The sequence below is a fragment of the Podarcis filfolensis genome (genome assembly GCF_964270895.1).
Source record: "Podarcis filfolensis genome assembly, chromosome: 6".
NCBI lineage: Eukaryota > Metazoa > Chordata > Lepidosauria > Squamata > Lacertidae > Podarcis > Podarcis filfolensis.
In genome coordinates, this window is record NC_139609.1 from 76,486,601 (window position 1) to 76,608,496 (window position 121,896).

The 121,896-nt window shown below is 43.7% G+C and overlaps 3 protein-coding genes and 1 pseudogene across 11 annotated transcripts; 2 read left to right on the forward strand and 2 right to left on the reverse strand.

Annotated features, from left to right (window-relative positions):
• The first annotated feature begins 56,902 nt into the window (after positions 1-56,902).
• RPN2 (ribophorin II) lies at positions 56,903-86,168 on the forward strand. Of its 2 annotated transcripts, XM_083618671.1 has the most exons (18): positions 56,922-57,195; positions 58,269-58,462; positions 61,597-61,692; positions 62,314-62,489; positions 63,644-63,719; positions 64,627-64,761; positions 67,821-67,997; positions 68,945-69,063; positions 70,312-70,417; positions 75,907-75,998; positions 76,701-76,815; positions 77,581-77,775; positions 79,005-79,091; positions 79,820-79,915; positions 80,588-80,663; positions 82,097-82,226; positions 83,254-83,340; positions 85,860-86,168. In XM_083618671.1, exons 1-17 carry the CDS (start codon positions 57,108-57,110, stop codon positions 83,303-83,305), a joined length of 2,010 nt encoding a protein of 669 aa, XP_083474797.1. In that variant the 5' UTR covers positions 56,922-57,107; the 3' UTR covers positions 83,306-83,340; positions 85,860-86,168. The 2 variants fall into 2 exon arrangements, with proteins under 2 accessions (XP_083474798.1, XP_083474797.1); XM_083618672.1 differs by lacking the exon at positions 83,254-83,340 and having other exon boundaries at positions 56,903-57,195.
• A 754-nt stretch (positions 86,169-86,922) lies between these two features.
• On the reverse strand, positions 86,923-117,836 carry GHRH (growth hormone releasing hormone). 5 transcript variants are annotated; one of them, XM_083619258.1, is made up of 7 exons: positions 98,294-98,678; positions 93,685-93,894; positions 91,117-91,217; positions 90,418-90,549; positions 89,353-89,457; positions 87,518-87,649; positions 86,923-87,233 (listed from the first exon to the last, which is right to left on the reverse strand). In XM_083619258.1, exons 3-7 carry the CDS (start codon positions 91,194-91,196, stop codon positions 87,164-87,166), a joined length of 519 nt encoding a protein of 172 aa, XP_083475384.1. In that variant the 5' UTR covers positions 91,197-91,217; positions 93,685-93,894; positions 98,294-98,678; the 3' UTR covers positions 86,923-87,163. The 5 variants fall into 5 exon arrangements, with proteins under 5 accessions (XP_083475384.1, XP_083475383.1, XP_083475386.1 ...); XM_083619257.1 differs by having other exon boundaries at positions 93,685-93,963; XM_083619260.1 differs by lacking the exons at positions 93,685-93,894; positions 98,294-98,678 and adding an exon at positions 117,645-117,836.
• Positions 99,232-106,745, forward strand: MANBAL (mannosidase beta like). 3 transcript variants are annotated; one of them, XM_083619297.1, is made up of 3 exons: positions 99,232-99,309; positions 100,421-100,606; positions 106,171-106,745. In XM_083619297.1, the coding sequence occupies exons 2-3, from the start codon at positions 100,457-100,459 to the stop codon at positions 106,276-106,278; spliced, it is 258 nt and encodes an 85-aa protein (XP_083475423.1). In that variant the 5' UTR covers positions 99,232-99,309; positions 100,421-100,456; the 3' UTR covers positions 106,279-106,745. The 3 variants fall into 3 exon arrangements, with proteins under 3 accessions (XP_083475423.1, XP_083475425.1, XP_083475424.1); XM_083619299.1 differs by having other exon boundaries at positions 99,254-99,309; positions 100,427-100,606; XM_083619298.1 differs by having other exon boundaries at positions 99,273-99,309; positions 100,424-100,606.
• LOC310764801 (PHD finger-like domain-containing protein 5A) lies at positions 114,493-115,282 on the reverse strand (annotated as a pseudogene). The gene has a single exon. The product of its transcript is annotated as a PHD finger-like domain-containing protein 5A (transcript).
• Positions 117,837-121,896: the final 4,060 nt, after the last annotated feature.

The following is a 121,896-nucleotide window of genomic DNA, read 5'->3' on the forward strand; positions in this document are numbered from 1 at the left end:
TGTCTTCCACTGCCTCCCACAGCTTGGTCAAACTCATGTTCATAGCTTCGAGAACACTCTCCAACCATCTCATCCTCTGTCGTCCCCTTCTCCTTGTGCCCTTCATCTTTCCCAACATCAGGGTCTTTTCCAGGGAGTCTTCTCTTCTCATGAGGTGGCCAAAGGATTAGAGCCTCAGCTTCACGATCTGTCCTTTCAGTGAGCACTCAGGGCTGATTTCCTTCAGAATGGATAGGTTTGATCTTCTTGCAGTCCATGGGACTCTCAAGAGTCTCCTCCAGCACCATAATTCAAAAGCATCAATTCTTTGGCGATCAGCCTTCTTTATGGTCCAGCTCTCACTTCCATATATCACTACTGGGGAAAATTCTGTTTGGTTCATTGACTGGGAAAATAAGATATGTTCGAAACCAAAAGTTCATCGAAGATTGGGGAAAATTTGTTGATTATCTGAAAAGTGTATGTGAGGTGCAAACAACGCTAGTGGGGTTCCAAGAAGCACTGTAAAACTTTTAAAAGGTATTGCTGAAAGTAAATAGAAAAAGGAGGGAAGACAAATGGCAATGCAATTAAAGAAATGCGTATTAAAGGGTAAAAATGGATGATTTTCAGGGAAGTTGAAGGAAGTCCAAAATTTGAATTTTGTTAAAATCTGGTAAAACTTGGATAAATTGTATGAATGTATGGAAAACTAATAAAAATTTATTTTTTAAAAAAAAAAATTCTGTTTGGTTCATGTTTAAAGGCGACTCTACATACTTCACACTTCCTCCAACAATACGCAAACAGAAAAAGAACTCAAGTCGGTAGAGCGTAAGACTCTTCATCTAAGGGTTGTGGGTTTGAGCCCCACATTGAGCAAAAGAGTCCTGCATTTCACTAGATGACCCTCAAGGTTCCTTCCAAATCTACAATTCTATGAAATGCAACCAATCCTTCAAAATTCACACTTCTTTCAGTGCAGTTTTCCAACCAAGGAATGCGCAGGAAAATGCAAATATCTGTGACAACGACATACAAGACATTATAAAGTGGTACCTCGGGTTACATACGCTTCAGGTTACATACGTTTCAGGTTACAGACTCTGCTAACGCAGAAATATTACCTCGGGTTAAGAACTTGGCTTCAGGATAAGAACAGAAATCGTGCTCCGGCGGCATGGCGGCAGCAGGAGGCCCCATTAGGTAAAGTGGTGCTTCAGGTTAAGAACAGTTTCAGGTTAAGAACGAACCTCCGGAACGAATTAAGTACGTAACCAGAGGTACCACTGTATTAGGTTTGCAAAAATGTGTTTATTAGGCAAGATTGCATACAAAATTGTGTATGCTGGGAGGAATTCACACAAGATGCTGGTGAATTTCTGTGTGGGTTTTATTTTATTTTATTAGGGGGGGAAAGAATTCACAAACTAATGTGAAAAACTGAACTTCAGAAAAATGAGACACTAATTAAAACCAAAAATTGACAGGTAGCCCATTCCTACTGTGGAGCCTGGCATGTAGAAACCAAACAGCTGATTTTTTTCCTTCCTATCTCCATCTCCTTAAGTTCAGAAACATGAAGGCACATTTTTATATCTGCATCCTTTATGTCCAGTGTGTTTGGGGCTTTTACTGAAACAGAAGACAAAGGAGAGAATATCCGGGTCTTCTCAAAAGAAAAACAAACAGCTATTCATTTTTATTTCACAGTTCTTGGCCCACAGCTCTGCACTTCTTCTCCAACATCTGGAGCATCTTGGATGCAAACTGGAGCACTAGGCCAGTGTGCTATGAATGCTATAAACAGAGAGGAAAATGCTTTAGATTTAAAAGGGGGTTGTGCAGAATGGAAAGCAGAGGCCATTTTTAGATGCACACATGTCAAAGATTTTCCATTTTATTTCTTGCCCACTCGGTGGGGATTCCTAGATATTTCCACATACTAAGAATTTCAAAGCTGAATATCACCTTGATGGAAACCGCGCTTTGAAGATTTTGTGCAGAAGCACCATGCTAACATTCCAAGGGGAGGGAATGTCTTCTAAGGCCCAGATAAGGAGCAGTGACACAATGATTCATGGGTTTTAGGCAAAAGAAATCCTGAGGACCAGACACTTGCAATACCTATATGTGTGACCAGTGGCGTAGCGTGGGTTGTCAGCACCTGGGGCAAGGCAAGTAATTTGCGCCCCCTAACCCGTGGATTTGCGCCCCCTAACCCATGGATTTGCCCTAACCCCAGATGTTGCGCCCGGTGCGGCCGGCCCCCCCTGCACCCCCCACGCTACGCCACTGTGTGTGACTTTGATCAAGTCAAAGGAAATTAGATTTTTGAAGGAACTCGTACTCATCTATGAAATTAGCATCTATTAAATCTATTAAACCCTTCCCCCACCTTAAATCATCATCATGACCAGGTATAAGATGGCTTCCTGTGTTCCAAACTGAACGTCTGAATTTGCATTACTGAAAGGCAAAAGTGGGGGCAGGGTTTTACCAGAGCAACCAAGAAATCTGTCTCTGGTTGATAGGGACAGCTGGAGGATATGTCTCAACCAGCCTTCAGCTGAACATCAGCATGTATCAGTGCTAGATTTACGTATAAGCTAAACAAGCTATAGCTTAAGGCCCCACTCTCTTGGGGGCCCCAAAAAAAATAAAGGGGAAAAAAATCTGGATGTACATTTCCAAAATATAAGATAAGTTCAACAATTACTTTGAGAAAATACATATTTTGTTATGTGCAAATGGCTTTGGATACCTATTAGGTCCATAAATTACCATATAGCATATATTCAACACAAAAAAACAGTGACAATTTGTTGTTGGCAAAGGACAGCACAACATATAAAGGGCCCTATTACCTTCAGTAGCTTAGGGCCTCATCAAACCTAAATCCGCCCCTGGCATGTACAGTGGAAACCACACAATTTGTTTGTGGGTTTGTTTGTGTGAGAGAGAGAGTATGGCATGCTATCATCTCCTTTTTTTGATGCCATTGGTAACCTTTTTGTGCTGACACCCACAGCATTGTTATCAAGATATGAGTACTAGCACCTCCAAAAAGGTACCCCCCAAAAAGGACTGAATGTGCATATAATTTTTATACAACCATGTGTTTGTGTGTGTGTGTGTGTGTGTGTGTGTGTGTGTGTGTGTTCCCTGCATGAAATCGAGCTATGAGTGAAACCAACCAGAAACGAAACTGACACAAACTATGTGAATTTAATGAGCAATGTCACTATGCTAGGAACTTTCTCAGTTGAGGGTATCACCATTATTTCTTTCTCTCCCACCGCCCAGCCTTTTTGAGGAGGAGAGGAAGAGGAGGGAAGCAAGGAGGGAGATTTGTGCTACTGGACCAGTGTCTGAAAGAGCATATGGATGTTAAGCCCTCTGAATATTGTTAGTATCAGATTTTTAGGTGTGTGTTTTTTTCAACCCCCTCTTTGCACTCCCCTATGCTATCACTATGGACTTACAGATGTCCTGTTCATGTCAGAAAAATGTACAGTGCCTCAGGGGGCTCTGAAATACCAAGGTCTGGGCACTGCTCCTGACCTCTCCTGGCTGGAGAGTAAGGCTGAGATGCGCCTTGGGTCACATGTCACTGAAGTCTGGTATTTGCTCGGCTTGGAGCGGCCTCTGTGCAGAAGCAGGAAACATAAAAACAGGCTGAGCTACTCCTGCCAGGAGTCGAGGCTGATGAGTACGAAGTGACTGCCACGTCTGTGAAGAGAAACAATGAGCCTCCTCCGCCACCGTTGCCAACTGTCTAGAACTGTCCCCAGAATATCTAGGAATTCACATATAATCTTCTGGATGCTGCTACGAGCAAAGCAGAGGGATGAAAGGAAACTCAGGAGCGGCTTTTGAAATGGCATTGGGAACAGGGCGCTAGGCTGATTTTGTTATCACCTCCTGGCCCGTTTTCTATGCCCTTGAGGGTTTATATTCTAGGAGTTCCTGTTTACGATCTGGTATAACACACACTGCTGTTACTTGGCATTAGGGACAAGTTGACGGCTCTGTAGTCAATTAGACCTTTCTAAGTTAGTCTTCCAAGTTGTTGTGCCAAGGGATGATGCTTCTAGGAACGCTTCCAACAAGACAGAATGGCCCTCCTTTGTGTCTCTCTCTTTTTCCCCCACCATCTTTTTTTGAAGATGGCATGGCAGAGCCACGGGTGCCTATTGAGTGCATACCATCCCACAGTCATTCTATGGAAGATTCTAGAAGGCCAGGAATTCCAAATCAACCTGTGAGGAGAAAATGGTGCGCATTGTGTGATAGCATAACAGAACTCAGCACTGTAAACATGGGTGCTTTATCTTTTTCACCCAGAAGTCACATTCCCTTCTAGGCAGTGGCGTAGTGTGGGGGGTGCAGGGGGGGCCGGCCGCACCGGGCGCAACATCTGGGGGTTAGGGTTAGGGGGCACAAATCCACAGGTTAGGGGGTGCAAATCCACGGGTTAGGGGGCGCAAATTACTTGCCTTGCCCCGGGTGCTGACAACCCACGCTACGCCACTGCTTCTAGGCAATCCTCTGAGGCCCAGATGGAACCGGTGTGCAAGGCCAGAAGCAAAATGATTGAGGGAATCAATGTTAATTCAGACCCACATCCTTCCCTGTCCTCCATCCAGGCAGGCAAGAGGCGTTATTAGAGTTCAAAGGCGTATTCTAGCCAGGGAAAAATACTCAAAGAGGGTATAAAGCAAAATTGGTGAGGGGTGTGTGGCCTGAGGAGAGTTATAAGGGCCAGGTATAAAGTCCTGGAGGGCCACAATTGACCCCCAGGCCTGAGGTTGCCTAGTCTTGCTTTAGTTAGATCAGGGCAACTATTGACAGGTTCTTATCTGCTGCTTTATCTGCATCAAGAAAAATACATGATCAATTTGTTTCATTGCGATTACGGGCCTTCTTGATTTTTAAAAGCTGTACAGTGCACATTTAGAAATATTAAGTTATGAGAACTAAGTAATCAAACCAGAATTTGAATGTATGTAATCTGTCTTCCCACATTCCATAGACATTCTTACAACTGCAAACTTCTTATGTGAAAGCTGAAGAGAAGCTTCTCAGTCTGCTATTGATGGGTTCATAACTGTGAGTGACATTTGGCATTCACGCATTTTGGCACAATCTAATGTCTTCCATTTTCACTTGTTGACTGTGCTGCAGGTGTCATCGCACTTAAAATATCATATCTGGATCGATGTCATTTCATAGTGTCCATGTTGGTGTTTTTTTAAAAGTCAAAGCTGTCAAAATGAATTACAGTATGTGGGAATTGTTGAAGTGAGTGTTTCAAAATCAGGATTGTTTAAATGAATTACAATACACCCTCATCACCAGTCCCAATAACCAAGAGGACATCCAAAATATTTAGATAGACTGAAGTGTTGTTTTTATAAGACCAGTGAATTTGGATAGCTAGATGTGTTTATAGTGAAGGTCCTATTGCATTCAAGATACTGATTTTCAAAGGGCTAAAACCTAATGCCAACATTGTCCCAGGCAAAGATATTACTGAATGGAATTTCTCAAAACACTGTATCAACTTTTTGCCTTGCCTGCAATTGCACTTACATGATGAGTGACATAGAACTGGGCAAGCACCAGAAGAAAAGTAAGATTAAAGATGAATTAAATGAAACTCATATTTTGCATCAGAGTATTGAATGAACCTTTGACATGAGATGCAAAGAAGGAGGTTGTCCCCCAAAATACGAAACTCAAATGCTGGAAACCATTGGAGATGATAAAAGCATTAAATACTGGGCAGAACAAACAAGATTGCCTAGACCTTGAACCTAAAAGGGACCACACTGCCAGTTACCCTGAAGAGCCATGAAGCTGGACATCCCTGCCCCTGCTGCCTGGGTTCCTGGCCATGTCTCATCTCCCTTGGGACTACAGGAACAAAGTAGATGGTGAGCCAGGCAGGAACTTCAGAGCTGCCACCATAGTGCTCAGCTACTAGACAATGAAGCTACTCTGCAAGAGGGAGAAGCACATGGAAGTACCTGCTAAGATCAGAGTCTGGCTGAGAGCCATGAAGGGATGAAGTGTCCAGAGCAAAATGAGGACAAACGGCCAGTAGTTAAATTCTTTATTGGCAAAGCACAGACCTACACAGCTTCAAAGGTGCACAGAACAAGCACACACACTTCTGGCAACTAAGTAGCTGGTTTCCCCTCCCCGGGTTTCTGCTCAGACCTGGACTGGTGGAGCAACAGCTTAACCACTTATGTACTCTTGTTTGATGAGGTGTGTGCAAGCAACCTATGACTGTTCCTACATGGAAGCTATTGCAGTACCTGACTCTTCAAGATGCTCCTGGTCCTGGCGCATTTATTGTTTCTTCTTCCACTACTGCCACAACTTGTAACAACTGCATTTTGCAAATATAAGACCCTAAGAAATTCTCAAGTTCTGCCAATTCTGAAAGGCACTGGGAAACATTTAAATTTTGGTTCATACCCAACATTGCTCATGGATTCTACAAAAACCCAAAATCAGTACTGTTTTGAAAAGTTCTTTCCACCATCTTGATTCAAAATGGCAACCAATTGTGTCTGAAAGTAGTCAAAAACCACCTCCTTGATCCCAGGCACTATTGTGCAAAATTTGATTACCATAAATAAAGAGGTATCCAAATGTATGGAAAATGAATAACTTTCCAAAATATATAGTAGAAACATAACTTCTTCTTTTTCAAAGTTTCTCTACAGAAAAACTTTGGGGAAAACGTTAAGTTAAATAGTGTATGAATGAATGACAACTGGCATTGTGGGCCCTGAGGGCCTCTATCCCCCTTTTTCTTTTCCCTTAGCCAGCTGTTCCTCCACATACATTATATAGTAGAACTCTGTAGTGTAAACATCATACTGAAGGAAAATGATAGCTCATAGACTGAGGCACGTTTCTGAGCCCTAGGGGGGTAGTCTATTACTTGAGGATGTCAGCTTAACCCAAATCACATTACTAATATTTCATGGTCATTTCAAACCTACACACATCCATCACTGAAGGACTGGATCAACTACGAATCTGTCAGGATGCATAATGACCTCACCAGCAGAAAGAGGGCTTGGTAACTCCACAACTTAAGAACATAAGGGGATAAGAAAAGCCTGGTGGATCAGGCCAATGGCCCATCTAGTCCAGCATCCTGTTCTCACAGTAGCCAGCCAGATGTCTGTAGGAAACCTACAAGCAAGATCCACACGCAAGAGCATTCCCCACTGCCGCAGTAGTCTCCTGCAATGAGTATTCAGAAACACGCTGCCTCTGACTATGGAGGCAGAACAGAATTATCTTGGCTAGTTGATAGCCTTATCAGCACAGCTGATTCCTCTCCATATATCAGCACAGCTGGGCCACCAGCTAAAGCTGATGAAAGGCACTCTGCGCCACTGAGGCCACCTGAGCCTCAAGTGACAGCAAAGGATTCAGGAGTACCCCCAAGCTACGAACCCACTCCTTCAAAGGAAGTGTAATCCCATCAAGAGCAGGCAACCTCCCATCCATCTGGTCTAGGGAACCGTCCACTAACAGTGCCTCAGTCTTATCTGGATTGAGCTCCAGTTTGTTGACTCTAATCCAGTCCGTTACTGAGGCAAAACATCAGTCCAGCACATTCACTGCCTCGCCTGCAGGTGTAAAGGAGTAGAGTTGTGTGTAATCAGAATAACAATGTGCTCCAAAATTCTGAATAGCTCCACTCAGTGGTTTCATGTAGAAGAATTTCTATACTGCAGACCCTCCAAGTGTCCCTATTTTCCAGGGACGTGCCTGATTTAAAGAAGCTGTCCCGGTTTCTGATTTGATCCCAGAATGTCCCACTTTTCCTTAAGATGTCCCTATTTTCATTGGAGAAATGTTGAAGGGTATGGAGTTATCTGACCCTCTGAAGGCAATCCTGTATAGGGAAATTTTTGCTGGGGCAACCCAGCAAGATGTGTCAGGTATAAATAGTATAATTATCATTATGAAATGGGACGTCCCTATTTTCATCAGAGAAATGTTGGAGGGTATGATATTGCCCTTCATCCAAGGATACGATATGTATGTGTGGGCTTCACAAGGGAGGCTTATTAATTGGCATTAAACTGCTATTAAAAGAATAAAAGAAGAAATAAATAACCTGGACAAGAGTCATAGTCCAGGACCTGGCACTCAGCTGTGCAAGACTTAGCACCTTTAGCTAAGTTGTTCATCTTTCATTATGGAACAAAGAGGCCAAGAAAAATCTTTCTGACATATTCTCTGGAAATGTCTCCCTTGCTCCCACCTCAACACCCTCTAGTGATATCTCCCCCCCACTCCTTGTCAACACACACACTTGTTCTAAAGTCTGCTGGTGAAAGAGAAAAGTCTCCAAAAGTAGCAGGTGTCCTTAAGACCTGTCAAAACACATCAGGAGTGTATTTGGAACTCTGCTGGCCCTCAGCACTCAGGCTGACCCCTGAATCCAGCCGTGCCAACCTAGTCCCTGCGGCCCTGAGGTAATTAGGGCTTGAAAATGAAGTGGAGGCCAGTTAGGAATTCTTAGTGTCCAAACTAGTTAACAGGATTGCGTTCCCCTCTCCAGTAACCAGCCACACTGAACATGGTCTTCTTCAAGCCCACTCTCTCATGCGTACAATGAGCAGGTCCACACTAGCCAGTTTTTCTGTGCGCAGGTGGGAGTGGGGAGAGCTGTGTACTACTAGCAGGTTGAGGAGCAATACCTTATGCTGTGGAGTCCCAGTCCGTGATGGGACTCAGAACCATTGCTGAGGTACAAAGGCCCATCACACTAGCAACATTTCAGCAGACGAGGAAGGGTTGTAGTATAGCACATGTGTTGTAGTTCAGCGCTAGAGCAACTGCAATGCACGTAGAAGGTCCCAGCTGCAGTTCTCAGCATCTCCAGGTAGGGATGGGGGAGACTCCTGCCCGAAATTTTGAAGACCCTCTCCTAGGCAGCGTCAGTAATCCTGAGCTAGATGGACCGATGGCCTGCCTGGTATAAGGCAGCTCCCTGTGTATAAATATTTCCCAACACCTGACCACTTATGCTCCAATTCTTGGGGACAGACAAATGGGGGTGGTCATCAAACTGAAGATGTTCTTGTTTACTCAGGAATTTGCTGGGAATTAATGCTGGAGACTGCTGAAATTGTGAATAATGATTATTACATATTTTATATGTTTTTTAAAATGTTTTTTAAACTGTTATGTACCCTGCTCTGGGATTGTTCATAACAATGAAGGGAGACTAACAAATATTTTAAATGCATTAATTTATACTTGTGGGCATCTAAAGATACCCATCTCTCTCTCTCTCTCTCTCCCCACACACATGAAAATATTGAAACATGCAGTCCCCACCCTCCATTGTGAAATGATGAGGTACCAAGAGGGTTCTCCTGTTCTTTTTCTGAATGCATACAATGGGCGTCTCCTAACCTGGCGATGGAAAACCTTGGACCCTGCAGATATTTTGCATAACTCCCATAAACACTGCCCATTGGCCATGCTGGCTGGGGCTGATGGAGACTGGAATCCAACAGAAACCAGTGATGGTGAACCTCAGGCCAAATGCAGTCTACCAGGTCTACCTGGCCCTTGAGACTCCCCCCAGGCCACAGCCTCTATTCCCAGTCAATACCTTTCCATGGCCCTGCTCTGCACTTTCCTCAGGTGCTTTTGCCCAGCTGGAATGTGTGTGGGGCAGTGTGTGGGGCTGTATGTGGAAACCTCTACCTTTTACTGTGCAAAGGTAAGAGGCACACCTGTTGCTCCACCCACTTTGGCCCCTACCTCATCCATCCACCATGGGCAGCTGCCCTTCCCCAAAGGTTGTCAAATGATGGAATGCAGCGCGTAGGCTGACAAAGGATCTCCTGAGCTGAACCTTTAATGTACATCCTGACATGGCAAACCTATAAAGTGTATCCCAACCCCAGAGTTCACTGTGGCTATGGAACTCTATTTAAATAAAAATAAAAATAAATGGTAGATCAGTGCATGAGTGGGACCTGTAATTCTCCATCAGATTCAAGACAATATTTCATCTGAGAGCAGTGAAGGGCAACAGCTCACAGGGAAATAACATGGGAGCTTCTATCTTGGATTTGACCCATCCTTCATCTGTTAGCAACCAGCACCAGATGTTTCAAAGCAAGTAATGATCTTTGCAGTAGGTAAGTGTTGTATAGGCTGTGCTTTTTCCTCCACAAAAGACTCTTCTGAATACAGTAACAGCCATAATTCTTTCACTGACATTGGGCCAAACTGTACACATAGACATCCCTCCCCTCTGACTTTTTTTTTTTAAGATAGTTCCTATTTTGTTGTTTTAAATTATCTACATCCCCTCTGCGCTTGGCTTTAGCCACAACTATTTGGCTGCACGAATGTCTGTCACGCTAACATCTGGCTTTACATTCCTCTCTCCTAGGCGATAGCGGGTGGCATGACCTATGATCCCCTAACCACTTTCATTTCCTTTGGGAGTTCAGCTCCGCCTCCTGCTACCATACTTCTACGATCTTGGCATAGATGAAGCATGAGAACAACAGCCATCCACACCTTTGACCTTATGATCAAGACTGCAACTTTTGACTGATAATGTCCCATATTCAGTCCTGAAACCATGATCCAATGTAACTATACAGCCATGTTTGTTCATTCATGTTTCTGCCCTGTAAACAGGGCAGAAACATGAATGGGTGAGGCGTGAGGAGGGGCCTCGTTTTTACAATGAAATGTACACAGATGTGTGGTGAGTTGTAGCCTCCTGCCTCTTGCTTGCTGCTTTCTATCACTTTTAGGCACTTTTCTCCCAAAGGTGACTCACTTTGTGTTATCAGAACCAGGCTGAGAGGAAAGTGACTGATAAACTTGACTGACTGACTGACTGACATTTCCTAAAACAATCAGCCAGCCGAAACACAGCCATCTTCCACAATTTGCACTTCTGCAGATCTTGCAAAGCACTTTCCCATCCAAGCAATGTGTTCAAAAATACTAGGTAAAGTGTGCATAAAAATGCATATAATTGTTATTTAAAAAAGGATACAAGGACATATAATATTATTGAAAACTGCTTTGCAAAAGATGTGTGCATTAGGCAACACTACATACAAAAACATGTTTGTTCGGAGAAATTCACACTAAAACACTGGCAGATTTTCATGAGGAAAAGGAGGACTCACAATCTGGGTAAGGTGGCCAAGAGAGTGCCTGTGTCGCTGCTGCTTTGCCAAAGCCACTAGAAATTCTTCTCTTTTTTTAATGTTTTTATAGTTTATCTTAACTTTCCATTTTAAAATTTGTTAAAGAAAAGTTGAAAGGAATTCAAATGCTGTTTTTATTCTCTTATATGTTTATAAGCAGCCTAGGAAGGACATTATCCTGTAAGGCAGTCCTTAAAAGTTTTATTAAATAAACAAAACAGATGAAATCTGGAAACAGATCGTTAAGGTACTTGCGCCACATGCCCGGGTCTACTGAGAAAGACACCTAATGGTCACTGCACTGTAAAAATGGCACTTGTGAACTAGGTCTTGACGTTGGAAGGTTTGGGATGTTGTGCACCATCTTTGACCAGAAATGTCAGTGGCATGCAAACCAAATTCACCCTTAACATCCTTCAGGTCTCCTTTAGGATCAAGTACGTACGAGTGGCACAGAGTAAACCAACAGTGCCCCCTAGTGAGCTGAGTTGGTGGGATTCATTCCATTCTATAAACCGAAAGGCATAATCTCTGGAAAAAGTAGACCCAACCCTACAAAAGGTACTTCAGTCTTTCTCCCCCCCCCTCCCCTTTACATCAATTTGCAAATGCAAAAACTGCATTAGACTTAGAATATAAAGACTGTTATAGTTTTCTCTGTAGTTTTATGACATCCACATATACTTGCAATGGTGTAAGAGGGGCTTTGCAGTGCGTGAGTCATGTGAAAGCAGGCTACAGTCTGAATGAGACAGAGGAAACATTCATTTCTTGGATCTAACAAGACGGAAGCCAAAGTATACAAACAAACTTTTTGCTATTCAAGTGCTGATCCCCATTACACCACTGTAAATCTTAAAACAGTTCCATTGACATCAAGGAATAATTCTGAAGTTTTGCCGATGTAGCTGAGTCCCTAGGGCCACGTGAAATATTTGCAGCCAAATCTAAGATGACATAAAACCCACAAAACTCAATTGGTTTTGGGTTTCATTTCAACTCCAGCTCTCAGATCAAGCCTCATCAAAAGATTCTTTCAGGTTCATGAACCTTTCAGTCAAATCTTGGCCTGGTTTCAAGCTAGCCCTGCTCTGATTTACAGTTTTGCATTGGAATAATGTGCCGCTCATGGCTTTGGCTCATTGCGATGCGAAACTTGTCATTCTCAGCTGTGTTTAACTTTGAGATTGAGAGGGCCCAGAGGGTTAACCCGAAACTCAAAACCAAATTCGTAGATAGGGTGGCATGAGAAACTGCGCAGATTAAAACTAAATAAAACAGATGCACAAAAAGTTGAATGCTGAGAAGATTGAATGCTGAGTTCAGCATTGTAGACTATGACCCTCACCAAGAACCAAAATCAAAGAGACCCAAACCACATCTTTATGTGAACATTGGTCCAAGGTCTCTATCTATCCAATCCATACTGGGAAAGTGGGCAAGAGTTCAACTACAGCTTACTTGGCCAAAGAAGCACTTAGGATCAGTTGTATCTGCTGGATGTTGAAATGTGTGAAGATACATTAGTAGTATAAAACCGTTTGAAAAATGGTGATGTATCCCCATAGGAAATTATGATGAAGTCCCAAAAGTACAGTAAAAAAAAACCCCAAACCAGCTTCCATTGTGTAAAACAACCTTCTTTTCAAACATTCAAAATTATTATTATTATTATTATTATTATTATTATTATTATTATTATTATTATTTTCATGAGGCTCTTCAATGCAATTTACAATATAAGGACAAGTAGAACAGTTACATATATAAAAACAGTTAGCAATCCTGACATGCAAGTGGAAATCCTTGCACTGATAGGACCACGATTTATCTGGTTCACTCAAACCTTGGTTCCCGAACAGCTTTATTTTCCAACATTTCGGCTCCTGAACACTGAAAAACTGGAAGTAAATGCTCTGGTTTTCAAACGTTTTTCGGAACCTGAACATCCAACGTGGCTTCTGCTTGAGTGCAAGAAGCTCTTGCAACCAGTCAGAAGCCATGCCTCATTTGTCGGATATTTTGGAAGCCAAATGGGCTTCCGGAATGGATTACATTTGACAACCGAGGTTTGACTGTACTTTGAAAGTAACCCTGGGAATCCAATGATTATTTTTCACCTGGGAGCAGGGACACTATGGGAGTGGGTGAACCAACAAAACCAACTGAGTCTGGAAATATTTCAAAACAAGCTAATAATTTCCCAAATGTGCTCTAAGTGCCAGGAAAATATATAAACTGTATATCTAGACTCCTGTGGTTCCCAGCTTTCCTGGATGCACCACCCTTGGCAAGAAGTTCATCGGATGGACTTACATAGCAAGGAAGCAGCCCTATACCAAGTGAAAAACTGATCCAACTAGCTTAGAATCGTCTACACTGCCCAGGAACAGCTCTCCAGGGGTTCAAACTGGGTTGTCTCCTAGTCCTACCTGGAGATGCTGAAGATTGAACGTGGAACCTTCTTTGTGCCAAACAGATACTTTACCACTGAGCTGTGGCCTTTCCCCTTCCACAATTGCACTTCAGAATTGTGGGTGCAGGTCACACAGCCGCACACCATCTTGGCTCAGTTACATAATGTGGAGGGTAACTGTGAGGGCCTGTGGCACGACACAATACAGTGGTACCTCTGGATATGAACGGGATCCGTTCTGGATCCCCGTTCGCATCCTGAAGTGAACACAACCCACGTCTGCACGTCTGCACATGCGCGGGTCACGATTTGCCGCTTCCACGCATGTGTGTGGCATCATTTTGACCATCTGCGCATGCGCGAGTGGTGAAATCCAGAAGTAACGTGTTCTGTTACTTCCGGGTCGCCGTGGAGCGCAACCCAAAAGCGCTCAACCTGAAGCATATTTAACCCGAGGTATGACTGTATAGGACCCAATATGGATTTATTTTGGGATAAGATCTGGACCCCAAATGACCTGGAGTCCTGTCCAAAATGGACCCACATGAGAATGAAGCATTCCATTTAGAAATTAGCACCACTATGCTGATATTTGCCGTTCAACCATGTCCTAGGTTTGTCTACAATGGCACCTAGGGACATCATTAGTAAACAACACCAAGAGGCAGTTGCCAGGGCCCCAGTGTGCCCCCTTTTAAAAAATGGCTTGGTCTGGAAGCCACCATTTAAATTTCCCACAATGCCATGAATTGAGGCTACATGAATGAGGCTCTGCAGGCCCACCTGCCACTGCCAGGCAAGCTCACTTACTTAGGAGAGCTCCTGTCTATAGACCCTTTGACAAGGAACCCCTCGAACCTGGAACCAAACACAAAGGAAGTTGCAACAGAGTTCAAGAGGAGGCAGAGCCATGGATGGTCCCATTTAGCTGCTAGAGTCACTTGAGTGAAATGCTTAGGTCACATTTTCTTTTCAGCATATGATGGAGGGAAGAAGCATTCATCCTACTACTCCTTTGCTACTGGAATGTCTCCACAGGAGAAGAAGGAGAAGAAGAAGAGTTTGGATTTGATATCCCGCCTTTCACTCCCTTTAAGGAGTCTCAAAGCGGCTAACATTCTCCTTTCCCTTCCTCCCCCACAACAGACACTCTGTGAGGTGAGTGGGGCTGAGAGACTTCAAAGAAGTGTGACTAGCCGAAGGTCACCCAGCAGCTGCATGTGGAGGAGCGAAGACGCGAACCCAGTTCACCAGATTACGAGACTACCGCTCTTAACCACTACAAGTAGGAAGTGGGTCAGTATTCTTTCCCAGAGGCACTTTGGAGGAGGACAGCAGCACATCTGCCACCATGACAAATTGCAACACACTCTTCATAATAATAGTTGGCTGGTGATTTAGCAAATGACTGATGATTGGATTTGCTGATCCATTAGGGATGACAGAATGATGCATTCATTTGTCTGTTGGCTGGCAGTGGTGGCTGTGGATATTATATGCAGGGGGAAATGTGAGGGGGGAGTATGCAATTAAAGAAATAATTAATGGCCTGCTTTCTCACCCCATGTGACTTAGAAGCTCATAAATCCCACAACATTCAGAAGCAATTACAAATTTGTAGATGATTCCAGGAGCGTGCCCTTTGGGATGTCAACAAGGAAGATTAGTAGTTCGGCAATGATTCACAAAAGAAAGACGGAAAGATACAATGGCCTGATCTTTAGGCAGTTATGGGGACTGAACAGAAGGCCTTCCTTTGGAGATATGATCTATTTATTCTGACTTGCCATGTTTTGACAACGTGGGCCAAACCCAGGAGTATGTAATGCAGGAGTGGTCCACCTTCCGAAATTGGCCTGCAAAGTTAATCCTGATAAAAGGTCGGAGCCAAATCCTGGAGCCAAAAAGGTTCCCCACACCTGGCTTGGCATGTCATCCAAACCCAGGTTCATGGTTAAGCTCTCTCCCACTTAATCACGATCTGTTGAACATTCATTCTGATCTGTTTACGGAGAGATTAAATGACATTGGCTATCTAATGCATATTCATTCTGATTTGTTTGTGGGGAGGTTAGATGACATTGCATCAAAGCATGTGTTATTCGGCCCTTCCCAGCACATTTCCCCCACACTTTCCTTATTGCAAAAAGCTGGTTCTTTTGAGGAAGCAGGTTTGTTAAGCGAGAACTTCCAGTCAACTGCAATTGCACAACCTGAATTTGCTAGGATGTGATTGAATCCCACCCCAAAACAGCAATAGTCTGAAAATACTCCTTTTTCACTTGTGAATGCCAACCATCTTTTTTCTTGTTTTGAAGCAGACCTCTCATTCACCATCTGCCTAATTGTGCTTTAAGCACTCAAGAGTCTTATAAATTGTGTTGGTTCTCCAGTTAAGATGTGATGTGGATTTCCTGCTTAGACTTATGAATGGAAAACAAACTCTGTCAGGGAGATTGGAAGCCTGTCCTCGTGCCTCCAAAGAGCCTGGCTTTTCACAAGCTCCTCCTCCGGCAGTAGTCTTGACTTGCAAAGCTTCAGCTGGAGTGCACATATCACAGGAGGTTTAGGGAAATCAACCTTCCCCCAATCCTGAAGCTTTTCTCCTTTTTTTGCATTAAAATGTTGAACATGGAGACAAACCAGATGAAAGGTTGGAGATCTTTAACTGGAGCAACTATCTCTGCTAAAAACAGCTGTTGATGAGGGCAATTGGATTGGGACCACAAAGCTGGAGAGAGAAGGTTAACTCTTCCCAAGCATGTAGTTCTGCAAGCTCTAATGTACCCCATTAGGGAAAGCATAGCACCCCAATAGTTCTCTTGATCCAATGTGGGGCCACAAGAGCTGCTTTAAAAAAATTTAAAGAGGCAAGAGATCTGGGCACAGGTCTCCAATATTTTGTCAACTTTGGCTCCAAGAGCTACCTGTTAGATGATTTTGAGGATGGCAAAGTCTATGAGCCACAGTTCCTTTGCATGTGCTGAGTATCCAATGGTAAACATTTAGCTTTGCGACTATGCTGTGGTTTGGAATCGCAGGTCAGAGACAAGCTGGGGGGTGGGGGTGGGTTTCTAACCACAGTCGGTTGTAACTTTGTACACTTGTCTCTTTGGAAAATGTGATTTCCTTGTAGCTTTGCAGTGTGCAATGGACAAAGAACAACCATGTTAAGCCAAAGCTGGTAGTCCTCAAAATGGCATGTGCTATTTGATTTTATGTTTAATTCTGGGCCTGTATTTGGGGGTGGGGTGAAAAGGTTACAGTCCAGCCAGGGGGTCTTAAAGTGTGGTGTAAGTTTTGCTCTCTCAGCAAAAAAGAGCTCAAGCAATGGGGCACCATTTACACTACCACCTCCTGTATGCCCACAGGAAGCTCTGTGGGTATATATGTGCCCCCAGCAATGTGTTGCCAGCACTAGACCTTGCTTCCTTGCAAGCCATTTCTGCTGGATCAAGTGCATAGGAGCACTCTCTAAGCATAAGGACATGTGGCCTTGATGTGATTCACAAACATTAAAGCTGCATGTGGGTCATATGCATGACAACTTTTGTTTTGCTCTCCTGCCCGCCCCCACCTGTACCTGTCCATGCTATGAGGACACTGAGTCAAATTGTGGCATATCATTGTGCATACACAGAATTAAACACCCACACAGGCTGTTACAAGTGTGCAATCCTATTTACCTGAGAGTGAGCCCCATTGACTTCAATGGGACTTCCTTCTAGGTAGAGTGTACAGAACTGTCATGTTAACGTGTCTTTCTCCCTTGCAGGAATTTGGTAACATTTGTGAAATTCACTTTGAAGCAAGTGTGTTTAGAAAGCAAAGAGCAATTATTCCCATTGCTTTTTAAAGAGCGGAAAACTCCTGAGACGTTAATTGAAAATTGATTCTAGGGAACTGTAACCTGTTGGTGGACTGTAAGCTTGGGCATATGGCTATGATTGCCTGATAATTGTTATTTTTAATAATAAATTTTGATGTACCCCTTCAACTTTAATGATATGGTTGGTCATCATTCTGCAAATCTTCAGTTAATTGTCCTATGAAGCATCTCCCTCTCCCCCTGCTATGGCTGATCATTCGCTGCACATTTTTATTATTAGCTCAGCTGTTTGATAGAACAAGTAATCTATTGTCGTTTTCATGATGACTAATTTGAAGTTTGGTTGGATATTGCCTGTTAAGCTAATTGAAAGCATCTGCCAGCAAGCTGTTTCATAGCTTTCCTGTCCATCAGTGTCCTTTTGTCTTGATCCCTTGGCTGTATGGTTTCAGGTTACCCAAGGCAAGCAAGATCATAAGCTAGGGCCAAGGTCATGCAAAAGTCAAGGCCAGAAAACCAGGATGAATCAAGAGCAAAATGAGCAGAGGAAGCCAAAACTGAAGCACAATTCATGCTCAGAATTAGGAAAGGGGGGAGATACATCAGAAAGGAATATTCCAGGAGGATGGAGGGGGAAAGAAATATATTTACATAGCACTTTGCAGTCTTCATTCCCTTTAATCCTTACAACAACCATGTAAAGTTGGCCAATAGTATAACCCGCATGCTACAGATGGGAAGGGTTGCTAAGAAAGAACAACTTGCCTAAGGTCACCTAGAGAATTCACAGCAGAGGCAAAAGTTGAACCAAGGACCTTTCCATTCATAGTTTGGAGCTGTTCCGCATTTGGTTGCTATTTTTTTTACTGGTAGTATCACTTCTTCCTTCTTTGTGATAAACAGGACAGACTGTTTTGTTGATACTGCTCATTTTGGCTCTTTATGCAAAGACGTTTTAGACTAGCATTATGCTGCCTTTTCCTGGAATTACTGCATTTTGCTGCTGATCTCATGTGGATGGGCATTGTAGTATCACTACCAGATACTGGTGGGAGTACATTTGTCCCTGAAAAGCTGGTTCCACACTTCAGGCACCAGGCCTGTTGGCAGACTACATTACAAAAATGTCTGCAAAACGGGCATGAAGGCTCGCAACATCAACCCTGCCATGTAGGAATCCCTTGTAGATGACTGCTATGTCTGGAGACAGACAGGCCATGCATCCACAGCAGTGACCAGGCAAGGAATGGCCGCTGGGAGGAGCACAGAGAGAAGAAACACCATGAAGGATCTGCAGCAGCAAAACCAGACACCTTCATCTGCCCCAGCTGCAACAAAACATGTCTCTCCTGCATTGGTCTCTACACCCACAGCAGGTGCTGTAACTCCGTAACAGTTTGAATTCACTCCTCTGTTGTCTCCCAAGAAAGATGGATGCCAGCATATCATTAGGTTGCTATGTGACTTATAATGATCAAGTTTTTACATATTTATTTATTCATTCATTCATTCATTTACCCCAGTGGTATAGCATGGGTTGCCAGCATCCGGGGCCGCACGAAGGGGGTGGGTGGGAAGGAGGGAAACCGAAGGAGTACACATGAACATTCAACTGTCTAACAGCATTCATGTCACCCAGGAGATCGCAGCCGCACAGAAAGGAAAAGAAGAGTCGTTCCATTGTCTGGAGAGGTTATTTCCTGGTTTGCATGGAGAAGCTGTTTTCAGCAGAGCCCAGTGACAGAAGTGCCCGGTGTATTGAGGCAGCACCGGGTGTTGAAATTTTGCACCCATTAAAATTTTTGCACCTGGGGCAACTGCCCCTGTGACCTTCCCCCATGCAACCCCACTGAATTATCCCCACTGATTGCAAATGTGACAACCCGATCCTTTTGTGTGGGGGTACTTAATTTTGTTGCATTGTTTCCTCTTTATTTCTTTATTTTAATGTTATTGAATTCTATGTTTTTAATTAAATAAATTATAAATAGATAGACAGACAGACAGACAGACAGATATACATCTCTCTCTCTCTCTCTCTCTCTCTCTGTGTGTGTGTGTGTGTGTGTGTGTGTTTACTACAGGAATGGAAAACCTGTTGCTCTCCAGATGATGTTGTTGGACTCCTATCAGTCTGAACCAGCACAGCTCAATGGTCATGACTGATGTCCTGGAACATCTGGACACCTGGAGTTCTGGAACATCTGGAGTGTCATAGGTTCCCTATTGCTGCATTGCTACAACAACCAGTTTGATGCTGTTCCAGAAAGTTAGCGCTGCTCTCTGCTTCTGTCCAGTAGCCAACCTACTAAGATTGATGGCACCCTTCCAACCAGGACAGTACTTACCCAATCCCCCTCCCTCTACTCCATTTATACACAATATGTGTTTGCTATTCTCCCTTTCATTGCAGGTCATTCATTTCTGTTTCTTGGTCTCCTTCCTTGCTTTGCTCTCAAATCGCCCATTTGGGAACATCAATCTCTCAGCAGCTGATAAGCTCAACCTATCGAGCAAAAGTAATTCTCTTACTTGCTGGCACGCTAAGTGCAGAACATCACCTCTGGGAGAGAAAAGCTTTCTTGCTGGAAAGGATGAACCTATTTCTGGAAACCTCTTCCAAGTTGTAGCTCAGTTTCTTAAGCCCTGGCACAGTTCTTTCCTGACCTTTATCCCACCCCCCTTTCCAATTATTCCACTGGGAGATAAAGCAAAAGCATTTCAGGTTTAGAAACAGGTGGTGATGGTAGCTCTGTGCTAGGCCTAAAAGCAGGCACTGGAAACGGGATTAGGGAATCCTGGCAGAAAAGTACTACTAGAAATCTAATAATAATCCCAATTTATTTTTTTGCATTGGCTCCTTTATGCTCCTTTGTTTGGGGCCAAGACTTAGATTCCCACCCCCAAAATGCCTTTTCCCCTATAATGCAACATTACGTAATCATCTAGGTCAGCCAAAAAATTATATTGCTGTAAATGAGAGCTGTGCTTATGACCTTTTTATTAAAGGATGCACCCATTAAAGTAAGGGGGGAAGGCAGGTTATTTTCCTTGTCTCCATTTGAGAAGCGCTTCCCAGCACAACCTTAATCCTGACCCAGAAATAAAAACCTAACTGAGCCTCAAATTTTGTATTACTCTCAGTGCCCAGCAACGCAACCGCTAAGCTGTTTTGCCTCCACCTTCTCCTCTTCTGGGCTCTGACCTTGAGGGTTTCACTGTGCCATCAAAAGGACCCTGGAACTGCAGGAGGTGCTTTCATTAAGAAAGCTGAGGGGAAATTCGCCTCCACCAGATTTAAAGCCAAACATCTCTGATGGGGCTTTTCCGTTCACTGAGCAGTTACGATGTTTGCCTTAAAATAGTGTTTTGCATCTACCAGTTAGCATCCCCATTGCAACACCAGCACCAACCCCCGCAGACTGCAACACCATAGCTAGTAAACATGCGCCAGGGAACAAAAACATGTTCCCTTTAATTGGTGAAATCCCATTCCATTTCAGCCTTTGCTTCCATTTTGGTGCTCAAATTCATCTTAGAGTAGTTTTGAAAAACTGCTGTGAGGCTTTTGTTTCGTTTGTTTTTCCTGCCTTTTAACTGTGGCAGGAGGCAGAACTTAAAGACACCCGTAACACATCCTAGTGGCTGCTACGGGTGGCTGCTATTTTTCCTAATAAACTCACAGTTTTGACTAATGTATCCATCAGGAGGACAGGTGTCCACTCCTGGTATCCAATGAAATGTGGACATGTTTAATGGAGGGCCAATATAGAAGAGGCCAAGGAAGAGCAAATAGACTCTCGTATATTGTAGATTTTTTTTGAGGGGGTATTTACTGAGACCTTTCACAGACACCATGGGAGGTACTGGTGGGGTACTGGTTGCTGACCCCTAAGACAAAAGGAAGGAATAGATGAGCAGGCTCCAGCTTGTTTTCCCCTGAGTGTGGTGCACTTAAAGGTTCTGAAGCGGATCAGGCAAAGATGCCACCAAAACTGCCTTTATAAAGAGCCTCTCTCTCTCTCTCTCTCTCTCTCTCTCTCTCTCTCTCTCTCTCTCTCTCTCTCTGGCAAAATAGTTTGGCAGCTCTCTGGATGATGTGAGAAGTGTTGACTGTAGCTAGCGCCCGCTGACAAGACCCCAGGGAGACTCCCAAATTAGCTTGTTTACTGCTCGCCCTTTCTTTTATTTTGTCTGGCCCTTGTTGTAAAACATTCCCAAAGACAACACATCAGAGAATGCATCCCTCTCCATTTCCTGTTTATCTGACTGGCCCAGCTGGAAGTCTTAAGAAGGAAGCATCGCTGATGGTGCCTTTGTTCAAACTGGACTTCTGTTGTTCACAAGGCCAGCAATGCTGGACTACCCTTGTTCGTGCGTCTCCTGCAGCAGTGGCCATTGTCACCCTCCTTTATTAAATCCATGTCTTCACAAAATACCAACTATGAGTATTGCTGTGGGCATTCACACACCAAAAGAGAAGATCCTGACATCAAAACAACTCACAATCTCAGGCATTTTCCAAGTGTGATTATAGTCTTGTGAGACCCTTTTTAATGCAAGGGAACACCAATGAAAAGGCTTCATCCTAAATAGGTGGGGTGAGTTGTTTTGATACGGAGGATAACTATGCTGAAGTTTCCCTTCTTTATAAATAAAAAACGAAAATAAACAAATACCCCTGGCTAAATGCGTGCAGCAGAAGGGAAACAGACATCCTACAAAAAATGGTAAATTTCTTAAAATCCAAACAAAGTTTTTTCAGTATGGCACATTGCTTAAAAATAAAATAAAATAAAACACCAGTTGAACTTCAAACAGGCGAGTGAGTGAATGAATGAATGAATGACTGCTCTGCCCACTGCAACATGCACAAAGCAAAACTAACCCTGAAAGGATTTGTAGCTCCTTTTATTCCTCCACCCTTTTTTGCCTCTGGGCCTGCCTACCACTTGCACATGGCCCTTGGAAGGCTTCCCAGAAAGGAAAGTGGCCCTCAGGCTGAAAAAGCCATGGTTTAACCTACATCACAAGGTTGTTGTGAAGATAAATGGGGGAGGGAACCAAGCATGTGGTCTTGAATTCCTTTGAAGAAGGTTGGGATAGATATAAATAAAATCATCATCATCATCATCATCATCATCATCTGTTCCTAGCGGGGAGATGCAATGCAGGGAGAAGCTTTCACCTATGTAATTGCTGTTTAAAGGTAAGGGAGCCGGCGTACAGCATCCGGGTCATGTGGCCAGCATGACTAAGCCACTTCTAGCGAACCAGAGCAGCGTACGGAAACGCCGTTTAACTTCCCGCCAGAGCGGTACCTATTTATCTATTTGCACTTTTGACATGCTTTCGAACTGCTAGGTTGGCAGGAGCAGGGACCGAGCAACGGGAGCTCACCCCGTCATGGGGATTTGAACTGCCGACCTTCTGACTGGCAAGTCCTAGGCTCTGTGGTTTAACCCACAGCGCCACCCGCGTCCCTAATTGCTGCTTACCACACATTAAAGACATGAGAGCATGCCTGAATAAAATCGTGGCAATCCTAATCTTCCATATCTTTGTCTAGGAAAGGGGGAGAGGAAGCCCCAAAATGCCCAAGTAAAATCATCCTTAGGCCTGCAGGGAAAGCAACAATAAACAGCGGGAAACGTCTTCTAGCTTTCAAAAAGAGCACTTAAAACAATGAAGAGTATAAACAGAAAGGATGCAAAGTACTTGGCAATGTCCTTTTAAATTACTAAGGTAATTTGAAAGCAGGTTACTTGTCTGCACCGCCATCTGGTGGTAGTCAGTCCCACAAGGCACCTAGCTATTTCTTCATAGCTTCAAAACAGGGATGAGGGTACCTTTGGCCTTCCAGGTGCTGCTGGACTCCATTAGAGATGGTGAGAGTGGTAGGTCAGCAACATCTGGAGAGCCAAGGGTTTTGAATCCCTGCTTTTCAACGACATGCAGAAAATGTTGAGGTGGTCACCCTGTTCTGGTGTTCTTTGCTCCCGCGTTCAAGATGGGCTGCGCTGAGCAGCTCTGCCCCCAGCCCTGCATTCCATCTAAGCCATCTCATGATGTTTGTGTGTACAGTCTGAATATCTGTAGGGATATTCACCTCCACACATGGTAACTTTCATGGAATCTGCTCCCCAATCTGGCTCTGTTCCTTAGTCCCATGTTGTAGGACAGAGGGGTGAAGGATGTTCTTGGAGGGGTTATGTATCTCACATCGCATATGGGTTGCCATTTTCCGCTTAATGTGCTTTTCAACACACTCTTTGGCCAAAAATGCCCCCTTATATAAGATCAGTAAGAAACAAGGCAATCCTAGGTCTCAGGCTTGCAATATAAAACACAAAAGGAAAAGAGGTTGTGGAGGGGAGAGGAAAGCAAACGAACTTGGACACAAGTTCTTAAAGTTACATACATTCAACTAAGTTTTTCTCAGAGCAGACCCACTGAAATTAATGATGCCCACCCTATCTCAGGAAGCAGCAGCAACAATGTTACCAGGAGACCAGTGCCACAGAACCCCACCCCACTGGCAGCTCCTGGTTCCCTCTCTGTCAAACCTACCTCACAGGCTGGTTGTAAATATAGAATGGGGCAAACCCATATATGTCAGTTTGAGTTCATTGAATGAAAGGTGGGATGCATATCCCATAAATGAGGTTGGCCTTGTCAAAAATTAACTTTTCAGAGTAGTAAGGTAAAGGTAAAGGGACCCCTGACCGTTAGGTCCAGTCATGACCGACTCTGGGGTTGTACGCTCATCTCGCTCTATAGACTGAGGGAGCTTCTGGCGTACAGCTTCCGGGTCATGTGGCCAGCATGACTAAGCCGCTTCTGGCGAACCACAGCAACACACGGAAACGCCGTTTACCTTCCCGCCGGAGCGGTACCTATTTATCTACTTGCACTTCGTGCTTTTGAACTGCTAGGTTGGCAGGAGCAGGGACTGAGCAACAGGAGCTCACCCCATTGCGGGGATTCGAACCACCGACCATTCGAACGGCAAGCCCTAGGCTCTGTGGTTTAACCCACAGCGCCACCCGTGTCCCTTTCAGAGTAGTAAGGTGCAGGATATTTGTGGTTCCAGATTTCAAAAATGTTAATTGGTAATTTAACAGAAGGGTTAACTGTGAATCCCAGCTTTGGCTAATCCATAACTATTCTGAGTTTTTTTTTAATTCAGTGAATCCATCTGTTTCAAATTCTGTTTTGGCACATATGTTTCTAGATTACTACTTGCCTGCCGCTCATCTCTCCTTGTCTTCCTGCTTTTCCACTCCTCATCTGTCTCCTCTTGCAGGCTGCAGACTCATTGGGTCACTGTTTGTTTGTACAATATCCAGCGCAATGAGGCAATGGTGCTGGATCAAGCTTCTGTGGATTAGCCATCAGCCTCATCAGAAGGACAAGAACAGGGACATGTTGCATTAAAGGGCTGCCAGATTGGGAAGAAATCCTAAAAGGCATTTTTGCTAGAAATAAATTGGATATAATCTAGTTTCTAAGATCTTCTAATAGCTAAGAGTTCTGACGGATCCCAAAAGTTATCTAGTCCAACCCCCTGCTGATGCAGGAAATCCAGTACTTGGGATTTTTTCCTAGATAGGAGGCTGATGGGTCTAAACATCTGGAGGTTGAGGAGTTAGAATGCCAGAATAAAGGTGAAACTAGAAGTGACATTTGTCACACAGGGTAGTCTTCAGCTAAGTGCTATTCCAAGTAGACTCACTGAAATTAATGAGCCTAAATTACTGGTGCCTATTAACTTGAATGGCTTTAGGATAGCATGGGATACATCCTATATTTCACCCTTCCGTGGCTGACTTTTCTGTATAGCAAATCAGATAGTCCCAAGATTGGGACACACTTCAAGCAGGTCATTAGACATGTTGGACCTCACAGCTACACATCAGCATTGCTGGTGTACAAAGCAGTTTACAGCCTTAAAAGATGCTCCTGTTGTCTTTGAACAACAGCCTGGCTGAGAAATATTCAACGGGTGTGACAGAATACTCCAGCCCTGTTAAAACATAACACATCCTTGCTAGAGCTGGATTTAACTCAGGGGTCAGCCCCAGAACATGGTTTGAATGCCTCCATGGGAATGTATTGTGTTTTGAGGAAAGGACAGGTGATAGGAAAACACTAATTGTGGGTTTTCCATCTGCAATGGCTGTTTCAGTCATCAAGTGATGAGCACGAACATATCCCAACCTTCTTCCAAAAAGGCAAGGCCATTCAATATGGAGTTCTCCCATTTTGTCCTCACCGCAAAGCGGTGGTGACCTCCATTGCTACCTCTGGAGTTCCTTGACTTATTAGTGATCTGAAGTTCACTGATCCCAATTCAAACAACAACATTATCTATTACAACAACATCTGTTTTTTCAACAGACACATCCTTAATAGTCCATCGGTGACAGAAACACCATAACCAGACACTGGAGAGACCCGTCAGGAGTAAGCATGGACCAATGGTACCAAATAGTATGGGAAACAGCCCTACTAGAAAAATTAACTAATAAACTGAAACTGACACGGGGACAAACAGAAGAAGACACCTTCACCCCGGTATGGCTCCCCTTTATCACATACACAGCCCAACAGGAAAACGACAATAATCCACCAACAGCATACAAATCAATATGGCTAACCTGATCCAAAACACCCACCCACCTCGCTCACACACGAAAACAAAGATCACCACAGCCAATCACAAACAAACAATCACACCCTAGGCCAACCCCAACCTCTCTCACCACCAAAGGAACACAAGTGAACAACACAAGCACGCTGACACCAAACTCTACATACATTAAGCATAATAGAAACACCGCTACCCGACCCCACCCCCATCCATCTCCCCTCCCTCCACCCCCCTTTCTTTTTTTTCTTTCTTTTTTCTTCTCTCCCTAATGCCTCAACAACAACAAAAAATAGTCCATCGGTGGTCATTGTGTTTCCAGAAGATAAGATGGAGCCATTTTCTGTGCCTTCCAGAATATTTATCTTCTGGACTTAGGCATCAGTGCAAGAATACATGTACCCTGAGGATCAAATGGAACATTCCTACACATTTTTGCAAGCTGGTAGTATCTTGAAGTTTAACTATGTCTCCCATTATTTCATTGGCTGAAGATCAGAGCATGTTTGATGAAAGCCAGAAACCAGTGCTGGCCTTTGCGAAGAAATTCTTGAACTTCCCTCTAAATCCAGCATGTCCAGGTGTGAGTGCGCATGCGTGTGCATCTGTGTAACACACGGTCCTGTTTTTATTTTGTAAGGACAGCGATTAGCAGGGAGGAATGTTGCTCTTTCATTGCTGCTGTTCCTCAGAAACTCACTGGAAAATTCTCCTTTATGTTTCTCTGAAGCACCTGTGGTAGTACTGAAGGTTTTTTATCCAGGGGTGGATTATAACTGCTCCAACCTGGTTTGCGTTAGAGTAGTCAGCTTCTTTATGAAGGTTAAGAGTTACCGAGAAAGTAAAATACAGAAATATGCATCAAGATAGGAGATAGGTCTGTCAGTGTCCATGAGGTAGAATCACTGAATGGAGCCTCTGTATTCAAGAACAGTATATCTCTGATTAGTGGATACTGGGAGCAAACAACACGGAGAAGGAATCAGACTCTTGCCTTGCTTGTGAATCTCTAGAGTGCCCAGCTGGCTGGGGCTGAAAACCAAATTCAGAATTAGATGGGCCTTTGGTTTTCTTGTGATGTACAGAGGGTGGACCACACCTACTTCCTGGATATGACAATGTGAATTAGGGATCCAATATGCACAGAAATTTTATCAGTATTATTTATTTCTTATTTTATCACTATTATTTATTTCTTATCTGACCTTCCCGCTACAGTTCCTGGACAGGTTAAAAAAATGTAAAAATAGAATATTAAAATAAGTGAAAACACGGTCCTAAGCAGTAATGCTTCTGAATGCCAGTTGTTGAGAATCACAGGTGGGGAGAACACTGTTGTTTTCAGGTCCTGCTGGCAGGGTTCCCACAGGCATCTGGTCAAGAACAGGATGCTGGCCCAGATGGACCATTGAAAGACAGAACATTTTTTATGTACGCAACAACAGCAGCAAGAATACTTCTCGCCAAATATTGGAAGACACAAGATTTGCCCACCGTGGAAGAATGGCAGATGCAAGTGATAGACTATATGGAGATGGCAGAAATGACCGGCAGAATTCGAGACCTGGGAGAAGAGTTGATGGAAGAGGATTGGAAAAAGTTTAAAGATTATCTACAGAAATATAGTAAATTGTTTGAATGTTAAAATGATGTGGGATCTAAAGGTAACATGGCATTTGGGATATAGTTAAAAGAGCTATGAAAAAAAAGGATTTAAAAAAGAGGGGAAATTAGAGATATAACAAGTGGGAGTATACAATTATAAATGAGATATGAAAGAGGGTTAGAATTTGCTGAATTTGACGGAATAAAGAGGAACACAAAAAAGGGAGATGTGAGGAGGTCAGGAAAGAAGGTTATAGAACCTTGAAATTTAAAAGTGGATTCTTTTTCTTTTTCTTTTTTATTAAGTGTGTATTTTTCGGTTTTTTGTGTGGATTTGTCTGTTTTTTATGTGTTGTAAAATTCTAATAAATATCTATTAAAAAAAAAACAGATGGACCATTGACCTGATCCAGCAGGCTATTCTTTTGTTCTTAACTGGTCCAGAGCATCATCTGGGGGAGGGGAGCTGAGGGCCCCCAAATTTTCAAGAAAGGGCCCAGGCTCCCTCAATATTCCATGGCAACATGCACACACTGCATGATTGCTGTGCTCCATGCTCGCGTCATTTGCACAAGCTGCACGACCTGTGTGCAACATGTTAGCACATGGCATGGCACGTGCGTGACACATCAGCACATTGTGCAGCATGTGCTCATGACATGAGTATGTTGCACGGCATGTGTGCATGTGCACATTGCATGGCATGTGCACGTGACACGAGCCCATTGTGTGTGCTGGCTCTCTTAATTGCAGGACTGGTCCTTAAGATATATGTATCAGGTGTCAAGGGTTAGGGCTTCAACGTATGACAAAATTATACAAGGAAAGTGCCAGATGCGCCTCTGTGAGGGGCTGCCGTAAAGATGTCCTCTCCCAAGCTGCCTTCCCCCAAATTTCTGAAGGTGGTGGAACTACCAAGAGGACCCCCAAAAAAGGCATTATAAGTGCAAACTACAGGCAATGTAGGGAAATGCATCTATTAGTATTATTAAAGCTGAAAAGCATTACTGCCAGCAGCAGCAACAAAAACTTTGGAGAAGAATAACAGAATCATATAACTGCAGAGCTGGAAGGAACTCAGAGGGTCAACTAGTCCAACTTTCTGCAATGCAGGAATCGCAACACACAGTCCCTCATCCAGTTGGAAAGCACAAACTGTAAAGATAAAGCCTGTTCACACCTGATGATGCTTACAAGGTTCATTCATCCCATGTGACCATGCCACCAACAGGCACCAGACCCTAACAAAATCTAAGCATGGGGACCAATGCAAGCAATTCAGAGGCACTTCCTTGTGTCCTAGCACTGTGCTGCATCCCTACCTTGAGAAGATAAAGAGAGTTGCCTCCTTGCCTTGGCACCAGGGTGACTCTATTCTTCCAAGCTGCAGAGAGAAAACAAGAAGGGCCAGAGTCAAGTGCTAGAGCAGGTACTTTGCTTGCCGAACATTCCAGGTTCAATTCTCGGTGTCTCCAGGTCTGGTCTGGTTGTGAAAGACTTCTGCCTGGCAGGCAGCTGCTTCTGGTTGGTCCTGGTGTAAACAGGATGCTGGACTAGATGGGCCCCTGGCCTGATCCAGCAGAGCTGTTCTCACGTACTTATGCCAGTCAGAATTGTGGTGCTGGAGGAGACTCTTGAGAGTCCCATGGACTGCAAGAAGATCAAACCTATCCATTCTTAAGGAAATCAGCCCTGAGTGCTCACTGGGAGGACAGATCCTGAAGCTGAGGCTCCAATACTTTGGCCACCTCATGAGAAGAGAAGACTCCCTGGAAAAGACCCTGATGTTGGGAAAGATGGAGGGCACAAGGAGAAGGGGACGACAGGACGAGATGGTTGGACAGTGTTACAGAAGCGACCAACATGAATTTGACCAAGCTGCGGGAGGCAGTGGAAGACAGGAGTGCCTGGTGTGCTCTGGTCCATGGGGTCATGAAGAGTCGGACACGACTAATCAACTAAACAACAGATGGTATAAGCTTGGTATAAGGCAGATTCCCATGAAATCTTGACTAAGTGACCAGATGCCTCTCCTGGCGCAGCACTGGGATGGAGTGGGGATTGGTCAATGAGGTTGCAAACATCTGTACAGGAATTGATTTTGCACCCCTCAAATCATGCCCTGAATTTTTTCTGATGGCTGATACATCACCTCCACCCTATCCTGTTTACCAAAAAGGACAATGCCAGACTAACAACAACTGCCACAGGCATTCCTTTCCCATGTTGTTTCTTTGGTTGTTCCCGTGGAGGTGGTTGCTTTTTTATTCTTATGGTTAGCCATTGCGAGTGTGAAAAATGCTTTCAGCTGAATGGGTCTGGGGGTCTGGTTTCTATCTCATTTGAGAAAGCAGTGGGCCTGGAGCACAACCAGAAACAATAAACATTTAAAGATGATTTGATGTGATTTAGCCCTTTACAGCAAGGAGCTGGATTTATTGGCATAGGCGCCTCACCAAGGGAGCGACTTTGATGAACTCTCCCATCTCTCTTTGGTGAACTTTTAAACAAACTTTCACACATTAACAAGTCTGCGTCCCCTGTGGTGCCGTGGTACTAAGGCTGATTCTTTTGCCAAGGAACAATAATCATTGTTCCTCTTTAGAGGTCCTCTGGGCCGCAGAATCCAGTGGAGAGAAGGGTCAGGACATGTTCAGCCAATGACCTGCAATCACAGAAGACCTTGTGTCTTGTGGGCCCAAAGCTGGAGGACTTGCAAGAAGAAATTGCAGCATTTTAGGTGTATACACATGACATTTTATTCTAGAATCAATGGAGACTGAGTACTTGTTTTGCCTGCATAGGCCACACATTATCTAGATCTATTGCATTTCCCGCCCCCCTTGAAAAGCACTTCTTGAGAAACTGATTTCATCCCATAAACTAAAGCTCATTGCAGATGGTTTCTGCACTACCCTGCAATGTGTCCATTTGGAAACAGATATAGGTGGTCCTGAAAAGATATATAGGTGGAAATATCCACACCTGCCCAATCATCACTTTGTCCTTCATTCATCTGGGGCATGTACACATATCCTGCAAGTGTCCTGTAAAAACTGGGACATCCCTGTTCTTTATCATGAGATAACGGTGGCCATTTTGGTTGCCATGATCTTGCACAATTTCACGGTGCCATCGCTTTTTTCATGGTCACAATCTTGTGCAGTGTCCTAGAACTCGTGTTTTAGGGCGCCATGCCCCCAAAAGTGCTTTTTTGGAAGGGGAACCATGATGCGAAATCGCACGAGATCTTGACAACCAGAATAGCATCCAGGAAGATGGTGTCCCAGATTTTGACTTCAAAGTGCTGGAGCATATGATGTGCAGGGAGGGAAAGGTGTGGGTAACCTTATCAAGGGGTGAGTTTTCAAACACATATCCTGTGACCACACCCACCCTTGTGGACAGCAGGCTCTAAAATTTATCTAGATTGAAAGAAGTGTGTTGAGGATCATAGAATCATAGAATTGTAGTGGGAAGTGAACCAAAAGGTCATCTTGCCAACCCCTTGCAATGCAGGAATCACAGATTGCACATGCTTTTCTGTTTGGTTTGCCTCCCATTTTGCAACTTTGGGAAACGGGGGGTTCATTCAGGTTTGCAAAAAGTGCAACACAGCTGTAGCAATGGGCTGTGTCTGATGCGGCTGAATTATGAGGAGTTTGGGGAGTTCTACAGCTGTGGGTTGCTGAATCTTAACTGAAATAACATGATTTCCCACCCTCTCTTGTTGTCCCTTCCTGATAACTCCCTGAGATTTGTCCTAACTTCTGCCTTCTGCTGGATACATGGAAGAGGCAGGGGAGCTCACAAATGCTTGGAGGTATCCATCAGTAATGAAAAATAGAATCCAACTTACGTATTTTTATTAATATTATAATAGCGGGAAATTGCACATTCCTTTGGCCCTCAGCAGCTTCTCTTGGAACGAGTGCCTGGGATTTGGGTGACCTCATGCTGCTGGAACCCAGTTCCTTGCACCTTAACCCAAAATTCTCTCCCTCCATGCCGGGACACTGGTTCACTGCTGCCTCCACAGAGAGGAATGTCAGCTCATTATATAGATTAAGAAGCTCGTAAGAGGAATGCCGTCATGATGTCACCCTTTCCATTTTAGATATGAGTCTCTCACATCTTCACCTTGATTTAGCCTAGTTATTCCCAGAAATGCCTTGCATTGATTGGTGATTACAATAAACACAAATGGCACCTGTTAGTGAAATAATGCAGAGTGGAACAGTCCTGTTCTAGCCAGTCAGCCCTGCCTTCATTCAGGACACTCCATGCTTTCCGTGCACTGGGTTTCTGTTGCCATCCGCCCAAAAGACATTCAGAATTCTGCAGCCACTGAGCATGCTCAGTCCTTATCGGGCTGTTTTGGTGGTGGTGGTTATGATTATGTATTTCCTTGTGGTACAGTGGTACCTCTGGATGCGAATGGGATCCGTTCCGGAGGCCCATTCACATCCAGAAGCGAACACAACCCGGGTCGCGATTCGCCGCTTCTGCACATGTGCATGACATCATTTTGACTGTCTGCACATGTGCGAGCGGCGAAACCCAGAAGTAACACGCTCTGTTACTTCCGGGTCGCCGCAGGGTGCAACCAAAATATACTTATCCCGAAGTTACTTCAACCCGAGGTATGACTGTATTGTCTTTTAAAATTACGGGCAGAATTCGTCTTGTTAATTCATTGTTAATAAAATCCTGTAACTTACTGGGGTTGCAAACCTGTATACACTTTGATGGGAATAAGCCTTACTGAAGTCATTTACTTCTGAGTGAGTAAATTATTATTATTATTATTATTATTATTATTATTAATACCCTGACCATCTGGCTGGGTTTCCCCAGCCTCTCTGGGTGGCTCCCAACAGAATATTAAGAACACGATAAAACATCAAACATTAAAAACTTCCCTAAACAGGACTGCCTTCAGATGTCTTCTAAAAGTCAGATAGTTGTTTATTTCCTTGACATCTGATGGGAGGGCATTCCACAGGGTGGGCACCACTACTGAGAAGGCTCTGTGTCTGATTCCCAGTAACTTCACTTCTCACAGTGAGGGAACCATCAGAAGGCCCTCAGTGCTGGATCTCAGTGTCCGGGCTGAACGATGGGGGTGGAGACATTCCTTCAGGAATACAGGATTGTAGGTTTGTACTGAACATCTCACTGTGCCTAAAATGAAAGGGCTGTAACTCATGGTGACAACTAGACATCCATGTTTGTTTGTTTTTTAAATGGAAATAGCTACAGCCAGTGCCAGATTTAGGGCGGTGCAGGCGGTTCCCCTGCACAGGGCACCAAGCTGATGGGGTGCAAAATTGAGAAGATCCATAATTAAGAAGGTCCATTTGGGTGCACCAAATTTTGGCCTCACACAGAGTGCCATGTTACAAAAGATTACCAAAGTCCACTCCTGCTGTAGCCAACACTGGTGTTAGGAGGGTGGCTCCAAAGCTTGGCCCCTGCCATGCTACAACACTACTGCCACTGATGCTCTTTGCATTTTTGGAAAGCTGCCTGCCAAGTGTAAAGTTGCATTTGATGTTGCATGTAATTTGCCCCCTAGCAGTTTTTGATCACATGATCAGCTTGCTGGCTATCCTAGGCTTAATTCTTTGCATTTTCTGGGAGAGCAAGAAAACAGACTCCAGGCTGAAAAGCTGGAAAACCTCTGCCATTCTGTATAGATGGCGCTGAGCTCAATAGCAACACCCTGTGTTCTCAAGCTGGCCTTGGCCACAGCTTTGCTTTGCACATGCGAGATCTGCTTCATGTGTGACCCTTCTCATTCTTCTGGCCCACGCTCAGTTTTGAGTAGACTAAGGAGGAGATCCTGCAAAGTGGTTGGAACCGTGACTTTTGGCAATGGAAACGTGCTCCTACTGTGTGTCGTTTTCCATCTGGTAAAGATGTGCCACTGCTGTTTTGCTAATTTGTTAATGTTGTGGGAAGTGAAGCACCTTCAGCACGCTGGTTAACATCAACAGAATAATTCCGAGCATCCCTGAGGCTGTCAAGAACCACCTTTAACAAAATGCTAAGCAGACCTGCCAAAAACCCTGGGGATCCCAAGTAGGAAAACCAGCCACAAGGCATATTTTGACCTTGAGCTAGATCAGAATCCGGTGGCTTTCAAGCTCCTATCCCCTAATGGCTCAAGAAGCTCAAATGCAATAAACAGCTTTTTGAGAGAGAAACAGAACTAGAATAATTTATAACAGATTCCCCTTTGGCTACAGCTCGCAGGGTTGTTTTGCTACTACAGGAATGCTGAAAGCTCTGTCCGTGGACAGCTACACTTCATTAATGGCTACTGCAATGTCTAGCCTTCGGGATCTTCTTGTCTGGATCTTACAAACCTGATTCATATACTGCAAGGAGGTGTTAGGTATTTACATCAATGTATCAACTGTATACACTTGAAAATGTCAAGTGGTCAGAGCCAATCCGAACTGCTGAATCAGGCCCCAGATCAGATCGGGGCTGTGTGTGTGTGTGTGTGTGTGTGTGCACAATCCAAGTTGTATCACATGCATGACTTCCTGGAATGGCAAATGAATACATTCTATAAAAGGTAACAGCTTCCTACCTCTTTTGTACTCTTACTCTCAGCCATCAATCCATCAGTAATACTGTATCACCAAATCTACCTTCTACCAGAGCTTGAAATGTTCATTTTCAAAATGAACTAGTTCAACATGTCGAAAAAGGAACTAGTTCCAGTTCACATCTGTCCCTTTAGAAAACAAACATATTTCTTTACATTCAGTCCACCGTTCAATTCAAGTTCATCCAAATAATCACTCGTCTTCCTCCCTACCCTCCACCCAGCATTCAGAACATTACATGCTGCTGTGCTGAAGTATAAAATATACTTAAGACGACGAAGAAAGGGTTGTACAGGGTATTAGGGGAGGGTAGGACCTCTGGTGGGGGACACGTTGTGCTCCTTCAGGGGTAGTTTGTCCACCTTTGGTCCCCACCATGCACTCAGCAATCACCTGTGGCCCCTAGAGGCCGTCCGCATGCAACAGCAGCACCAGAGACCAGGAAATGGTTTTGACTGACTGGCTAAGCCAGGTGAGGGTAGCTGATGGATCTCAAACCCCTGAGTTAGGGACTTCCCCTGCATACAAAGACAGGCTCTGGTGGATTGAGCAGATGAGACCAACAGTGGGTCCGACAGTCAAGAAGGTAGCCCATCTAAGAGAAGGAAAAGTGATTCTAAACCTCTGCTGCCTTGTGGTTATACTCATTCGTAAGAAGGACTTTAGGAGACAAAGCCTAAAGTGTGTTTTTTTTAAAGCCATGCATTATTTGTTACTTGGTTTGTTTTTAGAAAACATGTAAGAGAATGAACTTGAAGATTCAATAGAAAATTAGAGTTCTACCACAAAATGAACTTAATTCATGTTCATTTTACCCAGCAATTATGGGAACTACTTGAAGATGTAGTTCAGAGATTTTTGAACTAATTCAGTAAACTTCATTAAACTGAACTAGTTAATTTTGAGGGCTGCATTCTACAGACAGAGGAGATGAAGACAAATACTACAAAACCTGGTTACAATTTTGTCTCTCCTGCTAGGCCATGACAGCAGCCAGCTGGCTCCTGGTGGATGGGGCAGGTGTACAAATTCCTTAAGGAATAGCAATCTTCCCCTCAGCTGGGTGTCCTTTTCTTCCTAGGTTTTTGAGAAATTCTGAAGAATGCAGGCGCTGTCAATCTTTTTCCACTGAGTGTGCATCTTACCTGACTGATTCTTCCAGAGGTGAGGGTATGAGGAATAGGGAAGAAAGCATGCTGAACTCAGCATTGACTCATGAAGCGGTCAATGCCAACCTAGCCGTTTGGAAGCATACCAGTGTGGGTAGATAAATTCTGCAGCCAGAAGGTAAACAGAGTTTCTGTGCACTCTGGCTTCTGTCACAGTGTTCCACTGCACCAGAAGCAGTTTAGTCATGCTGGCCACATGACCCAGAAAAGACTGTCTGTGGAAAACCCCGGCTCCCTGGGCCTGAAAGCAGAAATGAGCGCTGTACCCCATAGTCGAATTTGACTGAACTTAACCGTCCAGGGTGCCTTTACCTTTACCATGAAGCAGAGTCAGAATCATACACTCCTGAAGCTCTTTCCATCTCTATCATATAACTTAGCACTTAAGCATAAGCACAGTCACGAACTCCCTGGGGAACAGTCACAAAATAGTTCCCTAAGAGAAACAATGACACTCGTTCTTTTTGTGTTTTTATAAAACTTTACAAGCATGTGCTTCAAAGATGTATATGATCTACAAACAATAAATAATAAAAACATGACACCATGACAAGGGTGGTCTGCTATTTTCCCGCATGCATAGAAAGGAATAATTACAGATGATAGCTGTGTTGCATCTACAATTTTCAGGTAAGAACGTCACTCCAGAAAGAGGCATGTGCTGCTAGAGGTGCAGTTTGGGACCTTCTTTCTGAACATTGATGAAGAATGGAAATCACATTTTGAGGAAAACTATCCTTCTTGCCAATCTGTTTTGATGTGTTCTTCCAGAGCTAGCTGCCACCTGGGCTTCATAACAATACTTTAGCTTTTCAGTGACAAACCATTTCCAGTTTTGCAACCGCTAGTGAAAAAAGAAGAAGAGTTTGGATTTGATATCCCATTTTATCACTACCCTAAGGAGTCTCAAAGTGGCTAACAATCTCCTTTTCCCTTCCTCCCCAACAACAAACACTCTGTGAGGTGAGTGAGGCTGAGAGACTTCAAAGAGGTGTGACTAGCCCAAGGTCACCCAGCAGCTGCATGTGGAGGAGCGGGGACGCGAACCCAGTTCACCAGATTACGAGTCCACTGCTCTTAACCACTACACCACACTGGCTCTAGATAACTAGCAGAGCAATCCCAACCACCACGACCCTTATGATAGGCTGACATTCAGTGGGTGGAAGGTGCACTCATGCTCAGGTGGGTGAGAGATCCACTGGCAGTCTCCCTGGCAGCAGGAAGTTCTGAAACAGGGTGAGGGCAGGGAGAAGGCAGCACTGAGTTGGCTCAGGTCTGGATCCAGCATCAGCATCTAACTTTGGGCTGGATCCAGACCTGACAGCTGTGCCGGCCTGGAGCTGGTGCAGCAAATGGACCCAATTGTGAACGTGCAAGTTCCTCTTAAGGTGGTAAATAAACATAGCAATAAATCCTGTATCATCACAAGTACCTGACGTTGCAAATATGTGTTCTTGTATTTGTACATTTGCATCTCCATAGAAATATGAGACAGATCTGAGTAACGGGTGGGCTTTTGGGGCCAGATTCAACTAACTGGTCCCACCAGGGGAAGCCAGTGCAAGGACCCTCTTAATCTCAGGATCATGGGTTCAAGCCTCAAGTTAGGCAAAAGATTCTTGCATTGCAGGAGGTTGGACTAGATGACCTTTCGTACGTTGGAAGTTTTCTCGTTGCTACCTTTACTTCTTTATCAACCACCCTTTCTACTTCACAGGCTTTCAATATCTCCTTCTGGCTTACCCCACACCTGAAAAAATTGCCCAACTAAAATATGGTTTGTGAGAATAAATGTTGGAGATCACAGATGAATGCAGATAAATCATATCTAACAGAGGAGCTTTCTTCCCCAGCAGGGGCTATGAGATGCATGCCATGCAGCGCTTGGCAGAAGAGCAGAGAAATGTGGGTTGGCAAAGCAGAATTCCCAAAAGGCTTTGAATTAGGCTGGGATGGGGGAGATGTTTGCCCAGGCTCATAACTTTGATAGCTTTCATCCAGCAATGTCAGTTAAACGCAAACTTGGAGAAGGGAAGACTGTGAGGTAATATAATAGCCATCTTCAAATATCTGAAGGGCTTCCACATGGAAGATAGAGCGAGCTTGTTTTCTCCTGCTCTGGAGGGACCTGAACAAATGGATTTGAGTTACAAGAAGGGAGATTCCCTCTAAATATTAGGAAGAGCATCCTGACAGTAAGAGCTGTTCACCAGTGGAACAGACTAACCAGAAGGTGGTAGACTCCTTCATTGGGGTTTTTTAAACAGGTGTTGGATAGCTATTTGTCTTCAGCTGTGTTTCCTGCATTGTGGGGGCTGGATGAGATAACCCTTGGTGCCCCCTCCCAACCTTACAGTTCTATGAATCTATTTTTGGTCACTGCCAATGCACATGTCCCATATACCTTGCTCCAACTGTGACATATGCTTGGATGATCAAAATCAGCTGCTGTGATGGCCTGGGATTCAGAGTCAGATGCTGAACCTGAGGAATCCCAGCCTGCACAGGATTCCCCGCCTCCAGAACCAGCTGAGCCGGGGCTGGGGCCTGAGCCTGAAGGGTCCTCACCTGTGCTGGATCCTCAGGTGCAGGCACCAGCTGAGTCTGCTCTGGCTCCTAAGGGGGTGGAGGACCCATTGCCTGCAGGTGCTCCACTCTCAGCCCCGTCAGAGGAAGCTGAGGTTGCCTCTGTGTCCGATAACCCTCCAGCCTCTCCTGGGCTGCAGAGGCTCAGGGCAGAGAGGCGGAGGGAACTAAGTTCCCACAGGAGGAGTGCTTGCCTCCAGGCCAGGAGAGGTGAGTCACCTGAGGATCAGGGCCACCCTATGCCTCTGGGGAGATAAAAGCCAGCCAGCCCCAGTCCCAAGTTGTGGAAGCAACGTTGGTGGTTGTCAGTTCCTGCCTGACCCCTGCCCTACACCCAGCTTCGACTTTTACGGACTGCCTTCATATTTCTTCATCGACCACGGACTGGACTTGGACCTTGCCTCTTGATTAACCCCCAGGACCAGCACAGCTGCATGGGCAAGGGCTGTAGCTTAGTGGTACAGCATCTGCTCAACATGCAAAAGGTCTCAGGTTTAATCCTTGGTATCTCCAGTTGATCCAAGAAGATCAAACCTATCCATTCTTAAGGAAATCAGCCCTGAGTGCTCACTGGAAGGACAGATCCTGAAGCTGAGGCTCCAATACTTTGGCCACCTCATGAGAAGAGAAGACTCCCTGGAAAAGACCCTGATGTTGGGAAAGATGGAGGGCACAAGGAGAAGGGGACGACAGAGGACGAGATGGTTGGATAGTGTCTTCGAAGCTACAAACATGAGTCTGACTAAACTGCGGGAGGCAGTGGAAGACAGAAGTGCCTGGCGTGCTCTGGTCCATGGGGTCACGAAGAGTCGGACACGACTAAACGACTAAACAACAACAACAACAACAACAACAACAACAACAACAACAAATCTCCAGTTGGGCTGGGAAATATCTCTATCTGAAACCACAGAGAGTCATTGCCATTCAACGTAGACAGTACTGAGCTACATAGACCAGTGGTTTGACTCAGTACAGTGGTACCTTGGCTTAAGAATTTAATTCATTCTGGAGGTCTGTTCTTAACCTGAAACTGTTCTTAACCTGAGGTACCACTTTAGCTAATGGGGCCTCCCGCTGCCGCCACTGCATGATTTCTGTTCTCATCCTGAAGCAAAGTTCTTAACCCGAGGTACTATTTCTGGGTTAGCGGAGTCTGCAACCTGAAGCATCTGTAACCTGAAGCGTCTGTAACCCGAGGTACCACTGTACAATAGGGCAGCTTCCTATGTTGTTGTTGTCTGTTGGCATCCATACTGGAAAAACCATGGGACTTGGAGACAGAGATCTGGAAGGCCTTCTGAAAAAAGAAATTGATGACAAGTCTATTGTGAAAGCCTGACTTGTATGAAATGCATATTTCTCCTCTCTTAAGCTGCATGTGCTCAGTTACTCTGAGGAGGTTTTCTTTTATGACATTGCAGTGGGAACAATAATGTGGAAATCAGCCAGTGACACTGGACTTTTTCCATTATTAACTGTTTATTCAGTTTTTCAATCAGTTGTTTTGCTGCCAGTTAGCTGGTGGGCAGAGAATTACATCCTGCTCAGATCCCTACAGAGAGATCTACACCTAGCAGCTAATGAGTAGAGAATTTGCCAGTATGTTCCTGGCGGGAATGCCTTCCTATCAGTCACCTGGCATCATTATGATGTCAGGTGACTGACAAAGTTGCCCACGGGTGATGGAGGGAGAGAGATCTGACCTTATGGACCATACAGGTCCCCCACCTTCTGTTATACACGTTGATGTCACTGTCCCACACTGCTGTAAATTCGCCTTCATTCTCACTTTTCATCCATATCACTTGTTCACAAACTGACACCACAAGCAAGTCTGTGTGAGAAAGGGCTGTAACTCAGTGGTACAGCATCTGCTTTGCTTGCAGAAGGTCCCAGGTTCCAGCTAGAGCTGGAAGAAACTCCTGCCTGAAACACTGGGGAGCTGCTGCCAGTCAGTGTAGAGAAAAATTGAGCTAGATGGGCTACTGGTTTGACAAAGTATAAGCAAAAACTTTCCAAGGCATTTGGTGGCTGAAGAATACTGTTCTTGGAAGCCTTCAAATCATTGAATGAAAGAGTGGTTATAATTGTAATTGCTTTTAGAATGTATTTTTTCCTGTAACTGGTTTTAGATGTTTTTAATTGTGATTTTTTTTATAAAAAAATGTATAAATCTGTTTTATAATGTTTTTGCTTAGATGATAGATAGATAGATAGATAGATAGATAGATAGATAGATAGTAAGTAGATGTTTGCCACCCTGGGCTCTTTGGAGAGGAATGGTGGGCTATAAATCCAATAAATAATAACTAAATTCAATAAATAATTATATTTCTAGCCAGCCATTTCCCCCCTCCACTCCCCTCTTGCAAATTCTTTCACAAAGCATGCAGGGGAGAGGATGCCAAAGGGCCTCTGTCTTGGCAAAGAGGATAAAAACAGGAGCCCTTCAGAAAGGAAGCCCAGCCGAGGATGCTCTACCTGTCTGCGGGGTCCCTTTCATCTCTTGAGGCAGACATAGCATGCCAGGCACATTTGGCCACATGAAGCACCTACTGCTGCGGGAAAGAGGCTTAAAAGAAACTTGTGTGCAATTATCATGTAATAGGGCAATGAACCCCAACCTTCCCCACTTTCATCTCTGCCACATTTCATTTGTCAAGGATACAGATGTGCAGCAGATGTTCCCAGGTTATCAGAGAGTCGGTGGGGATGTGCAATAAACGGGGCGGTGGTTCTTAGCAGGGAAATCCTTTGAAGAAATGGGGAGAGAAATTTAATGTGAACAGAGAAGCTGAATTCTTGCTGTTGCGCACCATTTCCCCTTTCAAAACTGCACGTTCAAAGCAGAGGTTTTGGCCCAAAATATATAAAGCTCTCAAAGAAAGAGCCAGTTCAGACATCGCTGGCTTCCCCTTGTGAGGAAGCGCTCACACAAGTAGATTACATGCATAAGCAGTGTAACATCAGAAAAGAGAATTCATGCAAGATCACCCGCTCCATTGCCACGAATATGAAAAAATTTAACTGTTCTCTACTTGCATTTTAAATAAATTCAGGCATCAAGAACACCTCTGACTGTTGCGTGCTAAAACAGCTGTGATGCAGCTCTGTGACTCCCTGTCCTCACTTTTAAGCAATTGCATGGGACTCTGGGATATATGGAGTCAGAGGACCAGCACAGGGTAAAATCAAAATGTCCTGTGGGTTTCAGGAATCAGATGTGCTATACTCCTTACATTAACTGTGTATATTTCTTCCAACTCCTTTTTGTGGACATCTCTGGCAAAAGCAGTCAAGCAGTTTGCTCCTGTGATTAGTTTCAGCTGTTCTTCCTAATATTCAACCCAAATCTGCCTACCTGACTTTCAGAATTTTAAAAGTACAGTGGTACCTCGGGTTACATATGCTTCAGGTTACATACGCTTCAGGTTACAGACTCCGCTAACCCAGAAATAGTGCTTCAGGTTAAGAACTTTGCTTCAGGATGAGAACAGAAATTGTGCTCCAGTGGCGCGGCAGCAGCAGGAGGCCCCATTAGCTAAAGTGGTGCTTCAGGTTAAGAACAGTTTCAGGTTAATCTGGAACGAATTAAGTACGTAACCAGAGGTACCACTGTACTAGGGGTGTGTTTGGACCCAAAGATTTACCTTGTATCTGCGTGGTTTTGTAAATTCTGATCTGTTTCTGAGTTGTTAAGTACAGTCTTCACTTCAATCTATGTTTCAGCTTTCTGATCCACTCCATATAAAACAAAGCTCTCTGGTCCTCATTCATTATGACATGAAAGGAAATTTACAGTCAAAGAAGCCCCTCCAGAGTGGCAAATTGCAGACAAATAGGTCCAGGGGCTTTCTATGGGGGAAGTAAAAGGGTTTCACTTACTTCCACAGTCCCTTATGGGGTGGGAACAAGGATTTGTCTGTTTCACACTTAAAATAGTTAAGAGGTAGGCAGGTAATGCAAATTCTTGTTTGTACTTTTTTTTTAAAAAAAAAAAAGGTTTGCAGCTTCACAGGAGCCTTTTTTCCTGGTGGTTGTTTGCATTCTCCTATAGGCCTTACAGCCATATAGACCTTGGCATGTCCCCAATGGGTCCTTACCATGGGAGACAGTCTAGAATGCTGCCTGTGAAGTTCTGGAGAATGTCAAGTTTGTTTGTGCATTTGTTTGTTTTGTTAAAGCAGAACAATGCAGCATTAAGGGAAAAAGTTAACTGATGCTTTTAAGTTGTGTCTTTTTTAAAAACTCCTCCACTGCTATGATTTTACAAAAAATAAATACTGGTAAATCCAGACTTCTTCAGTGTTGCACAACCTACATTTTGAACAGACTCACTTTTTGGAGAGCCCAGAGACCTAGAAAAATATATAGCTATAGAGCACATACAGTACAGAAAATTCAGAAACAACTCAATGGAGGCTTGTGGGGGAAGGAGGCAATCCAATTCAGTATACTGACATCACATGACTTGGGAGTGCTGGGAGATCCCCAAATCATCCTGATTCGCCTACTTGTTTTGTCCCCACACACAGCCGATGCACACCCCTAATACATACCAGCTTTCTTGTTTTGCTACATTATCTGTCAATTCTGTGAAACCTTTAGTCGACTAGGCATTCAGATTCCCAGACATTCAGATTATAAGAGTTTGGGAGCTTGGGAGCTTGATTTGATAATGACTCTCAAAGTTCCCATGATAGGCAAAGTGATTTAATGCAAACTTCCTTTCATCACACCCATCTGAATGTTTTGCATTTCCCCACTGTGGTAAGTGACAGCGAAAGGAGCTGTGATCTTTTCCAGTGTCAACCCTCCCCATCCCTGTTTGGGACCATAAACAAGAGCCATAGAGGGTGGGAAGCTCAAACAAATGGGACTGATTTACTCTGCCCCCAAGTATTGTTCTTCTCTTTTTCTGCAGATCCGAGAGACATGAGACCAGATCATACCTCTTTGCCCACCCCAAAATCCTCAAGGATGTGGCAACTCCAGAGCTTGTACTAGAGAAATTCATATTCTGTAATAATGTTCCAGATTTCTGTGCTGAGAGTGCCTTGGCTATACAGCTAAAGGTAAAGGTAAAGGGAACCCTGACCATTAGGTCCAGTCATGACCGACTCTGGGGTTGTGGCGCTCATCTCGCTTTATTGGCCAAGGGAGCCAGCGTACAGCTTCTGGGTCATGTGGCCAGCATGACAGAGCCACTTCTGGCGAACCAGAGCAGCGCACAGAAACGCCGTTTACCTTCCCGCTGGAGCGATACCTATTTATCTACTTGCACCTTGACAAGCTTTCAAACTGCTAGGTTGGCAGGAGCAGGGACCGAGCAACGGGAGCTCACCCTGTCGCGGGGATTCGAACCACTGACCTTCTGATCGGCCAGTCCTAGGATCTGTGGTTTAACCCACAGCACCACCCGCGTCCCCATGGCTATACAGCTACACAGCTGCAAATAGAACGTTTTACGTGTATTTTAAGTGCACTATACAAATGCAACACTAGATGATGATGGTGAGCTTATGGCAAATTCAATATCTTTTTCAAAACGCTTTAAAGAAGCATTTTTACGGTGTTTTTAATACGTATCAAGATTCCACCAAGGGCCGGCAAAAAACAACACCCACTTTGCAGCACCAATTGGAGGCTGAGAAAGCAGAGAGGCATCTCGACTATTTTTCAGAGGATGAATTTCAAAACTCTTTTTTGGAAGAAAAAGATAGAATGGACACTACAGCTAGGTGACTTTAGAACACCATTTATTTACAAATATAAGCTGTTTTGACATCACCAGGACCTGCCTTCCATGACATCACCACCTGATGACATCCTCAGCAGCCCATCTGTAGGTCTCAAGTTTGGAACTTGAACTCTGAGAGTCTGAGATGCTCCTGACCTAGCAGCCCTAGTCCACCATCTTGGTTCAAAATGGCATCCAATTGCATCCAAACATAGAGAAAATCCTGCAGCTTCATCTCGGGAACCATCATGGAAAGTTGGCTACGATATCTTAAGAGGTGTCCAAACTGGCACTGCGCACCAACAAATAACTTTCTAAAATATACAGCAAATGATTCTATTGTTCTGCATTGCAGAACCTGAAAGAGTGGGTGCTTTATACATCATTAATGGTCAGTGGAGCAACAGCAGTGCCAGGTTGGTGGGTTGATTCATTGCTAAGGCCTTCCTGGCCTGTCATGTGGAACATATAAATGGACTTCTCTTCCTGGCTCATAGTCTATTGATTAGGTGCTAAGCTATTTTCCTGGCCATGTCCACTTGCAAAATGCTAGTGTGAGCTTTGTTCACAACATGGCAGTTGTGCTGTCCTTAATAGTTACTCGCATATAAAAGAGGTGCTTGGCTTCAGAAAAAGCAGAGTTATGGGTCTTGTGTCACTTCCTTTCAGCTTTGGGAAAACGCAACTGAAATCTCATTTGCAAAGAATTGCTAGCTTTTACATCCTAGGACTTGTTCCTTAGAGGACAATACACTGGAAATCTCCAATGTGCTTTTAAATTGTTATGACATGTTTCAAATATTCAAAGTGTGTGCGTGTGTGTGTATCTTGCAAATTCATTTCAGTGGGACTTCACTTAGGGTGGAATTCAACATAACACTAAGGAGATTTTTATGTCAGCTCAAGCAATGTTGTTTGCCCAATGCAACTATCTCCTCTCCCCTCCCTCTACATCCTGTCTGGGGGTTCTCCCAACCTTCCAAAGTGGTGCAAGGACATGTGGACAAAGGAAAGAGGGGAAAGCCCCATTGAAGAAGCAGGGGTTCTTGCATGGGCTTCTCTCAGGGTAGATGTATATCAGCCCAAGAACAGGAAATGACTTTGGGGAGTTCTGAAAAGATTGTTAAAGCAAAAGCATCACTCCTTCAGTGGGCCAATGCCAAGCTGAACCATGCAGGAGATGTGTCTGGCCTGCATCATCTGCACTAACTATCTGTTGAAATGGATGCATCTGTGCTGCAGCTTTGTTCTCCTGTACCAACAACTGAACCTGGCTGAAGAGCAACCTCAGCACCGAAACATGCTGCACTGTATGCAGATTCAATTCTTCTGCATCCAATCTAGCAGTGAATAACTGAAGCTGCCTTATACTGAGTCAGACCATTGATCCATCTAAGTCCAACTGGCAGCGGTTCTCCAAGGTCTCAGGCCAAGGTTTCCCCTTGCCCTGCTAACTGGGATCCTTTCAAGTAGAGATGCTAAGAACCTGAGTCCTCCTGCATGCAACTGAGGACAGGGACAGCTGCCACTAAGGACAGGGATGGAGAAATGCAAGTCTAGGAGCCAAACATGACTCTCCAGGTTTTCTTGACCCCTGCTACAACCCTCCTGCAGTGTAGGTTTTGTGTTGCATAGGGTGCATTTTCATCATCCTGTGATGAGGGGTGGCTAAAACACCTTTCTCCTCTTTCCCCTATTAAGCGTAGGATAACCAGCCTCATATAACCAACATGCTTAAGTCTGATTAGTGCATGAAGGGGTTAATACGATAGAGTAAGCCGTCCTGCCAGGCTTAGCTATATCTACTTCCCCTCACCTTGGGAGGAAATAGGTAATCAAGCCTAGTGTCCATCACCCCAGTCTACCTCAGAAGCTCAGTGTGTGAAAAGGTTTGAGCTGGTTGCCCAGCTCAGGCAGCATGGCTCCCATCAGCCACTCTTGAGTTCCTATACCAATAATTTTGAAACTTTCACCACTTTGTAACTAAGGTTTACAGCCTGTGTTCAGTAGCATGTGAACCTGACTTTTGAAGAGAACACCCTTCTAAGTGTTCTTAAAACATACAGGTTAATAGCATCTGGTCTGCAAATACTCAAACACACAGTTTGTTATACATAGATATATATGACACACTGTATTTTACAGATGGTTTAAAATGTGTATGTCAATGGCATAGGAGCCAACTCCTAGGGGCCAAGGGGTCTTTGTCCCCCCATAAAATATTTGAGCCCCCCCCCATTGCCATCTAAATAGTGTGTGTGCACCGTGTCATGTGATCAGTTATGTGGGCTGCCCCCCTATTTTATTCATTCATTTGTTCGTTCATTCATTTGTTCAATATCTCACCTTTCTCCCAGTGCAGGCCCAAGGCGGCTCACAGCACAAATTAAAACAGATCCTCTTTGAAAAACAAATAAATGGCTATTTCAACATGAAAGAATCCTGTGTGGAGGGCAGAGAACATGGTTTGCATGCAGAAAGAAGGCTCCAGATTCATTCCTTGGCATCTCCAGGCAGAGCTGGAAAGGACTCCTGTCTGAAACCCTAGACAGCTACTATCAGTAGACAACAATGAATACATAGACCTATGATCTGACTTCCTGTAAGGCAGCTTCCTAGGAAGAGCAATTCATGGATGTAAGACGGGCACCATAGTTTAACTAACATAGTCAGATGAATGAACACTCGTTATCAGTGCTCTTTCTTCAGATGTCCATGCCTGTACAAAGAGGGGGCTCTTCTTTTGCAACAATACTCTTGTTTGTTTGTTTGTTTGTTTGGCTACTTGTGAGTCTTTTGTGGTATGAACAACAACCCATGTACTCAAGATGCTGCTCAATATGTATTTTCCAGCAGCGGTTATTGTAGCAGATGCGGCAGGCTCGTTTCCTCCTTCGATGTATCAAGTTGATAAAGGCCTCTTCTCACGCAGATAAGGATAGCCAAGTACAAAGCCTATGCATGACTTGCTTGCACGTTTAAGGCAGTGTGTGTGTGTGTGTGTGTGTGTGTGTGTGTGTGTGTGCCAGGACAAAATACACAGAGACAATGGTCCCTGTTCCTTTCCCATTCCCCACTTCTGCATATTTTACAGGGGAAAGCAGCACTTTCAATGGGCCGGTGTATGTGTGGCTCCTGTGAGCAGATACCCATGCCAAACATCATCCAATAAATGACTGTAAGTAAGGTAATCCCTTCTTAGTACAAGCAAAAGGACATTTTCCAAGCAAAGCCTTCTGCAGTCACCAGCCCAATCTCCCCTTTCAACTGGAAGGGAAGGAACAATGTGTGTGTACACACATACACACATAATTTAACACAAAAAAGTATTCCAGCTGCAATTCATCACTGCAAGATCCCCCCCCCCCCATATAATAAGGAAAGCAGATTTGGGCCAGTGCTTAATAATAATAATAATAATAATAATAATAATAACCCTAACATTTCTGTTGGCAGGGCAGCCAAAAAGGTCCATTGCCTTACTCAGGCAGGCAGGCAGGCAGGCAGGGATAACAACAAGCTGCTTCAGACCTCTTGGAACAAAAGGTGTCTTTCATAACCCCTTGCATTACAGGGGAAACCATTTTGTGTGTGTTTTCCTTCACTTCCCCCACCCCACTCCCTGCTTTCCAGACAGCTGCTTAGGAGACCGAAAATACGCCGAGGAAGGCCGGCGAATAGTTGCTGCTGCAAATTCCACAAGAGATAGCACCCTGGAAAAGGAGGTTGGGTTGGAGAAGGAAGGGGGAGAAGGCGATCTTGAAAACTCATTTGCAAAACAGCCTGAGAATGTACTTTTAAAAGAGAGCAGCTTGTGGAAACCCATTAGCTGCTGCTGTTGCAGGAACCATGTCAAGGAGCGTTTGCCTGCTGTGTGTTCTGTATCTTTCATAGCCCCATTAGTGCTTGGAAGGGCATCAAGTGAGGAGGGGGAAGAAAGCTGACATTCCTGGTAGAACTAGAGATATTGATCCTAAAAAGGGCATTGTTAAGAGAATTTTTACCAAACAAGGAAAGCCGTGGGACCCACCACACACACAAACAAGGAGGGGAGAAACTGAGAGGAGGGGGAGTCCTAAAAGCCAACCAGATGCAAAATGTCCCTCTGATGAATCCCGCTGTTCTTTCTCAGAGGCCAGACTGTGGTCTAGGGTTAGGTATTCCACTGGTGCTATAACAATATATAAAGGATAGATATATCTGGAGAAGCAACACCTGGGAGGGTGAGGATGGGGGAAGAGGAATTGGGGTGGGGGAGGGGGGGAGAGGGAAAGGAAGACACTCAAAGGGACCACCCAGTGGGTTAAATGGCAAACTAGCTTACCCATTGATATTACCACAGATTGAAAACCACTGCACAATAGCAAGCTAAGAGCATCTTGCTGAACCAGCCCATGGTTCTGTTTGGTCCAGAGATATGACCCTCCAGATGTTCTTTGACTTCAGCTGCCATCCATTGTGGTCTGACAAATTAGTGGAAGTCTGTCACATTCCAAAGGCAGGGGAGAGAGATTCCCAGCTGTCAGCAACCATAGCAGTGTTATTTTCTTAAAGCCCCTGACTTCCTTTTAGCTTCCAGATGATAGGCCCATTAATGGTAAGCAAATCAGCCAAATCACGGTTACACAGCCTATTAAGAGCTGATTTGGCCATCTTGGCTGATTTCACAGGCATCCCCTGCAAGCTCTGATTTACATATGGAAAGCAGGCTTCAAGAGGTACCCCTTCTGATCCCATGAAACTGTGGACTGGATATTAATCAGTTCAGTTCCAGGCTGCTAGACCACCCCTCATCTTGGCTAGAAGAATGAGAGCATGAGTTTAAAGGTGAGAAGTAAAATGGCTTTTTATCGCTCTCTCTACTCCAAATCTTTCCCTTCATGCCTGCTGCGTGGAGAAAGGTTGGTGCTATTAGGAGTTGGAATTTAAGCATTTTTTAATAAAAAAACAACAACAACAACAACACACACACACACACTAAAGCTCCCAGGCCCTTGTGTTTACTGAATGTTACTGACAGGAATATGATATCATTAGAAACCAATGGGAAAACTCCATTTCTCTGCTGGTGAGGTCTCCTGCTATTTCACATGGTGTTTTAGCAGCTCAGTAATAGGATACAGATCAAGCACACTCAGTTATCAAAGTGTAGTAAATAAGATTTTAGTAGTCATCTGGCACTTATTTTATATGTTATAGCCATCCTTTAAAAAGAAATTAAAATTCAAGAGTTGGGGTATTTAATGGCACCAGCAGCTTTCTGGCTTTGGCTCTCTCTCATCTGATAATAATAATAAAGGAAATAAATAAACATGCTTCAGTCACAAGGGGAAGGAAAAAAACAGAGTTTGGTGGTGTAGGGAGTAGGGGTGAGGGAAATTGGATCACTTTTTAGAATTGTGGCCAAAAGCAGAAGCCTTAGAAGCTGTAAGGGCAGAAAAGAAGTTCTCTGGTACTTTGAAAAAGACCAGCGCCATCTTAAGACTGTCCTCCTCTCATCTGACATCCATGCGTTCAGGCAAAGCTATGAATAAAAACCAGTGCACATACCAGACACATATACTGTACATAATCTCTTTCCTTGCCACAGGGAACCCTACAACCCGCAAGATTCTTGGTCATACACAGAAAGCTGAGGCAAGGGTTTGTCTTCGTCCCATGGTGCAGAAGTCAAGGGCAGAACTTATCAGTGCTATTTTTCTAGAAAAAGAGGCGCTGGAACTCACCATAAACGCCTCCCTTGTTTGTTTGTTTGTATTAGTTTTTATTAAAGTTTTTGTGTTACAAAACAAGAACGCCTCCCTTGTTGTCTTATAATGGCACTGGCACCCACCTGAGAGGCGCTGGAACTGAGTTCCGGCAAGTTCCAGCTAAAAACAACAACAACAACAACAACCCTTGGGTTAACCTTCCTCTGCTGATCCCCGCCCCCTGCATGTGTCGTCAAAAAGAGCTAAGCTCAACTTGAGGAAAAATGATGAATTCTGATTATCAGCTGAGGGAGGGCTAATGTTTGTGGATTTATTTATTTTTTTCGTTTCTAAGCAGATGTCCTTATCTGTGATGGTTTGTGTATGCTCTTCACAATAAGCACCCTCTGCTCACTCAGAGAGGTATTTACAGTTCTTTATTTTACATACGTAAGGACGCAGGTGGCGCTGTGGGTTAAACAGGGTTAAACTTGCTGATCAGAAGGTTGGCGGTTTGAATCCCCGCGACGGGGTGAGCTCCTGTTGCTCGGTCCCTGCTCCTGCCAACCTAGCAGTTCAAAAGCACGTCAAAGTGCAAGTAGATAAATAGGTACCGCTCCAGCGGGAAGGTAAACGGCGTTTCCGTGCGCTGCTCTGGTTCGCCAAAAGCGGCTTAGTCATCCTGGCCACATGACCCAGAAGCTGCACGCTGGCTCCCTCGGCCAACAAAGCAAGATGAGCGCCGTAACCCCGGAGTCGACCACGACTGGACCTAATGGTCAGGGGTCCCTTTACCTTTATTTTACATATGTACAAACAACACAGTACAACTTATGCATCCAAATTGTCCAGTTCAGATTCGGGGAGTGGTCTTCTCCTGCTTCTCCTCCAGCAGAAGAGGCGGGGAAGCCTCATGGGGCTCTCTGTCTGTCTCTGAGCTCCCTGTGCGATGCTAGGGCTCTGCTTCAGCATCAGAGAGCCTTGACACCTCCTGGCTCCCTCCTGCTCTCTCCCCCTCTCCCCCTTCCGTCATTTCCTGACCGTCTCCTTCTGACTGTTCCCGCTCTGACTCTTCTCCTCCCCCAGACTCAAAGGCATTCCTTGGCAGTCCCGTGACAATATGTCAGATGCTACATCTGGTATAAGGGTGTTTCGTTACCTAAAATGCACACTAGCTCTTCAAAAGAGGGGCCATGAGATGCTACCTTCTCTACCTATAGTTTTGGCTCCAAAACTATTGGTCTCTCCCTGTTCCCCAGTAGGCAACTTATGGACCACATCCAGCTATTAATGCTCTCTTATCAGCCTATACTGCTGTTTATCTTTCCTCTGCTCTCTACCATGTTGTTGTTATCCAACCGACTAACCATCAAGGATACTTCTGCATCTCCTTAGGGCCAAAGTGATGCTGAAGGCTTGTTGCTGTTTGTTGTTGTTTAGTCGTTTAGTTGTGTCCGACTCTTCGTGACCCCATGGACCAGAGCACGCCAGGCACTCCTGTCTTCCACAGCCTCCCACAGTTTGGTCAAACTCATGCTGGTAGCTTTGAGAACACTGTCAAACCATCTGGTCCTCTGTCATCCCCTTCTCCTTGTGCCCTCAATCTTTCCCAGCATCAGGGTCTTTTCCAAGGAATCTTCTCTTCTCATGAGGTGGCCAAAGTATTGGAGCCTCAGCTTCAGGATCTGTCCTTCCAGTGAGCACTCAGGGCTGATTTCCTTCAGAATGGATAGGTTTGATCTTCTTGCAGTCCATGGGACTCTCAAGAGTCTCCCTTGTCATGGCGAAGGGGCTTGAACAACTCAGAGAAGCTATGAGCTATGCCGTGCAGGGCCACCCAAGATGGACAGATCATAGTGGAGAGTTTTGACTAAACATAATCCACCTGGAGCAAGAACCGGCAAGCCGCTCCACTATCCCTGCCAAGAAAACTCCATGGACAAAGACAACAGGCTGAAGCCTAGGGATGGGGAAATCTATCCATTTCAGGTCTCTCTCACTTTCTCATTTTTCCAATCTTAAATTCAGTTCGCCACATTTCCATGAGTTTGTGAGTTATTGTTTTCAAAGTGCTCGTGAAACTTTGTCAGCATTTTACGGTGCATTTTCCTTAAATACACATCTTTGCATGCATTTTCCCTCGATACAATGCCTTGTGTGTGCTATTTTCAACGATGCTTGCAATACATATGCACTATCCTCTAATATACAGCTTTTTTTGTACACACAAGTTTTGAAGGATAACTTCCTTTTGGTTTGTGTATTCTTCCAGAAAGTGTGAATTAGGTAGGCTTGCATTAAACTGTGAACCGAACTGAATTTCTCCCCCATCTCCTGAGGATGGCATTCCGTATTTACTCACAAAACATCTGTCAACCACATGTTACCATGGAAACTGAGCACAGCATGCAGCAAGATGCCTGCGCTGGAGGTTTGCCAATACATTTCCCCCTCAGCATCCATCTTTGGCATTCTTTAGGGCTGTGAAGCAGCATGGTTAGTTGACTCCAAGCCATGCCTTACTGGAAAAACAATCATAGCTCCTCATTTCCAGAGGGAGAAGAAAAACCAAGCTCACAACTCTGTTATGCTCTTTGTTTGTTTGTTTGTTTGTTTGTTTGTTTGTTTGTTTTTATTTAACAAAATTTATATACCACTTGATTTTTTTAATAAAAAAACCACACACACACTTCTAAGTGGATGACAAAAACAAAACATTAACACTATTGATTTTAAAAAGTTACAAACAACTGTTTGAAAACACTCAAAAGATTATTAAAATCAATAGTAACCACAGAGAGATAAAACCCATGCAACGTCTACATGACTCGATAGGCTCACCTAAACAAAAGTAACTAACAAATTAAATAAATAAACCAAGAAAAATGTTTTAAGCAGGCACCAAAATGAATACAGCCCAGGAGCCTGTGCTGTATGGCATCTTGTGAGTGGATATAGAAGTCACCCAGCAGTATCACCTTGAGATCCCCCAACACAACACCAGAGACTCCCTCAGCCAGCTTGGGCAGGGATGCCACTGGGGAACAGGGTGATTGATTGACCAGCAGCCTCCTCAGCACATCTGGGATGAATGGACATTGTCTTCCAGGTGAGCAGATGAGTGGTGGCAGCTGTCATTCCATCTTCTCACTGTAACGTTTCCCCCCTTGCATCAGAATGGGTACCATGGAGCTAGGGCAGGGGTCAGCAACCTTTTTCAGCCATGGGCCAGCCCACCGTCCCTCAGACCATGTGGTGGGCCGGACTATATTTGGGGGGGGGGGTGAATGAACGAATTCCTATGCTCCACAAATAACCCAGAGATGCATTTTAAATAAAAGCACACATTCTATTCATGTGAAAACACGCTGATTCCTGGACCGTCCGCGGGCCGGATTGAGAAGGTGATTGGACTGCATCCGGCACCCGGGCCTTAGTTTGCCTACCCCTGGGCTAGGGCCTTGCAGTTCTTGATTCTGTAAATCCATGACAGACTGCTAGAACATCCTACAACTTTCTTTTCAACCTGCGGGAAGAGAAAAGCAGCAGCACCATACACGCATGTGCTGCATCTCCTGGCTTTTTAAGGCCAGGAAAGGAAACATGTTTGCATGGTACTCACTCATTTCGCATTTGGGTTTCAGTAACTGATAAGTGTACGTGTGTTAGAGGGTGACATTTTTTCTTCTTCTCAGACTGTACCATGTTTGTATATTATCAGTAAACTTCAGTATTGAGGATCAACTTTGTTTTTCACTAGAACCCCGAGGGTGCTGATAATGCCAAGGTTGCAGGTTCGATCCCTATTTCTGCATTTCAGGGGGTTGGACTAGATGATCCTCAGGGTCCCTTCCACTGCTAAGATCTTCCTAAAAAAAAGATGGCACAAAATCCTTTCCCGGTGTTCCTCTTTGCCATTTTTTTTTTAAGGGATTGCATTTTTTGCATACTCTAAAACCAATTGCAAGGTTTTTATTTATTTTGCAGATAAGAAAATATGCCGAGTGTGACCTATATTCGTTGTAGATGGCTGCTGTGGTAGCAGCCCTTCTAAACATATTTATGGAGCTGGAACTTTCCTCTTCTTTTAAATTGTTGCAGGTGAAACAAGGAGCATGTAATTGCAGCACCCTCTCCAGGACAGATCAAGAATTTCATTCCCCTGCTGATTTGTGGGGCGTGAGTGTTTAAAGTTTGGCAGGGCAGATGAGAATTTCAAAACTTTGTTTATTGCTGGAATGTCTTAAATAGTTATTATATATAATAATATTATCCATTTCTAAAGCTGCAATCCTAAACACAATTACTATGGAGTAAGCCGCATTGAACATAGTGGAGTAAACATCTGAGTGAATGCATAGGATTGTAGCTGTAAGTATTGCTGCATATCCTAAGTTGTCAAAATGTGCTGAACTAAAAATTTAAGACTACAGTAACTACAGTAACTCAGAAAAAGCTGAACAGAAAAAACATAATACAGTGGTACCTCGGGTTACATACGCTTCAGGTTACAGACTCCGCTAACCCAGTAATAGTACCTCGGGTTAAGAACTTTGCCAGTGGCACGGCGGCAGCAAGAGGCCCCATTAGCTAAAGTGGTGCTTCAGATTAAGAACAGTTTCAGGTTAAGAACGGACCTCCAGAACGAATTAAGTATTTAACCCGAGGTTCCACTGTACATATTTATTTTTTACATCTATATTGTTGTGGGTTGGTGGGCTGTCAATCTGGATGGTGCCCTGGGCCCCTTCCAATTCTTGGGATCCTGTGCCCAGTTGGGAGTTAGATTCTTAGAATCTACCAGAGGAGGTTGCTGAATTTATCAGATTGAGGGAAGCCAATGGGTTTAAAACCCTAAGTGAGTGAGACAGTTCCCCTGCAGGCAAAGACAGGCTCTGGAAGATTGAGCAGACAAGACCAAGAGTGGGTCCAACGGTCAAGAAGGCAATTTCTGCATGTGTTTTAGAACAGGGGGAGGCAACCTAAGGCCCGGGGGCTGGATGCAGCCCAATCGCCATCTCAATCCGGCCCACAGATGGTCTGGGAATCAGCGTGTTTTTCCATAAGTAGAATGTGTCCTTTTATTTAAAATGCATCTCGGGGATTATTTGTGGAGCATAGGAATTCATTCATTTTTTTTTTCAAAATATAGTCTGGCCCACCACATGGTCTGAGGGACAGTGGACCGGCCCACGGCAGAAAAAGGTTGCTGACCCCTGCTTTAGAGGGAAGTGAGGGACAGGTGGGGCTCATCTACCTGGGAAGATATCCCATCTAGGAGAAGGGAAACTCTGATCCCAAACCCCTGCTGCCTTGTGGGATACTTTTTGGAGAAGGAAAGGCTAAGGAGTAAACCCTACACAAATCTGAAGTGGAGTCCCTAAGACGGTTGGATGGCACCTTGTATGCCTCCTTCTGGCAGCTCCTGTGGCCAGTCTGGTGCCAAACATATTGCTCTGCTTTCCTTTGGACCACATCAGCAAGGCTGAGAACGGGGTCTTGTCATCTAGGCAGCCCAGGACCTCCATGCTCACTTACCAGCTTTGCGGCCCATATCTGTCACTTCAGTAGCTAACGCAGCTGAAATATACTCGGAGTCGAGAGTGGATTTCATGCTCTTTATTCAGCTCATAGTGGTGAGGAGAAGTGAAAGTTCCCCCAAAGTATCTGCTTTATATACATTATTTACACAGTGGGCTGTGCGTGATTGGCTAATTATGGGATTCTCCTGTAGGCCAATCAGGTTGTGGATTCACTTCCACCTGGAGCTGGATTGGGTGGCTCCTGGGGACCAATCAGACTGCTGCATTCTGAATCCTATTGTTCTAGGACCAATCAGACTGCTGCATTTTGGATCCTATTCAACTCAGTACATAACAGCAGCGGTTTGACTTCACCCCCAGAGCTGCACTCTGGGGTCTCAAGATACAGTTTTTAGGCAGAGTTGGCTAAAAATGGAGGCGTTCTTGCTACCTTTCAGAATCTTCTGGAAACCAAGCGGATTTTGTCTGCCTCAGAAATCTGCGCCCAAAGTTTCCTTCCTTCTGTATATCACATTCAGTTGCTTCTTCCATATTTTAGGGGGGAATTGGCCTTTCCATCTACAGAGCATTAAACATTGGAAAGCAGATTCTACGGCTGTCTTGAGGAATGTTATCTCATGAATGAACCAGAAAGTTTTGCCATTAGTCACCGAATATTTACATAAAGTTAGGATGTTAATAACAGGTGTCCTGAAAATGTTCCCCAGTTTGTTGGCGTTACAGGAAACGCCCCCCACCCCACCCCAAGGCACACAGCCTGTGTGGTATTTTTTTCTAGCCCAGGCACATATAAATCTGTTACACAGGCCACAAACAATATTATTGCTTTGCTTTTAAAAATAAAGAAAAGAACTCTTTAAAAAATTGTAACTGGATACAAGTGCAAGCAGTGAACGTTTGGCAAACAGTAACTGACTGACAAATGCAGTAACTCCAAGGAATTCTGGAATTCCGGCTGATGATCTAACATGATGTTCCAGGCTGAACAACCCCCTGTGGTGGGGAGTGAAACTAAGGCCAAGAAATTGCATCGGATGGAATTAAAGCAATCAGCGGCTCGGTCCAGAATTTCAGTTTGAATTCCCAGTTCCAAGTAAGCTGAAAGCCTTTAAAAAGAAAATCAAGCCAAAAGCTCTTTTTTTGGCCTTGTTTTGTTTATGCATTTGTGTTCATTCAGACATTTCAAGTCCATTGCAAACATGGCTGCCCCCACCCCCACCCCAAAATCCTGGGAACTGTAGTTGACCCCCCTCGCAGTGCTACAATTCCCAACACCTTTAGCAAACTACGGTTCTCATTGTTCTTTTTGGGGAGGGAGTCATGTGCTTTAAATATGTTGTGTGTACACAGCCAAACAGGAGGAGCCTTGGAGCTTACAGATACCTACACCTGCAGAAATAATCTTGCACTAATGGCGTGCTCTGGTCCATGGAGTCACGAAGAGTCGGACACGACTAAACAACAACAATGTTGATTATTCCTTGTAGGAGAAGCCCATGTGGAGGGTAGCAACATGCCTTTTCTGCAATGGCTCCTTGCTTGTGGAATGCTCTCTCCAGCGAGGCTCGCCTGTTGCCTCCATTACATACATTTACATACCGTCTAACTTTTGGGAACGGGAAATCAGGACACCCCCGCGCTCTCCTGTCCCCTCCCCACCCCCGCAACCGCGCTCTCTTTCTCCGCTCCGGCCTCCTACACCCGAGCCACGCCCCTCCAGCTCATGCCGTTCCAAAGCCTCCCTCCTGCTCTCTTTGAATCTGCCTCCTCCGATGTGAACGACGGAATCCTCAGCCAATCAGCGGAGTACACATCCTCCCAGCCGCTCCTCCCTTTCGTTAGAAGCAATGTAGCCGGGGGCGTACCATGAACGGAATGGGAAGGGGGGGGAGAGAAAGAAGGAGAGGAAAGCAGCTGAGCTTTCGCTCCACTTATTTCTCCCGAAGTTCGAGTCTTCGTGATTTGCCGTACCGTTTCCTAGGCGCGGAGGGAGCGAGGTAATCGGACTCCGGGGTACTCCGTGAACGGCTGTCGTGATAAATGGTACGTTCCGCAGCTCCGGGCGGAAGTGGGGCTCTCCTTGGACCTTGGCGTGCGGAAGGCGGCGGCGGAATAATGGCGGCCCCGGGTAAGGAGCGGCGCTGAGGTGGCGGCGTCGGCGTGGGGAAGGGGCTGCGGCCCTGTCGAAAGGGCGGCTTCTCTTCGCGCTTGCGGAGGTGCTGGACACCGAGGGGCGCAGGGTTCTCCTCAGGGAGGCCTCCGGAGGGGCCTTGGCACGGTCGGAAGGGCCGCTATGGCGCTTTGCCGTTAGGCTTGCGACCCTCTCATTGTCCCCAATACACACACGGGGGTGGGCAAGGCCGGTGAGGAGACTGCAGCGCTCCCTTGCCTTCCTATAAGCAGGTAGAAATGCAGCCGGTGAAGTTGGGTGGTAGGAAATAAGATATTCCCCTGCCGGATTTCTGCCTGTCGAAGACGAAAGGAGCCTTGCAGGGAAGCAGCCGGCTCGCGTTGAAATGCAAGCAAAGGGCTCTCTCCCCTCTCCCTCAATCCTGGATAATTTCTATGCTGCAGCATAGAATGAATGCTGTCGGAGGTCTACACTGGTGGCCCATCTGCCGCCTGGCCGAGCCCAAGGTGTTAACTATGGGTATATGAAGCCCTTTACAACTTGGGGGCAGTTTGCCTTACCGGATCGCCCTCACCCATTTCGCAACAGCTTCGAGCACATGAACTGGCGATTTTATTACAGGTGCCACATTATGCCCGCACCGCATCTGGGTGGCTTTAGTGTGGATGCAGTGACATTTCAGACAGCTGACCAAGGGACCTTGCTTCTCTTAACCTCCCTCGCCACAGACTGGTAGAAAACAATGGCAGGATGAAAGTGGCATTACATGAACACATACACAAATATACAGTTATAGAGAACACATAAACCCTTATACATTAAAAAGGTCAAGATTGATAAAAAGGAATGTAAGGCACTATCATGATATGTGCATCAAATTGTTTTGTTGATTGCACAGTTTGCTGGCCATGTGGTGGGACCTTCTATCTAAGGTGTCTGATTATAGCTAGGTAGATAGCATAATCACCTGCTTCTGTAAAGAAAGCTATTCAGAAGGCTAAATATATTCTCAAGGGAGACATTAATGAAACACCTATTAAGGTTCCTACCTCTTTTTTCTTTATTTCCAGGGTATCTCACCATTTTCATCTTGGCATTAATATTTGTGGCCAGCTTACAGGCTCTGACTCCTAGCCATTATCTCACAAAACATGATCTTCAGAGGCTACGAGCTTCCTTGGAGCGTCCCTTTACTGATCTGGAAGGAAGTTATTACTCCATTGTAGGACTGAACAAATTAGGAGGGCAAGTGGCTGATGAAAAGGTAAGAATGTGTCATTGTGGAGTTCAGAAAGTTATCAGGCTATGAAGAATGAGCTGTAAGTATCTGTACATCGATAAACCAGCATAGAATCTGTTTAACTCTGGCAGGTAATAGTTGCTTGGCTTGTTAAAAGACATTCTCTGCTGCCTGTGCATTTGCAGAGCTCCTGAATCACAGTGCTATGTGGTAATATCAGGAGCATATCCTGTTTTATGTAAAGCAAGGATGGGAAATGTAACACAAGTCTGTGGTTGTGATTTTCTCTCTCTTTGTGTGACATGAATAGAGCAGAGATTGGCAGATAACCACAAAAGAGACAGATTGAGAGAGAGAGAACTAAAACAGACAGTTGCCATAATGCTGCTTTAGAAATACAGTGCAGTATTATGATTGCTGCTCACCTTGGTTTGTTCCCTCTTCCAGAAGGAGAGGGTGTGTACATAATGGCTTGGGTCCAAAGATACCCTTTTGCAAGCAGAAAGCCTCTTCCTTGGAAAAGAGTTCTCTGACAAAAGCAGCACAAACTTGTTCCATTTGAATAAGCTTTTGAACAAACATTCTCAAGACCTCTCTATAGCCTTTGAAAGTATGTATGCTACAGCCTTCACCATGTTTCCCAAATTCTGGCATTGCCCTCAATCGTTGTGCTGCACTGTGAGAAATCTTTCGCTAGCTAGCTTGTGCAATAGTTCATAAAAAGCACATAAGCATTTTCTCCTTCTGCTTACAGATCTTTGGATCCAAGCCATTGGAGCTAGGTACAGGTAGCATGGGAAGCAGTGACATCCAAAATTCAGAAGTATGTTGCAATCAGTTATTGAAATCATTGGCACAGTGCACGCCTAAAGCATAGGATGAAAAAGCAAATAATTCAAGAAATGCAGAGGTGGTGTTGTATGCTGAGAGAATTGCATCTACAATATTTTACAGTAGTAAACATGACCAACATGTTGTAGAGGCAGCCAGATTTCATCAGGAATACTATAACTTTTTTGTGACCAGTTTAAATTTTACTAATGTAGCCATAACAATATTGTCTGTGTAGCCATAACAATATTGTCTGTGGGAGTGTGGGAGTAATTCAGTGTCCAACACCAATAGATAAAATGCATTTACTGTAAATCCCTTCTTAAACGATACAAAAAATGTTAATGATATTTGGACAGGGCTTGGAAATTTTAATACTACCACATGACACAGAAAGATCAGGAGTTAGCATTGTTCATATGCACTGATAGGATCTTGCATATGAGTCTTTGAAGGGCAAGAGTATGCAGGAACTGGAAGCAGCTTTGAACAGAGTATTGGGTTAGAAATGGGAAAATGCAAAGTTAGATACCTACTTGGTCACAAAGCTAACCAGATGGCCTTGAGCCACTCACTTTCGTCTCATCTGTTTGGGAATAATGTAGTGGTGAGTAATCTTGTGTACTGTCTTGGGGTCTTGTCTGCTGCCTTGAGCTCCTTGGACATAAGTGAAAGAAAATGTGCTGTTTTTGACAGCATCCTGAGCCCAAGACAGAGTCCACCAAGGTTGTTAGAATGCAGCTCCCATTGTTCACCCCACTGCTGGCCATTCATTCAAAATGAAATTGCCTTTTATTGAATCGGACTGTTGAGCCACTTCGCTCAGTAATGTTTACATTGACAGTGGCTCTTTAAAGTTTCAAGCTGTGGGTTGGAGATAGTTTGCACCTGGACTTTTCTGCATGCCAAGCAAGTGCCCTAAATCAAGGTCCTTTCCTGCTGCTTTTTTATTGCTTTTGCTTATCACTTCTTCAGGCTACTTTAAAAATCCAATTGTTGCCTCCTTTTTGCTATTTCAAATAGGTAGCTGTTTTCTGTTGCATTGTAAAAAAATTATCTTGTGCTGAAGTTCTTGGGTGTTGTAACAGAGTTCCACCAGTAGATGGTGCCAAGGCTTACCCTGCTTTCTTTTTGTTCTATCTTTATGTATGTAGTTTAGTTCCCCAAATGGGGGTAGGGTAGCCAGATTTGCACATTATAGGAATTACTTTAATTACCCCACTTAAATACACCCATTTGATACCTCCTCCCAGTTACTTTCTGCCTGCTGTCACCAAAATCACACAAACCTGAAGAGGGAACAGCCTCATCCTAGGAAAAAGAGAACCTGCCCACCCCTTACATTCATGCCTGCTTTCACTTGAGACCCATCAGCCACATGAGGAATTGCTATGATGCTGCCTTCCTAATAGAGGTAGCTCAGTAAGTACATCACTGAGCAAGATGGATTCTCGTTTCATGTAGAGAGGCCCTTGATTGTCATCCTTGGCAGTACTGGTGCAAAAGAGCAATAGCTGATAATAAGCAACAGGGTATCACCTGCCATCTAAGCCCCCACCCCACAGACACCAAAAAGCCCTGAAACTGGAACTTGCACATACGAAGCATGTGCTCCTTTAATGAGCTGTATGATCCCTAAGCCAGCTAATGTATCAGATGGGCCCTAGATTTGCACTTAGATTTGTGAGCATTGTCATAGGAACATAGGAAGCTGCCTTACATTGAATCAGATCATTGGCTCATCTAGTTCAGTACATCTACAATGAGTGGCGGTAGCTATCTAAGGTTTCAGACATGGGTGTTCTCAGCCCTACCAGGTGCTTGAACCTGGGACCTTCTGCATTCAAAGTAGATGCTCTGCCACTTAGCCCCTGGCCTTCCACTGTGTGCACTCTGGGCTTTTACTAGAGAAGCCGCAGTTGTTTAAAAAAGGAACCAGTTTAGGTCTCGCTCTCGCTCTCTCTCTTGCAGGTGATAGGGGACACTGGCATGGTAGAAAGTTCCATTGTGTTTTGAATGTGGCTTTGGGAAATCAGATGGTGTGGTTGCATCTGATAGTTTGCACAAGTGTTTGTAGTCTTGGGAAACGTATTTGTGAATTCTTCTATGCTAAAGCCTTTCATTTGTTATTTGGTCACCTTGAATATATTCCTCAGAAATTCTTCTAGTAACCATTACTATTTTGTTATTGTTTTTTCTCTTTATATTCTTAAGTGACACTTGTGTTCCTTTTTGAATCAGTAAATATCTGTAGATTGAATGTAATACCTGCATGTGTACAGTCAGGATGGTTAATTTTATATTTCTTTATGTGTGTGTATGTGCAGGCTGCCTGTAACTTCATAAAATCAAAGGTGGACCCCAATAGTGTTGATTCCCTCTTCTATGCTGCACAGGCCAGCCAGGCATTGTCTGGATGTGAGGTGAGTTTCATTCTTTGTAGAGGAAATGGTATTAATTCTCCTGTTGTGCACATCTGTCTTCCTGAAACAGGCAAGTCTGAAAGACTCCTTACCCTTACCATCAAATTGCAATAAATAGGTAAAGGTAAAGGACCCCTGGATGATTTAAGTCCATTCCAAGGCGACTATAGGTTTGCAGTGCTCACCTCGCTTTCAGGCCAAGGGAGCTGACGTTTGTCCACAGACAGCTTTCTGGGTCATGTGGCCAGCATGACTAAACCGCTTCTGGCACAACAAAACACCATGACGGAAATCAGAGCACACGGAAACTCCGTTTACCTTCCCGCCGCAGCAGTAACTATTTATCTACTTGCACTGGTGTACTTTTGAACTGCTAGGTTGGCAGGAGCTGGAACAGAGCCACGGGAGCTCACCATGTCATGGGCATTCGAACTGCCAACCTTTTGATTGGCAAACAAGCCCAAGAGGCTCAGTGGTTTAGACCACAGCGCCACCTGCATCCCTTGCCCTGCAATTCATAGATGAAATTCTGAGCATTTCTGACCATGGCTTATGAATACTGCAAAACTAACGGTGGGAAAGAGGGCTGTTTAACAATGAGACAATGTTTATCTTTCTTAGATTGCCATTTCAAATGAAACCAGGGAGCTGCTGCTTGCAGCTGTCAGCGAAGATTCCTCCGTCACCCAGATCTACCATGCTGTTGGAGCCCTGAGTGGCTTTGGGCTTCCTCTTGCCTCCCAAGAAGCCCTGACTGCCCTGACTTCTCGTCTCAGCAAGGAAGAGAACGTCTTGGCGTAAGTCTTTTAGGAAATGAATTAGTTAACTTGCTTGCCTGTGGGTTCCTTCTGTCATTCCACTTGCATGCAGCCACTCTGTTTGCATTTGCAATTCATTTGTAAATATATCTGTACTTTTGGAGGTACAATAATAACAAGTTGGTACACTGGTTAAAAGACTAGGGTTGAAGGGACAACCCAGCTATCGTGATTTCATTATTGTTTTAACATAAGCTCTTAACAGCACTGTGGATTAATGCAAGAAATAGTTCCTGGACTTTTGTGGGGAGGGGAGGCTTTGCTATACACATTTCAGGGGTGTGTGTGTAGAGAGAGAGTGGGGGGGGCACAAGTAGGATACATTAATTGTAGAGACTATGGTCCAGTTCAGAATAGTGGGCTGGCTTTCTTAGTGGCTACTGAAGCAGGGCCTAATTTCAAAAGCACCCTGTTCATATCTCTGGCAAGCCTACTGGGTGGGGGAGAGAAAGGGAAATGGGCCCACATTATACAGATAGGTTTCCACCATCAAATTGCACAAATTGTACAGGGAGAGACGATAAGAGGAAGTTTAGGCTTTGTATCTAATTAAAATCAATCTTCCTTCAGTGACCACATGTGAAGTATTGAAATCTGAACATTATTTGACTTGGTTTTATTTTTATTAATAAAAATACTAATTTTAGATAAGCTCCTTTCATTGTGCTGTTTTTGATGCCTGCTTAGAACTCATATTTTTAGGTGATCCCAACCAAACATGTAGTTTTATTATGTCTACTTGTTTTTAAAGTCCACAGATTTTATTGGTATTTTTATGACTATTTTGTATCACTTATTGTAAACAGCTTGGAATTTTTTTTTAAATTAAGTGTTGTGCAAATCTTCTTAGTTAGATAAATAAATCTTTAGCTTAGGGTATAATACTGAATTTCTTCCAATTCAATAAGATGTCAGCTAAAGGTCTGTGCCATTCCATGCATCCCCTCTGCCAAAGGCACTTTCATTCCCTGACTCAACAGACAGTGATAGTTCGTGGTTTTTATTTGATGTTTCTGTTCTTGGCTAATATCTTTGACACCTCTGATGAGGCCAGTAGTCTGCTCTTAACTGGTGAAAATTATATCTGTATCTAGTCTTTTCTCCTCCTCATACTCTGGTTTCTGTTGTTTCAGAACAATTCAGGCTTTGCAGACTGCTTCATACTTGTCCCAGCAAGCTGACTTAAGAGGCATTGTAGAAGAGATAGAGGTATTTATTACAGGTGTCTGTTTATTTTTATGACCCACCCTTCAGCTCAGAAAGCCCCAACATGACCCAAAATATAAAATCAGTTAAAAACCATGCTGTAAAACAGTTAAATTTATTACAAAACCATGCAAAGATACAGGAAAGATCAAACAGCACTCAGCTTCCATCCATTCCAAATGCTTGATGGAAAGAAGAGTCTGCTTTCCAAAAACACAACCAGGCAAGTCGTCTCTCAGTCAGGGAACGGCATTCCATAATTTGGGGCCAATACGGAGAATCCCCTGTTCCTGTTAAAAGATAGCCAAGGTTCCACAAATGATGGAATTTGTGAATGACACATCCACACCATACATTTAAAGTGCATGTATACCACTGTAACAGTCATGCTCCCCACCCCAAAAGATATATTCTGGGAGCTGTAGTTTGTCCCTCAAAGCTGCAGTTCCAAGCACCATTAAGAAACTACAGGATTCTTTAAAATCCATGTGCTTTAAATATATTGTGTGCATTTGACCTAACTGTCTAACTTGACAGTCACATACTTCAGCTTTCCTTCAAAAAGCAACTTTATCCTCGAGACAGTAATTAAATGGCTTTGATGATTAAATGGCATATAAATCTTGCTCAATAAATAACAACCCTGTGTAGTGGCAGAGAGACTTCATAGTGCTCATTTTTATATTTGATTCCAGAAAAAATCAGTTTGCAAATAACACAGAAATAAGCACTAAACTTGTGCTACATTCTGCCATATTTCTGGAAGTGGCTTTTGCGTCGTGTGAAAGTTCAAATACAATGTATAAGAATCAGGGAAATGTCAGGAAAACTGAATAAACGTTTGTATGAATGTAGCCCTGGTGGCTGTCATTCAACTGCCTCAAAGTTCTTTGTTATAATCCTGTTCTAGGATCTTGTTGCCCGACTGGATGACCTTGGAGGGGTGTATCTGCAGTTTGAAGAAGGACTTGAAGCAACTGCATTGTTTTTGGCTGCTACATACAAACTCTCTGACCATGTAGGAACAGAGCCAGCAATGAAAGAGGTACTCATTGAATGCTGCTTCTTTCCCTGATCTACAGTACTATATACTTTTTGGATAAGATGTGTGTGAGTAATTATTTATTCAGGCATAAACTACAAACCTGAAGAAGAAGAATTTAAACTGATGCATGAAGGAGTGAAGTAATATCTGCCATCATTTAACCACTCTCTTAGCTAGACCTCAGAACAGCTTTTCTTTCATTTATCAAAATAAATGTTAATATTGCCTTGTAGCAGAAGAGTAGCTGTATTGATCTGTAGTAATGGGAGGGTGTAAAGCACAGAGGTAGCGTAACAACGTAGGGCTGATCTGACTGAAAAGGGTTGGCTGTGCATTTGCAGCACATATGACCCTTTGGTCCACATGTACCAGTGACTTCTTAACAGTCCACAGGCCAAAAATAATTGGAATAGGAAAACAAGGCATTGGTATTTTAATGGATGTGCCTGGAAAGGTTATGACATATCCACCCACGAATTATCCTGATGATGAGCACAGCAGAGTGGTTAGAGTGTCCCCACTAATGACTGCATCCAGTGGACACAATCCACTCCCACCAGGGTGCAGCTCCCACATTCAGAAGATTCTGATGTAACTCAGTAGAGCTTTGTGGTGTGCATCACCCCACCCTCTCCCACCTGTGAATGTGCATGGGTACATGGGCAGGCATGATGTATAGGGAGTCGGGGAGTTTTGCCCTCTAAAATCGTTCCCACCTCTTCTCTCTCTCTCTGCCTGGTGCAATATTCTCATGCCTGTGCATGGACATAGGGGAGAGGAGAGGAGATGGGGCTCTACTGAGCAGTGCAGCAGTGTACCTAGATTGCGTGCCTGTTGTGTCTGTTCATTCATGCAGAGCTTTAAAAAATGACAGATGTGTGTGTCCTTGTTTTCAGTCCTTCCTCACCGCTAGAAAAATCTAGATCAAAAATATGCTATGCGAACCTGTACATTTCAGTGCATGCAAAGCTAACTTTAATGTGTGTTTGTGTGTGAGTTAGGGTAGGAAACGTTTTGTGGTGATTTGAAGTCAGGGATAAAGAAAGCCAGAACTTCTAATCTAAAGTGAATCCATTTTCTAAACTTTAGTAGCAAACTATTTTTTACGGCATAAAATAACAAATAGATTTAGATTCTTAAAATGCCGCATGTGCTTGGGCATGCCATAGTGACATGATGGAAATAGTGCATTTTAATAAATTTAACAGGAAAGACTGTAAATGAGTTTCTGCTTTAAAAAAATATGATTGATCAGGGCCTTAACTGGTGACCTCATAAAGTAGAGACAGACTTGTAGAGCTTTTATGTGCTGTCCCTGGGACATGTTTTCCCCATGGTAGGTTAAGATCCTAATCATCAAGCTCTTTCTCTGAACTGAAAATACAATTAATGTCTAGCATCTCTAATTCTAGTATAAATGCTAATAGGCTGAAAATGCCCCAGGTTATGAATGGGGAGCTTTCAGTCACCCTTCTTCTGCAAAAAAAACCTTGATGTGGAAACACTCTTTTGCCATTGTGGCTTGACACCATCATTCAGGTAAATCTAAGATGGCAAATTATAGACTGCCAGGCATCAAACAATGGTTTAAAAAATAATAATTCCAAAATTGGCCCTATTAAATATAATTACTCAGTATGGATTAAAAATTATGTTGTCAGAAACTGTTGTTGTTGTTGTTTTGCATATAAATTTTCTTTTGTTTCAAATAATAACCAATATTAAAAGAAAACAACTTCATTTTAACTGAATGAGGCAATGCTAGTTTTCAAGCCAGTTTCAGGAATTATTTGAACCCATGGTAAGGTAAAGGTAAAGGGACCCCTGACCATTAGGTCCAGTCGTGGCCGACCCTGGGGTTGCGGCGCTCATCTCACTTTATTGGCCGAGGGAGCCAGCGTACAGCTTCCGGGTCATGTGGCCAGCATGACTAAGCCGCTTCTGGCGAACCAGAGCAGTGCACGGAAACGCCGTTTACCTTCCTGCCAAAGCAGTCCCTATTTATCTACTTGCACTTTGAGGTGCTTTCGAACTGCTAGGTTGGCAGGAGCAGAGACCGAGCAATGGGAGCTCACCCCATCGCGGGGATTTGAACCGCCAACCTTCTGATCAGCAAGTCCTAGGCTCTGTGGTTTAACCCACAGCGCCACCCGCATGCCTGAACCCATGGTAGGGTATGGCAATTTGCCATTTCGTTAGAAACAGTGATGGCGGTGGTGAATTATCTGGGCCAACAAAGATCTATCTCACGGGTTTGAAGACTGTTTACTGAGCTGCAGGAACATGAGGAAATGGGGTGCACAAACCAATAATAGGAACATAGGAAGCTGCCTTATACTGATTCACACCATTGATCCATCTAGCTCAGTATTGTTTACTGGCAGTGGCCCTCCAGAGTTTCAGGCAGGAGTCTCTCTCAGCTCTACCCGGAGAAGCTGGGGATTGAACCTGGGACCTTGTACATAGAAGGCAGGTGCTCAACCACTGAGCCACAGCCCTTCCCCCGCTCATTCTGCCCATCATCCCCCAAACACTTTTTTCCTTGTTGTCTGTCAGGATAAATGTGACTATAATTAAGGGAACAACCCATATCTAGTTTAGGAAGTTAGGCCCAAACAGGAGGCAAGGCTAGAGTGAGAAATAAGCTAAAGGAGAGACAACCTGTTGTACAGTAGAACCTCTACTTATGACCGCCTCTACTTGGGCCCAATCCAAGTTGCGACCGCAGCAGACCCAGAAGTAAATACCGGGCTTGCCGTGATTCATGCATGTGCAGAAGTGTGCTGCTGCCAAATGCGCCTGCGCACAATGGCACTTCTACCAGCGACCTGGATCAACTTATGGACGGACCTCCAGAACTGATTACATCCGTAAGTAGAGGTTCCACTGTACTTCCTTATATAATAAAACCATTTCTTGTCTTAATTCCTGTTGCCTACTCTCTATTAAAAGAGAACATTACATTGCTTCTCCCTCTTTCTTCCTCTCCTCTAACCCATTGGCTTCCAGGGCCTTTAGTCTGCACATGCATCATAGTTTTATGATTTTTCCTTTTTCAGGATCAAATCATCCAGCTGGTGAATGCAATTTTCAGCAAGAAGAACTTCGAGGTTTTTTCTGAAGCTTTTAGTGTGGCTTGTGCTGCAGCTTCCCTTTCCCAGAATCGTTACCATTTGCCAGTCATTGCAGTCCCTGATGGGCCTGCTGCCGTCTCCCACCACCAGCCCATTTTTAAGGTGAGTTGCTAGACTGTGATCAGTTGTGTTACTTTAACCTATAATTCCCCTGAGTCTGAGAACTAAAACAGCCTAGGGAAGAGAGCACTGAAACTGTGTCATAAATCAGGGACAGTCTACATGCCCATGGTCATGAAGCACTATCCAAAGTGTATTCAAGAGCCTCAGGGGTCAGATAGAGAGGGCTAGTCTATGTGACAGAGCAGAGTATAAATTTGGAACTTGCCGAAATAGGAATGGAGGTTTCTAGGATCCAGGTGAAACTGTAATGCTTCCTTGTTGTTTTTCCAGTTGCCAAGAGGTGTAATGTTGTTGATGTAATCTTGTAATATTTGTAGTACTGAAATGTTTCAATATGTTTTTGTATTGTTATTATGTTGCTACAGAATTGTTCTTACGATAGTTGACTTTGAGAAGTATTCCTGTTTTCGTTGTTGCAAGCTGCCTTGAGCATGATTCTTTTTGTGGAAAAGGGGCGTACAAATAGAATTACAAATGCATAAATGAAAATATTGCCCCTCATTATGTTGTTGTTGTTTTTTAATCACATAAAGGGTAACAATGGAGGGAAGTCTGTATGCATGCTCCACCGTTGACCATTCTGCACTGAGCAGGAGGACTGAGGAGGCTTGAATCACCTGAGGGCTCTTAACACGCCTGCCCCCAATCAGGATATCTACGTTAGTGGGCTTCCCACTTCCCAGCCCTTTCAGCCCTTCCTGCTCCATGCAGTGGATATTGGGCATGGAACTGGTGTGACTGTGCTTCCTTATCCTCACACCTTCTTGTTAGATGCATGAATGGGCTTTCAGTAAAAAGCTATGTAAAAGTTGATATTAGTCTTTGGCAGACACGCACACAAAACGGGTCTGCTATCTAGCGGGTAAACTTCAGTTGCTGTGGTTGTGGGAAATAATCTAATCTTGCAAGTCTTTCTCATTCTCTAGCTCCAAGTGACCAATGTTATGTCACAGCCCCTGACTCAGGCAAGTGTGAACTTGGATCATGCAAAATCTGCTGCTACTAAAGCCACAGTCCTTCAACAGTCTGCCTTTGCTCTGTCTGGGTAAGGAAATACATTTTTGTTTTATTTTGGCTTCGGTTTTATTTTTTTCAGGGTGTGTACAGAAGACAGTCTGTTTTGAATTGTCTATTTTCTGGCACCCTAGGAAGAACTGAGAGAAGCTGGGGCAGGTAGAAAATACACATGTTCCTCAAGCATACTGTTACTTAACTAGTTTTTTTTTTTGTTTTGGGGCTTTTTCCCAAATTCAGAGTAGAACAACTCTGTAGGCTGTGATCAGGTGCTTTGTTTATTTGTTCATATTCCAAAAGCATCAACCAGGTTTGTGATTTTTTTTTTTTTTTGGTTTGTGATTTCTTTCTCCCCCCTCATAACACCAGAACATCCAATTAAGCTGAATGTTGGAAGATTCAGGACCAATAAAAAAAAGTATTTCTTCATGAAGCACATAGTTTAAATTACGGATCTCACTTCCACAGGAGGCAGTGATGGCCACCTACTTGGATGGCTTTAAAAGATAATTGGACAAATGCGTTGAGGAGAAGCCTGTCAGTGACTGCCAGCCATGTTGGCTATGTTCTACCTTCACCTTCAGAGGCATTGTATCTCTGAATACTTGTTGCTGGGAAGCACAAGGGCTGGAGTGCTGTTGAGGTCATATCCAGCTTGCAGGCTTCTCACAGGCATCTAGTCAACCACTATGAGAACAGGATGCTGGAATAGATGGCCCATTGGCCTGATCCAGTGGCTGTTATGTTCTTAGTTGGTGACTCTACCTTTGTTTGTTTTGGTCACTTTGGCGCTGCTTCACCCCCAGAGACTCCATTGTCTTGCAAGACAGGTAGATGCCTGCAACAATAATACAGTCATACCTCATGTTACGTTTGCTTCATGATACGTTTTTTCAGGTTGAGTCCTGCGGCGACCCGGAAGTACCGGAAAGGGTTACTTGCGGGTTTCGCCGCTCGCACATGCGCAGATGCGCAAAATGACATCATGCGCAGAAGCGGTGAATGGCAACCCGCACGTGCGCAGATGCACCGCTGTGGGTTGCGTTCCTTTCATGTTGCGAACGGGCCTCCGGAACGGATGCCATTCACAACCAGAGGTACCACTGTATTTGAATCGGTGTAGCTTTCCTCTGTCAATTTTATCTAGCTGCTTCTCTTTTCATTGGCTTGCTATTTGAAGTGATATGTTCCAGAAGCATCATCTCACCTTCTGATGACTTTTTGTTGGACACATGGCTACCAATATCCTGCAATTTTACCACTGTTCTTCTTTTAACAGAAATGCCTTTGAGCTGAATTTCATGAGTGTCAAGCCTGCCAGTGGGTATTACGATTTCGCGATCAGTGTCGATGGGGACAGTCGCTTTATTGCAAACAAAGTTGAGGTGGGTATATGTTTTGAATGCATTTGGAGTCTTCGTAATCATGGATTGGAGCCAAGTTGATTTACATTAGCTGGAAATGTTTCTCTTACCAATTTGTATCCCACCCTGCAATGTTAAAAACATTGTCAGGGGAACTTAGCAAAATAATAAAATATGGAAAAATGGAAAAGATAAAAAATAAACAGAGACAATTTTTTTAAAAAACAAACACTTCCATCATGGATTTTAAAGCCTGAAATGATTCGTTTTGGGGCAGGACCCACCTAGCATCCTTTTTCAATACCCCTGACCTTGACTCCGCATCTTCCTATGCAAAATTATAGTGCAGAGGGGAGGGAACTTATGACCTTCCAGATATTGCTGGGCGACAACTCTCTTCATCTGGAACCATTAGCCGTGCTGGCTGGGGCTGGTATCAGTTTGAAGTCCAGCTACTCAGGAGTCTATTTTGGAGGCACAATGAATAGAGAAACTGCCCAGCAACACTGCAGGCAAGGGTTCAAACTTTTTTAAAAAATGGCACCTCTCAAGCAAGCTATCTCTCTCATGTAGGAAGCAACCTCCCTCTTCTGAAAAGACTTGCTGTATTTTGTACTGCTTGCTGACCATTAACCTCTCATTCCCTGACTTTTGTGGCCTTTGCTGAAAGACCAGGTTTTAAAATCATGATCCTATTTGATCCTTGCTCATTTAGGTTTTAATGATATAGGTGTGGAGAGGAGCTGTGTTTTCCTTGTTAACATTTGGCTTTTAATATAAAGTTAAAACAAGAAGTATCTGCTTATCTTTGTGTAAGAACCAGAGGTGTGTTACGTATATCTCTTTTATGCATCTTATTTTTCTCCAGTTTCCCTTTAAAAAGATGTTATTTCTAAAGTCATAGCAGTTACAGTAACTGCAAGCAACTGGTGTTTGTGTAGGTTCCTTCAAATGCTGCTTACGCTACATGTTTTGTTTTCGGGCTCTTTTGCCCTCAATTGCCTGTTTAATTGAAAAATTAGCATTTAAGTCTTGCTGCTCACTCAGCGTGGAGCAGCTTGAAGAAGGCACTTGTTTACAAGTGCTGACCTCTGCCATACATATCAAAATCAATGTGGTAATTGGAGTAATAATCTCCCTTCAAGCATCAGAAGGGGATTGATGGTGCTGCTTAAACACTCTGGAAGCATGGACGAGTGCTAGTGGCCGTGCATTAATGGTGATGGCTTTGTACGAACACGGCCTCATAATAAGCCACATTGTTCCTGGAGAAAGCTGTTGGGAGAGCTGCTTTTTAGAGGCTGTCATTAGCATTAATTCTACTTAGTGCACCAGAATTTTTGACAATTATGATCTAAACTTGGAGGCTAGCGTGCTAAGCAGAAAGAGACTGCATTTCCTGACATTAGTGTGTGTGTTGTATGAGTAACACACACACTTCAAAGCAGCCGTGCTTTTCCAACGGTGCTATGCAATCCTAACCCTTACTTGTTCGTACAACAGTGTGCTTGGTGCTATACAGAACAACAAGAGAGGAAGCTACATGCATGTGCACATACACACCGTTGCACTTGGAGCTTGAAGAAGTTTACCTTCCTATGTTTGTTATGCGTCAACCCCACTTAGTATCAACAGCCATTCTCCTAGTGCTGGAGTTTCCCAAATAGTGTCCACATGTATCAAGGTGCCCTTGAACCCTGTCTCCCCCTTGGTGCTTGCCAAGGCTCCCAGTATATCCTAATATTTATTTATTTAAATAAGTTTAGGGGGTGCTTTTTTTTGTTTGTTTGGGGAGGGATTGCATATTTTTAGTTGTTTGGAGTCTTTTTGCACTCTTTTTGGTCCATACTCATTGTTGTGGGTGGTAGCTGTTTTTGAAGTTTTCATTATCACCTTTTTTCTTCTTCTCTGAAATGGATTGCCCACACACACACACACACACACACACACACACACACGGATGCCAGTGGGCTCCAATGGGTGTCTTGCACTTGTGAAAGATGTTGATAAGAAATCCTGAACATGAGCCTGGGTAATTTGAGGGGGAAATACGCAGAGAGGTTTTGTCTTTCTTATAAGGTTCAGGCCTTGTACGTAGCAGGGAGACATAACAAACATACAGATGAAAACTCTCTCAACACTACCTGAGCCATCCTACCTCTGTAAAGATAATGCTAAGCAGTACCTCCACCATCACTTTGGTTAACTGTCTTATTAGCAGGACAATTAACCCTTAGGTTAGAAACTGAGTGATCTTGGCCGTCAAGCTTCCATCACTCCTTCTGAACAGCAGATGCGTCATTCCATGAGTTCCTGTCCTTTCAGGAGATTGCAGTAGTTATCCCTGAGCTGCAACTTGGTTAATGCACCTGCATCCATTAGCTCTATAATCCCTTGCTCCTGTCTCTTAGGTGAGGACTTTACATGCTATTACTGCATAGGAGAGTGTGCGGGAAGATATTCCCTTTGTTGTTCTGCTTGTCCTTCTGAACTCTGGTTCCGGTTCCTGAACAGGGTCAGCACACACACTTGTATCAGACCCGCTCATTGAGATTTCTGCTTCTTGATTGTTTGGTTGGTCTGGGTCCTTGTGTTGGCTCATGCTTGCAGGTAGGATTTATTCAGTGTTTGCTGGTTTCACATTGCCTGGTCTGGATCTTTCATCAAAGTAAACACAGTGGCTTACTAGCACCTTGCACATCTTGGGCTGGTGGGTTCTGTACCCTTTGCACTTTTTACCGTACCCCACCAAGACATCTTTAGACACTCAGTCTCCCTGTTTCGAGCACCTTTCACTTGGGACATACACATGAGCTCTAATGTCACTTTGGCCTAAATTTGGTTTTGCCCAGTGCCACATCTCTTGTAGGGTCGTCTCAATTGCCTTTGGTGGCAGTTGGTCCTGTAGGTAAGTAGCCGTCATGATTGCATCTCACCAAAATGAGTTGGGAAGGTTGTCATCTAGCATCATGGCTCCCGCCATGTCTACCAGAGTCTTCCTGTTTCTTTCTGCCACTTGGTTCTCTTTGGGGGGCACCTGGTACTGTGGTCTGGTGCTCAGTTCCCTGTTTGTTGCTTGAAGAACGCTTCCATTTCTTTCCCCATTGCCAGTGTGAATTATGTCTGGTTTCTGCTGGAACTTGTTGCTGGTCAACACTACAAGTTTCTCCAGCACCTCATTCTTGTGCTTTGGGAGGTATGTGGTGTTGTATCTGGGGTAGTCATCAATTAATGTTATAAAGTACCTGTTCCTGGAGGGATTTGGTGTCTCCATTGGTCCACTAAAGTCACTGTGGATTAACTCCAGTGGGCACTTTGCTCTGTTTCGGCTGATCTAGGGCAGTGGCATTCATGTCCTCTTGGCCTTCATGCAGCGTGCATACTTCATTTATGCAGGGCATGCTGGTATCACCAGGTCCTTTGCTGAGTGCTTCTTCACACTAATAATAATACCTTTATGTACAACCTTTGTACAATGAAATTAACCGAGCCTCCACACACACACACACACACACACACACAATATCTCATTGCACTCTGTGTGCTTGTTGCACAACACACCAACCCCAAAAGTCAGTTCCACTATATTATTTTCTGTTCAGCAGCCTAACAGCCCACGGATAGAAACTGTTTTTTAGCCTGTTGGTATGACTGATTATACTTCTATATCTCCTGCCCGAGGGTAGAAGATTAAAGGTGCTGGCCAGGTTGTCAATCGTCCCTGAGTATTTTTCTCACTCTTATAAGGCAATGATCCTTTGCGATGTCATCTAGCGGGCTCAGGGGACAGCCCATGATATCATGTGCTGTGTTCACCACCCTCTGTAAAGACTTTCTGTCCATGGCTGTCAAGCCAACATACCACACTATGATACGATATGAGAGGACATTTTCTATTGTGGACCAGTAGAAGGAGGTCATCAATTGTTGTTTAAGATTGTACTTTTGCAAGACCCTGAGAAAATGGAGTCTCTGTTGGGCCTTCCTAACCACCTGAGTTATATTGTTTTTCCAAGTGAAGTCTTCACTAAGGTAAACTCCCAGGAATTTAAAGGAAGAGACTCTCTCCACACAACCCCCCCCCCCCCCGATATACAACAGGGTTAGTTCCCCTCTCTTCCTCCGAAAGTCCAACACCATCTCCTTTGCCTTGCTAATATTTAGGTGCAAGTTATTGTCTAAGCACCATGTAGATACTTTTTGAACCTCCCCTCTGTACGCTGATTCATTTCCACCTGTAATTAGACCCATTATGGTAGTATCATCTGCAAACTTAATAATTACAGTGGATGGATCAGATGAAATACAGTCATATGTATACAATGAGTACAGGTAGGGACTCAGCACACATCCCTGTGGGGTGCCAGTGCTGAGCTTCAGGGAGGTAGATGTAACAGGCCCAATCCTCACTGATTGCATCGTTGTTTCTGTGCCCTGGGCCTCTGTGCTAGAAGTGGATGCACTTGTTGTGGGGGTATTTGGCAGGCTGTTCTGACTTTATTGTCACTGCTAATAAGCTTGCACAAGTGGTCATCTACCATTCCCATGGCTAGAATATCTTCCCCCTTCTGTTAATAATGACCTTTGTAGTCATTCAGAAGAAAGTTGCACCAGCTTGTTTTCTGTAAGACTTTATTAGTAGTATCACAAATGGATTGTTTTTAAAATGCACATGTTGATGCTTTGCAGTGTGCAGGGAGCCTGTTACCCGATCAGTCTACACATCTCTCTTTTGTACATTGATTCCTGTAGATTAGTACTGTTCTGATTAGCTTTTACAATCCTGTCTATGTGCCTGTTTGTGTTTAGTTGGCTTCCCTATGATTATTTTTAAGAAAAGGGACCCATTTCTATTATTTGCATTTTAAAAAAAGAGAAATATATAGGCAGTTTTTTTAAAAAAAATTACAGCAGCAATTTCTGCAGGCAGCTTTATCAGAATGGAATGGAATTTTGTCATCAGAAAGCTAGTTTGGTATAGTGGCTCAAGCGCAGGATAGATTTAGATAGTGGGAAACCCCAGTTCAAATCCCCACAAATCTTGCTTGATGACCTTAAAGAAGAAGAAGAGTTTGGATTTGATATTCCGCTTTATCACTACTTGAAGGAGTCTCAAAGTGGCTAACATTCTCCTTTCCCTTCCTCCCCCACAACAAACACTCTGTGAGGTGAGTGGGTCTGAGAGACTTCAGAGAAGTGTGACTAGCCCAAGGTCACCCAGCAGCTGCATGTGGAGGAGCGGAGACGCAAACCCGGTTCCCCAGATTACTAGTCTACCGCTCTTAACCACTACACCACACTGGCTCTCACACTTGACATTCTGGGGGACTGGTTGCTATCCTTAACCTACATCACATGGTGACTGTAAAGATAAAAAGAAGTGGGAATGGGGGAAGCATGGATGGCACCCTGAGTTCCTTGGTGGAAGGGTGGGATAAAAGTAGGTAATAATGTCAGTGTTCGGCACCTTGCTTTATCTGCACCTTACAGTTATATTTACTTATTTGCAGCTGAAAGTCAAGGTCTCCACAGAAGTTGGCATTTCAAATGTGGATCTCTTCACTGTGGATAAAGACCAGAGTATTGCACCAAAAACTACCAGGTAAAATACCAGTAATTCAGAAGGGCAGGACTTTGAATCCAGGCTCTTTGCTAACCTTTTTTCATGGCAAGGGTTTTTGTTTGGTTGGTTGTTTTGTGTTTTTTTAGGTAGCGAGTGTTTGTGATAGGCACAAATGCCTATATACTAAAAATGGTTAGAATTTTATCACATTCCAAGACAGTAGTCATGTAAAATCTGGGGGTGCCAGATTGCCATCGCTGACTTTGGCTACATTCACATGATACATTTAAAGCAGTATTGGCATTCCATCATTCCAGTCCTGATCCAGCCCAAACCATTCAGTCTCCACCCATCTATCTTCACCCCAACCTTTCTGAATGTGCTGGGGAAAATGGTCATCTTTCAGCGGTGTGCTTGAGTCTCTTTCCTTCCCTCCTTGGAAAATCTGGTCAGTTCCCAAGATTTGCAAAAGCAAATACCCCTGAAATTGACACTATGATTAGTCTAGAGGTGGGCAATTAGCAACCTGTACATAGGCACTCCATCTTCCTTTCTAGCAGATTTGGGGGGCAGCATAACCAGCTCCAAACAAACAGCTTTCTTGTCATGTCTCACTCGTTTACTGGAAGGGCAACTTTCTGGTCTGAGACTTGTCAGGCGCTCTCACCTGTCAGTATGCTGCAACTGGTATAAGTTCCTCAGCGACACTACGTTATTTTATCTTATTTTTTTCCTTTTCAGGATTACGTACCCAGCCAAAGCCAAAGGATCCTTCACTGCTGACAGCCATCAGAATTTTGCCTTGTCCTTCCAGCTGGTCGATGTGAACACTGGAGCAGAACTCATCCCCCACCAGGTTAGCTGGTCCATACAGTTACCTTGTTGTGTGTGCTTGCTACCCATAGAGATCACTTTGGCAAGGGAGCCCTATGGAAGGGGTTTTTCCGAGGCTAGTTCATTCTGAATTAGATGGTGACAGAAAAGTTGGAGGGGAAATTCTGCAAACTTGCCATAAACAGTTTTGAAGTAGGGGATGCAATTTATTAGGGTCAGGGGGAGATTGCAGTATTCTAGAGCAGCAGAGGGGGGCTGGATTCAGTCAGCAAGCCAGATCCTTTGAGATACAGTTCTCAGCTTAAAAATGTACCAACGTGTGTACAAAGAATGCATATTCTGCGTGCAAAAAGTGCATATTCTAGAGTAAAATGCATTGGAGTTTTACAAAAGTCACTTGTGCTTTCTTGCGGTAGAAAATGTGGCACAACTGGAGATCCACTAAAAACATTCTGGGAAATATCCTGTGGTGAGGATCTTTGCTTCCAGCCAGAATCAGGTCCTAAATTCCTCTCCGGAAAAGTGGGTGTCATGTGACAATATACAGCCTTCTAATTACATTATGATAGTAAAGGTGCAGAATGTAAAACAGAATGAGGTGGCCAACTTTCCTCCCCTGAGCCCTGCATAATCTGCAACGGCTTCTTTAGCAGTGTTTCCGGTGGTGGGCAGTCATTTGGAAAGTTCATTCCAAGCTCTAAAAGAGATGAGGTGGTGCCCAAAGCCTTATGATGGATGTTGGGAGATGAATGCTAGCACGAGTTTAAAATCGCCTCTTCCTCTTCAGACCTTTGTGCGACTTCACAATCAAAAGACTGGGCAGGAGGTGGTGTTTGTTGCAGAACCAGACAGCAAAAACATCTACAAGTTTGAACTGGACACTTCAGAGAGAAAGACAGAGTTTGATTCCGCCTCTGGAACCTACACCCTGTACTTGATCATTGGGGATGCTACTTTGGAAAACCCAATCCTCTGGAATGTGGTATGTTGCTCCATTTGCACTATGCCCTGCCTTTGGTTTTAGTGTTATGCAGAGAGAAGCAGCTGCAATGAATGGCAGATAGATCGCCATATCAGGTGTAATTTCAAGGAACCAGCTTGTCTCAGACACAAATAAAACAGATTGCTGCATGCTTTTTCTGCATATAAAGGGCGGGCAAACAGAAATTGATACCATTCCCCTGTTGGGATGCAGTGTGCTTAACAAGCTACCTCAAATAGTGTAGTGATGTAACTTGAGGTGTCTCTGCCATATGCATCACTTTATTTCATCCCCCAAAGCTAATCACAGTTCTCTGCTCACAGTTGCTAATGGAAGTTACTACTGGTCTATTCTAAGCCTTGAGCTTGTCCTTTATTTCTTTTGCACGCAAAAAACCAAAGGTATTTTCCCTTGCTTTAACTTGCTTGGATGCAAAAGAGATTAAAAAAAAAATACAATGAGGTAACTTTATTTATGTTACTGTATTTTGACTGTGTACACCAGGCTTCCTCAACCTCGGCCCTCCAGATGTTTTGAGACTACAATTCCCATCATCCCTGACCACTGATCCTGCCAGCTAGGGATCATGGTAGGCCAAAAACATCTGGAGGGCCAAGGTTGAGGAAGCCTGGTGTACCCAGTAACCACTTGGTTAACTCATCTGTCCTGACCCTTTTAAAAAATCACAATGTTATGATATTCCCTGTTGTGAAGTTGTTGAAGAGTTATTCCTTCCAGCCTTGAAAGTTGGTCTGGTGCAAATCCTCATCATGAAATTGCATCTGGCCAGATCCAACACTCTCAGGTTAAATTCTATTGAGAAAGGTTGCCACCTTCAATGTGACCTGGAAAGCTGTAATGTTTTAACTTCATGCAGAACTTCCTGTTTCCTTTGGTTTTATCTGCATACACAAAATAGAATAACTTCCAAGACTGTATGAGAAGTCTCTCTCTTTAAATTTGCCCTTACCTATTAACAGAATGAATACACATTGAATGTTTTTACTTGTGTGGTTTTAACAAGTATGTGAATGTAACCAGGTGGGTTGGGTTTGGCGAACTCATAATTCAATCTCATTGTTTATGGAGGAACTATTTTAATCTACTTAGAATGTGAAGGAAGGTTCTCTTTTGGAAATCAAACTATGTTAGTGTCATATGTTCTCCACGAGGTGTAAATCTTCATCTAGTAATTCCACTTATATATGTTCATATAATATTTACTTCAGGCTGATGTTGTCATCAAGTTCCCAGAAGAAGATGCTCCAGCCACAGTCCAGTCAAAGAGTCTTTTCACTCCTAAACCGGAGATACAGGTACAGCTGTTAGAAGCCAGGTGATAAGTTGGCTGTATTTCTCTACATAGGATGGGGAACCTGTGGCCCTTTAGGTATTGTTGGACTCCCAAGTCCCATCACCCCAGCAGGTATGGCCAGTGAGCAGGGATGATGGAAATTATAGTCCAGCAACATCTGGAGGGTCTCAGGTGACTGCTCTACTTGTATGTTTTGTTTTTAGCTATTCCAGCAGTTGTTTTAAAAGTCCTCTGGCCTTAGAGGAATCTGCCCTTTTAAATGTTGTGTTTATAGAACTTGGTTTACATGCTGAGTCGGCATAATTGTGCTGTCTGTCTGTCTGTCTGTCTGTCTTCTTGTCCTCCCTCCTGCCTCAGGTGTTAACACATGTCCATATAATCCATGTCTGAACCACTGAGGCACTTCCCACTTGCTTTAAACTTGCATTCTTCTCTGCCATTTCATCAAAAAATGTCTTGCACACTCATCTCCTGGACAGCCTCCCTAACTAGCATTGGGAAGTGTGTTAGGATGATGTCTAGTAGGTCCCTGTCAGAAGATGGCACGCAAAGGAGAGAGCCACCTCAAGAGGAAGAGAGGCTTTTAATGTCACTCAGCAGACTAGAAGCCCCAGCTTTAATGTGCAACAAACAATGTAGATTCCAGAATGTATCATTTTGATGTGAGTGGATATCCTGGTTCCAGAGTTACCCTTCTTACACATTTTTTCCATGAACTCCTCTTTATAGCACCTGTTCAGAGAACCTGAGAAGAGGCCTCCCACTGTGGTGTCCAACACATTCACAGCCATGATACTCTCCCCACTGCTTTTGCTCTTTATTCTGGTAAGTTTCTCATATCCAGACCAATGTATAGCCTTCAGACAACTGATACCACCTTCTCAGCTTCTAACACAGGTAGTGCAACTCTATGGCAAGATATTCAAGGGACAGTACCAGCATTTGTTGCAGTGTGGCCTAGTGCTCGCTGCCCACTAAAGCTGCAAACCCAGGCTTGCCCAATCTGGTGCCCTCCAGATTATTTGGGCTACAGCTCCCTTCACACTCAGCAAGCATGGCCAGTAGTCAGGAGTGACAGGCTGTGTAGTGATCTGCAGAGCATCAGGTTGTAGATCTAAATCCCCACCTTACATATCTACAGTAAATCTATCCCCCTTAAATAGCTCTGTTGGAATCATAAAATTGTTGTGTTGGAAAGGGACCCTGAGGATAATCTAGCTAAATCTCTACATTCCCAAATTTCTGCCTCCATATGGGAGTCCCCAGACTTACGTGGCGATCAATTAGATGTTTGAATGCTGGGCCACATATCTTAAACAAATGCTATTTTCTGAGTGAAATTGAAAAATCTAATGTGTTGGAGGGTGAGCATTTGCACACACGCTATATAATTTGAAGCATTTCTGAAGGTCAATTTTGTTTCGGAAAAGGTCGGTATGATCTGGATTTGGTTGTCCTCAGGGCTTTTTGTCTAAAGTATGTTCTGTACCTTTTCAGTGGATAAAGATCGGAGCCAACATTTCCAACTTCAGCTTTGCTCCAAGCACCATTATCTTTCACCTGGGTCATGCAAGTAAGTGCCAGAGAAATTCCTCCCTATTTATCCTTTTCCACGTAGGCTTTGCAGGCGGGAGCCTGATGACAAAGTGCCTCACAACCTATTAGCGATAATGGGCATAATAGCGCTTCATTTCTCCCCCCTTCCTCCAATCTTTCAGAAACACGTGTCACCCATCATTTTTAACAGCTGTCATTAGACTGGGCTTCTCTTGCTTCCATTTAGATGCATTTGATAGCACAGTGTGTTCAGAGTTTTCATTTCAGTTGTTTATCCTTTGGTCCGCCCACAATTATGGCAAGAGAGGCTTGAGGGATGCCTCCTTATATCCCTTTATTTAATGGAAACATTAAGTTGTCTTTATGCTCCTTGTTCAGTGCCAAAGCTTAGGTTCTCTGCAGCCAATTTCTAGCATCACTCATTTGCCTAAAGAGGACAGTTGCCTCTTTACAACTTACTTTGGAGAACATTGCTTTGCCTTTACAGGACATGGCTTTGGCACCTGATACACAAACACACACACACACAAATATGAACCTACCCTTTTCTCTTTACTATAGTTTGTTTTAAACTGGTTTTAATACTATATTTTAAAATTGTTGTAACCCACGCTTGAGACCTTATGGTGAAAGGTGGGTAATTAATAAATAAAGGAACGTGTATTTGTAATTCCTGGTGTTCCTGGGAGACATACTGTCCTTTAAAATCCTGGGGAAACTCCTTTTAACATTCTACATCACTTCATATTTTTCTGGTGAAATGAAAAAGCAGTGCCACTATTTTAGAAATTCTGAGTTGGATTCATTCTGTTAGCGGCAGCTCATGCAAGGGCTTCTGCTATTGCAACAGGGCTCCCCCCCCCCCACCCGATTGGCTCAGGGGTGGGGTCAGAAGAACCCTCCAGAACAAGACACAGAGGGAGGAGACGCGGGGTTGTTCTGTCTGGCAATCTGAACTACATGCGCTCGTGGAATAATTGCCATAGTGCTGTGTTGAATTCCTCCTGGTCAATCAGTGGGTGCTAGTCAACTAACTATTACTCAAGAGTAAAACCGATTGAAATTAATGAACATGACTTAAGTTAGGTCCATTAATTTCAATATGTCTACGCATCAGCTGTAGCAAGTTTCATTATAGCATCTGATTCATTTTTTCTAGTCTAGAGTTCTCGGTTCTTCCATATCCGTGCAGGGATGTTGGTTACCTGTCTACCCTGAGAAGCATAGAGGGTTGTTTAGACAGCTTGCAATGTTGGTTTGGGGTCTTAGCACTTTTCTCAGTATTTAGGCTTATTATTGTCTTCCTTTCCAAGGGTCCAGACACTGACAGGAATACCCAGTCACTGGGAATTAATATGCAGTTATCGTATGCTGCCCATTGCTGTGGATTTTTATTATGTACCTCCTTTTCAAATTCAATCTCACCCACCATGCCTTGCCTTTTCCTAGCAATGTTGGGGCTCATGTACGTGTACTGGACTCAACTCAACATGTTTCAGACCCTGAAGTATCTGGCTATCCTGGGAAGCCTCACTTTCCTAGCAGGCAACAGAATGTTGGCTCATAAAGCAGTTAAAAGGTAAGGCAACCAAAATGGGGGTTACAACAGAACCTGTCCCCTTGAAGAGAGCTTGGCTGAGTAGCAGACCAATCATTTAAATGTGGGGTGTTAGGAAGAAGTCCAGAGCTGAACATCTAGCTGACATTCTTAAGTGGTAGAATATGGGTAGAGATGCCTATCTGCCATACTGGCTTGTGATGTCAGTAATTAATGGAGGGTTTCTGGAGGGCCACAGAGTAGCCACCTCTGACTTAGGATATCCTAATGTTGTATAAATGAACCAGGAACTGCTACCTTGTCTTATAAGCATTTATTATGGAGACTGAGAGAAATGCACTGCAGTCATGGAGTCGGCTAGAAACTGCTTCTCAGCCTGGTAAGCCATTTTGGGTGTTTCCACTTCAACATGTCGGCTTGGCTTCCATGTGGCCATCAAATGTTGTCAGGGATGGTGCAGAGGGAAACCATTCAGTCGAGACCAATCAGCACAGCAAAGCTGACACAGACAAAACAGCTTGCAAATGTAGTTTCAGCTGGCTTCCTGTGGTGGTGAAGGTAGTAAAAAAGTAAAAGCAGGCCTAAATTTCTGTTTTGTTTCTTCCAGGGCTTCTAGTAGCTTGAAAGGATAATCAAAATGCTTTGGGCATGTTTTGATGGTGCATCAAGTTTGCAATTCCTTTCTTTATGAAAAACTTAAAATAGTTATTTAGCTGTCAACACAGATAAAAGAATTCAGTTTATCCTCAAATTTCTAATAAAAGTCCATGTAGTAAAACTGCTATCTACATGGCTTTGCCCAGGCCAGTGTCACCTGAACCCATTGGCTCCCCATCCATCATGTCTGGGGGCAAGAATCCTCTTTGGACATGTCACAAAAGGGTGGCAGTCCTAGATGCTCGCCCATATCTCAGTAGAGTTTCTGGAAGGCCTGGTTTTGCTGCCTGCATGCTTCTCTTTTCTCTGTGTTGTCTGTTCCTTGAGCAACGTTGCTGTCCTTGCCTTTACTGTCCTCTCTGAACCTTTTCCCCATCTCTCCTTTTGGCAGGATCGCTGCAGAACAGAGCAGTAGGTTGGCAAAGTATAGAACGCTGCGGTAAAAGGGGGTTGTGCTAGTGACCAGCTCTTCCTAGAAGTAAGGGTCCTTGGATGTTGCCTGTTGCCCAGCCATACTAGCTGCTTCCATTTCATGCTTGTCAGCCGCCTCTCCCTGAGCCAACATAACCTCACCTGAAACCTCTTTCCACCCACCTTGTATGCCTTTGAACCTGGCAAGGAGCACATTTTTAAAATTAAGTTTCATTTACAAGTTATCATCTCACCATTCAGATTCCTCCTTGATACCTTGGTTGTGTTCCAAGCCTGCGTAAATGTCTTAATGGCCATCTTACACAAGCATCCTTGCTTAGTAAGGCTCTTTACCATTTTTAAAAAAGTTTTAATTTAAACCTCTGCTTGTTAATTAATCAGTTAAAAATTAAATACTTGCTCAAAATCCAATGTTTTGTTTATATCCTGCTTTCCTTGCATTAATGGACTGAGGAGGCTCAAGTGATCTACTGAATTGCAGATCTGACTTAAACTGCCTTTTTAGTATCATACCTGTGTGTTTCATCAGTAACTAGGTCCAGCAACACAGGATTTCACCTAAAAGTCTGCAGAACAGTCATCCTTGATTCCACCACACACACACAACTGCCCAGTATCCCACATATTGTTTCCCCTTCTACTTTTCCAGTCAGGCAGATACCAGATTTATTTTATTATTTCATTTAAATTTCATGTATTTATATTCCACCTTTCTTCCATCCTGGAGCCCAGGGGGATGTACATGTGGTTCCCAGGCAATCTCCCATCAGGATGGCTGTGGCTCCATCTGCCAGAAGTAAAGTACTTCGCAGAAGTAAAGAATATTCATATTTATTTAGATTGCACACCTGTGGCTTTGAACAGTTGAGACCCTTGGAAGCTTGAGTCTGGATTGACCACAAAGTCTCACAAATCCAATATTGTTTTCATGTGGCGGATATGTCCCATCTCTGCCCTGAGATACTATGTGAAATTGGGCTGGCTGGCACACTATTTGATTTTTTTTTTCCCCTCTGCATGTGTGTAACACCTTCATTCCTCATATTTTATCCATTCATTCTGCCTGGTCTGGGAAAAGGAACTTGGAGAGCCTTCTAAGCATATAATAGCTTAGAAGCTGAAAGCTAGGTGCCAAAATACTCATGCTCTTTGCTTAAAAAACCCCCTCCTCATTCTGTAATCAGAATAAGTTGTACCAGTTAAGTAAATGTAATAATTTTGCTGCTCAGATTTGTTTTTGAAAGAATATGGTATGTTGGCTGGAGGCAGATCAGATAGAAATGATAATGGGTTATAGAACAGAGTGTGAGAACTGTACAGGGCAGTGAAACTTGGAGCACTGAAAGCTGTCTTATAAGTTTCCATGTTTTGACCAGCCCACTGCCCACATATTTCAAAGTTATTTTTTTTAAAATAGCAATGAGGGTTAGAAAGGTTTTTCTTTGAGAATGAAAGATGATTTTTTCAAGATGCCAAATTCAGCACCGCTTCTCAGATTCTGTGGTGATACGGTGCCAGCATGGATGAAACATTTTGAAGCCAATCTAGATTGTGGATATAAAACTTAGGAATGTACAGGCCATTTATTCTCCTTTGCTTTATAATGTAAGCAAACATTCTTGTAAATTCTGGGTTTTGCTCCTAAGTCCGCATACTGAAAGCACAGATGCTTAAGAAGTTGTTTCACAGAAGTTGTCCCTTCTTAAATTTTCAAGAACGTATGGGCCCAAATATGCTATGTGGCATTAGCTACAATCCTCCATGTATATATTTTGGGGAGGGGTGATGATAATCTCTTGTATTGCAAAATTAGGGTTACTATTATCATTCTGTTGAATATACTGAAAGCAGCACCCTTCACATGCCAAAGGAAAGACATGAAGCTACCAGGAGAGAAGTATTCCAATCATACTGAATATCTAAGAAACCGTGTTGCTTTCAGTATTATGCTCTGGGCTAAATGCAGATATTTGCATGGGTGTTTTTTCTTGCCAGCAACTTTTTAATGCATCAGAAATGCATCTGTATGTGTGTTATTCCTATTTCCGTTGTCCAGGGGCATTGCATGTCGGATTTCAGAATTTAGAGCCTTGCTGTCTTAGTAACCCATCACCCTCATCCTTTTGATGCAGGTGTTCTTTATGTACTTTATACTATACTGCTTGGGGCTCAGAAAGATAATGGTCAGTTCATATTGATCAGTAAAAACCAGTTTTTGCCTTTTTTTTGTCCTAATAGTTAAGTTTTAATAACTCAATATCGGCTGCCATTCTGTGCACACTTAGTTGGAATACCCATTAAATACAGTAGGAGCTGACATCTGAATAAGCATCCATAGACTGGGCTATAACAATTTACATGTTTTACTGTAAACACCGTTTTAGTGCATGTTTTGTGCATTCTTCAAGCTTTTGGCCATCCCTGAATCAGGCTTCATAATTTTCATTACGATGCTAAATTTATATATTCACTGTGCCAAAAAAAGGAGGGCATCTACTTAATACATGGAATTGTTATTCTGCATCTGCATTTTTAATTTTGCAAGTTTTCTGTGTGTCCTTCCAGAACTCACTGATGCAAGAAGAAAAGAAAAACTTGAAAGAAATCCAGTTTCAGCTCCAGAGGGAAGGAGCCAAAGAAGAGTTTAAAATACGGAAAAGAATTGCCTCTAATACGGAAAAGAATTTTGTTGGATTTGTTTTTGTTTTTTTTTAAGAAAAAAAAATTCCCCACATTTTGTATTTAACTGACTGTTTAAGTGCTTTGAGTTATGGCATAGACACCTGCCTGCCATCAAGGATTTTAGAAACTGTCAGGCTCCAAGAATTTGTTTTCCTATTGTCTCCTTTATTGAATAAAGAGGATGAGACAAAATGAACTGTAAATTTGTGAGGGGTTTGCAGATGTGCAGCCTGGCTTATGACTTGTGTCTGTACAGGCCACTTGGTTGTTTGGACCCTCCCCAAGCCACTGGCTGAAATGTGTCCTTTTGAACTCTGATAATGCCTTTTGCTTGCCTGTATGGAGAATAGAGAGTTGTGTGCAAAGGTAAAATACACAGTTGTTGCTCCACCTACCACTGATGCACAGCCCTCAAGTTCAAAAAGTTTCCCAGTCCCTGCCCTATTATATCTGGGCACACTTTTTGTGCGCATTTGAAAGAATTCTCCAGATACCAGCCCTGGCCTTTGCAGTAGTCATGGCAATCTAGATGAAAGTGCTTTTTCTACTGCTTCGCTTCTTACTGCTTTCCTTGCATGTTTGTTCCTTTTTGGTCTCCTAAGCCTTTCCTCCCTGATCATTTCTGATGATGCAGTGAATTTCCCTTACATTCCAAGGTTTGGCTTTCTGCATTTTCAGAATTATTTTGTTGCACTTCCAACATTGTTTTGGCTGTAGTCATTTGGTTGGTTGATGTTCCCTTTATTTCTAGCAGCAGCACATAGTGCAGGGTAAAAGCTGTCCATGGTCCTGAAATCAGAAGTCAGTCATATGCTTTCCAGTGAACCCCAAGGTCAGTTCCCAATTAATTCATTGGCAGAGGCCCCCATGGCTAATATTTGATACCACACAACTCTGTGCCTTTATGCAGTAATTCTGTATAGGAAAAAGAGAGTTTGGATATATATATGATTGCTGTACATCAGGGGCATTTATTTTCAAACTGAAGTGAGGCTACATATTCAACAGTCAAACTGTAGTAAGCACAGGGAACAGAAGGCCCTCACACTTTGTTTTCCTGATGGCATTCTGGACAGTATTGGTGCACATAGTAATATGTCTGTTTCTTTGTACTGCTTCAGAAGCAGAAAGAAGAGCAGGGTGCTCCGGGAGTGGCACTGACCAGAATGAAGCAGGATAAAGCTTATTTACAGTTCCATTAGCTTGGTTAGGACACTGACAAAATCTTCCAAGTGGTCATCATTGATATCTTGAGACCTGAGGTGGGGAAATAGAAATAAAACAACTTAATGTAATGTAAACCATTTTGTTTGCAGCGGGACAGGATTACGCCATAGGAGCATACAAAGCTCTCAGACTCCCTGCCCATCTTGACCATTATTGACTGGTAACATGTCCTTCTAGGCTTTTGACAGAGTTCTTTTCCATCACTTGCTATCTGATCTTTTGGGCCTAGGAGCTCCTGTTCTTTGGGCATGCAAAGCTCTTGTTCTCCCACTCTCCCTACAACCTCGTGAACTCAAGGGAATCTGTATACTAACCTTTGATTCTGCAACATGGCTCCCAAGAAATTCCTCAGTACCATCTGCTGATGATAGCGACTGCCCATCAGGATGCTGTCAGACTGCCTCCGGGTCATGAATTCGTGTTCCTCATCCCCCAGGTTGCCTTCCCTGTAATCAGCACGATGTAGATTAGTGGAAGGTCTTGAAGCAGGGAGATGTGATGTTCAAGCCCCTCCTTAGTTATGAACTTAAGATGGACCATGAACAAGTTGTTTGACCTGTCTTCAATAACATGTGATTGCCTCATATACACCCACCCAACATAGAGAAAGGGTGAGAACACAACTGAAAAGTCAGCTGAAAGATTGGCTGTGATTTAGACTGATTTAAAAGTGCTTTAAGCAAGAAAGGAGGAACCCATGACCATCTGCATATGGTTGGATTCCAACCCCCATCACCCCAGCCAGCATGACCAGTGGTCATGGTTGATGGAAGGTGTAGTGCAGCAACATCTAGAAGGCCACAGGTTTTCTGCCCCTGCTTTAAAGTGTAATAAGTGTAGCAATATCTTCCTCTAATGCAGGAATGGGGATCTTGTAGCCCTTCAGATGTAGCTGAACTGCAACTTCCATCATCCCTGATCACTCTTCATGCTGATTTGCAGTGCCAGCCCAACCATAAGGCAAGAAAAGGCGACTGCCTCCTGTGGAAGATCCACAGGAGCTTCCAAGGCATATATTGCCCACCGGTGCTTCTAATAGCAACAACAGTGGCATGCTCCCTTGTTGACTGGATCTCAATGCTGCCTCTACAGTGGCCTCTTGGTAAATCAGAGGCGCTGGTTTCCTCCTACCCTTGTTCCCAATATAGATCTTCACTCACCCCTTCTTCCCTGGTGGGGGTGCCATTTTTCGGTTCACCTCAGGTGCCAAAATGTCTTGGGCTGGCTCTGCTTATTTGGATAGATGAGGCTTGGACTCCAGCAACAGCTGAAAGGCTACTTGCACTACTGGCTTGTAAAGGAATAATACACTCAGGTCCCGCTGTGCAAATGCTCATTATAAGAAAAGGAATTAGTACCCAAACCTCACTATACACACTGAATATTAAGATATCCAAACAGCTGGACCTGTGTGTAGTACTGTAAACAAATAAGCAGCCTCAAACAAGCCTTGCTTTTGTGTTTTGCTAGTCAGCAGCTGTTTCACTAAAAACCATGGTGGGTGGGAGGGAGAGAGATGGGACAAATTAGAGCATTTTCCCCCTTGTTTCTTTGCCTTTTGGAATGTTTCAGAGTTTTCCTGGGTTTTTTCATCATTTTGGGGCCAAATTTCCATTGTCAAGGACACATTAGAAATTTCCCCATAGGAATCAATGGAAATTGCAACTCATTATACAAGCACTCACATAATGAACAATTTCCTGAGAAGGCATAGTGTTCAGTTAGTGGGACCCATGTGTACTTTCCAATTAATATCTTTGGGGCATATTGGGAATTTACTATCTGCAGGAGGCAAATCAAGAATACAAGCCATTAGCAATTGGCACTGAATGTTCATGTGTGTTAAAAATCACTCAGAGGACTTTCGTCTTAAGTTCTATACTTATGCTATTGGCTACGCTGCCAGATTTTTGTAAATGTACAGGAGATTCCCTCCAGCGCAGGGCTGAATATGGCTCAAAATATAATGGGCGTATTACTATAAGAATGAATCTGCCTTGTTGTTGCCAATTGTGTTGCCAGGACATGTCTAGGCAGGAGCTTTTCAATCACAGGTTCTGTGCCTAATCGAAACACACAGCTTGCACCCTATGCCTTATACGTAGCAGACTGCTACAACTAAAGTAATATGTAATAAAGTTCCACTTACCCAAGTCTTTTCCCAACGATGCCTTGCAATAACTTCTGGGCTGACATCTTACCCCGAACTTTGCGGTAACTATCAGTAAATATTGCATCTGCATGGCGTTGCATCCTAACAAAACACAGACATTGTGTTTATCCGCGCCTACCTGGGACAACATGCAAATGATGGCTTCCTCCCTTTACTTGGATGGAGAGAGCAGTCTCACATACATCGTCCCTGAGAACAGAAAGCTTCCCATGCTATTAAAGTGGATTAAGAACTACTCCTGTTGGAGCTATGTGCTTCTTGGCACTGGCAGGTTGCTTGAAGGAACTGGGGGTGCAGCACAAAATGTACTGTGTGTGAGAGTAAGAAACAGCACATAGGTTCTGAATGAGGGCACAGATTTACTGGTTGCAGCTCCCACTCTTTGACATGGCACAGGCACATAATACTCTTTCTGCATTTGTAAGAAATCAATCTTTTAGTGTGGCAACACAACACAAAATTTGGAAGTACTTTCCTATAGACATCAGGCTATAGGCCTTGACTGTACTGTTTCATGCCTGCAAAAAAACGGTTTTGCTTAGCCAAGTCTATCCAAACATGCACAATATTGACACGTGTTTTAATTGGGTTTTTTAGCTTATTGATTTCAAAGTGTTTTTTAGATTTTAAATTGTTTTTAACTTCATTGGTTTATTCTTTTTGCAAACAGCTTTGAGGGGTGTGTTTGTTTACAATCAAGATGTATATAAATTTTATGAACTAAATAAACAGGACAGGTTCTTGTCACTGAGCAGTCCATCCGCTGACCTATATCACCCTCCTGAGTGCTGAAGTTAGGCAAATTTATTTTGTAGAGCATTCATGTTCGGAGACAGTATACTAGTATATACCATTTTCTAGGAAGCAACAGCTTGGGAAAGTTGTCATATCCATGTCCTGCTTGTGAGCTTGCCAGACGCTGAGTGGCCACTGCCTGAAATGGGATGCTGGACTAAATGGGTCTTTTCATTCCAGGAGGGGGGGTCTTATATTCTAATTTGCCACTTTTGACTACTGGACGTGGGGTGCTGATATACCCACCTTTTCTCAGCAGGGTCGGTGAGGAAGTTCTCCTCCTCCTGCTCCTCTACTGAGAGGTTGTGGCTTTGCACAGGGCCACTTTCTTGCAGTTGAAAGCTCACTGCCTTGCCAGAAATGGGGAGTGGACTATATCTGAAACACATCAAGAGAAAGCAAAAGTAATACTGAAAAAAAAACCAAACTGCAATATGCATGTTTCTGATGGCATGGTATATGGAGACGAGAATTGGCAGACAATGGTGGAAGAAGCAAAAAAAAACAACCCAGCTATGCATCTTGTTGCACCAGGCAGAGACATTTCTCCTGATATACAAGCTAGTAAGGCTTGTGATACAAATGAAGGCAGCAGTTAAATTGTGGATTGCTGGGCTAGATGAACAAAGACAGCTAGCTCCCTGTGTTCTTAAATGTTTGTAGGGTAGCATATGTATAGCCCTAATCACAGGGAAAAACCTCTGTTTCAGGAATTATATTGGTGGTGTAAGAGAAAACCCAGGCCTTTTTGGAAAATGCAGTGACCACCAAATTCTGATGGCCTGTAATCTTTGAGAAAGATGGAGAATAGATTTCTTACGAGCTGCTTTTCAACTATTCTTCACCTGCCCTTTTAGATAGATAGGGCCACTAACTGTGAATGACAAAGGTCAAGTCAAACCCTATGTTTTTGATAGGCAGGAAGGTGAGAGAGAAGATGCGCACCTGAGTGCTGGGTAGAGAGGAGACGAGAGGGAACACATGATGAAATGGAGGAAGAGAAGGAGAACAGCCCTGTCCAGCATTCTTCACTCTTCTGGGGCAATCTGCAAAGATATAGAGGGAGGGAGGGAGGGAGAACACTTGGCTTCATTAGAGTAGCATAAGTAGCCTCATGGCAGAATTTTAGTCATAGCCGCTATGAAGTCATTTCCCCCCCTGGTAAATCAAGTGGGATTAGTGCTTTAGGCTATGTACTCACAAAATCTTAAAAGCATGTTATTTCCCTCAAAGAATGCTGGGCACCATAGTTTGCCCCTCACGGAGTTACTATTCCAAGCAACCCTTAACAAATAACAGTGCCCAAAATTCTGTGAAGGGGGGAAATGTGCTCTAAATGTGTTTTAAAGTTATTGTGTGTGTATGCAGCCTTAGTTTGGAGTAAATGACCTAAAGGACAGTTGCTGAGCACCGATATTCAGTCTTCCAACCCTTGTGTGACGAAGGGAAAGCCCCATTGTGGAGCCTCTTGTAGCCTCTTGTAGTCAAATACAAGTTCCAAAAGGATGCCTGTTTCAGAAATATGTTGATACAAATCGGACCTGCAACAGGATGCCGCTGTATTGACCCTACAACAATCAGTGTGGGAACCGAGTATGCTCAGTCCCCCTGAATTGTTCTGCGAGGTTTCACTGCTTTAGGCTCGTGCCCCCCCCCCAAAAAAATATTTTATATTTCTGCAAACTTGGCTGATACCTCCCTTTTGTAAATGGTGGTGGTACATAAGCACTTACAGCCAGAACATAAGAAATAGAGGGAGTTGCTGCCACACAAACACAAAAGCATACAGAGCTATTATTTCTCAGTATAGCTGAAAAGCTGCAGACAAGCTGCAGCCTCAAGCCAGATCTCTTGCCTACTGTTCTGGAACTGCCATCACTTCAACTGAGCTAGCTTTCAATAGTAAAGAGGAATAGAAAGGGCAAGAGAGTCCATTTTCAAAATGACTCTTTGCGCCTTTGATCTACAACCCTGTGTAGTCTGGAAACATCCAGCTCGGATGCTTCCAATAGATAAGTGACTCAGGGGAAACAGCCTCACACAATAAAACCATTGTGAGCATTTCAGGGGATGTAACATTTAGATTTTCAGGGCTGTATGGCTGAACTCTTAATAGACTTCCGTTTCTTTCCATTCCAGTTATTTCCGTTCATCAACATTCCCTGTTCAAAAATTATGGTCACATTAATCTTTCTGTGAATGGGTTGGGAGCACCTAATTTTGTACCGGTGAACTTAAGATGGCAGGACCCAATCTGTGCATAAAGTGCCATGAAAACTCTAAGTTTTCAGAAGTAGCAGTAGAAACAGTAACAACACTTTTATTCATCACCATTACTCATCTGTTGGAGGGCAAGGTTTGAGTCTAAGCATCCTGATGTTTCAGAAGGTAAAATAAAGGATTTCAATCTCTCTCTCCCTAAGTGAATGGGGCTGAGTTGACAGCCCAACAAGATGTCATTTGAGAAACCGAAGATGCTATGGTAGCTTAAATCCTCTTTCAAAACAAAAGTCTTTAATCCCGAAACACAAATTTATTCCTGTTCATTTGTTAGCACTTCTGGAATTGGTGTGAGCCCTAGCAGAATCTAGCTGTAGAGATAATGACGAAATGGTAGGCAGAGGCAGACAAGCAGATAAACTGCTGTTGACTGTGGCATGGATTTTACTAAATCAGTATGGTAAACAATGCAAGCATTGTGAGATTAAGATATGTAAGGCATTCCTTTAGCCTTGTAGTATTTTCAGGGTTAAAAAAAAATGCTGTGCATGTTAGATGAAGACTGCAGTCCTAGACATACTTTCTTGCCAGGAAATCTATTTGAAATCAGTGGAGTTTGCTTCTGAGTAAACTTTGGCTAAGACCTGGCACACACCATCATAACACTTCATACACAAAATAGCTGCCTAAGAATGAAATAAATTCCAAAGGCATAGTTAAAAACATTTTTTTAAAACGTTTATCTGCCACATTTTTGCCTACATTTCAAAAGTTTACCCTATTGAAAGTTTTTTTGCAGTAAAATGCCATCTCCTCTTGTGCCTTCTATCTCTAATAAACCAGACATCTCTGCAACTCACTTTTCTTTTTGTCCATAAGCAAATGGGTAGCTAGAACAATATTACTTACCCACTAACTTTCCAGAGACAAAGAATTACAACTAAAATGTAAATGGCAGCTTTAAACAGCAGGTTTCTTTTCTTCCTTTTTTACCAGCACTTAATAAATTCCAACTCATATCCAGAGTACCTGTCTAGTATACGTCCAGATATCCTAGAATTATTTGCGTAGTTGGAGTCCAGTTATGAATATTTAACTCTGTAATTTACAACCCAATCCTATGCATGTTTGCTTTAAAAAACATGCTGTTGAGTACAGTGAGATTTGTTCCTAAGAATGCATGCGCAAGACTGCAATCTTAATCAATATACAAAGCATCCTGCAGACAGGAATAGTTAATTCACTTTTCCACCATGAAGCATCTATTCATTAACAAACAAAGTGTTAACTTACAGCTCCCTTCAGGAAAATGGTCCTCTCAAGTCTGCAACCTTGTTCTTGGCCTTCTTGCTTGCCTGACAATACTTCTGATTCTTGCTGTGTCCCAGGAAATAGAGAAAATCCTATCCAGCTTTTTCTAACCAGAGTGGTGAGTCTCTAGCTGTTGTGGGTATTGCCGCACTCTCTTTTATATATTCACTCCCTCATCAAACCTGCAAGCTTCTGAACGTCAGAGAATCAATTACCTTCCAGTCACTCAAACAGCTGTGTTTAGCATCTTAACTGGGCTTACTAAAAGACAAATTTGCTTTATTAGATAAGCTTTGCATTTCTTTAAAATGGACATTTCAGTCTGAATGCCAGCTAGGGTGACTGTTGACAGGTCACCCAAAGAAGGAAAAAGGAGGGTGCAGATTTGCATAAAAAGCACAAATTCGGAAATAATTACTGTACTTTAAAGAGAAAAAAACAATGTGGTGGGAAAGACTTCAAATTGAAGAGGACTGCCCTCTCTAAAGTAGGACACATGGCCACCTTAAGATCAACAATGAGCAAGGGTTAACCATTAATATTACTTCCTGTCTCTCTTGTTAAAAGATTCATGAAATATTCTTATCTTATCTTTATCAGCATTGCTATCTTCTTATTCATTTTTCACATTTATATACCATCTTTCCCTCCCTGGATCTCAAGGTGGTATACAGAGTTCTCCCCCCCCCCCCAAAAAAAATTTCTCCTCTCAACAACCCTGTGAGGTAGGTCAGACAGAGAGATAGTAACTGGCCCAAGGTCACCCACTGAGCTTTATTGCTGAGTGGGAATTTGAACCCTGGTCTCCTAGGTCATAGTTCAACACTCAACCTGTTACACCACATGGGTTCTCCTTTATTTATTTATTCCCCCCCCCCCCCGGTTGCCTTTGTCGCTCCTACCTGCTGGCATTAGCTGAGTATTTTACACTTTGGTCCTTTGCAAACACCAGCAGCCTTATGCCAGGCAAATAATGCAATCAAATGTGCTGGTTTGCACCATGTTCAGACAGTGCCCAGCAAGCACCATAGTAACAAATGAGATTGCTTACACTATTGAGTTGCAGCAAGATGTTCAGATCTCCATTCAGATCTGAAGGAGCATCTCCATCCCCGTTGTTCTACCTGGACACTGAGGTCCAGCGCCAAGGGCCTTCTAGCGGTTCCCTCACTGCGAGAAGCCAAGTTACAGGGAACCAGGCAGAGGGCCTTCTTGGTAGTGGCACCTGCCCTGTGGAACGCCCTCCCACCAGATGTCAAAGACAAGAACAACTACCAGACTTTTAGAAGACATCTGAAGGCAGCCCTCTTTAGGGAAGCTTTTAATGTTTGATGCATTACTGTATTTTAATATTTTGTTGGAAGCCGCCCAGAGTGGCTGGGGAAGCCCAGCCAGATGGGCGGGGTATAAATAATATATTATTATTATTATTATTATTATTATTATTATTATTATTATTAGACCTGCCTCAGAGCTTTTTCGGTTTATACTAACTGCTTACATCAACCCAAGCCAGTGCATGGCTTAGTGTTGGTAGCATGTGATTCAATCAGAATCCAATCATGCCTTTCAGTGTTCGCTCTTTGTCCCATGTTGCAGCCTAAACTCATGTGAATTGTTCCATTATACTACTATCTGCACCTGGCTTAGCCGTTAGACCAGCCTTCCCCAACCTGGTGCTCTCCAAATGTTTTGGGCTAGAACTCCCATCATCTTTGACCATTGGCCATGCTGGCTAGGGTTGATGGGAATTGTAGCCCAAAACATCTGGAATGCACTAGGTTGAGAGAGGCTGTTAGACCTCGGTTGCTAGAGCTACCTCAGTTTACACCACGAACAGCATTTCACCCAGGGGGCTAAGCAGACAGCAAAACATCAACCAGCCAGTAACAAAGAACAGAATCCAGGAAAACACCTTGTAATTCTTCAGATATTGATTTTTTCTTAGACTTGATGCCCTCATTCTCCTGCATTTTTTTTTAAAAAAATGCTTTAAAGAGTTTTTAAAAAAATAAAAAAAATTAAATCCTGTGAGCTCCTCTTGCACCTATACACTCCAATAAGCCAATCTGAACATAAAACGCTGGTCGATAATACTGTGCTTCAGTCCAGAAGGCTAGCAATATTTTCAGCTCCTCACTTCTTATCTCCAAGCAGCAGCTACAACGAAATCCCCAAATCACTCCTCAGCTCCTCAGCATTCATTCCACATTATCATCTAGTATCCTAGCTTATGCTATTAAAGACTCTTATCATTTATTGTGGTCCTCCTTAACATGGGCAAATAGATTAAAATGGAAATCATATACTCCACAATGTACACATGGTTAAAATATAGACCTTCATGATTTTTACAAGAATGAATTAGGATACATTCAAAACATTCAATTTATTGTAATAGGTTTTAATGAAGAAACTTGCATTTGTTTTTCTTTTTATCTTGTGAACCACTCTGAGATCTTCAGAAAAACGGCAATATATAAATTTAATATAACAATTTCTGAATCCTGATTTTACCCTCTACAACCCTTTGTGCATGATGAGATAGGAAATTCATTGAACGTTGAATGTGTTATTAAGGTTGTTTGTTTGTTTGTTTTCCTATCCTTAGGTCATCTAACTGATTGGCTCTTTGTGTGTGTTTATGAAATTATTCTGAAGATATGAAATTCAATAAATGTTGAGTGTTTAGTTTTGTTGTTGTTGTTTTGTCCTAGCCTTATGTCACTGAGTATCCCAATGACCACTTTCATTGGTGATTCCATTCCAATGGAGATAATCTGCAAATTTTGGTGGTCATAGCAGCCAGCCTCTGTCAGCACTAGTAAAAGTTGGGTAGTCAGAGACACACCTGATTTCCGCTTAAATCCAAGGCTGGGGCTATGGGAGAATCAAGACCAGGCTTCTTCAACCTCAGCCCTCCAGATGTTTTGAGACTACAATTCCCATCATTCCTGACCACTGGTCCTGCTAGCTAGGGATCATGGGAGTTGTAGGCCAAAAACATATGGAGGGCCGAGGTTGAGGAAGCCTGATCAAGACCCTCTTTGGGTGTTATTGCTGTGAAACTCTCCATCACAGATTCAGGTTGTATATATGTGTAAATAAACCAGTATATCATAAAGACACCACAGTCTCTGCTGTGCCTCATTCCAAAGGAAACACGGACTGTGGGTAAGTGCCTGGAACCCTGGGAATCTTGCACCGCTCAGAGACTGGGGTGGCATGCAACAATGTTGTTTAAGCAGCTCCTGGCTGCTTCTCCTAGCCATTGGCACTACTGGAACTGGCCCTTTAATGTTTTCTGTACTGCTTTTGGCCCAAACCCATATACTCTATAGCTATACCCACTCCACTGTTTGTCCTTTTCCTCACTTTTATCAATCCAATTAGTAAACATGTGTTTTTGCACACACAAAAGGAAATTGCAATTAACATTTAAAAGTTCATCACCCACATCCTGCCTCTTGGCAGAGGTGGGGGGAACTTTAAGTGCAGTAGAGGATGAAAAAGTTGGAACTTTTATTTTGAAATGACTCTCCTAATTTGGGGGGGGGGAATAGCAGCATATGGGTTGTCATTTCAATAAGGTTTGTGGAACAAAGAGCTGGTCTTAAGCTGCTTTCTAGTTCGAAACAATATCTAAGAGTGTCTTTCTCTTGCTCATTTCAAAGCTCAGTGGGGTCTGCTGGAAAAAAGGAGATGCAAACATGGTCAGCTGAAAGCATTTTGCAAAAAACAATTCTTGGTATTTGTGTTTTGAGTGGTGTGGAGAGAGCTTGGAGTATGGAAAGTGAAGGGAAGCAAAGTGGGTTAAAGTGAGCATAAATGGCAGTTGGGGTGGAAATGGTGCTAATTGACACCATTAGCTGGATGGAACAGGTCTAGGATATTACTAGGCTTAATCACAACCATCCTAGACTTCAGCTTGCTGTGAATTCACTGATCCTCAAATACTCTCCCACATTTAAACTATTTGAACACATATCTTAGTATGCTACACTTGCATGGTGTTTTTAAGAGTGAATGATACCAATTCAGGATAAAATGTCTAGTATGGAAGCAGATCGGATTAGCCTGAGTGAGGATGACACACTCAACTCTTACTCAGTACAGTGGTACCTCGGGTTAAAAACTTAATTCATTCCGGAGGTCCGTTCTTAACCTGAAACTGTTCTTAACCTGAAGCACCACTTTAGCTAATGGGGCCTCCTGCTGCTGCCACGCCATCAGAGCCCGATTTCTGTTCTTATCCTGAAGCAAAGTTCTTAACCTGAAGCACTATTTCTGGGTAAGCGGAGTGTGTAACCTGAAGCATATGTAACCTAAGGTACCACTGTACTATAATATTTTGCATTTTATTTAGTAGGGTAGTTAAATTGTTGTTTTGAATCTTGTCACCTGCCACACATCTCTTTCCTGGCATGGATTGGAAATATAAATGAACGAAACCAGCAAATGTTTATAGTGCTTTAAACACTAACAAAGTGATTTCAGCATAAGCTTTCGTTGACCAGAGACCACTTTCTCAAATGAAGGCAGGGAAACCCCAGCGAGCATTTTCTGAAATCTTAAGACCACCACTACTCACCAGCAGATGTCACTGTTTAACAGTTTGTTGGTATTCCAGTTGTATCACTATTACTTTACATTTTGCCAATATGTGGCTGAGACAAATGTTGTCACCTTGTTTTTTAGCAATATTTCAAAGTGGCTGTGGGATAGCTGGACCTTCCCAGGAATTTGCATTAGGCACCACATAGCACCAGCGGCAGACTTCAACCCCTGATGCCGCCAGCCTCTTCCCTTTGGCATCCTGTTTCTTCCAGCTGCTCACGGAGAAGTCCTTTTGCAGCAAGGTGATGCCAAGTAATGCTTGCTGCCCCTCTCCCAAACGATTTTCAAAATGGCCCGGTGCACTTCTTGCTAGCTTCCACCACCATTAACATATTGCAATATGTCATATATATATGGGGAAGTGCTCGCACATGGTCTATACGCCACCCTGCCTGCTTGTGCATTGACGCAGCTGTGATAAATCTCGAATCTGTGATAAATCTGTGATAAATCTGGATAGGGGCATGTCGCAGGTACAAAAGCATCACCTGACAAATATAGAAAATGGCTGGCTCCTGACTTGATTTCAAGGTCAGCTTTGCAGGGGCGCATCCCGCTTTGCTACGTGGGTCGGTTCCTGTTTCCAGGACAAGTGATTCCCCACCCTCCCCCAATCTTTGCACTTCTAGATTCGCTAATTGATCGGTTTGTAGATTTAAAACATTTGCACATCGCTAGGTATAGATTTCGGAGCAGTGCAACCCCAGGGCAAAGGCAACCTCTGCCCATTAGGTTTGACGGCTAAACAGCTTCAGGTCAAGGGAAAGCATCAGGCGCTGCAGTTCCCGAAAGTTGCACTCTGCACCAGCTCAGAAGCTCTTGGCCTAAGGAGCTAGCATTTTCCCAGTCGAGAAGCGAGCCTGAACCGTGGGACGGGAGGCGCGGCCTCCTTGGCAACGCCTCGCCGGCGGCGGTTGCTAGGGTCGCTGGAACAGGAAGCGCTTCCTAGCGAGATCAGAAGCACTTCCGGGGGCTGAGGCTCGGCTGCAGGTAAGGGATACGCTTTGGTGGGGCAGAAAGAGTAGGGCGAGGCGCCTTAGGGGGCGCCTAGGAGAGCTTTGTGCGGGAATAGGGGGCGGGGGGGGGGAGGTTTCCAGCTCCACGCCTGCGGTGAAAGCGGGTGGGGGAGAAAAGAAAAGCTCTTCTGTTTTTAGGCGATGCCTGCAGCTCGGTGCAAACCGTGCACCAAAACTACGTTTGCATTAAATCGCCCTCAGGTGTCATAGAATGGTAGAGCTGGAGGAACCCTGAGGATCATCTAGTCAGCGCAACCCTCTGCAATGCAGGAAATTGCAGTTGTCCCATAGGATCGAACCTGCACCCTTGGCGTTATCAGACTACGCTCTAACCCACTGAGCTATATTATTATTATTAATAATAATAATTAATAATAATAATTTATTGCTCTAACCCACTGAGCTATGTTGTTGTTGTTGTTAATTTATTTATTTCCATCCCTACCTCTTTCTCTTTCCTAACTGCCTTTAAAGTGTCGCTTTCCTTGTCCACAGAATAGCTAGCAATTAGTTTGGTTCTTTCACAGAGGCTGAAAGAGGGGAAGTAGGTCATGAAATGTTATTTTGTTGGTTCAGCGTTCTTGCTTTCTTGCTTTTTAAAAGTGTACCCTCTGGAAATGGGGAGTGGGTTTAGGACAGTGGAAGCAAACGTGCTGTTGCACCAGGAGGCACAAGCAAGGCATCAAAAATATTTCCCTTGGAGCCTTTCATGGGATCAGTGGGAGCGTTTTCCAAAATGGGGTTTTCAACTTGACAGCTCTGATAGCAAACAAATGTAGCGTTTGAAGTTGGTGGGAAGGAAGTCACACAGATTTTCCTACTCAGACATTAAAATCATCCTTCTAGCTTAACTTGAAATGAAACTATCCTGCTAGCAGAGAAACACGCACAGGAACATAGAGGTCCTGTCTCATACCAGGTCAGGCTTTTTGCTCATCGTGCCTAGTATATTCTACTCTCGACTGGCGGCAGCTTCCCAGATTGATTATATTTCTGTGCCACTTTTCATTCAAATGAATCTCAAAGCCACTTACAAACAATAAATAGCAATTAATAAGTAATGTTTGTTCTTTTCGTTGCAAAAGCAGAAGAACGGAAATTGTTGAAGGTGGACTTGTGCAATGGCTGCTGAGCTAGACTTCTCACCCCCTGAAATCCCAGAGCCTACGTTCATGGAGAACATCCTGCACTATGGCCTTTTCTTTGGTGCCATTTTCCAACTCATCTGCGTACTGGCCATTATCCTTCCCATTCCAAAGACACACAAAATGGTAAGGCGTTCTTATCTGCAGAGCGAAAAAGTGAAATTGCTTGTTCTGCAGCCTGGTAATTTAAGAAGGATATTGAGGAGGGGGGCTACAAAGATGGTGAGGTCCCTGGAGGTCACGCCATATGCAGAAAGGTTGAAGGAGTTGGGTGTGTTTAAAAGGCGATCGGAAAGCCATCTTCAGATATTTGAAAGGGTATTGCACAAGATGGTAGAGCAAATTTGTTTTTATGTTGCCCCAGAGGAAAGGAGATCACAAAAAAACTTAAAATCCGGATTTCTGCTTAGCATTAAGAAAAACTTCCTGATGGCATGAGCTCTTCAACTGAAACAGACTACATTGGAAGATACTTTTTTAAAGCAGAGGATGGAGGTCTACCTATTGGGGATGCTATAGCAACATATTTTCTTCACCAGCAAGGAGTAGGACAAATGGCCTTTGAGATCCCCTCATGTTCTTTGTCCATCCAGTCTCTGATTAAAAATATCTGATTAAGGATTGCCAATACCTTCTGAGGCTCATTGTCTCACTGTCAAGCAGCTCAAAATAAGACTAGCATTTAGTTTAAATCAAATCCAGTTTCCTTTTCATTTGAAGCCATTGGTTCTGTTCCCACCCTCTGGAGCAGTAGAAAACGAATTTTCTCCATCAAATTTGTGACATCCCTTCGAATAGTTGAAAATGGCTACCTTTTGCCTCTTGTCTTGTCTTTAGGTTTTAAAAAAAGATTTTAAAAGGTTATTGAAAGACTACTTTAATCCAACAATAATAAGGCTCACAAGGTTTATGGTTAGATTGGAGATTAATACAAATTCCTGGCTGAGTTGGTTGATGATTACCCAATGCACAGCTGGTTTGATGGTATTCTGGAGTGTTACTATTATTTACTAAATTTCTATGCTGTACCTTCTTCCAAAGGATCCCAGGGCAGCAAGCAGCAAAGTAATAAAACAGTACAATTAATTTTTTTAAAAAAGGTTTAAAACATTAAAGGTAAAGGGACCCCTGACCATTAGGTCCAGTCGTGACTGACTCTGGGGTTGCGGCGCTCATCTTGCTTTATTGGCTGAGGGAGCCAGCGTACAGTTTCCAGGTCATGTGGCCAGCATGACTAAGCCGCTTCTGGTGAACCAGAGCAGCGCACGGAAACATCTTTTACCTTCCCGCTGGAGTGGTACCTATTTATCTACTTGCACTTTGACGTGCTTTCAAATTGCTAGGTGGGCAGGAGCAGGGACCTAGCAATGGGAGCTCACCCCGTCGCGGGGATTCGAACCATTAAGACCATCTAAAAACATTTAAAAACAACCACATACCCTCACATCTGATAATTTCAAGGATGCCAGGAACAGTATCTTTCAGCCACCAAATGCCTAGGTAAATAGGAACATTTTAAAATTCCTCCTGAATGTTAATATGGGAGAGAGAGAGACACCTCACCAGGGAAGGAATTCTACAAACAGGGAACCACCACCAAGAAGGCTCTATCGTGGGTAAGTGCTAGCTGGGCAATACCCAGCAGCAGCAGCTCCAACAGGTACCCTGTGATTGTTTCAGAAGTGACTACTTGATCCTTCTCTGATCTACTCAATTAATAGATAAAACTGCAAATGGAAGATTCTGGCTTTGAATATAGTTATTCTAACCAGCCTGGACTTAATTTTGCGGGCCTGGTGACGCTTACAGCTGCATCTGTAACCATTGGCAACCTTTGCCCAAAACAGAAGTTTATGCCTCTTTTTCCAGTCTGCTGATGGTCATCCTTTTCCCTGGTGTCTCTTTGGCATGACTCATCTTTTCTGCCTTTCATCTGGTGTTTCATAAATGTAGATATAGTATTACTTTGGGGGAGGGGGGTAATATGTCAGAAAACCAGCTGTGGACCATATGTGTGGCAGCATTTGGACTGTTTTGGGGGGGAGGGCTTGGATGGGAGCTGTTTCATCTTCTGTAGGTAGCCTAAAAATAAACTTTCCAGTACTTAACAGACACATCGGCCCACATTTATCCTGTCTTTGGCCTAGAGAGCTTTCCTCACAGCAAAACAACATACAAAATGGCAAGAGTAGTGTCTACAAAGTGATTGAAATATGTGCCCCGAGCCCCACAGCTTTCACACAGGAATCACCTCTTTTTCCCTGTCATCCAGCCCTGCCCCATGCACACCCAAATGATGCACCTGCAGTTTGGCTACCTGTATATATTGCTGCATTGGCAGAACACGTGACTGATTCATACATGCATCACAAAATGTTCGGGAGCTGGGAGAAATCTGTGGGTTGACCTGAAAGGATTCAGCAGTTTTTTCCTATACTATACATTTTAGGATGAAAAAGGACACTTTTGCCATCAAGCATTCTAACTAATCTCTAAAACTGTGCAGGCTGGAATGATTTGAGAACAAAAGTTGGGATTCTTGGAGCATCCAACAGAGCCTAATGTGGTGCACAAGGAAGCCATGAGGATCACCAGCTTTTACATCCTCTAGATGCAGTGGGTAGCTGAGCTGGTTAGAGCGTAGTGCTGATAACACAAAGGTTGCAGGTTTGATCCCCGTATGGGCCAGCTGCATATTGATGATTCCCAGTACCTCAGGACAGGGTCCCTTCCAACTCTGCAGTTCTATGATTCTAGATCAGATAAAATGGACCATCCTGTTCAGTACAGTGGTACCTCAGGTTAAGTCCTTAATTTGTTCTGGAGGTCCGTACTTAACCTGAAACTGTTCTTAACCTGAAGCACCACTTTAGCTAATGGGGCCTCCTGCTGCCGCTGTGCCACCAGAGCATGATTTCTGTTCTCATCCTGAAGCAAAGTTCTTAACCTGAAGCACTATTTCTGGGTTAGCGGAGGCTGTAACCTGAAGCGTATGTAACCTGAAGCGTATGTAACCCGAGGTACCACTGTATTCTGTACTGGACAGTGATCAGAAACCTGAGAGTGATGACCTCCATTGCCTTTAAAGCATAGTGTCACAACAGTCATTATCTCCAGTATCAGAGGCAGTACACTTTTGAATACCATTTTCTGGGGAACACGGGTGGGTGCTGTTGTGCTAATGGCCAGCTTGTGGGCTTCCCATTGGCCTCTGGTTAGCCACTATGGAGCCAAATGTTGATCTACAGCCCTTTGGTCTGATTCAGCAGGGCTTTTCCCATGCTCTTTGTGCTTCTTAAATGGCTTACGTAGGGGACTCTCATGTTCTGTCTTGCTCTTGTGGGAGGAAACTCTTCACTTTGGAGAGCTTAGAAGTTTACATTCTGCAAAATCTCAGCACTGCCTGATGACTGACACATGCGTTGAACATGTTTGTAAAGCTGAAGGTGGGTTCCTTTGGGAAGAAAGGCAACGTATAAATTTAATAAAGAAAAAGAAAGATTGATAAAGCGCATTCATTATAGACCAGGATTGGCTATGGTTCCTTGTTGAGAGTTTGCCATGTGTTTGTTGGAACTAAACCCTACTTTGTTCAATGGGGTGCAGTCTTAGGAGAAGTGCCCAGAGCATTGCATGTGATGAATGGGTTTTCCTAATTATTTCCAAAAATTGGTTTTACTGCGCAATTGTTTTCAATGCGTTCCCTAAGTATGGTTAGTAAATTATTTAATAAATGAGTTTTACCTCCCTAAAATGGCTGGAGAATTGAATAATCGGATCATTTGAATCAGGGTTGTATTGCAGTGTACATTATTGGGGAAACCAGACATAGAACCCTCTGCAGTACACTGTTGTATTTATTTCTGATTCAAATTATATTGATTCTGAACAATAAGCGAATAGGCAGGCCTGGATGTTCCTTATTTAGGACACCAACTCTGCCTGCTCCAGTCTGTTTCCTATTGCAGGCAACCTCCATACATGTAGGGGAATCAGCTTTTGAAAAGACTCTTTGGATTGAAGATTAGAAGGCAGCAGTCATCTTCTTGCAGCTGCAGTGAACTTGGAGTCCCTGAATAATAAATGCCTCCTTCCCCATTTCCCTAGAGTGTTGAACTCTTTTGGCCAGCTTCCTGTGGGTGAATCACATCCCTTAGGAAGCAAGCCAAGTCTCCCTTCTTGGAATGCCTCGTGAGTGTGAATTGCAATAGCTCTGTAACTTGAGAAAGATTCAAGCCAAGCTCATTGATGATAAAGATACTATCAAGCTGTTCTCCTCCCCCTGTCTTGTTTGGACCATTTTCTTAGAAACTGGAAGCTACCACAGATCTCTCTGCCATTTTTCTATGGCCTTTCCCAGTTGGCACACATGGATTTTGAGACACTCTAGAAGTCTAAAACATATTTAAACCAAAGCTTGGTTAATGAGGGGAAGCAGTCTGTGTGTGGTTTCTTCCAGGAGCCTGGCTCTGTTCCCATGCATTTGTGAGATTCTTCTCTATTCTTTATTCTTCTTTTCTTAACAAGAGGATGATATGTTGGTTCCCATAGCAGAAATGTTTTCTGCGATCTTCTCTCCCAGTCAACAGAAAGACAGTTGATCAATGGGTGAAATGTGTTGTTAACAAATTTTCCAGTTCTTTATTTTAATTTGAGATGAATAAATCTGAAATTACTCTCTACAGTTGCCTATCCAGTTTAAATGTTCATTTGCATCTATTTGCTTTGGTGACCTGAATAGCCAGGTTTTGTTTTTTCTATTAAAGATTTGAAATTCCTACGCATTGAAACTTACAGAATTGAGCAGTCCTAAGGACGGACATCTGTGCTCACTTACCATGCTAAAGAACTTGCCAAGCCCAAATCTACATGTTTTATTGCCCTCTGTATGTACAGTATATACAGGAATGATCCTTTTATACATAAACAACATGGAGTCCAGCAGCACCTTAAATATGAACATACTTATAATAGCATGAGTGTTTGTGGACTAGAGTCCAGTTTTTGCTACAATAAACTAACACAGCTGTCCCTCCTGTATTTATCACAGAAAGCCCTTTAGGCATGTGCCGTTATGCTGGTATTGACAAAATAGCAAAGAAAAGATACTTTGGTGTATTACAGGCATGTGCAAAAAAACAAAATCCACCTAGCTGAGATACTACTTTTAACCAGAGATTGCCTGCTACCAGTCCTCTTTTTTCCATAGCTTTTGCCTCCCTGCACCCCAACTCCATATGTGTGTGTGTGTGTGTTTCTGTGTGTTTCTGTCTGTCTCTCTGGGGCAGCATCCATTTCCATCCTTTTGTGGCACCTCCTTCTCCAGTTCCCTCAAAATCCATAGTGCTAGCATGGTCTTTATTTTCTCTTTTTCTGCATCCTTGGCTGGCTGCTGTCAGTTCACCCTTCCCAGCTCTTTCTTTTCCTACTCACTCAGCTTAAAGAGCTTAGGAGCAAGCATTCCTATTCTGAAAATAAAGGTGTTTTTTTCCATACACAGCTCTATTTAGTAATGCTTGTTAGATATTTAGTAATGCTTGTTAGATATTTCTGTTGCCTCATGTCCCACCATGACAGCCATGGGATATACCAATAAATAACACAAGAGGGGCTCATAACGCTTTTAGTGTGCTGTCACCCTATGAACAAAATCTCTGTTGACTTTATTTCCCTTAACAAACTTTTAATAGGACACCGAAAACTATGAGACAAAAACTTCAGAAGTGGTAAAGAAACCCAAAGCTGCCACAGCATCGTTGAGCAAGAAACCCAAGAAAGAAACCAAGAAGAAGCGGTAAAACAGCTTAATGATGAAACTTTCAAGACAGGGTTACTATCGACCATTGAGCTTTCTTCAAGACTACATTGATGAAGTACAACTTAAATGTTTTGGGAAAGCTATGCATATTCTTGTTTCTGGTCAAGAGGAAGTATTTCCTAAAATGGCTTGAAGAGTATTGTTTTATCTGATCTGTTGTAAATACATGTATGGTTTACTGGACATACCTACGTAGCATGGAAGATCTTAGCAATTACTGGGGCCTGGAGGGAGCAGTTCATCTCTTTTGTGATGCTCAAGATGCGAAATGCCGGTCCCATGAAATGGGTTTTGGCCCCACAAAATGCATTTCTCCATACTTCAAAAAGACAGAGGGATCATTCACTACAGCTCATTTTGTGTGTCATTGATGAAAGGGATCAGCTCCTACAGCTTCTTATTTTGTATGCCATTGATGTGCTTAATATACCTGATTTTATATCCGAATGGGTGTGTTTTCACGTCATTTTTTAAAAAAAAGACTGCTGCTAATTATCTCCCTGTGAATATAACTTCCCTTGCATAATTTGTTCCCAGCCAGATTAACTGTCTTCCCTCTACTGTTCGTGCCTAATTACATGAGTAAGTCACCTCTCTCATCCCTGCTTTGAGATGTATTTGAGCACTCTCTTTTTTAGGTTCAGGTGGGCTGAATGAATGGGAACTATAACTCATATGCCGCAAATGATGAGTAGTAGTGAAATCTCGCAGTAGAGGTAACTGTAGGGCAGTTCTAAAATTTCCTCTAATATGCAGGTTTCAGTTCTGTTAAGTAACATGGCCTTCGTCACTCCCTTTGATAGCCGTACTGAGTTATGATGACAAGTGTAGCCAAAATGGAGCCACTGAGAAACAAAAGATTGCTTGGGCAGTGTGCTTGGGCAAACCTAGGAAAAAAACTCTAGGTGGAAGGACTCAGACCTCCAAACAACCTGCAGAATGGGGGGAGGGGGAAGCAGGAAGATGGGGAACAGGCTTCTGGAAGAAAATATGCCCTATACTCCTTGCTGTTGTACACCTCCTCTGTCTATGAGCACACCAACATAGTGGGCTGCTTTATCCTTTTAAAAATGTCATTATCTTAGCTGACGTTTCGTGTATTATGTTTTCATCCTGTATCAACCAAAGTTTTTGGGACTGATCTAACCACCTTGAAGCATGTGGGTGGTTGTCAGTTCCATTCTGAATTCAGCACTGAGAAAAGCCTAAAAGAGCAAAATTGACATACGGTGGAACCTTGGTTTTCGAACGTAATCATTTCCGGAAGACCGTTCGACTTCCAAAACGTTCAAAAACCGAGGATCAGTGGGTGGTCAGCAAAATCCATTGAAAAAAAATGGAAAGACATGCAGCGGAAGCCATTCGACTTCCAAGGTGCGTTCAAAAATGGAAGCAATTACTTCCGGCTTTTCAGCGTTCGGGTTCCGAATTGTTCATCGATGCAGCCGTTCGTGAATGTATGAACACTCTGAGGTGCAGTTGATACAAGTCCAGTTAGATGCGGTCCTCATATTTTTGACCACGTTTTGCTTCTCTCGCCAGTAATGTACTTGATGGCTACAAACCTGTATTTATTGTTCCTCTGGGAAGAGGCAACCATTTCCATTTTGTCCACTGTAGGGAGTTACTAGGAATTCAGTTGGCTACCCACCCAAAGAGATTAAGGTTGGTTACTTCTACCTGTGTTTTCTTGTGTATGGGCTTTTCTGAATTGGGTGACAACCTGCTTGAACTTCTCCAGAACGACTTTGTTATTGTGAATATTAGAACCTCCAGTATTACCTGTTCTGCAGCTTAAAGACTACTTGTAACAAATGAATATCAGAATTTTAGTCTCACTGAAATGGACCATCTGCTGGTGTCATAAAGATAAGTTACCAAAGGTTCCTTCCTGGGTGCTATAAAAGACAGGTCTCTGTTATGGGTCAGTAGCTTTCTGGTATTTTTAGTATTCCTGTCTAGCAGCTTCACGTGAATAACACTCACTGTTGCTGTTCCTGGATAATAAGTGCAGGTGGCCAGTTTTACCATTCTTCATTATTAAATGAGGTCATATCACACGTTGCATCCTTAAAGCCACCTCTCTTCGTATAACCCAGGCATGGCCAAACTTGGCCCTCCAGCTGTTTTGGGACTACATCTCCCATCATCCCTAGCTAACAGCACCAGTGGTCAGGGATGATAGGAACTGTAGTCCCAAAACAGCTGGAGGGCAAAGTTTGGCCATGCCTGGTAATCTATAAGTACTACAGCATTTTTTTTCCTAGTAATAAGAAGCTCTCCTGCAGCCTAAATACTGCAAGACTGATAAGAAATATTCAGGTGAATGGTAGATTTCCCCCATTGACTCCTCATTTTATTGCCCTTGGAAGTTTCTCTGGCAGTTGAGAGAATTAGCATAATCTATATAGAAATTAGAATTGGCTTTTCTTTCTTTTCTTTTTTTAGGAGTTCTGTCTCCTTACAGTTAATAATGGAAACAATAGAAGGTTCTCACAGGCTCCATTGAATCCAGTTCTCCACACAAAGCACACACAGCTGTATTTATTGCTTTTAGCAAAAGGCCTTTGCAAAATGTATGATACAAGCAGTAGAAATGTATAAAAAAGAAAAGGCTTTTTTTAAAAATTATGTCACCAGCATTCATTACCACCACTCCTGCCCAGAACAAAATAGTTCTGTCAGCTAATGTCCTGTGTAGTTAACAGCAATCTTTGTTAAAATACCTTCTCCTTAATTTTCTTCATGGCAATAGCATGGAGGGCTACATACCAGGTCATGTAGTCATGTACAAATCAGCAAAGCAGAAAAAAATCACATCCAATGGACTCTGGTAAGACAAAATTTTAATTGGAGGTGCAAAAAAGCTGCTCCTTGGGATGATTAAACATGAGCTGTCATAAAATGTATTGGGTAAGAGCCTCAGGTTCAGTTTAATCCCCAACACTAATACGCTGGAGGGCTGGAATTTACCATCTTCATGTTGTACCTAACTCCTGTCCTCCCATCTTTGAAGAGAATATTAAGACTATACATGCCTGCTCAGAAGTAAGTCCCATTAAGTTCAATGGGGCTCACTCTCAGGTAAGTGGGTCTGGGATTGCAGCCTAATTTAAATTCTTTCTCATGGGGAGATTCTTCTCCGAGAGGAGGGAGCAATAATTAAAATGCTGCTTGAGCCCAGTTGCGCTGCTGCGTTCCTTCCAACTCATTTTCACCAGGCCTACTTGGGAGGTTCCCAGAGGATAATGCCCCAGATTCCTGCAGCAAATTCTCTCTCCAGGACTCCCATTTTCTCCCTCTCAGTAATATGCAGGTAGGTTGTGTTGTGTTAACAGAAAACACATTTGCATATTGTAGGGTGGGGGTGGGCTTTCCCCCTTCTTTTTCCTCCTTCCCCACCCTCCCTTTGCAACACATCACTGCAAATCAGCCGCTCTTCATTATGACCTAGCTACATTTATTGTCCCTTCGAGTGAAAGTGATTATGTTAACAATGTGCCTTTGTGGGACTCCTGCGCTGGTGGAACAATCCCCTGAGGCCCAGTAATAAGTAGCTCATGACCAAAAAAATCCTGGTGGGCACAGTTCATTTAAATCCCTATTAATCTTATTCAGACCTCATTTACTTTCATTCCAATGCACTCACTCGGATGCAGTGTGGAAGAGGAACGGAAGACGCCTCTGGGCTGCTTTGAAGCAGACAGGTGCCTGCCTTGATTTCTTCTCAGTATCAGAAATGGATGGCTTCAAGCTGCCTCTCAGCAGGTTCTTTCGAAACAACATGCCGGTGCTGAAAATGTACATGAAATGAGAATGCCCTGCTGGCACAGGCATATATACGTTCAAATGCAAGGGATTGGGAGTGTCCATTCATTCATTCATTCATTTGATTTATATACCACACCCCTTCCCGAGGTCCCTGAGCAGCTGTCTGGATGCTCTCTGAAAGCAAACCAGGACATAACCCCAACGAGTCGTTTAGGAACATGGGAACACAGAAGATGCCTTATACTGAGCCACAACACTGATCTATGTAGCTCAATATTTTGACTGGCAGCAGCTCTCCTGGCAGGGTGTCGGACAGGGTCCTCTCAAAGCCCCACCTGGAGATGGTGGGACTTGAACCTGGGAACTTCTTCATGCAAAGTCGATGCTCTACCACTGAGCTACAGGCCTTCCCTGGGACCTGAAAGGGCCACACTTCTTTATTTCCAGAGGTGTTGTTTCAGGTAAGGTTGGGATGCAGGTGGCGCTGTGGGTTAAACCACAGAGCCTAGGACTTGCTGATCAGAAGGTTGGCGGTTCGAATCCCCGCGACGGGGTGAGCTCCCATTGCTCGGTCCCTGCTCCTGCCAACCTAGCAGTTCGAAAGCACGTCAAAGTGCAAGTAGATAAATAGGTACCGCTCCGGCGGGAAGGTAAACGGCATTTCTGTGCACCAGAAGCGGCTTAGTCATGCTGGCCACATGACCCGGAAACTGTACACCGGCTCCCTCGGCCAATAAAGCGAGATGAGCGCCACAACCCCAGAGTCGGCCACGACTGGACCTAATGGTCAGGGGTCCCTTTACCTTTACCTAAGCTTGGGACAGGGAGGCAAGGTTCAAAGACTTGCTGTTGGATATAGTCAGCGTTAAAATGGAAAACAATTATTTAAGTACAATTGCACCTAGCCTCTTAGCTGTGTATTTTAAGGCAGGGGTGGCCCTCCAGACACTGGAGACTGGTGCCCATAGGGATTGGTAGGGTAGAAAGCCAGTGCCAGAGGCAACTGTAGGTGAGACCAGAGCCAGTGATAGGCAGAGCCAAGGAATTATAGTTTTGTCCCCATCTTCTTCCCAGCTGTGTTGTACATGGGCAAACTTTGAGAATGAGGAGGAGGAAGCTGGCAGATAGTTGTATCTCTTGCACTGGTTGTAAGTTAGACAGCAGGGAGGTGAGGGCTGGCTGAGGAGAGATTGGGGTTGGCGGGGCATTGCCCCATTTCCCCCAGTACATCAGCCTCTACTGCCTCCAGATGCTGCTCAACTGCAACTCTCCAATCATACTTGACCATTGGCCATGTTGACTGAGTCCAACAGCATCTGAGAAGCCACAGGTTAGCAACCCCTGTTTTCAAGAGAGCAAGAGGGATTAGTCCCTCAAACAGTGGCACTTTTCACAGCCACTGTTTCCATGGGCTGTTGCTTCTGTGTCACACACACACACACCCATCTGTGATTTCTCCTTCCTTGGGTATCCCCAACCAGATCATGTTGTTGGGGAGAAAACATGGCTGAGGGAAAGCAAAACCAAACTAGAGCAAGGGTGGTGATTCCTGGTCTGGTCACATGTGTGGCCCTAAGCAATCAGGAAGGCAGTGCACGTCTCACGCCCACAAAGAAACTCTCCAACCTGAGAAATCTAAGCGATTGCACCTATTTTATTTAGTTATACAGTGGTACCTCAGGTTACATATGCTTCAGCTTACATACGCTTCAGGTTACAGCCTCCACTAACCCAGAAATAGTGCTTCAGGTTAAGAACTTTGCTTCAGGATGAGAACAGAAATCGTGCTCCAGTGGCGCGGCAGCAGCGGGAGGCCCCATTAGCTAAAGTGGTGCTTCAGGTTAAGAACAGTTTCAGGTTAAGTACGGACCTCCGGAACGGATTAAGTACTTAACCTGAGGTACCACTGTATATTTAACAAAAGCAATTGGCTGCTTAATCTAATAATCTCTAAAATCTAAGATCTGGTGATAATCTCTACATAAAATACCTGGTTCAGGGAACCTGGGGCCCTCTAGATGAGACCTGGGTAACCTTTGGCCCTCCAGATGTTGCTGAACTCCAACCAGTCCTAGCAAGCAGGGTCAATGGCCAGAAATGATGGGAATTGTGGTTCAGCAACATCTGGATGGTCTAATGGTTCCTCACACCTCCTGTAGATAATGTTGGACTGTAATCCCCTTCATCCCTGACTACTGACCGCACTGCCTGGGGCTGATGGGAGATGTAGTCCATGACCCCAGAATCCCATCCAACTCTATGGTTCTATGAATATCTGGAGGTTTAAAAGTTTCACATCCTTGATACAGCACTTGGGTCTAAGTAGCTGAGTGCTCTTTGCAGAATTGGAAGCTTTTTTCTGAAGCTTGCTTGCTGTGTCAGGAGGGAGATTTGGGAAGGTGGTAGCAAGGCTAAGCTCTTTCTTTTAAGCCTACTTTCAAATCCAAAAAAAAATCTGAAGAGCCAGCCACAGGTTCCCCATCCCTGACCTAATTCTTGGCTTTATGGACACACCTACACTAAAGCCTTTGTGGTTCCTATACTATTTTAATTGACACAGCTTTCATGAAATAATTCTGGGGATTCTCATTTATAGAGGATGCTGAGAATTCACAGAAATCCTTAGCCACTCTTACAGGTCTTAAGTCCATGGAGTTTTCTGCAGAGAATATCTGAAGCACCACTGGAATCTGAATCTTCTATCTAAACCCTTGTCCAATATCCCATGCACAGGATGTTGATGGTATAGGAGCTTTCACATAACCAGCCAGCCTGAAAGACAATACAGCACGCCACATGCACCCTGGGGGCAGAGGGAGACAATATGTGCCAAGCTCTTTTTAGAAAACCGCCACTCCTATTCCTTCCAGTAATTATGCCCATGTCTCCTTAACTGTCCTAGATCTCATTCACTCGCTTGAGAATGACGTGCTGGGCATTTTGCACAACACTCTGTGTCAGGCTAGATGGCCCAGAGATCGCAAGAATGAAAATCTGATGCTGTTGCTCTGTCCTTTTTCTAAGGCGTGTGTCCTTCACATCACCTATAGGCTTTACTTCTGCCCAACTTAAATAGCCTTCCTGTCTTCTTGCCCAACCTGGCAGGAACAAGAGAAAGGTTGGCATGCCAAATGTGTTCCTCCTCCCTCGTTGAATCATTCCACCCTTAGAGAATTGGGGGCCAGAATTGTCAAAGACTTCTAGACAGGTGAAACACAAGTTCTGGCAAACTGTGGGACGCTACCCCCCCCTTCTCAAAATCCCCCTCCCGTCACTTCTTTTTTTCAAAGCCCCCTCCAGACACAGCATGTAGACTTCAGGGGGAAATATCCCATTCACATAAAAGTCATTCCACCACTTGGACCCAGGTGCTATATCAGGGTGGGGGAACTTTGGCTCATCAGAGGCTATTGGACTACATCTCCCATCAACCATAGCCAGCTTGGCCAATGACAGGGGATGATGGAATTCATAGTCAATCTCTAGATGGTCACTGGCTTCTCAACCCCGTGCTATATAAATGCAAAGTATTATTATTATCACCAATGTAACTGTTTTAGCATGTAATCATTATCTTTTTTTCAAATTATTTTTATTAGTTTTCCAAATTGTTACAAATCAAACTAAATTACTGTACTTTAATACAATTTCTTTTAAAAAATTAGATTTCCTGCTCCTGCTGCAAACATATGTCCATCAATTTCTCCTGTAGCCACATCATTGCTTCTTTAATATGCATTTCATCCTTTACTTGTTGACCATTTTTACAGCAAGCCATTATTTCCTCCTCACTTATAAATATAAAATCCATTTCACGTGTGTACTCCTTCATAAACCTTGTTGTCTCAGACCTGGTATGCTGGGAGAGTAGATTATTATATCTTCCTTTGTTCAGTCTTTGCAGTGTTTACAAGATCGCATTCCAACTTCCACTGTTCACCACTTGTGTACAGGCTGCGGAGCATGCAGTCATCATCACCCACCAATGTTTCCTCACTCGCCCATCTTCCCTTCCTTTATCCTGAGTGTCACCTGTCTTGATCTTGGCCGCAGACATCCATGTGAGATGAAGGATTAGTCAAACTGGCAGAAATATGTCCTGACTCTTTGCCAAGAGACCGAAGGAAACGTCTCACCTTGAGAACCTTCACCTCGAAAACACCTGGAGCGAGGCGTCTCTCGTCCTGGAGTGGATTTATAGCCCTGATGAGCAGGGGTGGCTTGAGGTCACCTACTCCCCTGGCTGGTCCAGGGCAGTTTTACATTTGATTTATGCACCAGCACACATCCCTTAGTAACATGCTCAGAGAACACAGCTACTGTCAAGAGTGAAACGAGCCTCTTCATGTGAGCAAGTGAAAAAGAGCAATTGTCCATAGTGGATTTGCAGTGTTTGGTGTGTTTTTTGTTTGTTTGTTTGTTTGTTTGTTTTTAAGAAGACTGCTATAAAACTTTATTGATGCATAATTCACAAAGATGCTGTGGCTTGGCTTACTTCAGAGAAAATATAGGCGTGGTCATAACACCAAGTGAAAGGATTCAGTCAACAGAAATTTAGGTTGCTTATCTATAAAGGGGTAGATTGGAAGTCACAGGGGCTGAAATGTAAATCTCCTTCCTCCGAGACACAGATGCAATAAAAATGCTCAACTCCCTTCATAACATTAGGGACCACTGAGGAATGGCAGGGAAGACAGCAACCTCCAAATTTAGTTTTACACACTAGTTTCTGCAACAAATTTTAAGGACTAAGAACAAATGAGCTGCTTTCCAGTAAGATGGTAGTCCTTGTTTTAAAAAGAATCCTTGCAGTCTCCAGCAAATGTACCATGGTGGAGATGGGATCACCTTTTCTTAAAGCCATACTTCTTTCGCTCATAGAAGAGATCTGTTTTTGAGCTGCCCAGATTGCCAATCTTGGGACAGCCATCTCGATCTTTCTCCTGGATGGTGCATTCTTTATGCATCAGAGACACCAGGACCTCCACATATTACACAGTGCCCTTTATAAGACCCATAGTTGCACTCATCACATATGCGCACCAGTGACATAAGAGTCACAAATAACACACTTGCTATCACACTTTTCACATAGTCGTCCAATAGCCATGCCCGCCTGCTTGCGGCAGAAGATCAAATACAGGTGGTGCTTGGCCATCCCTGAAACCCTTCGCCTCGCGCCGCTGTCATTACTCTTTGCAGTGTTTAGTTGAGATTGTTTGCCTCTTTAAAAAAATGCATGGAATGGCTTTCTGATGCTTCCTGCAGTGCTGGAATTCCTCCCTCTGCAACTTACAGTACCAGTTCAGTTAGGTTAAGCACACAAGAAGAGCTTGCTGGATCAGGCCAATGGCCCATCTAGTCCAGCATCCTGTTCTCACCATGGCCAACCAGATGCCTGTGGGAAACCAACAAGCAGGATTCAATCATAACAGCACTTTCTCCCTACATGGAAGCCACTGTCATAAAGGGAAGGGTATTGGACTACCAGCTTGGAGACCAGCATTCAGATTTCCACTCCGCCATGAAACTGAGTGACCTTGGCCCAGTCATTGTCTTTTGCCCTAACCTACCTCAGAGACAGAGGTGGATTTAGGGGAGTGCAACCAGTTCGGTCACACGGGACACAGAGCCTCGGTGGCACTGCAGGAGGCACTGCAACTACTATTTAGAATGGAATATGGGGGGGTGCTGAATTTTGGTGTTGCACAGAGTGCCGCTGAAATTTGAGACCCGAGTATCAAAGCGTTAGTGTGAAGATAAAATGGAGGTGGGAACAGAGAATTGTGTATGCCAACTTGACCTCCTGGAAGGAAAGGTGAAATATAAATGTAATAATAAAGTAAGGAATAATTAAAGAAACCCTGAAGTCCACACACAGATTTCTACCCATGGTTATTGAACCAGTGGATATTTTCCTACATGTACATAGATTGAGAAATGTGGCTTCAAAGCATATTATTGGGGAGTACTTGGCCTGGGAATTTTTAGAAAGCAAAAAAATACTGAGATTTTTAAACAGATAGTGTACAGTGGTACCTCTGGTTACAAATGCTTCTGGTTACAAATGCTTCAGGTTACATGCTCCGCTAACCCGGAAGTAGCTGCTCCTGGTTGCAAACTTTGCCCCAGGATGCAAACAGAAATCACGCACCTCTGGCACGCGTGCAGCTGGAGGCCCCATTAGCAAAAGCGCACCTCAGGATAAGAACAGTTTCAGCTTCAGAATGGACCTCCGGAACAAATTAAGTTTGTAACCAGAGGTACCACTGTAATTGGTGAGTTTGAACCAGGTACACCAAAAATTGGGTAAAGTCACACCAAAGTCACATTTGGGTCCACCATCTTGATTCAAAACCATGCTTGGTAACCAAACATCAATGAAGACCCCCACCTTGGGAACCCTTGTGCTGAGTTTGACTCCGATATCTCAAGAAGGAGCCAAACCTATGCCAAAAGACAGATGAAGTCATGCCAAAGTCACATTTTGGTCCACCATCTGATTTTAAAAGGTTAAAGGTAAAGGTAAAGGGACCCCTGAACATTAGGTCCAGTCGTGACCGACTCTGGGGTTGCGGCGCTCATCTCACTTTATTGGCCTGGTCATGTGGCCAGCATGACTAAGCCGCTTCTGGCAAACCAGAGCAGTGCACGGAAACGCCGTTTACCTTCCTGCCGGAGCGGTACCTATTTATCTACTTGCACTTTGACGTGCTTTCAAACTGCTAGGTTGGCAGGAGCAGGGACCGAGCAACGGGAGCTCACCCCATCATGGGGATTCGAACCACCAACCTTCTGATCGGCAGTCCTAGGCTCTATGGTTTAACCCACAGCGCCACCCCTCATTCCACCTCAGGAAACCTCTGTAACGAGTTTGGTATCAATGTCACAAGAGGCATTTGAAAGCACAGAAAATGGATAAACCGTTTTCCAAAATATATCGTAGATGCATGCCATGTAGACATTTATTTATTCCATAAAACTTATTTCCTGTTTGGTTGTTAAAAACAAAAAACAAAACCACAAAACTCAAAGCTGTAACATACAGTAAACACTTTTGTGATTGTGACATGTGACAATCCACATATGCTTTTGTACTTTTTTTTCTGGGCTGGCAGGAAAAAAAAGTATAAAGTAGCTTAAATGAAGATTTTATAAAGCGTAGTTCAGGAAAGCACAAAATATTGCAACTTTGGTTTTAAGGTAAAAACAGCAACACTGTTACAGTGGTACCCCGGGTTACATATGCTTCAGGTTACATAAGCTTCAGGTTACAGACTCCACTAACCCAGAAATAGTGCTTCAGGTTATGAACTTTGCTTCAGGATGAGAACAGAAATCGTGCTCCGGCGGCACGGCAGCAGCAGGAGACCCCATTAACTAAAGTGGTGCTTCAGGTTAAGAACAGTTTCAGGTTAAGAACGGACCTCTGGGACGAATTAAGTACTTAACCCGAGGTACCCACTGTACCTCCACCTTACAAAGCCCAGTCCTCCTGGCAGCTATAAGAAATTGCATCTTACCCATTGCACCCTCTTTTGTGAACTGTGCTCCTTTGATCTTCATGAAACCAACCTTATCAAAAGACCCACATTATTGTGTTGTGTCAATCAGAGCTGCCCCCATACCAGGAAATGAACATCTCTGTCGACTTGTACAAACCAGTCTGGCCACTCTCTCATTACAGCTGCCTCACACTCAGCCACGTGAGCCTGTACATTCCACCTGGGTGTATGCAATAATGTTGCTTGGCTTAAGCACCACTGTCTGGTCCTCTTTGTGCTAAAACCAGACATTTGTTCTTGATCTAGTAGCTTCTAAATGCTCTTCCCTTCATGCCTTTTTTTGGGGGGGGGGCGGCAGAGGGGTTCTCAAAGCAGCCATCACAATTAGGATGGCCAGTTGAAAACGAGGACAGGGTTTTTGCACCTTTAATGTGTCAAAGAGTGAATCTGAGCTTTCGGAACAAACTGCACACCCATCAGGCTCCTCCCTCATCTATCATCAACTATTCCACCAGGCTATTAGGAGAGAGAAGTGGCAATGCAGGGACTCTCTGTCAGCTCTGATGAAAGGCCAGAAACTTTTGGCTCCCTTTTCTCCTTGAAATCTTGCAGTTCTGGCTGATCATTATAAGAATTCTGAATGTAATTTAACAAGAGCTTGAGTTGGGTTTTTATTTCCTCCTCCCTCCAAATCCCTTTTCCTTTTCTGTGGTGTATTGTAGATTGTTGCAGGGATGCGTTCATCAATACAATCGTACCTTGGTTGTCAAACAGAATCCATTCCAGAAGTCCGTTCAACTTCTGAAAATGTTCAGCAACCAAGGTGCAGCTTCCGATTAGCTGCAGGAGCTTCCTGCATTGCAATCGGAAGCCGTGGAAGCCAAGTCGGATGTTCGACTTCCAAATAACGTTCGCAAACCAGAATACTCACTTCCAGGTTTGCGGCGTTCAGGAGCCAAAACATTCAACTCTCAAGGCGTTCGGCTTCCAAAGTATGACTGTACAGTGGTACCTCGGGTTACATACGCTTCAGGTTACCTACACTTCAGGTTACAGACTCCGCTAACCCAGAAATAGTGCTTCAGGTTAAGAATTTTGCTTCAGGATGAGAACAGAAATAGTGCTCCGGCGGCCCGGCGGCAGCAGGAGGCCCCATTAGCTAAAGTGGTGCTTCAGGTTAAGAACAGTTTCAGGTTAAGTACAGACCTCCGGAACGAATTAAATACTTAACCCAAGGTACCACTGTATTCGTAAGAAATTTGCAGAGCTTTGTTTTCATTTCCCCCCCTGAATGGTAGGATAAAAATGCTATAAGCAAACAAACAATTAAAGGATTAGGGCCTCATTTTCACCTGGCCATACACACTGTCCTGGGATTGCTGTGGTCTCCTCCCCCCGCCCCCAACCATAGCCCCCACTCAGCAGATTTTGTGCTGGATGCATACCCTGGTCATGACCCCATTGATTTCAATAGGACTAAAGTGTTTGTGACTTAACTTAGTATGGATCAAATCCAGCATCTTTTAAGATTGTAGCTTCAGGCATGTCACTATCTCAGCCTCAATGTCCCATCTTCAATACAGGGATAATTATATTGACCTTACAACATTGTTACAACAAGTATTACTGATATAATTAATGGAAGCAGCTTGAACATTTAAAAATCATTAGCAGTAATAGTAGAATCATAGAATTTTAGAGTTGGAAAAGACCAAAAGCATTATCTAGTTCAACCCCCTGTAATGCAGGAATCTTTCTGGTCAACATGGGGCTTGCACCAGTGACCTTGAGATTAAGAGACTCATGTTCTACCAGCTGAGCTATTTAGTTTCCTATTTAGTAGTGTGGCTATGTTACAGGGATGCTTTCTTATAAGACTTTCTGCTCATTCCATAAAGAGCATTCTGGTTACTCATGTTTCTCATAGTGCCAAAAGTTATACATTGGAAGCATCCCAGAAAATGATTAAGAAAGAGTCACAAGGACCAGCCCATTCTTAGTTCCTTTCTTGTGCAAAGAAAAGCTATGTTCAAGTCCCAACACTGAACATTCTCTGCTGTTTGTTTTTGCAGCAGCGACAGCAGTAGGTACAATCTTGGGAGCTGAGTCATGCCTCCTGGAGCCAATTAGGGCAACTTTTGTTTCCCTTGAGGGGCTGGCTTTTCAGCCAAACTCTGCTGTTTATTGATTCATAGTGTAGCAGGGTATGTGTGAATATTTGTTGATGGTTATCTTTGCTTGGTGAGAGTATCCTCAGAGAGCTGATTCCAGTGATACACTGCTCTGCTTACACATTGAAGATGTTAAAGGGGCATGTTGTTCTGTCCTGTATGCAACCAAACTGCATCAGAATTCACATGCATCAGGGATGGGGGAGCTTTCTAGCCTGAGAGCCACATTGCCTTATAGGAAACCTCCCAAAAGCCACACTGCCAGTAGTGGGGCAGGCCAGAGGATACCATAATATATGCTTTGGAAACCTCAGGATTGTGCTATTGCAATGCCTTTTACACTGGGCTGCCTTTGAAAACGGTTTGGAAGTTTCAATTAGTGCAGAATGTGGATACTCAATGAATGACAGGCATCATATAAGATAGCACCAGTTCTGTTACAACTACAGTGGCTGCTGATTATGCTTCTGAATCCAACTCAAAATGCTGGATTTGAACTATAAAGCTCTTCAACACTCAGGACCCCAGCATCTTCTGGGTCACACTATGAATTGACGTGCACCATTAGACCTTCTTTGGAGGCCCTTCTCCAGCTCCTTTCGCAGAGGGATGCTCAAAGGGTAGTGATGAGGGAGACGGCCTTTTCAGCTACAGGATGCACTCCCTAGCAAGGGTTGCCTGGTACCTTTGTTGACATCTTTTCAATTCCAGATAAAGCAGTGTCAGATTTAGAGCAGTTCCCCTACACAAAGCGCTATGCTGAAGGGGCACAAAATTGAGAAGATCCATGATTGAGAAGATCCATTTGGGAGTGCCAATCTTGGCTTCGCTCAGGGTGCAATATTACCAAAGACGACCAAAGTCCACCCATGGCAAAAGGCTTTTCCCAAGCATTTGATAGACAGAGATTATGTTGTTTTGTTATTAGTGTGCTGGCAAGCTTCCAGCAGCTGTTATGGGGCTTGTTTGGTCTGTTTTTATGGTATTATGCATTTATAATTATGCTTTTAATATGTTGCATGTCACTTGAAGACTGCTGAGTAACAAGTGACTAACCAGTCTAATAAATACATTTTTATCTGCTGTTGTTTTCCCAGTGAATAACTTTTAGACTTGAAGGGCCATACTTGTGAATGTTGTTAGTGTGTGGGCAGAGAGCAGTAGATATTAATTTCCACCTCAAATGCACACCTAAGCTAGCCTTTTTCATTCCATTTACAGACCCAGGAAATGCAGGAGGAAATTCAACAATTATACATGCGGGACGGCTTGGGGGGGAGCTGCAGACATGAGGAATTCAGTGTTGGACTGTTATAGTCGTTCCGTCAAGTGCAAGCATTTCTGCTTGCCTTATGGAATTATTATTTAAAATTTTATACCGCCCTTCATCTGAGGACCACAGAGTGGTTTACAATATAAAGGTAATACTCTCCGTTCTCCTTTCCTCTCCCTGCATATAGGACTCAGCTACACTAAAAAAGGGGAAAAGAGAGGACCCAAATAATTACCGCCCAGTCAGTCTGACATCAATACCAGGGAAGATTCTGGAGCAGATCATTAAGCAAACAGTCTGTGATCACCAATAGTCAGCATGGATTTCTGAAAAATAAGTCATGTCAGACTAACCTCATCTCGTTTTTTGACAGAATTACAAGCCTGGTAGATGAAGGGAATGCAGTGGATGTAGCCTACCTTGATTTCAGCAAGGCATTTGACAAGATGCCCCATGATATTCTTGTAAAGAAGCTGGTAAAATGCGGTCTTGACTATGCTACCACTCAGTGGATTTGTAACTGGCTGACTGACCGAACCCAAAGGGTGCTCATCAATGGTTCCTCTTCATCCTGGAGAAGAGTGACTAGTGGGGTGCCACAGGGTTCTGTCTTGGGCCCGGTCTTATTCAACATCTTTATCAACGACTTGGATGATGGACTCAAGGGCATCCTGATCAAATTTGCAGATGACACCAAACTGGGAGGGGTGGCTAACACCCCAGAGGACAGGATCATACTTCAAAACGACCTGGACAGATTAGAGAACTGGGCCAAAACAAACAAGATGAATTTTAACAGGGAGAAATGTAAAGTATTGCACTTGGGCAAAAAAAATGAGAGGCACAAATACAAGATGGGTGACACCTGGCTTGAGAGC

What these genes read in the sequence shown, in the direction of transcription:
- GHRH (XM_083619260.1), bottom strand. Translation starts at nt 91,196, where the DNA reads ATGCTGGACAGGGCTGTTCTCCTTCTCTTCCTCCATTTCATCATGTGT. An exon ending in ATCGTTGGGAAAAGACTTGG is followed by an intron (nt 87,650 to 89,352) that starts GTAAGTGGAACT and finishes TGCTGATTACAG; the next exon opens with GGAAGGCAACCTGGGGGATG. An exon ending in GCCATGTTGCAGAATCAAAG is followed by an intron (nt 87,234 to 87,517) that starts GTTAGTATACAG and finishes TCCCCACCTCAG; the next exon opens with GTCTCAAGATATCAATGATG.
- RPN2 (XM_083618671.1), top strand. Translation starts at nt 57,108, where the DNA reads ATGGTACGTTCCGCAGCTCCGGGCGGAAGTGGGGCTCTCCTTGGACCT. An exon ending in ACCCAATCCTCTGGAATGTG is followed by an intron (nt 77,776 to 79,004) that starts GTATGTTGCTCC and finishes TATTTACTTCAG; the next exon opens with GCTGATGTTGTCATCAAGTT. An exon ending in CTCCTAAACCGGAGATACAG is followed by an intron (nt 79,092 to 79,819) that starts GTACAGCTGTTA and finishes TCCTCTTTATAG; the next exon opens with CACCTGTTCAGAGAACCTGA.
- MANBAL (XM_083619297.1), top strand. Translation starts at nt 100,457, where the DNA reads ATGGCTGCTGAGCTAGACTTCTCACCCCCTGAAATCCCAGAGCCTACG. An exon ending in TTCCAAAGACACACAAAATG is followed by an intron (nt 100,607 to 106,170) that starts GTAAGGCGTTCT and finishes AACTTTTAATAG; the next exon opens with GACACCGAAAACTATGAGAC.